Source organism: Haliotis rufescens, unplaced genomic scaffold, assembly GCF_023055435.1.
Source record: "Haliotis rufescens isolate VD_foot unplaced genomic scaffold, xgHalRufe1.0.p SCAF_3, whole genome shotgun sequence".
Taxonomy (NCBI): Eukaryota; Metazoa; Mollusca; class Gastropoda; order Lepetellida; family Haliotidae; genus Haliotis; species Haliotis rufescens.
Genome location: NW_025964001.1, coordinates 6,175,558 through 6,319,736, shown reverse-complemented (window position 1 = coordinate 6,319,736; position 144,179 = coordinate 6,175,558). Strand labels below are relative to the sequence as shown.

Genomic DNA, 144,179 nt, shown 5'->3' with positions numbered 1-144,179 from the left:
ATCTGTTATGGTGCTGACAAGGATCGCAGATGGAGCGATTCTGAGAATCACGAACAGCAGATCCTGACAGGTAAGTGACACGACTAAGGACATGAGAGACATAATACAAAATATTTTACGGGTGTAGCAACTTCGAATTCAAGGCTATATTACATACACTTTGTCCAAATCCGCTTTAAGCGTTGATCCTTTAAGTATTCCAAAGGAAATACGTTCTTCGGCCCATGTTATAGGATCCCCTATAAGGGCCAGGCGACAGTCTTCAGCCATGTATTTTGCAGCTATTGCTCTGTAGGTTATATGAGCATGTGTACCTTCTTTTACTCGGATCATATGGGACGTCCTGTTATTCAGGAATATCCCAGAGTTATGTTCACTCAGTTTTCGCATCTTGTCACGGAGACGACGAATTTTAGGCCGTTCGGAATTCTGGAGAGAAACACCATACAGATGTACATGCATCAGCGATAGCCTGGTTCATTAAAATACGAAACGACTGCTTTCCGAACTAATAACTATTATCAATGTAACAATACTTCATTATTGCGGACGAGTTCCTGGGAACAGTCTGTATCAGCATGGCTTAACTGAACAATCTTTTCCAACGTTTGTTATTTTGTTGTCTACCTATTAAACTTACTTATGTTTCTACTGACTAGAACCGTGCCCTTCCCTTGTTAATCATAATTTCAATCACTAGCGTTCAGACTCGAGTACGTTAATCATCATCTCAATCACTAGCGTCCAGACAGATATAGCTGGACTACCTCTGACTGCTGTGTAAAACAGCAAACAAACTTGAAAACAACTCAGATCTAAGTTTACATAAAAACGCAATTATTTCCAAAGTGAGGAGGTACGAATTAGTACATTCTATCACCGATGTCGTACATGTAACAGTCATGATGGGTTAATTGTTTAAGGAGCACTACGCATACCGACAGATGATGCGTTCTGAATTTATTTTTTTGTCCTTTTTGTGTAGAAACGATAATGAATGAGTGGTTATTGCTGAACGCCGCATCAGCAATCTTGCTTCAATGCTTGGTAAGAAAGGTCTATTATCTCACCATATGGTAACAAACACAATAAAAATGACGTTGAAAATCACTAAACTCACAGTCAAATATCACATTAAGGGTAAAAAACTGACTGTTCAAATTAAGATTTATATTTTAACATATATATTGAATTCGTACAATAGATAAAACAGATGCCAACTCGTATTGAACTCATGCATACTTTTTAATGACTGTAAAATCGTGTGTGGACTCTTACCTGAAGCTCAGAGTAATCAATACCCGCAGTATAAATGCCAACAGTGTAGTCACTGTCGACGAGGTCATCGATACTCGAAAGGGTAGTGGCGACTGATTGTGCAGTCAGAGAAGCAATGAGGTTGGCACTATACACTGATGAGATCAGCACAATCAGTATCGAGAATGAGGCCAAAAGAACACTCCCGGATTTACTCTTTGCGTGCATCTGGAAGCCTTAAAACGATTGTTATATGAATAAATGTAATGAAAGTCCCAGAATATCTTTTAGAAGCTGCAATCGGCAATATCCATCAGTGGTGTATATCCACCTAATACCAATCTTATGACATGCATGAAGCACTGGGAACTTATTCAAACCCGGAATTGCAACACATGTTGGTTTAACATATGTATTGATTATCAGTACACTGCTCCTGTCAAACCGTGTCATAATATTAACCAAATGACGCAATGGCAGGTCAAACATATAATTCTCTGCGATAATAACGATAGCTGAAGAAAACACCACATACAGTATACACCAAAACTATCAGTCGATATTCTTCAACAAAAGATTATGCTATCCAATTTTAACGAAACTGAAGGGCAGTAAACATGCCAACTGAATAGGTAATCAATACATATGATTATAAAGAAACATATTCATGAAAGAATACAAACCTTGTTTCAATAGTGACCCAATGAACTCCAAACCCATCGATGAAAGCTGCCTTGAGAATATAGTTGACATACCCTTACATATTGGCACTTCACACAGATACTGATGATTATCTATGATAATGAATATCAGAAGAAGACCTGCAGTTAAAGCAATGAATGTCAGATAGACGTCAACTTGTAGCGGTCTGGCAATCAGAAAGAATGACCTTGTAGAATCTGTCTTGATTCTGTACACTATGTCCCCTCCGTCGACAAGAAACGCAGGGTTGATGTAATCGATCACCTGTGATCGCCCGTAGTGAACTGACAAATCAGTTACGGCAATATCTATCTCCTGAAAAATGATTAATGAAAATAAATGCTGATGTATTACCCCCATACACATTCCAAAGCAAACTTAACTACGCTTTTAAGTTTCTTAAAACAAATATGAATTTAATGCCATGATCTTACCCTTTTCATCAGTTGACCGACCACACCAGTCCATTGGCCATTTATGAAAGAACCCCATTCACCATCCTCTGGTTCACCGAGGTCGTAGCTGTGTTATTAAGGTAAATAAGCGTTAGACATCTAAAAGACACACGCATTTCAGTGAGCGTCGTGTGTATACATGTACGAGCATGCATTAAAACATGTGTTATTCAGGAAATTTATATCAGGTACGTCTGGTGGCATGCAGTTGCTTGTGAATATCACGATGGATGGAGTCATATGTGAACAGCCAACGATAATTAAAATCCAGAACATCAGTAGTTCTCTTACATAGTTTCTTGTTTACAACTTTTCAAAATATGTGAATTCATTCAGCTGAAAAAGCAGTTGTTCGCATAATGATTATCAAACCTGAAGGTGATACATATGTTCATTACCTTAGATTTAAGGCCGTTGCTATTTCGTGCCATATTCGAATGCAAAATCCACTGAAAACGATTTTTCCATTTATCACCTCCTTTACAACTCCCATGGGCGTCTAAAAAGGAGAATGAAAGCACATAGCACTGTAGCGGCTACTGTGAAAAAAGCATTTGGATCAAATGACATGTTTTTAACTTCAGTGGGAAGGTAAATGAAGGGATGAAACAATTTTTCACGCTCGATGCCTCGATGAAAATAAATACACGTCTTTGAAACTCCAATGAAAATAACAGCTAGTGTAAAATAGTTTCGTTCGTGCAGCATACCTCCACTGTTGATGCCTGCACCCGTCTCCTGTTATAACCATACTGTGTGTTTGGAAACAGCCTGGTCAATAGCGACGCATTGCATTTGTCAGGCAGGTCGACTGTGGTGAAGACTCTGCTTGTAGGAACAAAGTGAAGTGTGTATATTTGTTCGACAGTTGATTCAGTCTGAAAGATAAGTTGTTGTGTTGAGTACAGTGTCAGCAATGCATATGAAGAATGAAATTCTGAACGAATCATACTATAATATGAGACTTGCTATTTGAAAAAAGGATTACTGTCAAAATCTCTTAAACCGAGCATCATTACATCTGTTCGCACCAGATGTCATTGGTATGCAACAACTATTGAGGGAGAAACCATTCGAGGTCGGGGAGTGGGGTGAGATTTGGGTTAGAGATAAGTTTTTTTGTATTTATTTGGGAACTCACTTTTCTTTTCCAACATCAACAGTTGGTCATAAATAAACGGAAATTTTGAATTGTATTCTTTGGCCTCCGACAGAAAAGATCACTTTATTAGTTTACCTACATTGGCGGGCATTTGAGCGAATTTGCATTTTTAGCCCCACCCCTCCCTTCTCTAAAATGATTTGTTGAGTTTCAGTATGTGTTTTACCAATACCAAGACACCGTACAAAAATATTAACACTCACCCATGGAGTGTCTTTGACAATAATTGCTGCAACGTTTTCAAGATGTTGTACAGCAAGAGCCACATTTTCTAGATTACTGTCATTCTTCATGATCAGGACAATCTTCGAATGATGCCGGAAATCAGTGGTGCGATGCGACTCGAAATCAAATTTGTCTAACTGAAAATAGAGTATGTTATTATCATTCTAGAACGCATGTGCTTGTTAGTACATCAATATATTACAAAGGTCCTGGCAATATGATATAAGATGCTAAATTTATAATCTGTTCCTTCTTTTTCACTTAAATTCCTATATAGTGGATGGATGTCTACGGTCACTTGTATGGTAAATATGTGTAGACATTTGTGCAATACAGAGAAGTAATAAACAAGTAATTAATGTGATACTTTCTCTATCGTATTGTTTGTTGTTGTTTTTTTGTTGTTGTTTAACGCCGCTCTCAGCAATATTCCAGCTATATGACCGCGGTCTGCAAATAATCGAGTCTGGACCAGACAATCCAGTGATTAACATCTATCCACGAAATTGGGATACGATGACATGCATCAACCATGTCAGCGAGCCTGACTACCCGATCCCGTTAGTCGCCTCTTACGACAAGCATAATCGCCTTTAACGGCAAGCATGGGTTGCTGAAGACCTATGCTACCCCGCATCTTCACTGGTCCGATCGTGTTGTGTTTTTTTCTGACTCAACAGCCATTTTCATACATGTCTGTGATCTACTCTTTTTGATTAGATGCCATGGATTCCAGACTAATCAGAAAGTATAACAAGTCACACATGTATACATAATAATCACCTCGGCCACCACTTCCAATGTTGAGCTGTCGTTGACTGCCATAATGATGTTTACTTCCGGAAACATTAAACTGTGAATGCTCTCCATCACACGGCTACTGTTTATCCTATTTACGTTATATACTTGTTGCTTTACAGGGTGAGGGAATACTGCCTCTGAAACATCCAAATAATGTTAACAACAACAACAACAACAATAATAATAATGGACAACAACAACAACAATAATAATAATGGAGGGTGTCATGGAAAATAATAAATACAAAATCCTTTGGCATAGGTCCGTATGCAGCCTCAGACAGATCCAGGCCAACAAACCTTGAAAATCATTTATACCATTGAATTTTTTGTCCCCTTTCACGCTAATTTCATTCAGGATTCAGGCAAAAACATGGCAAATATCAGATCTCGCTTTCGAAATGTCACGCTTGCATCTCAAGTACCAAGTTATCCGACTCTCCAAGATTATCGGTGCCTTAGGTTTGGTTCTTCCCAATCTGCCGACAGACATTGGGAGAGTACCCAAGTTTGCTACAGGAATACAGCCCTTCTGACAATCTGGGTAATGCAGAAGGCTGCAGTGTTGGGGAGTCACATTCTCCGAAAAGTTCTGGGTTGGTACGACTAGGCAGCGCTTCCTGGGAGAAGACCCATTCGCTGTCGTCTGGGCTGTGTGTAGTGGGGGCAAGACACCTGAGCTGATGATGAGCCAAGATTCCACGAAGATTTCGAAGTTCCAAGATTAGGGTGGCCTTAAAATGCCACCCAGAAGGAAAATGTGGATACAATACATGATATGATAATGAATATTCGACGCCTCACCACCGTATGTCACATGGTCAATAAAGACGACATCTGTCATAAGAGAGTTGAGAACATTCTGGGGGTGTTCGGGTAGCCTAGTGGTGAAAGCGTTCGCTCGAAAAGCCGGTTTTGATTCCCGACATGGGTACAATGTGTGAAGCCCATTTCTGGTGTCACCAGCCGTGATATCACTGGAATATTGCTAAAGGCGGCGTTAAACCATACTCACTCACTCACTCACTCACTCACTGAACTGGAATGGACATGACATAGGTTTCAGCATGCTGGATTCCAACAAGCAGGTTAAGACACCTGATCAGAAACGTCCATCATCTCTCGTGCGAATATACGTCGTTTTGAAGCAGAATCAGCTGCTTTTGTTGAGCGATGTGTAACCATGGATGCGTTTTGGGTTCATCACTATCAGCAAAAGACTAAACAACAGTCAAAGCAGTAGAATCATCAACCGTTTCCTTCGAAGAAGGTAAATCTGGTAAGGTTTTCGATTTTCTTGGATTCCAAAGGAATTCTGATGATGGGCTACCTCCCGAGAGGACAGATCATTAACGGCGAATATTGTGCTTTGGTAACTGCTTGAGAATATCAAGATCAAACATCGCAGAAAACTCGCTAAAGGTGACTTTGAAGTCATTGAACATCCTCCGTATTCACCAGATTTGGCACCCTCATAAATTATACCTGTCACAGACCTTGAAGACTGTCTGAACTGCCTGGCAAGCATTATTCACGAGAGGAAACCTTCTACACCGGTGGGATCCAGGAACGCTAGCGTCGTTGGCAGAAGCATGTGGACCATGGAGGGGAGTGTGTTGAAACATTATTAGCCAGCAAGTTCTCAACGCAATCTATCATAGTTATGCTTAGAACTGTTCTGCCTCCCCTCGTGATCCATTGACGACAGAGTTGACTTTCAGCTTCATCTTGCAAAGCGGTTCTAAACAAGTGTCGTCTTTGATAGTACAGCTTCTAAAGATGCCACTTTGTCTTAACAACGTTAATGTACAACTGAAACAGTGGCCATAGTGATCATACCAAAGAACAAACATGTACACATATTATCCAAGTTATAATAAATTTATTTTTTCCTATATCTCTGTCGTTTCGACCAATCACTTTTTCTTACCCTCGTCTTTGTCTTGAATAGTTGCAAAAGACTTCCATTGGAGCCGATCAATCAGTCTATATATATTCCATGTGGATGATGTACTGTTATTACAATTCTCTGAAACAAATTTTGGCATAATTTTTCATGCAGGTACCTGTACATTCTTCCACTTACATTCAATATCATTATGTATGTGCTTAGATTTGTCTTACTAAAATGTAATTGTGTTAAATAGTTCTTTGTATTGATGCCACCTCTTATAATTCATGGTGCTGCTTGAAAATCGTCCCGAAAGAGAAATTTGATACAAGATCTTGCCTTTGCATACTAACAGATAATACGTTCTTGTTTTCTGCAAAATGTAAATACATCCTCCTCGTGGCTGCAGTACGAATCGATGCGAGTAACAATAACAAAAAAATGGATAGATTCACCTAACAATTTAAATAAGGATGTGTTCATTTTATTGGTTATAACTTGGAATATGTATTATACTAACAGAAAAAAAGTAACTGCTTCACATGAAGTTCAATAAAAATTAAAATCAAACCAGCAGTTAAATAATGCATGTTCATTAAGAGCTCTTCTCGAGGTCATAATGCACGATTTGCACGTGCATGTTAATGGGTGTTTGTTGGGAGAATGATACTCAAGTGTGTTTGTAATGTGAACAGCGCACAGTGATTTCTTTGCTATCAGGTGCTCATAAAACAACTTGAACCACCTTAAACAGCAGTTACGAAATGCCACATCTGAAATTCAACGTCATCGCGCCCTGGATATTTTGCAAACAGGAACGTTGAAAGTTGAAAGACAGAAACACCTATATTGCGAGGTCATGCACGACAATCACATTCGGTTGGTGCATCTCGGACAGTTCCTACGTTGAGCCTAATTAGTGGCAGAACCTACCACAACCGAGGGAGTACAACATCCTAAACTAACTTTAAGCGATACGTCCAATTGTGCTTCCTCGTCACCGTCAGGCACGCTAACCTTGGCGTTGACAGCATCTGGGTTTCAGAAGACAAAACTATGACAGTATCCATTTTAAGATGAGTCCAAGTTTCATCTGGACAGCGCTGGCGGCCTACAGGTATCCATGAGATATGTTTAACGACACTTGTATAACACAACGTTGCCAGTTTCGGGGTAGAAGTGTAATGGTATAGGGTGGCATCTCAACTCATGGAAAATCAAAACTCATCATTGTTAATGGTAACTTGAATGGCATACGCTACCGGAACGACATCGTTCGAGATCATGTTCTACAAAGGTGCAGATACAGGAACGTGACGTCGCGACAAATTGCACGTGTTGTAACAGACCTATGATGCAACATGACATTTCTGCACTGCCATGTCCGCCTGATTCTCAAAACCTCTCCCCACCAGAGCATGTTTTGGAGGACCCCAACGACAGGACTAGAACCAGCCAGTAACGCTAGCTCAGTTGGGCCAGTCTTTGGAAAACATTTGGAACAACATCCCCCTGGCTGGCCATCAATCATCTGGTGTTGTCAATATGGCGCCGCTGTATCAACGCAAGTGGTGGTCACACCCGCTATTGACATTTTTATTTGGGTTATTACACCACCCCTCTTTTAGGGCGTGTCCCGCTGTCTCCTGTTTTCAGATGGGTTTTGTCAAGAATTAGTTGTGATATAACATTTATGAAACGTTATTGTTAATATCATTTACATTAATTCATATGACGCACAATTACCTTTTTTCCGTTAGTATATAATGTACAGCAAATTTGGTTCAATAAAGTGTTACACGGACCATACAAAATATTGTGAATCAAAATGTTTATCTCTGACATCCATAAAATATATTTATTTCTCACCATGTAAAGAATATTATGGGGAGTCGAAAGTGGTCTGGATATGTTTTTGATATACTGTCATGCAGAAAATAAGAAAAACCGGGTGATAAAAAGAAATAGGAGAAACACAAATTAGTAAAGCTATTAATAAGACAGCTCCATCAAGCAAGTTAAGATGATTTCCATATTGTATTGTGCATATATCTACCAAACATCTGTTTTATAAAACTGGATATGTTGAAAACAACATGTTCACATTACAAACTTGGAGTGAGGAAGTGACACATTCTGTGAAATGATATACATTTGGAATAAGTCGGATAGAATATTGATTGAAGGATCAACAGAAACTAAAACAAATATAACAAACAAGTAGATGAACGTATATCCAGTAAGAAGGAAGAACTACAAACATTTATTACAACTGATATATATATATATATAATTTTTAGTAAATATAAATGGCCAATACAAGAGAATAACCAGTCCATTAAAAAAATGTTTCAATAATCAAGTACCCTTTTAAATGCGTTCATGGATTGTATTTTGAACAATGTATATAATGTAGATGTTGTAAGACGGCAAAGAAACACGAAACGTTCCGATTTGTACAGGTCTACATAATGTAACCCTGTATGTGGATGTGTACATTAAACACCGTTTTTTACCGACTAGATCATTGATGCCGGATATGATAGGCATACATCTGACTGTGCTGCAGTCAGAGCTTCGAGAAGCCAGTAAGGTGGCACTTTACACTGGCACCATAACCATTGTCCAGAATGAGGACATTGAAACCTCGACACACGTGTCTCGTCGCAAGAAGGCTCTATCGTTATTCATAATGCCATATAAAGATGCATTAAAACGATCTACATGTTACGTTGGGCTTACCTTTTGCAAAGATACCCTGGTGCTGCACACAATAGATGTGAACCAAGGCAATGGCGGTGGCATATATGCACGTCTTGGAAATACGATGTCCGAACATGTTGCACATTGAAGCCACACTGATATGGACAGACTAACAATGTCGTATTTATGCGAAGTCTTTGGCCTAACCTATTAATGTTTTCAAATTGTTTGTTTGCTTACGACAAATTTGTTTGCAATGATCTTGTGGAAGTAATGACAAAATCAATGCAATTGCCTGTGGTTGATATATAATGATATACATGACCACTTTGAACATAATCATCTAAGCTATTTTATACGAGTCATGCTGCCATTTATAAAATTATAAGATATATTATATGATGCATGTTTTATTACAATTATCTCATGTTTGATGTCACTGGGAAGTGTGTGTGTGTGTGTGTGTGTGTGTGTGTGTGTGTGTGTGTGTGTGCTAGCCCACTAAGATACCATACCGCAGGTTAACAGGAATACCCCACTCAGACACAGTATACTGACTCCGAACCGACAAGTCTCTTTAGTGCCGAGCGCCAGGCAGGGTACAAATAAGTACCATATTTTAACGTCCTTTCGTATGACGCTGTCGGGGATCGAATCCCAGACCTTCCTGTCTTCGATCCGGGCGGACGCTCTACCACTAGACAAGGGAGGCGGGCTATGAATACATACAAGTATCCTGATCTTGCAGTTACGTTTACCTAAAATCAGAGTTTAATGTATCAGAATCTGATGAAACATACAACAATGTTATGTTAGCGGCAAAAAGAGAGTGTGCCACTGTCGCCGCTGGGTGAATATATCTTATTATCACTGACACTTGCTATCATGACTGTATTTTAGTATTTGATACTGACCACTGTCATCATATTATTATACTATCATTAAACATTGTACTGCCAGTCTATTGTGTACTGTCATTGTAATTGCTGTGCAGTAATTTGTGTTGATTTGTGAACCTAGTTAATTTTGTAATACAATCGATAATTGTATACCATTTGTTGTTTGTTTGTTGGTTTCACACTAGGTTCTTTATACGTATAGATTTTGGGTTAACGTATTGTTTCAATTTGGGAATTGACACGTGACAATACGTACTCATTCGTCTGATGAATATTTTAGTATAACAAATGCATTGATAAAGACAAGACATGTTCTATGTGGGAGAGGTCTGGAGAAACAGTCGGCCATGGCAGTACACCAACACTATACATGAACATATATATACTGAACAACAAAAGTTCCTGTCATTGATTTAATGGAAAGTTATGTTTTTTACCAAATCTGAAACAATTTCGGTTTGCAAATAAAAGACCCCTGTGAGTGTTCAAATGGTTTAATTTGCCATACTGACTTCAGGAAATGCGTGATTTCATAAAAAAAACCCGAACATGCCAAAATGTCAATTAACAAATCGAAAGCGTGTGTGTCCACCTCCGGTTGCGATGCAAGCAACACATATTTGTCTCATGGAAAGGACCAGGCGTCGTACAAAGTCCCGTGGGATATCTGTCCATATCTGCTTGAGCATGTTTCGAAGTTCCTGAATGTTTATACAGTAGAGTAGATATTGTTATGCTGGAGTAGAGAAGCCTGTTATATACACACAAGGGTAGTGATGACAATCATCGGTGAAGTCAGTCACATAAACAAAAGATGAAGCCAGTAATATAAACAACGGGATTATGGCTGATCGGGGTCTTTGATGAGTTGATGGTACGCCGGAGGTATGTAACAGCTTTGGTCACGGTTGATTGACGGCTGGAGTCTTTTTGATGTTAACGTTTTTGATGTTCAAGGTAGTCGAGAATGAATCTGGATCAGTCAAGGAACACATACGTGACGGTTGTTTATTCCACTAGTACTTAATGTTTCTGCTCCATTGATATCGGTCTGCATGTTGTTGATCAGGCAAACGTTGGAATAAAAGTAGTGGCCGTCGAACACACAACAGCATGAAATGTATTTATAATGATTTTCCTGTCTGGAAATCTAAATCCAATTGCCCTGTCTAAGTGGTTGTCGATCTGTTTGGTTTGGTTTCGATTCCATAAAACCTTGGTCCTGATGAGACGATCCTGGACGGGTGTTGATTGCTTTAGCTCTTCCCGATGGGTTTCGATCGTCAACGTTTCCTCTTTAGCATAATCTGTTCCTCTAATCATTGACTCATTAAGTTTCATTATGTCTCATTAAGTCTATGATACACAGACTTGTACCAGTTCGATGTAACAGTTGTTTGAGTTGACTGCACTCTCGACAACAAGGATCGTGAAGTAGAGGCTGTATGTTGACGTTCAGTTACACACATTTAATGGTATCATTTCCAGATTGAAGCATCTGGCTTTCCCAAAGAAATGGTTTTCGACATTGCCAACCGTTTTATAGGGTGAGGTGAAATGAGGTTTAATGCCGAGCGCCAGCAAGGGTAACAGCAAGTACAATCTTTTACCGTATTTTGGGTATGACGCTGGCGGGGATAGTACCTTTGAAAAAAGTATCTGCGTCGTTAATATTACATAAATAGTCAAGGTTCGATTTTCATCGCCTTTGTAACCGGTGTCTACATATCTCTACTATCAACACAAGACTTGAAAAGCCTAGTCCTCCACACGCAACAAGAAAGCTTCCTCCAATGTCTCTCAGTGTGATGGTCCTGACACCGCGACCGGCAACTCCACATGAAGTGGTGGTCTTGTCCCAGGAAGTCCACTTCTTCCACCATATATCCAGCAACCCACTCTCCTTCAGCTTGTACATACTGAAGAAAGCCAATAAACATGTTGTCCTTCAGCTTGTACAGACTGAAGAAAGCCAATATACATGATGTCCTTCAGCTTGTACATACTAAAATAAGCCAATATACATGTTTTCCGTCAGCTTGTATATACTGAAGTAAGCCAATGTACATGTTTTCCGTCAGCTTGTATATACTGAAGTAAGCCAATATACATGATGTCCTTCAGCTTGTACATACTAAAATAAGCCAATAAACATGTTGTTCTTCAGCTTGTACATACTGAAGTAAGCCAATATACATGTTTTCCGTCAGCTTGTATATACTGAAATAAGCCAATATACATGTTTTCCGTCAGCTTGTATATACTGAAGTAAGCCAATATACATGATGTCCTTCAGCTTGTACATACTAAAATAAGCCAATATACATGTTTTCCGTCAGCTTGTACATACTAAAATATGCCAATATACATGACGTCCTTCAGTTTGTACATACTGTAGAAAGTCAATATACATGACGTCCTTCAGTTTGTACATACTAAAATAAACCAATATACATGATGTCCTTCAGCTTGTACATACTGAAATAAGCCAATATACATGTTGTCACAAACTCAAAGTTGTGACGTGGGTTGTTTTCACTGACTAACCTTACATTATTTGTTCAGATGTTAACCACGGATATGTTTATGAAATAGGTTGAAGAAACATAACCAACCAAATGCCGTTGGTATTGCAATATTTGTGCTAGGAAAAGCGAATATGTGGGACCAAATGATTCGAATATCATTGCCACCCTAACCAATCTTCGTAAGTGCACTTTCATTTTTTATTAGCTTCCACCATGTTACGCGCAGGCGAAACTGACACATTGGTACCTCGCAACATGACGTACGTTAGCTGAACGTTCCGGGAACACCTACTTATTTAGGAAAAAGAGTTAAGCAGGAGGTTACGACGCGTTAGGAGTATTCCATTCTTTTCACGACATGCCAGCTCAACAAGCTTGAAATAAACACAAGGTATTGTCCAAATGAGGATAAGAACCCAGAGCTACTTCCGCAGTCATTACCATCGGATCCCGAGAGTTAAAGGACCCAACTCTCGACAGTTCTTACAATCTGATGTGTTCTTATATTGATTTGATCTGTACGTTGTGTTAATCAAATATCCAACAAGTGACAATCGTTTGTATATACGTATATTTAAAAAGGTGAATTGATGATAAATGGTACTTAATTGTGTTACAACAACGAGAGAAGTATATTCTTCCATGTTAAGCATACTACAAAATATGCAAATATGATTGGAAAGTTCTTGTACATACACTTTGTCAATATCATGTTTAAGTGGTGATCCTTTAAGTATTCCAAAGGAAATATGTTCTTGAGCCATAGACGGAGATTCTCCTATCAGGGCGAGGTAACAGTCTTCAGACAGGAACTTTGCTGCCGCGGATTTGTAAAGTATATGGGCGTATCCTCCTTGTTTAACCCTGATCATGTGGGCTGTCCGGTTGTTCATAAATATCTCGGAGTCGTGTTCACTAAGTTGTCGCATCTTGTCATGGAGACGTTGAATTTCAGGTCGTTTGGACGTCTGGATGGAAATACAAAACATGTATCTAACGTGAAGCACTCTTAGTACCGACAACACTGCTTGTAAACTTTCTGTTATCAATGAACATAAAATAATGATATTAACAATTTGTAAGAAAGCAATCAGGAAATGTATTATTATGGACGATTTCACTGGTCTGTATTAGCTTTCACTGTACGTCATTTCCACTTTTATTCCGACAAATAAAAGTAATTAATATTCCTGACTTAAACCAAAATCCTTTAGTGCTTACAAAATAAATGCAGATACTTTCCAAAATAATCTAAATAAAAGCATGAGCCAAACGAAATCCCTACGTGGTAATAGTATTCACGTCATTCAACATAAGAGTTTGCTTTCATTTCGACAATGGAAACTTGACCACGAAAGCTATTTACAGCAGTCTGGTTGTAATAGAGATGTAAGCATAATCAATGGTCACCATCTATAGTGACAACGGAGACATTGGGCAGATACATTGACAAATAAAATACAATCTGATTTGGATGCATTCTGTCGCATGCTGTCGCATGTTGATGCATACCGTTCCCTAACTGGAGCATACGATTTCACTACTGGTAAATCCACATGTGGAAACATACTTGGAGCATGACATATGCGATACCAGCATCAAACATGCCAACAGTGTAGTCACTGTCGACGAGGTCATCGATGCTGGATAGGGTAGACACGCCTGATTGTACTGTCAGGGAAGCACTGAAGTTGGCACAATACAATGACGTGATCAGCACAACCAGTATCCAGAATGAGGACAATAGTACCTTCCCCGTGTTTGTCTTTATTTGTGCCCGGAAACCTAAAAAAAATAATTATACGTGTACAAGGGATTGTTTGTCTTGTTTGTTGGTTCGTTAATGCCGCACTCAGCAATATTCCAGCTATATGACGGCGATCAGTAAATAATCAAGTCTGGATAAGACAATCTAGTGATTGATATCGTGAGCATCGATCTACGCAATTGGGATACGATCAACCAAGTCAGCGAACCTGACAACCCGATCCCGTTAGTCGCCTCTTACGACAAGCATGTTCGCGTTCCACGACCAGCATGAGTCGCTGAATGCCTATTCTTCCCCGGATCAAGTAATGAAAAACGCCAAGTGAGTGAATGTTGTTTACCATTGCAGTCAACTGTATTCCAGCTATGTCATGTCGGGCTGTAAACAATCGAATAAGCATTGGCAAGTCAATCACAAAAAATAGACAAGTCCCAGTGCGTGACAATCCGTCTCCAATGGCAATAATCACTTACGACAAGTGGGTACTTGGGATCTACTCAGAGCTTTTTTTCATATTGTAAAGCACCTGAAGTGCTTGTCGACCGAACATTTTCAGGTAACCTTACAAATGAGATAAAAACAGATACACCGTTAAATACAAACCTTGTTTCAACAGTGACCCAACGACTTCAAAACCAATTGTTGAAAGATGCCTTGAGAAAATAGTTGACACACCTTTGAATATTGGCACGTGAAGTAGATACTGGTGATTATCTATGATAATAAATATCAGAAGAAGACTTGCAGTTATGGAAATGAATATGACATAGACGTCAAGTTGCAGTGGTCTGGCAATCAGAAAGAATGACGATGTCGAATCGGTCTTGATTCTGTATATAAAGTCCATTCCATCAACTAGAAACGACGGTTCTATGTAGTCGATCATCTGCGATCGCCCGTAGTGAACTGTCAAATCAGCTACAGCAATATCTATGTTCTGAAACATGAATAGGTAAATGAAATGACAACGCGTATTCTCCTTAATAGTAAAACATAAAATATTATTATGTTGTAATTTATCAATGTATATAAAATGTCAAGATTTCATTACCCTTTTGATGAGCTGACCGACAAAACCAGTCCATTCGCCCTTTTTAGAAGCACCCCATTCACCATCTTCTGGTTCAGTGAAGACGTAGCTACAACATTGAGATAAAATTACTTTAGGCATCAAATAATCACAAAGACAAATGAGTGTTCGTATGCATGTGAGTGTAGATCTATGGGCACAGTTCTTCTCACATATTTTCGTGCACGTAACGTTTTCACGATATGTAAGATTGAAGTAGCTTGTTTGTTCAAAGAGATTAAGAAGCGAGTGCCGTAAGAAGAACATCTTCTCCGTGTGTATGTATGGAACACTGAAGTTGATTTCCATTACCTTAGATTCAAGGCTCTTGCTACTGCGTGCCATATATCAATAATAAACCCACTGTATATAGTTTCTCCATTTACCATCTTCTTTCGAACTCCCATTTCCGTCTGAAATGAAATTGAAAACCGATACTATGAGAACTGAAGACACGCAGTCAAGTGTAGCATTGTCCGTGACAAAAATGGGTATAACCTGCTATTTTTATGAATTCAACCTTTTCAATGTTTTGTATCGGAAAGGTTAAGTAGAGAATCGTAACAGTATTGACACTCAATGTACTTGAAATCTTGAAATCATTGAAATATAAAATATTACCTTGTAAAATGAGCATGTAAAATAGAGTTTTGTTTGTTATCCTACCGGCAATGTTGACACCAGCAACTGTCGATTATTATAACCATACTGTGTGTTTGGAAACACCCAGGTCAATAACGATGCACTACATTTATCAGGCAGCCTGACTGGAATGAAAACCCTACTTGCAGCAATCCCTTGAAGAGTGTATATTTGTTCGATGTTTGCGGATTCTGTCTGAAAAGAAATGTCAGTATTCCAAATGAAAAAATGAAGCTTTGAACAACCATACCCTAATATGTGTCTAGATATTTGTCACAAGGCTTATTGCCAAAATTACAAGAAGATTGCTGTCTCTAATCTTGTTCCATGAGAGTGAGTAAGCAATATTTCATCCATTTCGTGACGAGAAGCTATACATTTATAATAAACACATTTAGCCTGAATAAAAAACTTGTCGTCGATGGACAGTACTAGATTTTTACACATTGTATTTAAACCTAGTATCAGAGCATTGAAATGTCATAACTATTATTAGACAGTTCAATAAGAAACCTAGCTACAGAGCGCCAGCAACCAAAGTTTGGTCACCATACCAGCGACCATGGGGACACGGTATCCCAGCAGGATTCATTCCTTCCCTCTGGCTACTGGCGATTATTGGAAAGTTATGCCGAAAATTAAAATCAACAAGTATGGTACGATTTAAACAGTGGTATGACACGGACTTACGATACCCTCTCAAGGGGAGAATTGTTTGACCCTACTTTACTACCTACTTGTTACAAACATCCATGTACATCAAAATTAATCAATCAATACATTTTGTTTTGAAAAAGCTAATAATTAAATGAGAGTTTTTGTCAATAAAAAGATCCTTTGTGGACGAGACTTTGAAATATTCATCTCTTGTGATGGAAACACCAGTACGCTTGACCGTGATTCTCACATCATTAGGAATACAGAACGGATGATCTTCACCTTTAAAAAATTACCCATTTGTATAACGTGAATGGCGAATACGACATCGTCGCATAATGACCTCTTCAAACCTGAACTGACAACACAAGTGGGTGTAACCAATATTTGTTTTCATTTCATGTAATGTATTTATACCTACTTGGGTGTCCCACTTCCTTTGCTTTAGATTAGATATTATATATATATACATCTAATTACAGTTGAATTATCACTGTATGGGATTAGAAGTGGTGTCAGATTTGTTGTGTGGTGCTTGTTGCAAAAGAACTTGACTACCAATAACAGTGTGTTAAAGTTAATGATAATGTGACCCTGCGTCCATACAACATGGTGCTGTGCAATAATATCAACACTCACCCATGACAAGCCTTTGACAACTATTGCTGCCAAGTTTTCAAGATGTTGTACAGCACGCAACACATTTTGTAGATTGTTTTCGTTCTTCACCGTGACAAAAAGCTTCGAATGATGACGGAAATCTGTAGTACGATTCGACTTGAAATCAAAGTTGTCTATCTGAAAAAATAACATCATTAACACGTTAGAACCGTTAAGTATGTTCTTTTTAGTATGAAATAATAATCAATAAGATCCGCATTTGTTTATTATGCTATCATTTCAATAACCTATTCACTCTAGATATTGCATGCGTTTGTCTCCCGTCTGTGTATGCCTTGTCAGTAAATGTTGGCATCAACAAAAATAGAATAAAGGAGAATAAAAATATCAATAACATAAGTTTTGCATTCTTTTTCTCAATCTTGATCGCATTGTGACTTTATTGATATAAATATCCACAAGAATTGCAAGAAGTTTAAAAACATATTGGTACCTGTATTCTATTTCAAGTTTCCAATCTCGAAACTTGAATAAATCTCTCGACTGGGCAAGAAAAACCATTGACACGAATTGGATGTGACATTTCCTCATTAGTACACCAGCGATACATGAACGTCGCGAGCAGCAATTACACACTTGTATATAATTAAAAAAAGTCACCTCGTTCACCATTTGCAGCGTTGAGCTGTCGTTGACTGCCAGAATAATGTTTATATCCGGAAACAGTAAACTGTGAATGTTCCCCATCACAAAACTGGTATTCATCCTATTAATGTTATATACTTGTTGCTTTATTGGGTATGGAAATACTGCCTCTGGAAATAAAATATTTAATCCAAATTGGAGAAATTCATCTCAAAACTGAATACGAATACTCGCATTTTCAAATCCGTAGTTTTATCAATGCACATTGATTTATTATTAATACTTGCGAAATGTAGAATTATTAATTATTTTACATATTTAAAAGAGGATCAGTGTGTGGATAATGTTTCGTATAATTTTGTGAACTAATAATATTTATGGAGTAAGTACTTGCCGGGTTTCAGATCCTTGTTGTAACTGAGCATATTTTGCAAAAGTGTTGGTATCTTACCCTCGTCCTTGTCTTGAATAGTAGCAAAGGATTTCCATTGCAGTTGACCTAACAGCCAATGTAAATTCCATGTGGCGGGTGTAGGGCATTTCTCTGCAACACATCGAGGTATAATTGTTTAGCTGCCTATTTCTCGTATAACTCAATATAACAACATGCATATCACCACTGTTAAACAGCCGTAACACACTCCCATTGTTATATAAGATCTAGATATTAAGTTTGCTTACCTTTTGCCCAGACATATTTCACACATAAGATGTGAACTATGGTAATAACTGTTACGTGAATCCACCATTGCGAAATTGGATGCCCGAACATGTCCAAAAACACACGAAAGAAAGAACAAATGGAGAAAAGACATAAACGAATTCACAGTTAACGATATACTTGTTATGGCTGTACTAGGAACGAGTATTGATTTCTTTGGACACGTGTTTCCTCTCAACCATTGTGTGCTCATTACGAATTCTATCTGTAATGAGTGTTTAGTGTGGCTCGTTTGTAAATGTGGAAGAATACTGTTTAAATATTTGCTTATTCTTCAGTTTGTAGCGTGTGTAAAGAAGGAAGAATACTGTTTAAATAATTGCTTTTTCTTCAGTTATAGTCTGTGGTTGACCATTAAATGACCTATCTTATCACTTGGCTAACAAACACATATCTACCAAAACTAATTTATGCAAACATTCGGTCCACTATTGTTGATATTTTCAATTACATTGTCTCATTAGGACCGTCAGTGTTAAGATACGAAAGCTCATTATTCCGAATCCATCTCAAAAAACGTCAGAGGGGTAGTGTAAATCCTGTTGAGGTACCATGCAGGTAGAATCCTGTTGAGGTACCATGCAAGTTGCAGAGGTCCGTACGTTCCCATAGTCCCTAGTATGGTTTCGTAACTTTAATAAATTATTGTATTTGATGGCAATCTGTAGCCTGCTTTCTTTTTTATATCGTCGTCAATTAAATAATCTGTTTTAATGTTATCAACCTTCTATTAAGTACATCTATGACATATTACTTGTGATTATATTGTATTTTGACAATAATAATAATAAAATATAATAATAAACTCGTTCAAGTGGCAGCATGGCTAATATATTGCCGACATGACTGTACATTTTAAATGAAAATCGTTTGTCTGTTATCGTTTTCCACCTAAGTAGTAAATGTCTGCACCCCTTTGTCTTATTCGCACATCAATCTGACATAATAAAATATTGTTCAAATGAGTATAAAAGCGAATCTCTGCAGTGAGGAAATGATAATTATACTAGATGGGGGCAATAACAGATTCCCTGCCTAGATTTGACATAATCAAACTGTCCTACTGTGTCGTCCATTCAGAAATCATTTATGAACTTATATGTAACAACACGGTTCTGATAAGTTGCGATTACAGCTTATTGATACATTAGGTTAGGTTAGATTGGAAGCCTAGATCGTGGGGCTGTTCCACTTGATCTGGTGGTTAGGTCCTTGCTGTATGTGTGATCCTAAATGAATTTGGAGTTTCCTCTGTCGGTCGATCTGTGATGTTTTCCCTGAGAATATTTCTTCACATTTGCATTGGACTGCTTCGTGGTTCGGCTTTGGTGGTTGGTGTTGGTTTCCTGTGGCATGTTTGATGTTGGCTTGATGTTTGTTTCCTTTGGTTTCCTGTGGCCTGGTTGACTGTTGGTTGACTGTTCGTCCCAATATTGGATTGTTTGATGAGCCTTCTAGTTTTCTGACATTATGCGCTATGTGATCCCAAAGGGTATCCTGGGTAGTCGTTTTGTTGTAATGATTCTGCGGTTGAGCGATGGGCTCTGCAGGATTGCTTTTTCGTTCTGTGGCGGATGGTCGATGTATTAATCTGTGTGCGTAGACTTCCTGCTTGTTGCAGATGGTTGGAAACTGTTAACGATGTTATTTTTCCATAGCCACATGTGTTCATGTGTGTTCTAATGACAAATATAATTTGCAATGAGTGCTCAGTTTGTGTCCTTTGCAAATAATAAAGACATAGTTTACATATTTTCCTATTCTTCGTCAGTAGCCTACGATTGATTATGTAATTATATATAGTACACTTGGATACATAAGTATATTAATCTAGTCCACTGTGTGCGAAGACTCTGGTTAGTATTGACACAACTAGAGATATGATAGTATAACAAGTACTTATATAACCCAGTTAGTTACCAATCAATACCGTTCAAATTAAGCTGAATATAATGTTTAAAGCCTAATATCTCGTGTTTGAAGATCGTCAGTAGAAACCTCAATATTCTGATAGTTCTTACAAATCATTTCACCGAATGTTGTGTGTACAGTAATAGCATATGGAAACACAACACAATTTAATATACTGAACAACAAAAGTTCCTGTGATATTGAATAAGATTTAATGCAAAGTTATGTTTTTTAACCAATCTGAAACAATTTCGGTTTGCAACAGATAAAAGACTCCTGTAAGTGTTCAAATGGTTTAATTTGCCATACTGACTTCAGAAAATGCGTGATTTCACGAACATGCCGAAATGTAAGTTTACAAAGCAATAGCGTGTGTATCCACCTCTTGTTGCGATGCAAGCAATACACCTTCGTCTCAAGGAATGGACCAGGCATCGAACCAAGTCCTGTGGGATATCTGTCAATATCTGCTGGAGCATGTTTCGAAGTTCCTGGAGTGTCTGTGAAACACGTCGATGACGTCGATCCATCTCATCCCACATGTGCTCGATTGGTGAGAGATCAGGGGAGCCAGCCGGCCAGGGGATGACATTCACGTTGTACAACTGATGCATCAAACTACAACAGGATACATTTTACGCCAACTTGATTCTCATGGCATATCCTGTAATGATGTTGTAAATGCTTGTCGTTTGACAATACAAGTATACTTTCCTTGACATTGGACCTGTTTTGAGGAACAAACAATGTTGGTTGGTAACGTTTCTTTTGCTCGCCAGTTTAAGTTAAAGCAATAAACTATTTTTATTTGTATATGTGTTTATATTGTCATTTTTGTTCAAATTAGGTTTAATGATGATTAATGTCATTTGTTTTTTCCCGTGCCCCCCCCAATATTATTATGAAATAAATGTTACTTTCCATAGATTCAATGCTGTTATTATTACGTACCATATATTAATGTTTAACCTACAGTACACATTCTCTCCATACGTCACCTTTTTTGTGAATTCCCATAGCGGTTTTAAAAAGGAATGATGATACCTACTAGGTATAGACGAAGAAAATGTAGGATACTCTTGACTGATGCCACGGCAATAAATAAATTTAGCGGTTTCATTTTCAGTATCATGTATTGATTTAAACCATCGTTTGTGTAGCATACCAGCAATGTTGACACCAGCAGGCGACGGTTTTTATAACCATACTGTGTGAAACAACAAGGTCAATAACGATGCACTAAATGCCACGATCAGGCAGGCGGACTGAGTGAAAACTAGATTTCTAGCAGCCCATTGAAGCGTGTATATTTGTCCGACATTTGCTGATTCAATCTGAAAGAAAAGACTCTTGTGTTGTTCTGAAACGTGTCATTATTGAATATCAGACATGTAAGTTTGAACACCTGACATTTGGCCATGGTCGGCCTGGTTAAGTTTTTCAAGAATTGTTTGGTAGAGTTTTCACACAGATTTCACTGATACTCTCCTAAGGCGTCTCAATTCGATGGCAGAGTGGCGTCCCTCGGGCTGGCCAGAAATCTATGATTGTACGTTCGAATCCCTGTTTTCCCTGATTATGCTTCTAGGTTTGCCAGCACCATACTCGTTCTCGCGGTGAACGTCTGAGACCTGCATCACTCCGGGCTTTCCTCCCTCATCAAGCTGACACGCCGTGATATAACTGAGTTAGTGGCTATAGACGCCAGAGGTCCATGAAGTTAGGACGAAGCAATTACACACATTTATTACGGTGAACGTAATAACCTCGGCCACCGCTTGAAGCGTTGAGCTGTATGTTTGCGTATGGAACAGTAATCTCTGAATGTTCTGTGTGGGGCAACTATTCATGCCATTAATGCTATATACTTGTTGCTTTATATAGGGTAAGATAATGCTGCCTCTCAGAGTTAAACATTTGATCTTTGTCTTGTACTGTCGCGAACGATCACCATTTGAGTTGATCAATAATCTATAAATATTCCACGTTGTGGGTAAACTGTTATCAGATTTCTCTGTAACAAAGTACCACATCATTCTACAAAGCTATTCATATAATGTCTGTTTATAATGCGCCAAGTCCACATCCTATAGCATGCTCAAACCGTTACAGTACCACTCTGTCAATGGATAAGTATGCACTCGATGTTAGTATACAAACCAAGCTGCATGTCGTCGCTAGTAGGTTAACAGTCAGTTACCATCTCAACCTACCGGGTACCCATTCACTGCTGGATGAACAGAGGCATATTTCGAACAAAGTCACTTGCCTAAGGAGATACCACATGTGCTACATGTGCTTTAGTATTGGCCATGTCGGGCCCTAGACCTTCTCAGGAGTCAAATGCCGTTATTGAGTAATATCTACTTTAGGTAAACAGAAATTTGATAATATGTTTATTGATTATACGTTCTTAATTCATGTGGTTCTTCAACTTTTTCTGGTCGCCATAGAGTCATAGAACATGGACAATACATTACAGTTTAACTCACTCACACACATTGAAAACATGTCTACCCTTCTCTTTCACAATGTCACATACACACAAAGTAATAACATGTGAATGTTAAGTTGGCCTCCCTTTTGCAAAGACACCTGTGAACAGATGTGAACGAAGACAATGGCGGTAACTTGTAGGCACGTGTAGGAACATATGGTATATGACAAACTAGGGAATTTCATCGGACATCATTTTTGTCACTGATGCGTCATATGTGGAAATGTTCTCTTCCGACAATGCTTTGTGTCCTTATTACGATGTTTTCTGCAATTCTTGAGTATTTATTTTGATTTACCCACATCACTTTTAGCAAGGTCCCTACTGTGGATAACGAAGCAATTAGAGTAGTAATAGACTAGTGTGTCAATAACAATGGACATCTGTGTATGATGATCGTCATTAGTATTAGTGAGTTTGGTTTAACGCCGCTTTGAACAGTATTTCAGTTTAATCACTGCATTTGAAACAAAGCCTTCATTCGAACTAGTAAGATGATATAATTTGACGTTTCTGTATCTGCATGGCAAAGCTGACGGTCGCCAAAATATTGCACGAAAAAAATGACACAAGTCTATATTATCAAATATATATTTTTTAATTTGAACATATTATCCAGGGACTGCTCATCTGTTACAGGGAACGGCGATGGGTCATGACAAAACGTAACATACAATTCGGGTGCGTTGGCAAATTTTGATACAGTCCAAGGCCAATCTCACCAGTGTGTTTGAGCACATGACAATGTTCAGGTGTTTGCAAGAGTTGCCTACCTTTAACTGAATACAACACATCACATTACCTGCCATGTGCCACACGAACGGATATTGATCGCGCAACGTTATCGTCAAGCAAAAAACATCAATATCGTATTTTGCCCGACGCCATACAGCGAAATCAGCTGTCATGTGAAGGGATCGCCGTTCTGATATTAGCCATCGCATTTACTCATGAACATATAAATCACTGTTCTCTAAACCTTTCCAATCAAACAAAACGATTTGCAAGTATCTAGAGTATCCACAGGCCATTATATAATGAAAAGGTTTCATATAGTTTATGTGTTAACTCTATCATACTTGACAGGCTGTTGTCACGTATGATGCCGGCCCAATTGTCCTACTTCAGAAGTCTTAATGAGATGGCCATGCAGAGTAGGAGGCAACTCGTTCAATTTTCAAATGATCAAATATGGGAATTATTGCCAAATTTTCATTTCATACCTTTCGGTTTTAGAAAATCCTACCTACTCATCTTGGACATGTAACATGTTGTTACATATTGTTGATTGAAAGGGATTCATTTCATGGAATCAGATGCTCGCATAATGTTTATAGCGTCAGAGGGGAAGTACACTTGATCATCATGCATGAAAGTTGCTACCAGTAGGACAGGACAGTCATGCTCTCCCGTTTCCAGTAAGTATACCGATGAGTGTTACTGTAGGCCTTTATTTAGGAATTCGCCACTTGTTTAGAGTATGGGTCAGTGATATAACTGGAGTACTGTTAAAATCGGCGTTAAACCAGCTCACTCACACGAGTATGTGTCAACGATGGGAGTATGACACCCTATTGATATGGCCTATGAAGTGGTTTCGTTTGCATCGATTTTTGAATCTATTGATACATAGTTAAGTAAGTGCTCATTATATTCTGTGTCTGAGTGAAACATGTACCACAGCGGTTAAAGCTTGCAAAGTATGCCTTGATATTTTGGTCGAAATCTTTATGTCAAAATGTGTCCATTTAGAATATAGATGTGTCCAGTAGTCACTGGATATCCAAGAGTCTCCCTTTAGGTCGCCGTTGACAAGGTTTCACCCATAAGACCATCATGATGTATGAAATATTAAGGAGAGTTATGACGTCCCAAACACGTACTGATCTGCTATGACAGTAATGTTTATACATTGTATTCTATCAATATTCAGAGGTCTTAAACGCTTATTTAATCTTCGTTAAGTCACGTTCTCAGTGCTGCATATATGTCCTATTACGCAACCCTGTTCATGGAAGATCTAAGTAGGAATCTTACATATGGATCAGAGACAGCACTGTCAACATCCTCAGATTCATAATTGCCCCTAATATTTGTTGTGTCAACTTCGACATGTGTTGCCAATATATCACTTCTCACGAAATATTTGAGGTCGACATGACTAAACATTCAATTAGTTTTCTGTTTTCAGATCTGATAGGAAACCAAACATAGGAAGTTAATGGTTTGCAATCTATATATTGATTGTTAGCATCCGGAACTTCCAGGACAACATTGGAGTCTTAAGCAATAGAGAAGAAACCTGACAGGGTTAAATTTGATCAAGATGGTTGTAATGCTGTATTCTATCATGTTCACAACGCTCAACTCGTTTTTTGGAGACGCGCTACCTTCAGAAAACTACACATTGAAGATTGGTGAGTTCAAATTGCTATACTTCCTTATACACAAGTATTTATTATGAGAGGCACGTTCATTACTTAAAGAACGGATGATAGAAAAAAATCCATGTATAACTTTGCCATGGTTCGTGCCGAGTTTTGTTACTGGCACGTAGAACTTTCGATCATGAATATGAATAAAAATGAAAAAAAAGAATAAGTATTGAAACTTGTCAAACACTAATTTGGTTAATTGCATTTGTAAAACCCAGGCTGTATTGATTGATATAGAGTCGTAGAGTTCAATGTTTTTGTTTGTAATTGAATTTTTAAAAATAGAGACCATATTGATGAATATAGAGACGTAGAGTGCAGATGTAAGTAGTCTTATCCACGCATTTGATGCTCAATTAGTGGACACACTTTTACCCCCGTAAAATGCGTATGAAATATGTATATTTGTGTCACTTGCATTGAATGTTGAAATCTTGACCACTGTCGCTTTGACTTTAGCCTGATCACTGTACAGCAACATGAGCTTTTAACCGTTGGAATTCTCGATTAGGCTAGGTCCCTTGTCAGACATACAGAATAGTTTATTTGCTTCATACTCTCAAATGATATAACATACAAAACAGGATAAAACAGGTTCCGCTTCAGACTAGCCACCAAGCGGCGTAAGACAGACGATATAATAAGTTCAAATATACATGTGTATGTGCACGTTGAATATATAATCAACATATTAACATGTATATACATGTAGAAGGCTGGGCCTGTATTCTAAAATATTAAGGCGGGTCCTGGCAACATAATGGGGGAAATCAGTCGATGTAGATATGAAATACCATTGTTCAACTTCAGATTTGCTGTTAAACACATTTATACAACCCCCCCCTGATAGAGTTATACAAAGGACATGAGATTAATTTTCAACAATACTTGTACAATTAAAGCAAAATCGTAGATGCGCTGCAAATCTACCTGTTTCAATACGAAGATCGTCGCGAACAGCTGTAAAATTGCTGATGCGGCGTAAAGTAATATTCATTAAATTCATTCAATTCAAAAAGGAGTCTCACCTCATCCAAAATTTGATAATGCGCTTCTGTTAAGTTTACAATTCACATATAAGTCAGTACATTAAATTGTTTGGCGTTAGATGTTTAAGTAAATGTAAGTCTACGTGTAATCGTACCGATGCGGTGTTGGACGTTGCTTTATAACACCATTGGTCACTAATTTGTCTGGTTCAGAATGACTTAATTATTTACATACCGCCGTTAAAGAACTCAACTATTGCGGCGTAATCACAAAAACAAAGATATCTTAATTTAACGTAACTCACTGGCTGCCCAGTTATTTTTCTGGCGCACGGGTTTGTAATTATAAGTTCTCACAAGTGAAAATTGTGAGAGAATTGCGTTTAAGGGAGGCCTTGGGCCTATTTACCTCTGACTATAAAATTACACTGGGATGTAAAATATTACACTTCCTTTGTTCGGGTAGAACATTACTTGCAAATGTCCTTAGAATTTGTTATGCTTAAACACTCTGCAAATGTCGACACGTTCAGTCGTACTCCGATCAAAGTACGATCCACGAACATTGTAGTTTGACAGCTGTCGTAAACTATGGGTGAACAAAATACTGCCCATTATGTGGGCGACAGAATGATATGTATTGATGCAATGGATGTGTATGCTCATGTACAACGTAACACATTCAATACGAAAACTAACTTGTTGTACATGGCAAAAATCGTTTTACTTCTTTAACGTCAAAAGACGACAGCTGTCTTGGTGAGAAAGTGATGTGGATGACGACAATATATTTTCGTTTTGTTTTGTTCACTAAGAAGCAATACTTTTCGATACGTACATCGATATTGCAACCATGTGTTTTGAGTCAACACAAAGTGATAAGACATTGTGATACCGTAACATATAGCAAATGAAATAATAGCGAAAATGTATCAAACATCCTTTTTGACGATGTAAGTAACGGTTTGAATAGATACAAACATGAGATCTGTTACTTTATTTGGACATGATGCGTACCTGTATCAATTTCATATGCATTATCTCTTGTATGGTGATTACCCTTTGGTTGCTGAAGATCTACAGCCCGTTTCTATGGTGTAATGTCCAATAATTCTTTTGAAATTACAATGCTCTGATACTAGTTATAAATAAACTGTGATAATCTAGCTATTGTACTGTCCATCATCGACAGTTTTTTTTATATGTTACTATTTTATAAGTGTTCTTGTAATGATATGGTTGACATACTACAGATGTGACTTTAAATTTTAACTCATTCATATGCATGAGATGCAAAAAAACATATTTCTTAAAAAATGAAACAAATATATATTATAACATATAATATATATTTGTCTTACAATTATTATTACAGAAACGTAAACCGCTTAATAACACCTGAATTTAAAATTAAACAAAATTGACAAACAAATGACTTGATCATGCAAAAAGTAGAGCAATTTATAATTTAATAATATGTGTTTTAACGCACATCGGTGCATGGTTAGGTATCAGTGATCTGTCAATCAAATGAACAAAAACAATTTTAAAATAAGCAATTATTATTTTCTGAAATTATGTTCATATATTTAATAAAACTAATCATATATTCAGTTTGAGTGCAAAGATAAAACAACATAAAATATTGACCTTTATTAACCTATTGATATGAAATTATCACAATGAATAAAACCTCACACTCCAAAGACAATACGTAAACATCGATATTTCAAGCATTGATGTTGCATTCACGTTAATGTAAGAAAACAGTACACTACACCTTATTTGTCAATTTCGAATATACACAATGTTCAAACAAAGTTAATAAACGGTAGATTATCGAACATGTATGTATTTTGCGGCCTATGACAAGATATAATTAATATATACTGATTGAAACGAATAAGGAAACAGTGAAACAAATGGTGAAATGAGCTTTACTGTGAGTACATTTGAAACAGCGCGCATACAAATTCAGCACATGTCAGAATCAAATGTTGAGATGTGTTTGAGTGCCTTGTTTCCAACGCGTATTTGGTAGACAAGTCGGGGAATCCATGACAGCATATACTTTTACTGTGTCTGAAACTGCATATATATTCATATTCATATGTTGCGTATACAAAATATTGAACGATAAATCTACATTATGATTGAACACGTAAAAAATACGATAGACAAATTGTGTGTGTACACGACCTTCACCTAACTGAAAATACGAAATGTTTCGAAAATGGTGACCTTTTGTCACAAATTGTTGTGTTCACCGACAGTAGGAGGATTTCAGGGGAGGATTTTAATTTATTCAGGGATTGTAGGTATAAAATGAGTCAACTTGGTAATCAGAATCTATCTAACAATCAACGTATGGTTATGTAGTTTTGTGTATTTCATTCTAACCCAGAGAATATGACGGAATGTCAGATAAATGCTGTTTTGCGTCATGATGTCTTGCGGAACAAAAACCTGTTGAATTTACCAAATCATTGTAAAGTATCTATTTTGAATTCCTCATTCTTGCTACAAATGTCGTACATGCACATTCTAAATATATTACGCGAATACATCCAGCTGATGCAATGGATTTCTCAGTATAGAAGAAAATCTGAATTTTGATTTCTTTACGAGTACGTTCCTTAGGACACAGCTATCGTTTTCACACTTGATGACAAAGAAATGATAAAAATATATATCCGTAACTGAATTAATCATATATTTTAATGGCAAATCTTATCATTTCTTTGTCATCAATACAAATGGTCCAGACGAAATCAAGCAAATTCAAAATTACGTTTCGCGCACGCCGGTGTTTAGACGCCTATTGCACAACATATATTTCGCACTAAGAGATATACATATATATATATATATATATATATATATATATATATATATATATATATAGCTATCGTTTTCACACTTGATTGAATTCGCTTGATTTCGTCTGGACCATTTGTATTGATGACAAAGAAATGATAACATTTGCCATTAAAATATATGATTAATTCAGTTACGGATATATATATATATATATATATATATATAAATCTTATCATTTCTTTGTCATCAATACAAATGGTCCAGACGAAATCAAGCGAATTCAATCAAGTGTGAAAACGATAGCTATATATATATATATATATATATATATATACATATATCTTAGTGCGAAATATATGTTGTGCAATAGGCGTCTGAACACCGGCGTGCGCGAAACGTAATTTTGAATTCGCTTGATTTCGTCTGGACCATTTGTATTGATGACAAAGAAATGATAAGATTTGCCATTAAAATATATGATTAATTCAGTTACGGATATATATATATATATATATATATATATATATATATATATATATATATAAATCTTATCATTTCTTTGTCATCAAGTGTGAAAACGATAGCTGTGTCCTAAGGAACGTACTCGTAAAGATAAGATTTGCCATTAAAATATATGATTAATTCAGTTACGGATATATATATATATATATATATATATATATATCTTAGTGCGAAATATATGTTGTGCAATAGGCGTCTGAACACCGGCGTGCGCGAAACGTAATTTTGCAACACTTTCAAATGTAAATTGGCGTGGTAAAAATGTGTGACCAGGCCGATAGTGACATTGCAGATTAATGATCACGATATATAGGGGATCTTATATGAGTTTTCATGTCATACTTTGTTACGCCACGAGTGTCGTCACTTTTAGTGATCTGTCGTGCAGTAGTGTATGTTCATTCATGAACAAACACCTTCGGTAGCAATGTCACAAAACACGCTTCGAATGGCGACACTGATGGCACAACCGGAGTATCAAACGTAAGTCTATATATCCAGATAGTTTAAAGTGACTTCATTTCACCACGCTTAACCTTTTATGTTTAATCAAATTGAAAGTTGCGAAAGTGACGCTCATTGGGACCCTCGATCCATCGGTAGACATTGCATATGGATATGGCTCGATTATATAATGCCTGCAGCAGCTCTAAGTATATCTAATATAGAATCCAAAGCGAATTTAAGGCATGTGACTTTTGTTTGGTTTTGTGGTAACGTCTCTCGCTTTCGTGAGATGCCTTCAGTCCTGCCTTGTAGTTGTAACAGTGAAAGACGTCTCACAATTTTTCATGAATGTAAAAGTAGTCCCGGTGTGACAGAGGTCACGGTTATCCAATCAAAACGAAAAGAACGAGGTCAACCTTGTACGGCTCACGTATGACGTACGGATTTAGTATCTTACCACCTGTATCTTCCCCACGTGGGTAATAAATGATTTTTATGAACCCCGATACGTCTACACTCGTAGGTAATAAATGAACGTATAGTGCGGTTTGCCTGCAGACTCAAGTATTGACTAACCGTTGTCAAAAGGGGGAATATTAATGACTGTGGAGTAAAATAACGTTCACTAAATCATAAACTTTGTTCTTTCAGTGTTTTTAAGTCACTATGTCAGCGATGTGGATATGGTCACTATTAATTCTACAAACACCAGCTTGGAGATCACAGAGAAGGCGGTTTCATATGAAACCCCTTTCATGTTCGCCCGTTCTTGTAAGTATAACTGATGTGTTTGATGGTTGAATGGGTCATTGTTTATTCTGGTTCCGTATTACATGAATGTTTTATTTGATAATGTGTTTCACAACAAACAAACTTGACATCCATTGCACCAATGACAACCTGTATAATTATACAGACGCAACGTTTCAGGGATACTTCTTGCATTTTATCAGACGACTTCTAAATACCTTTGAAGACTCATCCTTGGTGTTCTGTTTATAGTTCGACTATCACAACGTCATTGATACGATTTCTATTTTTTATGCAGCACTTTCACGAATTTCCGTTAAATAATACGTTTCTGTATTTTAGGCCATTATTTACTTTTTCCAAGCTTTATTTTTTGTACACATCCATCATTTAGTACAATCACCATAGCAACTTCATTGGTAACATCACAGTAATCAACACCAACACCTTGTTTCAATACAGTATAAAGCATGAGCTTAAGCATACTATTTTCCATTAAGGCGTGTTGTATTCTGCAGTTATATTTCTGGCACTTATTTAGATGTAATTAGTAAAACGTAAACATTTCATCCAGGGCCGTTTATAAATGACACTAGTAAAGCCAGATGTGGTGGTATGTGCATAGAAAGTTATTCAAAGCTGGCGGCGGCGAGTAGCCGGATAGATGACATTTGACCGTTTTTGACCTCTCTAGTAACCATCCTCTTCCACAAAACAGACTATAAGCATCCTGAGGGGTCTCCTTAGAATTTGCCTCTGTTCAACCAGCTGCAGCAAATGGGTTCCTGACAGGTTGAGATGGCAATTACCAGAGACTGTACCTCCCAGGTAGCTGAGAATGCAATTTGAATGCACAATGATGCGTTGGTGGAATACATTATGTGGTTTGTCCACACGCTGTACAGATTATCATTTCAAGGACAGTTTGGCATTATCCACGAGCAGCTGTTAACAGGCCGTCGTTATGGCGCTGGAATATTGCTAACTGCGGCATTAAAAATATTCACTTTTAAACAGACAATATATGAAATCGTTGAACGGAATAATACAGAAGATCCATAAAGAATGTTTTAGAGAAATGAATATAAGTGTATAAGTGTACATTTGTGCAACGAATTACACAATTTGTTGTCTCAAGTGTTGTTAGTCTGACGACCGCCTTCGTGGTCTAGTAGTAGTGGAGGTGGAGCGTACGCCCGGAGAGCGGAAGGTCCGGAGTTCGACCCCCGGCCGCGTCATATATACCAAAAGACGTTTAAAGATGGTACTTGTTGTTACCCTGTATGACGCTCGGCATTAAGGGGCTAAAACAAGAACTGTTCGGAGTCAGTATACTGTGTGTGAGTGGGGTATTCATGTTAAACTGCGGCATGTTATCTCAATGGGCTAGGACTATAAATCAGCATCGGTCCGGACTAGTACAAGCAGCCACAAACATACGTGCATGCACGTCGCTATATAAACCCCATTTCACCTCACCTGTTACTTGTCACAAATTCTTGCTGATGAAGCAGTTATTAACCTAAGATTTTGTGTAAAGCTTCGTAACCTTGACGAATAGAATTGACGATGACGAATTCGTAACTGAACGCGCAACAGAGGACTGCCACCGAATTTTAAGCCATCACCACTCCAACGCGCTCTGCATATCGTTTTTAAAAAAGTTTTTTTTCTTGGCCCAAATAAACTGACGGCCAAAAGAAACGTTACCAACGATATTTCTAGGATAAAATATGACCAACACAATTTGAAGCAGCAATAACAATTGTATTGTTGAAATTCATCATTCAGAACAGTAAAATGCGAATTTACAAAGTCCTTGACCTCCAACAGGGACATTTCTTGACAAAGGGTCATTCGTCCAGTATTCGATCAACAACATTGGTTACAACTTTAAGGTGACGACGGCCCAGACCGTTCAATACGGGATATGACCTCCATGAACGGCAATGCATCTTCGAATGCGGCGTCGAACTGAATAGACAAGCGTCCTCACATAGACTGCAGGTATCCGATTCCATTCCCAACGGAGGGCAAAGATCAACGCTTGTCTCGTGAAGGGTGGATGTTGACGTTTCCGAAGACGACGCCCCAGCTGGTCCCAGAGATGTTCTATGGGTGACAGATCTGGTGATCGAGCTGGCCACGGCAGGACAGTCACGTTGTTGGCTTTTGAGGAAGTCTTTAGTAATACGGGCTTTATGGGGTGTGGCGTTATCTTGTTGGAACACCGTCCGTTGTTGACGCTGGATGAAAGGAAGAACCTCTTGCCGTAAGATATTGTCAATGTAGCGTTGTGCTGTCAGATTGCCTTCGATGCTGACAAGTTCCGTCTTCTCGTCCCCGCAAAGGCCGCCCAAGACCATCACACTTCCGCCCCTGTAAGGTTCCACCTTCTGGACACAACAAGGAGCCGTACGTTCAACACGTCGTCGATAAACTCGCGTCCGCCCATCAGGTTTGAAGAGTTGGAACCTACTCTTGTCACTAAACAGCACTCGCCGCAATTCCCTTTGTTGCCATCGCTGAATTTGCCTGCACCACGTCAATCTGGCACGTCGATGTTGACTGGTAAAGGTCATGCCCTTGAAAGGGCGATAAGCCCGGAGACCATAATGTCGTAGTCGTCTGGTCACTGTTTGTCTTGTGACCGGATGTCCTAAGCTGTTGGCAGCTGATGACGTCACAGTAAGAAATCTGTTACTCAGATGAAGTCTGTCGGAGACGTGCGACCAGTCTGGTAATGGTCATCTTGGAGCAGTTCATGTTAATGGCAACCTCTCTCTGTGTCGCTCCCATCTGCAGCATACCTATGTCTCTCTCCCTCTGGACATCAGTCAGTCTTGGCATGTTCGTTGGTTTTAATCATCGCAACCATTGATAGGGAAAAGATCCGTGCGTAATTTATACCCGGAAATTGCACGATAATTTGGGAAAGAATGTTTAAAAAAATTGCTGACAAACACCAATATCTCCCAAAATCCGCAAAGCACGTGCAAAGAACGACAGAGAACATGCAGGCTGTATTCGTGAGATGAGTTCGTTACTGTTTTTGAACAGGTTGGCATCTTTGTTTCAAAGTGGCAAATCAGTTAATGTTGGTAACGATACTTTTGGCCCTCAGTTTATATTGTCATCCGCATGATAGGAACCAAAACCCTTCATTTTGTTACCAATAATTGTTAATATCACTTTATGAACTGTATATCAACCATTATTGAAAAAAAGGTCCGTTCCTGAGAATAATACCTTCTGTGGAGATTCGGTCGTCAAATCAACTGATTCATTCCGAGCTCGTTATAGCGATTTGAAACCTCTAATTGACTAATCGGAATCGATCATTTTACCATAACCATGTCACATGAGAACATATTCTCTGTATTTTAAGAAGTTTTAAACTTGATTCAGTGCGAACACTGCTTCTACCCGCCGCCGACGAAGTCATCATAATGAACAGAGAGTTGTGTAACAGTAGAATCACTGACATGATACCGGAATTGGTTGACGTGGCCTTAACCTGCCATGGTGCCTACACTCCAGCACTTCCAATGTCGGCGTGTAATGATAATACGGACTTGGGGCAAGAACCTGATGGCGCAATGGATATATTTGGACACAACAATGTCAACCCAGTCATTAAGATGTTTCCCAAACTGATCAGCATGCTGGAATGGAACATAGTGTCCATATTTCACGACTATGGAATGGGTGAGTACAAGAAAGGTATTCCGTTGCTCTGAGGAGACTAAAAGACGGCACCTTCTGGAAACAAAAGTATATAACTGACATGAACACTGAATGGATAAATAAAGGCAAACTCGGTTAGAAACCCGGCTTTCTGGATGATTATAACTGTGAACGTCCAAATATATTCCTTTGTAAAATATATGATTCGATAATATAGAAATTTGCTAATAGGTACAATTACAATGTTTCATAGATTGATGTGAATAATTACAAAATTTACATGGCGTCTATCAATTAAAACGTGTCAATTAGAGAATCGTCTCGAATATCTGCTGAAACATTAAATCAAAATACTGATGAAAGTTATGTAACTGGATCACTGAAAATTGGTGATGACAACAGGTGTTCGCGAAAAGAGTAAACATTCAAAAGTAAGCTCCAGTGAGTTGTGAAAACTCCATGTGAAGGATATGACATTGGATGGCATTGCGTATATCAAGTTGACAGGCAACGTTTCGTATTTCGTAAATTGCTCTGAATGTGTAACGGTACACCCAACATTTCTGCAATGACTACACCAAGCCTTTCGTGGTGAAACCTTCATTGAATATTGATTATTTGCAAGAAAAGTGTCTTAAATGTGAATACAGTGTACATGAGCTAGTGTTCCTAAGGTCATAAGCTGAAGCTGGTGGTTTATTGTTCGACATGGGGGAAAATTCACGATGGGAAAGTCGAAATAATTACTCTTGTCGTACAGATTGGTAAGAAAGGCTGCTATCACAATGAGGAGCAGATGTAGAGAAGACACTGAATAAGATTTCTAAGTTGTTTCTTTGATTTCAAACCCTGTTGGACAGATGAGGTGTTGAAGGAAATGAGGCCATCTAAGTATGATAACGATGATCAATACTAAACAAAGCTTGATGTACATTATTTAATTATTCTGCTCAGAACTACAAAATATAAACAATGTTCGCAGCACAGGCAGTTACAACTCTCTCTGACACGCTGTCTTCGAAAGGGATAAAGGCTGTCACGTACATTATCGATGGTGACGTGACATCGGATGCCTCATACAGACAGCTGTTGTCACTCTATAACAACACCACGGCTAAGAACAGGAACCTCCTCATTATGTGCCAAGTGGACTGTTTCAACAAACTGCTCAAACAGGTATCCGAAACTAAACTATTTACAATGCGCTTTTTGTGTGGATTCCGTGTTAAGAGGTCCCATGATGTTCGTGGACCACCCGATCCCGTTAGTCGCCTCTTACGACAAACATAGTCGCCTCTTACGGCAAGCATGGATTGCTAAAGATCTAGAGCTATTCTTTCCCGGCTCTTCACGGGCGGGTCAGGCTAGGTGACTTGGTTGATTGGGCGTCATCGTACCTCAACAGCGTGGATCGTTCTTCTCAATATCTATCACTGTATTGGCTGGTCCTAGCTTATTTACAGACCGTGAAACAGACAAACCTTAACTCGACATCGACTGGCTCTATTTAAAATCTATTTATCGTGAAGGGCCGACCATTTGATATTCTGGGGTTGGGTGGGGGTGAAGAGGCTGGGAATTTTAATTGAGACAATATATTTTTTTTAGCCACAGCTTCAAAACCAGGTATTTGTAATTAACTGGTAATTTGAAAAAAAACAACATTCTTCTTGAAACAATGTTGTTGTTTTTTGTGGCAGACATTTTCTTTTTTTTCAACACTCTGAAGCATAATCATTTTTTAAAGATTTTTCTGATTTTTTTTTTTTAAATTGATCTGCGGATAACTGGATAAACATGTTTGAGATTTGATGACTTCGCGTTAACGAACTTTCACTATATCCTGTACAAGATAATAAGACAATACGAAAACTATTATAAGCTTTGTTGAGTGTATTAAATTAACAAAACAAGATGCATAGCTTTATGCATACGATTTCCTTTATCGATGGGTGAAATAATAGCGTAATTGTTTTCAGGCGAACGTGTTTGACAAAAGGAATCAGAACAGGACAGCGATCTGGAAGTTTTCAAAATGGCTCATCTATCAAGAAAATGTCTCAGAAGTGTGTCTTACCCATGACCTTGGAATAGACAATCTTGCTTTGGTCACGGTGCCGCTGCCGAAATCAAGTGGATCCTTTAGTGTAATATGCATGTACTCTCTCGACACATATATGACAAAAGTGTGCACAATTAACCCGGCCTATATTACAGAAATAAGAAAATACAAAGTATACTACTCAAAAGAAGTAAGGGATCACCTGATTCTTTCATATGACAATAGTTAATCTCGCATGCCATGACAGATTAACATTACCAATAGGAAAGAATCGGGTGATCCTTAACTTCTTTTGAGTAGTATATTAAATAGCAAGTTTCCCACAAATACATTTATTTATGAAATGACTTCATTGCACATTTAAACCGACTACATGTAATCATGACGCAAATATCACATACCCCAACTAATTGCTTTAATGCACTTTACTGACGTGTCGTGCTGAATATAATAAACTGTATAACGTGTCTCCAATTAAGCATGCAACATTTTGTAAACTGATGGAAATGGAAAAATGTATTGTCAATTACGAACGTGGCGAGTTCATGTTTGTTTTGGGGGCACGGATGGCCCAGTCGTCTAAGGAGCTGCTATCTCGTTGTGCATACTTGCGTTCCTTGAGAACCCCACACATCTCACGATTGTGGGTTCGAATCCCGGTTCGAATCCATTTCCAGGTCTGTCAGCACCATTACCCGTGCTCGTTGATTACACTAAAGTTGTAAAGATGTAGCTCTGAGACCTGCATCACATAAAACATTAAACTGATTCGCCCTAAAATAATTGGAATACTGTACAAAACGGCTTTAAACCCAACACAATCACTCACGGTTATTTTGATATGTAGATATCACTTATGCTTCGACTACTTTCAGCTTGATCTCCATCAACATTTACACAATGTCTACAGCCAATGTGTCGATAATGCCACGAGTCGAGGCTATGTCACAACCAGACACGACATGGTCCAGGTAATGTCAGTAACAGGTGGAATTTTGTGGATGCAGACATACAAAAGTATGCCGCTTAACGTCATACATATCTAAAATAGTTTGTAATGATTATTTTATTAAGATGTTTTATTGCACTAATTACAAACATTGCGATAATTGCGACATTAGCCTTAAGGAGATAAAACAAATACTGGTCGGCTCTGTATACAACAACGTTATTTCGCTCGTCCACAATATTTATTCAAGCTATGTACTACACATTCAGATGCTGGAGAAAGACACGGAGAGTTGGCAGGGACGGATAGATACCTTGTTATACAGACAGGAAGGTCGAGAGTTTAGCCCGGTTGGATTCTTTGATCTGGAAGGACATCTAACTCTGAACGTAGAGGTCTTTCCCAACACCGACTTTGGGTTTAATAGGCGCACACTACATGTTGGAACCAATATAGTTAGTTGCTTTGTTACATGAATAGCTAATGCGATGTTAAATTATTACATAAGCTTAAAATGTGAGAGTCGCGTGATTATCTTATGCTCACTTCACTATACTATCATATCGAGTGCTTGCATTTCATAATTAACAGTGCGCGAATTGCAATACGGTAGCAGATAGCTTATTTTGACAGTGATTTGAATGTGCGTTGAACAGGCATTTATTGGCTGACACATTTTGTTACCTATGTCAAAGGTTCTTGAAATTTATGTTCCCTTGAAACAAAAGAAAAAATCTTTTATACTTAACACAATCCATGAGTAAGATTAAACTGTTGTAATGTTGTAATGAATAGTTCATTCTTTATAGTGGGATCCATTTGTGAAACTATCGGACACAACGAGTTCTGGCTTTGATGGGCTATGCTTCGACCTTCTTGAAGAAATCTCAGCGTTGCTTAACTTCACGTACGTATAACAATCGAAACTGATAAGTCTATGACTCTATACAAACACTGACACGGCTGTATCCATAATTACGACTACAGACTACAACACTGACGGGATGGTCGGGTAGCCTAGTGGTTAAAGCGTTCGCTCGTCTCACCGAAGACCCGGGTTCGATTCCCGACATGGGTACAATGTGTGAAGCCTATTTCTGGTGTCCCCCGCCGTGATATTGCTGGAATATTGCTAAAAGCGGCGTAACATCACACACACTCACAACAACACTGACAATAGACTCAAATATGACTTTCTATACAATGTATTGAAACTTTCTGTAAAAGTTTGTTTGAATGTGAATGTTGTTTTATGTCGCACAGGACGAAGACATATAATAATCGCATCCGTCCCAGACAAACATACGGAATACGGTGTCAGCATCACAAATACCTACTCCTCCTTTTATGGTTCTTTTATTACTTGATGTAAACTTTCAAAAGTGGCATTTCTTGGGAGGTGTCTTGTGACCAACTAAATTTCAAACATATTTGTCCATGTGATTAAATTCATACAGAGACCGTATGCCAAACGTATAGTTGACTGACTATAGTGGGGAAGCATGGAACACTCTCGATCAAGTTTATTAGGAAATGCAATCTATGGTAGTACATTACGCTTGTTAGGGTGTATGTTGTCCTTATTTTTTTTATCCTCTCGTGATCGAACAGTTGCACGATTGTAACAAATATGATTCGTTATTATCCTATATAATTGCAGTTACACTGCCACTATTCCGGCGGACAAAGAATTCGGACGGGTTCTAAATGGATCATGGACAGGGCTCATTCTCGGACTTGAGAAGAGAGTAATTCTATATCATATCATATAGATGTGTGATCATTTCATATAATTATTTCGAGAGGAATGAGTGCCCAATGGATAAATCTCACACCATTGAGATCTCTCATTTTCATAATCTGTAACATACATCTCAATATACACTTTGCTTGTAATTTCACAAACATGTCATAGATAGTGTCACACACATGAAATGAATAAACCGAATCCGAACAATTTTAAAAATTAACGCGATTCTTGTCAACGCAATGCTGACACCTACCTTTATCTTTCAGGAACTTGATCTGGCGGTAGGACCATTGACCGTTACAGTGGAACGAGAAACAGTGATGGACTTCACATTCCCTTTTTACTATGACCATGCTGTGGGCATCTACAAACTTCCAGACCCGAATGGAACAAAGTGGTTGAAGTTGATAAGACCGTTTAAAGGCACGGTTCTCGTGTGCTTAGCAATTTCCTTGGTTGCTGTTGCAGCCTTGTTGTGTGTTATGGAAATGGTTGGGTCTTCCTTGAAAAGTAATAGCACCACATCAACAGGAAACAAATACTTCCAGGAGAGCCTCTGGTACCTGTATGGCGCTATGTTATCACATGGTAAGGCCATACATATCGCCTGGGATAACAATTTCCATGTAATGGGTAATCATGTTCGTACACAGCATGTACGACTCCTACTTCCACAAATGAGGAAAACGTGTTCATATTCCAGGCTTTTTTACAATGTTTACTTTTTCACATTCAACTTTCAAATCACGTTTCATGAATACTAAAAGAAATTACTCTTTCAAGGGTTTACGCAACATAACATCATTCCCATTGACGTTCTAAATTTACATATCATGATTATTACTATTGTATCGCCAATGCGATGTGAAACATTAACTCACTCACTCACACAACCAGTGCATACATCATTGGGTTCCATCTCTGTTAATGCGTACAAATGTTTCAGGTGGCAGCGAGCAACCCAAATCTGAGTCCGGGCGTATTCTGGTTGGGTTTTGGTGGTTGTTCTGCATTGTAATCGCTGCTTCTTACAGTGGGACTCTCATTGCCTCCCTCACTGTGAACAAAGAGATACTGCCATTCGACAACATAGCAGATATAGCATCGCAGACTGATTACAGCTGGGGCACCGTGGGAGGCAGTTCCTATGTTACATACTTTGAAGTAAGTGTTTAAACACTTGGCCGCATTATGCATAAGTTTGTCTATTTCTGAAAAATTAGTTTCTTTTAAGTAAAAACTGTAGGAACTAGATTTAGGTTTGTAAAGTTAATGTTTTGTGTAAATAAGACCCAACATACTTGGCACGTTCTCTGTCATATATTAGTTATTAGTTTATATATATATAAAGTGTATTCTGTTTGACCATGTATGTATGTATGTGTGTGTGTGTGTGTGTGTGTGTGTGTGTGTGTGTGTGTGTGTGTGTGTGTGTGTGATTTGTTTGACCATGTGTTATATTAACTTAGAATGACCCGAGTGAATCGAACAGAAAGATCTGGCAAGGGATACAAGGATTCCAGGGTTATGATAATGATGTTCTGTCTCAATCTGCGGATGTCCACATGAAGAAGGTACTGGAAGGATCCTATGTTTTCTTCAACGACAATGAAGCTTTGACTCCATGGAAGTCACAGCATTGCGACTTGGCATTCACCAAGGAAACATTTCTTCCCTTCACGTATGCTCTTGGACTTCCCAAAGAATCACCTTATGCGGATATTTTTTCTAACGTGTATGTTGCTATCTGTAGTTATAACTTTTATGAATTTGTGAGTGAGATTGGTTTAAAGCTGCTCTGAACAGTATTTCGGTTATATCAAGAGTGAAAGATGTTCGACTTGAGATCGATGACGTTTACTGTTTGCTGAAACCAATGAGAACGGCTATGTGACTGACAAACGAACAATTATTATAAGGAAAAATCTTCGATTCCAGCATATCTAAGGGGCGCAACATTGTACAGCGATACCACTAGGCCATAAATGCCCCCTTTCCCACATATATGTAAATATATCAGTAACTTTTATGTATCATAACAGATGGTTTCGTGAATATGAAAATATGAAATTTCCATAAAAGGACCAAAACAATTTATATAGAAAATAGATAAAGATCGAACGGTCTTCAAAATTAACTCCTGCTCAATTGACCCTCGGCTAGAGGGATAAAATAATTTTCGCAGACATCACATGGTTGTGTGGGGAGATATTTTGTGAAGCTCACAAGGAAGGATAACATTGTTTAACATCTTCATTCCAAGAAGGGGTTCATCAAATGCATAAAGAATGATCGACAGAATGTCATCTCTCAAAAATAATGTGAACATTTCGATTCCCGTTCCACAAAGCGATCTCATCGGTGCGATTGTATATGTTCGTATTTTGTTAAACGGCGAGCTGTTGTATCAATTCTGGAACACTGCACATACACGTGCGGGCTAGGGTATTTTTTTATAATCTTGTTATCACTCTTGTTTGTGTTTACATTTATATATGAATATGGACATAACAACGATAAAACCATTTGCAGAGTAATAAAAAAAATCAAAGAGGCCACTGCAATAACCCGACTATGTAATACTCATGTGCTGCTACCATTTGTTCGTAACGGTGTTCTGCCCCAGCGATGACACACGTCATAAACACATGCCAAGTCAAGTCAAGTATTCACCTGAACAAGATCCGGAATATGTTATAATATACAAATTCAAGAACACCTATTTCTTGGCACAATGAACCCGAAATGTGATGACGTTCGAGATTCGAAAAAGTACTGACGCCATCTCATTTAAACTTTGCTTGTTTTATTCAGGATGTTGAAAATTGACCAGAGCGGACTGTTCATTAACTGGAGAAGAAAATGGTGGCCACAAGAGAATTTATGTCTTGAAGAGGGCAAAGCCAGTGCTCGAGCTATAGCACTTATGGACATACAGAGTGCATTTTATCTGATTGCAATCGGTATTTTCCTGGCTGTCTTAGCCTTAGGAATCGAGAAACTCGCAACATATTATGTCCCCAAAAACGCCAAGTTAAATGTGTAGCTGGAAATGCTGGAAATGTATTTTCTGGGGCTCCAGATGGCATCCGGCTATAAAATATTTCAATCCTTACACTCTATTTTAACGTTTGTTTAGATTGTTCATGTTTGGAACGCCGGCATGCAATTAAAGGGAAGTTAATGCTTACGAATGATTTGGAAAGTTGTTAATCCGGGCTTTTTCACTGTTTACGGAACCGTGCAGATAAACCGGAGTTAACTGAATATACTTTCTCTTATAAATGAATAGACTGTCATCGTTAGGCCCACAATAACTTATTTGCTTTCACTGAATGGCCATGGGCAAAACATTTCAATGGAGGTAGTTAAAATACATGATTTACATACTTTATGAGTGATCTGTTCTGTCTAACATTGCATGATTGACACACATACATGTAGATCACTTGCGTAGAAAAAGAATTTGTCTGAAGACGTTAATGTAATGTATTTGCATATTTGGTCATGAAGTATAGCTTGATACATTTACGACGGGTAGTATCGTATTTGAAGCAAATGAGAAGGGAACTATATTCGTCTTCTATTATTTGAACTTTCATCACATATACCATAACGCTTGCAGCATTTGGTCTTACCCCAAGAAATCATTGACATGCTTATAAATGAACCAATTCCACAGCGCTATTCCGAAAAATGTTCCATGGAATATATCCTTGATAGGAGTCAGGTTCTCCATCCTACCAAAAGGAACTAAGCAGATGACGACGCTTTGGTTACATGTGCAGCGCAATTTAAACGATTTTTGAAATACCTCCTTCAGGTATATATCAGTATGTGACCACCTCTATTTGGTATCCTTGGTACATCCATTTCTCCTTCCCTGATAGTTTGTTTACATACTGAATAAGATTTAATGCAGAGTTATGTTTCTTTACCAAATCGGAAACTATTTCGGTTTGCAACAGATTAAAGACTCCTGTAAGTGTTCAAATGGTTTAATTTGACATACTGACTTCAGAAAATGCGTGATTTCATAAACAAAACCCATGAATATGCCAAACAGGAACAACAGGGCTGATGATCTCGTCGCGTGAGCGCTGTCCATTGCGATTTCCCTCTACCACTATCAAACGGGTCCTCTGTCTTGCTGTAATCCGACCCCATACCATAACGCTGCCACTGTAGACGTGCCTGACGGTGGTTTCCTGTCAAAATGGGACGTCTGGTGGGTCTTCTGGCGACAATCCCTGCACATCTGAGGCGACGACGTACGGTTTGTGAAGATATTCGTCGAAGGCCAGGGATACTTCTTGCAGTCACTGTTGCTGGCTGGAATCGATTTTGTAGTTGTGTTGTTCGAATTCAGTTGTCTTGTCGATTATTGGTTACGCGAGGCCTGCCACTCCGAGGATGGTCTCTGACCGCATTCGTATGTTGCCAACGTTGCCATAAACACCAAATGTTGTTTCTGTGGACGTTAAATTGTCTTGCAACATCACGTTGACTCGATCCTGCTTCAAGCATACCAATGACTCGCAGACGCTCATTTTCGGACAGGCGTGGCATTTCGTAGTGTTGAATAATTGCGTAATTTTGTTGTTTTTCTGAGTGGTTGTTGTCAGCACGATGCTGAACAATGCATATGGAATCCCGTTGACGCACATGTTTTTATGCCCATTACTGGGTAGTGAAATGCATGGGGCTTGCATAAAAGTAAACTTTTGTATGGAATGCATGCTTTTCTGTAGCAGTTGCGTTTTTGTGAGTTGATTCCATACATGTACTACAATATTGAAACCGAACTTTACTTGTTTGAAAAATACACTAAAATATTGGTGTCACAGGAACTTTTGTTGTTGAGTATATTTTATTTAAAAATCTTTCGAATGAGTAGTGTTCACAGTATATTATCTGGTTCGTCAAGTTATTGTACTTGACACCATAAAGACATCCTCACAAAAACCAGGATTAAATAACTGGATGCTGTTTACACAATTCTGTATCTGCATAGCTAATCCATTAATGAAGCAATGTAGTAACCTAAAATAAATCCTTGTACACCAGATTTACAGGAAAACGTGTCGGACATAATGTCATAGTTTCGAATGCATGTTTTTACAAAGTAACAATGTCACTTGACATTTCACCCAGTTACAACTCGAATCATTTGATATTAATAATGACAATATTGTGTTCCTATCAACAGCTTTAGAAAAGTTGCATGGAATTTATCCCCCTTTGTTTCCTATAAACTTATGACTATATGATAAAACATGTTCCATACTGTAGACAGATCCTATTGAGACTCCAAAATATTTTCGAAATACCGACCTTTGTTGGTAATAGAAATGTATATTTTACTAAATATACGCAAGAGAAAGATGTTCTGATGTTGTTTGTTGCACCTTGTTTGTGTAGTGGAATAATAATCCACAATGATCTGTCTTCGTGCAGATATATAGTTCTTCATGTGTACCTTTGAAGAATTCTGATATTACACAATCCAAACCTGGGGATTTTTTGCGATTTAGCACTTGTATACCATCAATATTGCACTGCCATGTTATTGGGGAATCCAGGATATAATCGTGTCCTCTCCATCTTCTGTGTCTACCACAAAGTGTTCTTCTACTTCATGCATATTGTTAGCTGGAAACGATTACGCTGAGATAGTTGAACCACGCCTGTATTTAGTAATGTGGTAGCAAGACAACAAACATTTTATTGGAATGTGTATTGTGAAATAGTTGCAATTGAATGAGTACCGCTTTCATGAATAAACAGTTGTATACGTTCACTGTAAACTTATTTATTTACTTATATACACAACTTATTAATCATTTTGGACAAAAAACAGCGACACAACCCTTTCCTTATCCAATAGAAATCTCTGCATAAAGCAGAGTCGATTGTACGATTCCGACTATATCATGAGCATGTGCTTATGAATCACTATCAAATATCAACGCTACCAGGTGTTCGCGAAAGGTGAGCGTATCGTGCCCCACCATTGACACCCGTCGCAAACACATACGAAGACAAGTCAAAATGAAGGGAAGGGAAAGTTGACTATTGAAAAGTAGAAGTCATCCCTATTATCATACTGTCTTGAGGAGAGTGTTGTGTCACTCTGAATCTTTAGAATCTAAGAAAGCATGCGTGTATAAATCACTATGTTGATACTAGGTGTTCGCGAAATGGTGAATGCGCCTTGTCCCACCGGTTGCACCCGTTTCAAGCACATGCACACAAAGGAACATATAATTAAAAAAGGGAAATGCATCAGACATTAGGTTGGTCACTGATACCCCACATGTATAAAACTTCTCCACATGTCTACAATGAGATTAGTTCATTAGCTCTTAAAGTAAAGTATGATTATTGTTCTTAATAAAGTACGATATACATGGCGGTAACTGCTGACGGAAAGGACGTCGATTGTAAATGAGTAGCCTTGTTCAAGCTCACACATAAATGTCTGTATAAATAATGTCCACTGTCAAGTGTTGGTTTTACCCTCTGTGCGGTTATAAGGAGAACAATCTCAAAGTGTCAGCCACAAAGGATCTTTTTAATTACTGTTGTTTTGAAGGAAATTGAATTTTTGATGCAGTTTGTTTGATATGTTTTGTAAACATATTAATAAATAACGTTTTACAATTGGTAGAACAAATTAGTAACTGAGATTGTTAGTGGGTGTAAATGTGTTAAAAACATTGTTCCCCTGAGAGGGTATTGTAAGTATTTAAATGCATGTCGTCGTATATATTTGTCATTTTGATTTTGTAGCTAAAACTATCGCCAGCGACTGAAGGGAAGATGTAAGTCCTGCTTGGGGATCATGTAGGTAGCAGAGTTACCGTAAGTCTCTTTGCTCCCTAGTATGGTGATCTTCCTTTGGTCCCCGGCCGCGTCATGCCAAAATACGTTAAAATATGGTAGTTATTGTTACCCTGTCTGGCGCTCGGCATTAAGGTGCTAAAACATGGACTGGTCGGCTCGAAGTCAGTATACGGTCTCTGAGTGGGGTATTCATCTTAAACTGCGGCATGGTATCTCAGCGGGCAAGGACTATAAATAGGCATCAGTCCGGACTAGCACACACACACACACACACACACACACACACACACACACACACACACATCGCTATTTTAGTGCAATAATCTTGGACGCGACATTAAGCCCCATTTCACCACACCTCACCACTTTCTTTGGTTGAACAAGGGATGTAGTTCTATTGAAATGCAACTTCTTTATTACAATGACTGCGACATTTCGGAAAAGATACAGCGTTATCTGACAAGAATTGAACATAAATGTGAAATAGGGAGGTTATATACATATGGATAATTGATGTTTATACAAGATAATATTTACATAACAGAAAAGGTTAAAGTAAAAAGCCAGAATGATGTACATAAATAGGATGAGTAAAACAATACCGTGACTGATATGGACAAGTTGATTGGAAGCCAGTATAAGAGAGGGATATATATAGGCATAATGAAAACGGAAATGAGATTAAGATTGTTTAGTGATGAGCTCATTGTAGGTCTTTGGAAGTAATAACCCTGATCTTTATTGATGGCTGATTGGAGTCTTTTGATGTGGAAGGATTCTATGTTTCCTCATCTTAGTAGTTTGCATCATTTCTGGTGAGTACGTTGATATTGTTCCAATGGATGCTGGGGTCTTGATGGGCTTGGATATGGTCAGAGATGCCGGATTTCATTTAAACAAGAACCAAATAGACTTACAAACAATCAACATGACGGTCGAGAAAAAACATATATGGTTAATAGATATCAGTAGCACAATTATATTATATTAATTATATACCAAGGACCATTTATATGCGTTCCCGACTGCCGCCAGAGTGTTGTGTGTAATGCGATAGTCAGGTGAACTGGTGATAATAGTGAGTCCAGTGCTATGATGGATTCCTCCTGATGCTGGCAGAAATTACATTGAGGGATTTAGATGAGGCGAAAGTTTTACAGCCAGTAATCCCGAGACATTAGCATCTTAAATGGTAAATAAGGGATCGCTCTTAATTGAGTTGGGTTCAACACAGCTTCAACACAGCTTTGAACAATTTTCCAGTTATATCACGGCGTGTCAGCTTTAAGTGGGAGAAAAGCTCGAAGTGAATGAATTCTTAGACGTTTACGGGGCGGTCGAGTAGCCTAGTGGTTAAAGCGTTCGCTCGTCACACCGAAGACCTGGGTTCCATTCCTGACATGGGTACAATGTGTTAAGCCCATTTCTGGTGATATTGCTTGAATATTGCTCAAAGCGGCATAAAGCTATACTCACTAACTCAATTAGACGTTTACCACTTTGTTGAAACCCACGAAAACGGGTATGACGCAGACAAATCTCGAAATATTATCGGGGTTACCTCGGATTTGAACCCACAATTATAGATTTTAGAATTTGCAAAGAAGTCTGATATTATATGGACGTTTCCTACAGACGCTTTTGTTGAATCTTATACCATATTCACAGATTCACAGTTCTAACACAAGACAGGCGTGAGTGAATGTTTGAGTTTCAAAGACTGCCTATTATAAATCAACCCTGTTCCCGGTACTCAAACAATACTGAAACATATTGGACGAGCGATCAGGTATCAACAACGTTGCCCGTGTTCCAAATTACATAAATAATTCACACATTGACTACTGACCCCCACACAGACTCGGTTATTGACAATCGAATCTGAATCAAAGGAAGACATTTTCCTCGGCAATAGCGGCATATATTGTTCAATTGATTATATGAATATGTACATACTGTGTTCTCCCTTCTAAGGCTATGGGTTATTAATATCCATGAATGTCATTAGTGGTTATCCGATACACACATCTGGCAATGTTCCAATCTGTCAAGCAGTTAGCAAACAATTTAGACTGATATGATATCAGTTGGTCTTGTAGATGTCAGTAATATGTTGGTAGGTAAAAAGAGTCATTGTTGACAATATTATTATAATGTTGAATAGATCCGTTAAAGACATATGATTAAATATAGGTCGTAATTTGATCATTCAGTTTTTTTACCTTTTAAATGTGATACCAGTAGTTGACTGAGATATTCGTGATGTTCAACATCACTTTGATAGTGTTTGTTAATATACAGTATAACTAAAGACATTTCTCGCCGCGAATAGGTGCAAAATTGCTGATGCGGCATTTTTCTCATACATATGTGGGGACATGGGTGGTCCAGTCGTCTAAGGCGCCGCAACTCAACGTTCAGAGTTGTGTCTCTTTTGGGCATGCCAGAAACTTTGATCGAGGGTTCGAATTCCGGCTCGCGCCCATTATGGTTCTAGGTCTGTCAACAAGATACCCGTGCTGGTGGGATTCACCAAAGTTGTAGGCGTCTGAGCACTGCATCACTTCGGGCTTTCCTCCCACATTAATTAACTGGATATAACAGGAATACTGATCAAAAGCGGCGTTGAGCCCAACTCATTCACTCACATATATAAGGAGTGACTGATATATTCTATGCCCAAGATAGTTGGTTGGTTGGTTTGTTGTTTTACGCCGCACTCAGCAATATTCCAGCAATATGACGGCGGTCTGTAAATAATCGAGTCTGGACCAGACAATCCAGTGATTAATACCATGAGCATCGATCCGCGCATTTGGGATCGATGACATGCATCAACCAAGTCAGCGAGCCTGACCACCCGATCCCGTTAGTCGCCTTTTACGACAAGCATAGTCGCCTTTTACGGCAAGCATGGGTTGCTGAACACCTATTCTACCCCGGATCTTCACGGGTCCTATGCCCAAGATAGAAAGACATGACCTAAAGACATTAAAATGATTAATACTTTCAGCATTCAACTAATTATGTACGGTTAAACAAAAGTGTTGTCATGAGCACCTGATTACTTAACAATTATTATGGTGCTGTTCACATTCAAAAACTCGCTAACATCCAAATTGTGTGCTGTGCATTAACATCCACGTGCAAATTGTGTATCATGACCTTAAAGATGAGGAGGTGTCTTCATGAATATGTTTTATGAAAGGTGCTTATTTAATTTCAGAATACATCTATATTTGTGACCAACCGTGAGACGAGGCACCTTATGGGTGATAAAATCACATTTTGGCTTTTCTTTATAACTACAGCATCTTCCTAACACAAAAATACAATTCACAAGCTTCAATCTATATATTGGTTGTAGTAAGTTGACGTCAAACATCTTCACGACGTCATAGCACAATTTTTGTGTCCTTGCACCCAAATTGTCCAATTTCTCCTGGTGGGTCACAAGTATTAAATTTTATAGGATGCGCATATTCAATTAGCATAACGTACAGTGAAACCTATTTAACTCGAACACTTGACACTTAAACTTGACATATCGTAAAAGACGAGGTTTTAAGCTTATGATCTCGAATAGGCACTTTGGGTGTTCCGAACTTAGGATAACTCGACATGCTTCTGAGCTGAGGAGATTTCATGTTATACTAATGATGTCCAAACAATACTATGACTAATCAATGTTACATAGGTATGTCACACCGTTTTTCAGGAGAATAATTGTATGAAAGGATTTGATTAGAAACTGTAGGACTTCCATTCACACATCTCTTACATTACCGTTTGCTATGCCATCTTCTATATTGTCTTGCAAACGTTACAGAAATTACAATATACTTTCCGTCATATCTTTCTATTATCACAAAAACTCACAGCCCAGCCGAGGTAAAGTTATTCTCTATTATGATTTATTTTATTAGGAAATCAGTTTTGTCTTCTTATTGACCAATATGTGTGCTGGGAATATGGGGATTATTGATCAGACAGGTGGGCAAATCTCATGAAGGTCACCTGGTTGGTTTTCAAGCACAGGTAAATATATGATTTCTCCGAATTGTTTATACAACAGAAGGTGCAGTCTGGGATCCTCATTACCGCCAATCTGATCAATGGTGAAATCATTTTTAGTAAATAGTTTAATAGTTCGTTAACAATCACCAATTCATTGATCGTATGTCAACTGTCGAACGTATCTAAGAAAATTGAATAAAAAAGAATGAAGTATTTTGCCTCCAATTTGTCTTATGTATGGTAAAAGCAGCTTTACACATGATGGTCATTGACTTACGTTTCCTAGTGTGTATGTATATTCTTCATTGGATTGTCATTGCCACGTTCAACCCTGGATTAGCCATATACCAGTACACGAATCAACCTTACACGTGCAATATACACTTTCAGCTTGTTGTTTGTAAAGTGAAGTGTGTATTCATTTATCAACTATTTCAGTAGTGACGGGTGATCCAGTGGTTTAACCAATGTGCCTCGCATGTTCCATGTTCATCCAAGGGTCCGATGATCGTTGGTTCCACAATACTCACTGATAATGATCCACACATTGTTCGTAGACATTTACAACATTCGTTACTTTCATGCAAGCTGACCCTGATATAATGTTCAGCTGGCATCAAACCAGTCAGTCACTCACTCACTCATATACTCCATTTCAACGGGGAGAGTAACTAATGACTTAGGCAAGACATAAAAGCATATATAACAAAACATGGAACAGAACACATGGAAATCCAGTAGATCAGGACCCGATTCATTAATCCTGTTATTTGTTACTAGATCATGATTGAGCACACATAGCACAATAAAACATAGCAACCTGTACAACATGTCGTTGTCGTCACATAAGATAAAAATGTGACACAGTATATCAGTTCTTATCCAATATTTTATCTTTCACAAACGCCATTATGTGTAGCAGAAGCTCAAATAACACCAGGCAAACGATTTTAACAATCTCACAAATTGACCATTGGTGTCTCAATCATGGAACACCAGTATTCACCAACACTAAGTACCAAGATGATATACCCCCATATACAAGTAAACACAACATTAATTGTTAACAAGCAATCATTAATAAGTATTCCAGCCCTAATTACTGGATTTCGCACCAAAATCACGAAGGCACTAGTTACATACTTCGCTTTTTGCAGCAATGTCGTAAACGCTCTCCCATCAACACTAGAAGAGCTGTACTAAGGCCAACTCCCAAAAAGTAGAATGCGCTCTGTAAGTCAATAAGTGCTATTACTTTGGCCTGTACTTGCGTCTGGCCAGCACATCCGCTCCCCTTCGGCCACCACCTACTTCTCCATATCTGGAGTAACCCGCTTTGTTCAATTTTCAACATCCTGAAAGATGAAATATTTTTATGTCATTTTTGTTGTCAATGGCATTTTACTTCCAATATGTCAGAAGTGAATGTTAAGTGTAATGTTTGTATTGACAAAAACTTTAATACAAATTTGGACTGTCTGGTCATATTAATGTTCAAACTGCATAACGGAACAGAACCTCACTTAGCTGATTTTTCTATATAGAATTCTAATGTAAATGGTAGAATGTTACTACAATGAGCATAAGTAAGGATAAGATTTATGAATTAAAAACTTCTTTATTACAATGATAAGGGACGTATCGTTGTAGGTTCTAACACCGTTATCAAGCCTGATGTACAGAGTATGGTTGAAAAGTATATATGCAGCTAGGAGTCAGTGTTAATACAGTAGAGTAGATATCAGATGTAGTTACACTGGAGTGGAGAAGCCTGTTATGTACACAAAAATGGTTTTTCAACATATTGACCGGCGAAGTCAGTAATATAAAAAAGGGTGAAGCCAGTAATATAAACAAAAGGATTATGACTGATTGGGGTCTTTGATGAGTTGAATCAACCATCCTCTGTACATCACTTGCTTGATAACGGTGTTAGAACCTACACCGAAACGTCGCTCCTAATTGTAATAAAGAAGTTGTTTATCCATAAATCATATCCTTACTAAGTACTCCAACTTCTAAATGCCTCTCAAAGAAGTTACAATGGGCATGTTGATTTTTTGAACGGAGTGACGGAACTGAAACTCACTTTTCCGATACCATTCTTCCATAGGGAGAATTCTGAGGCAGCCCTACGGCATACGTTATCTGGTAGAATGTTTCTTCAAGTAATATCAAGTCACAGTTGTCAAGGGACCATATGTCTATCACGTCCCGGTCGAACATGAAGATATAGGATCCAGCCTCAACGTGGCTCCTATGAAGACCTTGATTCAGACTGAGAACGTCAGAATTACTTCTGTTTTGGTTCACTATTCCTTTCCATATTTTCTTGTAATCACTTCTGTTGGATGTCTGAAAAAAATGAATGTCATTTCAACCCATTTTGCGTTTGCGCTGTATGGTGGATTTGTCATTGGCACTGCCGATTTGAAATAGAGGCGGTTTTCAGGACAGCCTTCAATTTGTGTTGACGATTACCGCGTAAACAACTGATGGAAGATAAGACCATTGCCTTTAACCGTATAATGATCGGTACACCAATGAAACAAACATATATTTCGACGGTATTGTCCTGACAGTGGCACCTAGGTCCATTCTTGATCAACGTACATAATGATGACAAGCGTTTTAGAATGTTGGGTGTCTTGTGTCTTTGTTTAATATAGGCTAGAATAATTTACAGCCACCGGTGACCAAAGTGATGGCATAAATCCTCCTGGGCAATGATACAGGTACTGCAAGTCCCGAGTAAGGTGGTCTAACTTTGGTTATTGGTAGTCTATAGCCTGGTATTCATGATAAGACTTAATCGGACTGTTTTACTGTCTTTTGTTGACACAAATGTTTAAATGAATGCCTTGTATTCATCGCTATATTGCTGAATATTGCAGAAGCGATGTAAAATGATGACTCACGCACTATATATATATATATATATATATATATATATATATATATATATATATACACACATACATACATACATATATATATATACCAATAATAATCCGGTTATTCAAATAATAGTGTGTAGATGACTGATATTTCGTATACCTGAAAGAGAGTAGTCCACATGCTCCCGCCATCAGTTCCCCAGGTGTAGTCAGTCTGTTCAGTAACTTCCGCCAGTGTTTTAAAGGGAGGGTAGTTTTTGGACACGGTAAGGAAAGCGATGAGGTTCCCACTGTACGCAGCCACCACGATGATGCAGAATAACCATACAAAACTGATGAGGATGCGCCCTGGTTGGGATTTAGGAAGGCTATGGCTACCTAAACAGTAAATGCCACATGCTGTTTGAAACAATCATTAGATGTGTTTAGTATTAAATAAGTCTTACATGTAATGGTTTGGCGATTTGTTTTTACCTCTCATTCTTCAGTTACTTTGAAATCAACAAAACGTTCCAAAACCACATAAGCCTCTTTATTCCCGACTATGCTGTTACGATTACATAATATGCAAGACAATGTTCGGGGAAGGAAGGTCCACATTACCTAATGCCTGTTTTATGGCATGGGTGGCCAAACTAACATTAGCATTACCTTCGGGTCAGCGTGCCGAAATAACGAAATGTCACTGTATTTTATATACATTCACCTCTATATTCATATATGATGTCATGTGTATCCTAAAAGAGATAAATACGTACCGTGTTTGAAAAAGGTGCCGGATATATGCCACATACTACTGCTCAAAACTTCCGCCATGCTGATAGACAGTTTCTTTTTACGAATGTTTAAGAATTCCATTCCACAAAGAAAGAAAGTCATACTGACGAAGACAATTCCTAAACACAGAAACACTTCCCACTTAAATGGTTTGATCAGCGTTAGCCATTTCGTGGACATTTCATCAGGTAGTTTATAGAGAGCGCCCCCAGCGTCATAGTAGTAGGGGTAGACGAAGTCCATGACCTTCTCACGTTCTTGCGTCACTGTTAGTGCGGCCACAGCCATGTCGACCTCCTGATCATGATAAATATATATCAAAATGTATATCTTCAAATGTATATCTTAGGAATGAAATAAATATATAATTAGGGCAATATTAATTAACTAAGATTTAAAAACTGAAGGCGTTAGGAAATGAAGGAAAATGGATATATATTATGGGTGATTTTGGTTAAGTGCCGTTTTCAACGTCAGTTTAATTGATTGTGAAGCGACAAATGAATGAATACCTATACCCCAGAGCACAGGGTGGTGCTAAACGACACATCAGGGATTGTAAAATGGGCCAAATAGTATTAGTGAAAGAACAAGCTACCAAATACGTTCCTGTATAGATAGTGTATTGTAGTAGATATGTTCCTATAGCACACTTACATCTTATTCTTTAAATGACGTTGACAAGAAATTATTTGAATTGTTTTTTATCTCACCCGTCTTTCCAACATTCCGACTACACCCGTCCAGGAACCATTAAGTATTCTTCCATACTCGCCGTCGGGTGGTTCTAGTACTTCATATCTGTGTAATAGAAAACTAACATAATTGTTGCTTCCACACTCGCTTTCAACAATATAAGTTAATGTTCTATCATGTGATTGTCTGGTTTGTTGATGTGTCGCCGTCGCATGGCAGGAGTACTGCTGTGCGGTGTCAGGCAACAAACACATAAGTTTTCACGAAATTGCATTACCGGTAGGGCAGGACATACTTTCCCTTTTCCCGAACCCTTGGTGTCATGAGTCATTTTCAGTAATCCACCGATATACTTTTCACCGCTATTTTGCTGGAATCTGTTTCTTTGTATAATCGAGCGGGTCATTCCCTGACGTTGACGTTTTACATTTAATGGTTTGATTGCTTTGTAGTTACCTATTACCCTTGCATATATATGTATTGTATTACTGGACCCGTGAAGACAGAAGATAGAGATAGAATAGGTCTTCAGCAAACCATGCTTGACTCAAAAGGCGACTATGCTTATCGAAAGAGGCGACTAACGGGATCGGGTGGTCAGTTTCGCAGACTTGGTTGATACATGTCATCGTATCCCACTTGCGTGGATCGATGCTCATGATGTCAATCACTGGATTGTCTGATCCAGACTCGTTTATTTACTGACCGCCGCTATATAGCTGGAATATTGCTGAATGTGGCGTGAAACAAGAATTAAATTAAATTAAATTTTTGGATTACTGAATATGAACTATACATAAGATAGTAAGTTAAGTATGACGATATATAAAAGTGAAGTTCATCATCGGCTGTGAAAAAGCATGTTCAGCATCCAATATTTAAACTTGTTCATGTACTCAAAAAGTGAATAAGGGATACATTATCGCTGCAATGACCAATCTAGCAATCCCACAGTGGCCTGTAAATTAACGAAAAAGGTCTTCATAAACTAGTGGTTAAGAACGATCCATGGCGTCGGGTCACGATGATACACAATCACCACATCGTTGTGGCGACTATGCTTGTCGTAAGAGGTGACTAACGGGATCGGGTGGTCAGGCTCGCTGACTTGGTTGATGCATGTCATCGATCCCAACTGAATGGATCGATGCTCATGATGTCAATCACTGGATTGTCCAGTCCAGATTCGATTATTTACTGACCGCCGTCATATAGCTGGAATATTGCTGAGAGCGGGGCTAAAAGCAACAAACAAGCAAAACAAACATCATTGTGGCATATGGTAACTACGGAATCCTCAACGGTCGGCTTTCAAGAGGTACTTTGGACCTGTTCTACATATGTGTGGTGACAACCTATGATCAGTTATCCTACTTACGTGAAATTAAATGTTGACGCCAACTCCTGAAGAAGATCCAGACAAATTCCTGTGTAAATGTCCTTCCCAAGTGTGCTGTTCTTCATAGCAAACGGATACAGCTGAAACCATACACTGACATGTACATTCCAAACCCAACTATGAACACTCTAAAGGCGTTACTCGTTGCAAGTATTGCGGCAAAGCTACAAACATTTAACATAAAATGAATCGTAGGTTTGTGCTTTATACGGCTAACATATTGACTTGATGTGTGTGAAGTTTACATGCGCGGATATTAAATGATATGTTTGCATTCAATGAAGTTATTTTGAAGCTGCGTTTTGGAAGCTGAAGTATTATTGAACACATAGTGACCTTTTGGTTTCCATGTCGTTTTTTCAATGCAACGTTTTCGTACATGTGTGATTACATTTTCAAACAAGTTGGATAGCACACTTTCTAATTCAACTTTGTCTTTACTAATAAATTTGTTATCCTATGATTGTTGCGCTACCTACAAGAATAGTTACTACTTGAAGTTTCCTCTTGTTGAAACCAAACTGCTTGTTCGGAAATATGACATCAGGCACTGTCATTTGTCCTGATTTGCTCACATAACCTACAGGGCTCCACTGCCGAAATGTTGGTTTATGCAGCAAGGTTATCAGGTGACCGTCAGAACAGCTATTTGTTGCTTGCTGGAACAAATGTATACATTAATAACGTCACGCTGTTTAAGTGCCTCAATCAATAAATTAATATACATGCCCTTTTGTCATTCTGAATATGACCGTGTATAGTCGAAAAAACTGTATTGATAAATATTACATTGTTATTCAAAAAACATGATCCACTTTTAGATCGATGGTATTCCAACACAGAGTGGTACGCGATTATTTACGTAGATATAACTTTATGTTTTGAAAAACAGAAATACATATCTAATTCGTTGTTTTTTAAATACGTACTTCTGAAGTACATTACACAATATGTTGTTAAATTGTATAATAATACAGGCATCATTAAACTAAACTTCATCCACCACCGCTTACTTTCCGTGACAATCCAAACCGCTATACTGTAGCTTCAGTACTATTAATTTTATTTTCATCGTTTAGTTTTCATATACATTGCGAAATGTTTGTGACATATATAGGTTCAATCCGCGTGACGATCCGGGGTAGAATTGGTCTTCAGCAGCCCATGTTGTACGAGGCGACCAATCAGATCGGGTGGTCAGACTCCCTGACTTGGTTGTTACATGTCATTGTATCCCAATTGCGTAGATCTATCATCTTGATGTCAATCGCTGGGTTGTCTGGTCCAGACTCGATTATTTACAGACTGCCGTCATATAGCTGTGCTATTACTGCATGCTGTGTTAAGCTACTGCATGCTGTGTTAAGCAACGACAACAACAACAACCACAACAACAACAACAACAAACGAGGCCCGTGAAGATCCGGGGTAGAATAGGTCTTCAGCAACCCATGCTTGCCGTAACAGGCGACTATGCTTGTCGTATGAGGCGTCTAACGGGATCGGGTGGTCAGACTCGCTGACTTGGTTGTTGCATGCCATCGTATTCCAGTTGCTGCTCATGATGTCAATCACTGGATTGTCTGGTCCAGACTCGATTATTTACAGAGCGCCGTCATATAGCTGTTATATTGCTGACTGCGACTATAAACAATAACATAAACACTCATGATCACTCACTTACTAACTGATACAATGACTTGTGCAACAGCAAGAACTAACACACGCATGCAGTAGGTTACCCTCCAATCTGCTGCAAGTTCAATACATGTCCGGTTGACACTCGGCTGGTGAAATAAAAATTCAGTAGAGCATGGATATAACGAACTTCAAGGGGTCGAAGAATCAGTTTGTTATATACGTTGTATGTTATTTAAGTCAAACTGTATGTTAAGCGAATTCTTTGATGGAGTTTGCAAAAGGACCTGGAATGTGATAAACATATACTGAACAACAAAAGTTCCTGTGACATTGAATAAGATTTCATGAAAAGTTATGTTTTTTACCAAATCTGAAACAATTTCGGTTTGCAACAGATGAAAGACTCCTGTAAGTGTTCAAATGGTTTAATTTGCCATACTGACTTGTTGCGTGTTTTCATAAAAAACACATGACAATGCCAAAATGTCAATTTACAAATCAATAGCGTGTGTGTCCACCTCTGGTTGCGATGCAGGCAACACATCTTCGTCTCATGGAATGGACCAGGCGTCGCACAAAGTCCTGAGGGATATCTGTCCATATCCGCTGGAGCATATTTCGAAGTTTCCTGGAGTGTCTGTGGAACACGTGGTTGACGTCGAAGGCGTCGATCAATCTCATCCCACATGTGCTCGATTGGTGAGAGATCAGGGGAGCGAGCCGACCAGGGGATGACATTCGCGTTGTTTTGTTGAAGAACGAGGCCGGGCGTTGTCATTGTTAAACGGTAATACCTGGGCCATGACGACGCAAAAACGGTAGAACAACAGGGCTGATGATCTCGTCGCGGTAGCGGTGTCCATTGAGATTTCCCTCTACCACTATCAAACGGGTCCTCTGTCTTGCTGTAATCCCGGCCCATACCATAACACTGCCGCCCACGTACCGATCTTCTTCCATGACACAATGATTGACGTAACGTTCACCTCGACGTCGGTACACTCGAATCCGTCAATCGCTGTGGCTGAGGTGAAAACGAGACTCGTCAGTGAATAGAACTTGTCCCCACTGCATGGCCGTCTGCACCACTGTAGACGTGCTTGACGGTGGTTTCCTGCAAAATGGGACGTCTGGCGGGTCTTCTGGCGACAATCCTTGCACATCTGAGGTGGCGACGTACGGTTTGTGAAGATATTCGTCGAAGGCCAGGGATGCTTCTTGCAGTCACTGTTGCTGGCTGGAATGAATTAGGTGTGTTGTTCGAATCCAGTTGTCTTGCCGATTATTGGTTACGCGTGGCCTGCCACTCCGAGGATGGTCTCGGACTGCATTCGTTTGTTGCCAACGTTGCCATAAACACCAAATGTTGTTTCTGTGGACGTTAAATTGTCTTGCAACATCACGTTGACTCGATCCTGCTTCAAGCATACCAATGGCTCGCAGACGCTCATTTTCGGACAGGCGTGGCATTTCGTAATGTTGAATAATTGCGTAATTTTGTTGTTTTTCTGATTGGTTGTTGTCAGCACGAAGCTAAACAATTCATATGGGATCCCGTTAACGCACATGTTTTTATACCCGTTCTTGGGTAGTGAAATGCATGGGGCTTGCACAAAAATCAACTTTTGCATGGAATGCATGCTTTTCTGTAGCAGTTGCGTTTTTGTGACTTGATTCCATACATGTACTACAATAAAGAAAACCAAACTCTACTTGTTTGAAAAATACACTAAAATATTGGTGTCACAGGATCTTATGTTGTTGAGTATATAATTTTATTTCTTTTTGTGTATCAGCACATAGGGGTGTTAATTGGACAATAATGATTCCTATTGTATGTAATTTTCTAGTATATTGATTTGAGGGATCTCGAACTATCCAAAATTATAAAATTATATTATAAGGAAATATGACAAAAATACTCAAATATGCGCTGGAATATCTCGTTTAAAAAGAAGACGAAATAGTGTGGATAAAACCAGCATTCATAAACACCTGTTTCACTGTATCGATTTAAACTGATAACCCAGGTAGAAATATTTACGTTTTCTCTTTTGCACGTCAGTAGAAGTAGTAGTAGTAGTAGTAGTAGTAGTAGTAGTAGTAGTAGTGTAGTTGTAGTAGTGGTAGTAGTAGTAGTAGATGATGCTGATGCTGATGCAGATGTGTTACTTGCCATTAATACTTGTTAATACGAAATTTGTAATGTTCGGTCGAGGAACGACACAGAGAAACATGAATGGTGATGCCACAGATCTGACACCGGTTCGGAAACGCCTTGTATATTAAAGATGCACATCGTTCATTATGTATCGTAATACACGAGGCTGTTTTTGAGACTGGACACTCGATATTTGATTGGAAACTTGAGCAGAATGAGCCAGAAAACCCTAATGAAGAAAGCTTTGTACACCATCCACGGACTGTTTCAACAAAGCAGAGCCCAGTGAGCAAACAATTGTCTACGTTTGCATTAGCAGAGGAATGGAGATCTTGTAATAGATTCAGATGTTCAGAATAGGATCGACTGCTTCCGGGGTCTAGCGGACAGCGTATCATACCAAAAGACGTTAAAAGATAGTACTTGTTGTTACCCTGCCTAGCTCTCGGCATTGGGGTGATAACACAAGGACTCGTCGACAGTGTAGTGTGTCTGAGTGGGGTATTCACGTGAAACTGCTTCATGGTATCTCAGTGGGCTGGCACTAAAAACCGGCAGTAGTCCGGACTTCTACAAGCAGACACAGAGGACACATCTCATAATAGGATCACATTATCATACATGCAAATACTTACCTTTACCGTCCCGTATGGAAGAATGAGCGATGGTAGCAGAAGTGCAGCTACGTTGTCTAGTTCATAGTGAACATCCTCTATGACATCGTAATCCTCCATTGACACCAACAACAACCACGCTGACATCATTTTTATTGCTGTCTCGCGGTCGTCCATTTTGTCAGCCTGCCAAGCACATATTTGCGGAATTTTACACATATGCTTGCTAAGATTGATTGCTGATGAACGCTTAGTAAAAGGGCATTTGAACTCCAGTAAATGTGTTACTTGTTAGACTATGGTGCATATTTCTATATACTTTCAGTAAGATATAAACTGCCGAGCAAAAGAAAATACCTGCTTCACTCTGTTGTTCCTCATGTTCCTTGAGACGTCATGTGCACGTCATTGATATGATGCATTAAACATCGCCTATGATACATTACTATCAAATACATCACCATCGAATAACCATTTCTTGTCTGTTTCATGTTTAGCCACCATCAAACATGTGTACATATACTTTCTTTTGCCCGACAGTTTACGTTTTGTACAATAAGCATAGTTAAAGACAACTTAAATATACCTTATCGAATATATATTCAGTTCCATTAAAACTGGATGGACAATCGTCCTCTGGTTGACCCCCGTGTCGTTTCCAGAATAGGATTAGCGTTCCCAAGCAACTTATGCTTGTTGCAAGACGCTGGATCGATCAGGCTCCTATGGGGATACGTTGTAACAAATGTGATGCTACAAAATTACTCCGTGGATTACAAAATGCATCCCACCCAAAAGCTGTACCCGAACTTGATCATTATTTCTATCACCACGCTACGTTAATATGGAATACAGGCAGCAAACCGAATACCTGATCTAAAACTCTCCTTCCGCAGGTGCCATCACACAAAATAAAAAAGTTCCTCTCAGATACCGGGAGAAGTGAAATTGCTCGCTTGATAAGATCATTAATCTCTTCATCTGTGTAATTGCCATTCACCTTGTACATCAAGCACTGAACGTTGAGTTGCGACAGTTGTGCCGAAACTGATTTGACGATTGCATCTGAAGGAAAACAGTGTGATAAATCGTACATTAAACATTGTGTCAGTGAAATATTTAAAGGAACAAAAACGAAAATTTTGCCATTTGCAGCGTTTAAAACTAGTTAAAGGTGATATACCACAGGTTAAGCTATCTTTAACAAGTGAGTAGAATGGGATCTATGAAATTGTTCTGTCTGAAATAGAATTGACTGTTGTCTTGGTATAGATCGTCACTTGAATATGTCAAATATTGTTGTTCAAACAGGGCCCTCAAGAATCTTTAGGAATTCGATAATGCATTCAGCAGACAACTAACCTAAGACAGTGGTGGTTTCACATCTCCAATGGTGTCCCATAAACGACACAGAAGGTAATATTTACGCTCACACCGCCGGAAATAACGGACATTGATTTCCTATTACAAAATTACAATCTGATGATAAAATGAACGTTTAACCTTTCCTTCCTTAAAATGCTGGGTATTGAGTATCCAGTATTGTTTTTTCATTCAGTCTAATAACTTATAAATATATCAAATCACACAGATTAACTCAAGCAAACCATCCACTAAATATAAATGTTGTCGACGTTTCAGACATTTTGGAAGCAATATGGGTCTCTGGTGAATATACATGTATCAGGTATGTGAATGTTGTCGGCCCTTATGTTTGTTTCATGTCCAGAATTTACGGTTTGGTGTTAGGTTTATTATTTTTCATTCACGTAAAAAACCATTAGGATGTGTGTTTAGATGATTAATGTGACGGATCGATATAGGTGAAACATCACACTCAATGTTGTATCCGTTTAGAAAGATAGAATTTTGTATAATTTTATGCATAAACAGGTAGATACCCGTATGTACGTTAGTGTAATTATCTTCAGGGATATGGAACCAGAAGCAATAAAGTGTCATACAGAAGTAGTTTAAATCTAACCTAGATTTATCTCATTGAGTGTGATTGGAAAATTGTGTTTCAATTAACTTAACAAACAAATCTACATGAATGAGTCATGGCCCTCGTTGTATTCAGATCTTGAAATGGAATAGTGCACTCTTGGTTAATTCATATCTATTTACACAAATCATTTTATTCCATGAAATAATCAACAGTTAATATCTAATAAAAAGTAGTACCCATTCTGTCCTCAAAGAATATGGTAATGAAGGACCACTTAAGGCTTGACACCAGAGAGCCTAGAAGCATGTCTGTCTCAGGCTGCAATTTCAAAGACTCAAGACATTGTGTCGTTGATGAGGTGTCAGGTCCAGAGTTTTGAAGGCATTTCTTTGTAAACATGTCGATAAGAAAGCTCGTCTTGTCCACAGAGCCATCGTGATAACATATGTGAGGAAGATTGAGACCATCCAGCCAGGACGCCGCTGCTAGGGAACCACATGCCTGGGATGACATTAATAATAGGTCCGGGCTGACCAATTGCGTGGTAACTGCAATAACAATACATTTATATCTAATTTCAAGCTGTTCAGCATTTTTCATTTTCCGAAGATCGACCCTGTATTAACATCAACGCCGTGGAAACACTATTGATTTAACTCGGTCTTGCTAGGTGTATTGTTATAGAAATGAGAAAATGACGTGCAGCACAGACATAATTATATATTTGAATAAACGTGCGTGGAATAATTTTCCACTTTACATCATTTCTAATGATATAACATGTGAGTAATGAATGCAAATATTATAATTACATTCACTGTCGGAGTTGAAACATGTTGAAACGATTAATATTTTATGTTCTAATTTATAGCAGTTCTGAAGAAATGTTCCCCATTTCGCTTTGGAATAAGAAAGATCAATGCAATGGTTTCAAAATCGATTTCTTATATTTCTAAAATATATACGACGAACATAAACATTCATCCTTGACAGTCTACCATCACATTTTGCACCGTTGCAGTAGTTTCAAAGCTACGGTATACATTTTGTCATAATTACAATCAGTCTGCATTCAGTTGTCATACTTTTCTCGTGACGATAAGGTCATTTGTATAAGTATAAGTATATGCCCTCTACTTAGACATCACAATTAACAACATGCTGCTAATAAAATAATGACGTTTTGAACTTGAAAGAGTTAGGGATTATATACAGTTGACCTCGACATGCGGAAGTACCAATATGATTTTGTCCGATTATGGCATTGTATTTCCAAATAATATCGGCCAAGAGTTACCGAAGATAAATGACATAACGCGAGGGAGCGTATTACCTTCTGTACAGCCCCAAGCGTATTTGAACAATTAATATAAGTTATTACCTGGGCATTAGTGAGAACGGGCGTTTGAGATGTTAGAATTAAGTATCGATTTTGAGACATCTTTTTGACTGAACACTTTATAAGTAGACATAGAGCAGTTTCGATCAACTACTTGGAAGCGCATAATGTGCTATCGACTTGATGAAGTTTTTGGAAATGGCAATGTCCACACTTTTAGTACCATTAAATGGTATATATCGATAGAAGTCTTAATTACACGTCCCACTGTGACAGAAAACATCTCAAAAACGTTATTCAAAATTGAAAATACTTTTACGGCAATGGTTTTCTATCCAAAGCAAACCAATATACTAACTACTGATTTAAATGCAAATGTACATATACAAACAAATAATGTTTAAGGGCAGTACGTACGGTTACACAATCTTCCCAAAAGGTTATTGATTGTTAGTAACTTGTGTTAACACAGTTCCTGAAAATATTGCACTCATTTACATAAGTAAAAGAATTGCTTTTGCTAGCTTTTACGATGTGAATTGTATTACGTAGTATTTTTAGATTTGTTTAGGACAACCTTGATAAGGTGTCAATACACCAGCTAATTTCGATCCTATTGATTTATAAAAATGACTTACGTTTAGATACCGATGCAAACGGTTTGGATAAGTCCAACAACATGGGGGAAGTAGTGAGGAAGATTCCACGAAGCAGCAACGTCTCACGCAACGAATGAAACGCTGAGAATTCTGTGTTATTCTTCACTAAATATACTGAAATGAAATAAGTGTGTGTTTCTTCACTTAATATACTGAAATGAAGTAATAATGTGTTTTTCTTCACTAAATATACAGAAATGAAATAATAGTTTGTTTTTCTTCACTAAATATACTGAAATGCAATAATAGTGTGTTTTTCTTCACTAAATATACTGAAATGAAATAATAGTGTGTTTTTCTTCACTAAATATACTGAAATGAAGTAATAGTGTGTTTTTCTTCACTAAATATACTGAAATGAAATAATAGTGTGTTATTCTTCACTAAATATACAAAAAAGAAATAATAGTGTGTTTTTCTTCACTAAATATACTGAAATGAAGTAATAGTGTGTTTTTCTTCACTAAATATACTGAAATGAAATAATAGTGTGTTATTCTTCACTAAATATACAAAAAAGAAATAATAGTGTGTTTTTCTTCACTAAATATACTGAAATGAAATAATAGTGTGTTTTTCTTCACTAAATATACTGAAATGAAATAATAGTGTGTTTTTCTTCACTAAATATACTGAAATGAAATAATAGTGTGTTATTCTTCACTAAATATACAAAAAAGAAATAATAGTGTGTTTTTCTTCACTAAATATACTGAAATGAAATAATAGTGTGTTTTTCTTCACTAAATATACTGAAATGAAATAATAGTGTGTTTTTCTTCACTAAATATACTGAAATGAAATAATAGTGTGTTTTATTCACTAAAAATACTGACATGAATTGATAGTGGTACGTCCAAAACAGTTATTTCAAAGGTACAGTTTATGTGGTCACTTCACATAATGTGATAACATACTTCGAGTGCTATCTGTTTATGAGCAAACCAAAGGAATTCGAATTTCTCTTCAGTGTATTGCAAGTTTGCAGCCAAACTAAAGGGCAAAAAAACCACATACGATGTCACATGAAAACAAATAATATATTCGACTTTTTAAAGCTGCCTTAAAGGTCAGTTGTATTGTTAAACGAATGACACTAATTCGACCTTTCATTATAAAGCTTGACGAAAACAATAATCAGATAAATAAGCCTTCAGCATCTTACATGAATTAAAGCGACTCGATTGACAACAGTAAGTCATGATGGAAGCAAATACATTGGTGTCCGTCAGTGATGAATTTGGATTCTCTATGTGAATAGTTTCATATTGATCTTCACTACTAAAAGAATATATATCCAAAACATATGCAGTACTTACATATATCCAAAGGAATATTTTGAGCACATCCAGTTTCAAGGATCAGTAGAAAAAAGCAATATCTGAAGAGTTCCGTCATCTTGAGCGAGGTTCCAGCACGTGAATACATTCAGCTCAGCCGCCAATCCCGACACGTTAGCTGAATATAGGAACTGAGAGAGAACGAATAATCCTATTATGGATCAAAATCAACACTAAAGATGAGCATAATGCATTGCCCTGGAACAAATGTTACGCTCGTAACCGTGTTCAGATAAAATGTATACTTCAAAATTGCACTTTGTGACTACGACAAGAAATAGCTGTCGATGGGAATAGCCAAGTCGTTCTGGTAATCAATAATGAGACAGCCAAGTATAGTGGCAGTTATATACTATATATTCCCCAATTAGGGCAACATATAGGATATGAAACAATGGACACAATGGTCTCAGAATGTTGAACCATGGTGATTATGGGTACGTGACTCGTACTGACCTGTAACTACCTAATGGTAGAATGGTCCACGTCCCATATGCCATATAAACATCAGGGGTGATTACCACTAATGAGATGATTTCTAAAGAGTAGGTTCTGGACACTTAGGAATCGACCAATTTATCAGTCAGTCCCTCAGTCCAGGTGTCCAAAAAGTTAATTTCTTTCCCATTCGATCGTATTTGATAAACATCTTTCATTCTTTAATCCCAAAAATTCGCCCATGTGAATACGATGCCTGCGTCAACATTGATGTCTGTAGCATTTGAAAACGGCAGGAAGCATACTGAATGAATGGCACCTTTGGCAAGATTTTTTTTTAAAAATTTGCATCTGTTTACTTAGCAGTGCGGTAGTCCCCGGTAGGATATAATGGCAACGAGCGCCTCACGAGCAGTTTGGGTTGTGTACTACCCAGGGAGCTGAGAATGAAAACCAAATGCATTCTGTTCCACTGACCGGGATAATACATGTAACGCTTTGAGCATGCCTTTGGGGGTGGATTTGGCGCATTATTATTATTATACAGATTGAATACAAAATGCAGCAAAGAGAGTTTGGGTGATCCTGCCACAGTCAGGCTTGTTAGGCTCATCATCAGCTCAGGGCTCTTGCCCACTATACACGCAGCCCAGACAGCGAATCGGAGACTTCTCCCAGGACGCGCTGCCTAGTCAAACCCACCCAGAACTTTTCGGAGAATGTGAAGACTCCCCAACACTGCAGACTTCTGCATTACCCAGATTGTCAGAAGGACTGTATTCATGGTAGCAAACCCGGGTACTCTCCCAATGTCTGTCAACAGATTGGGAGGTACCAAACCTAAGGCACCGAGAACAATGGGGAGTCGGACAACTTGGCACATAGGATGCAAGCGTGACATTTCGAAAGCGAGGTCCGCATATTTGCCATGATTTTCCTCAATCTTGTCAATCACATTAGTGTCAAAAGGGACAGAAAATTCAATGTTTTTATTGGATTTATCAAAAAGGACAAGATCAGGTTTGTTGGCCTGGATACGTCTGAGGCTGTTAACGGGCCTATTCCAAAGAATTTTGTATTTATCATTTTCCATGACGCTCTCTACATATTCCGGATCGTACCATGGGTGGATATTATTATTATTATTATTAAACACAAAGACATGTTCTTTGAAATTATCTTAAATATTGATGTATTGCGGACTACTGCATTTTGTTACGTGGGTGTTTGATAACAGAAAGCAATGAGGGGGCTTGTGAAAACACGGACGTTGTATGCTTATCAAATATGAGACTCAATGTTCCTTTTACTAAAAGTCACGTGTTCATGATCAAGTGCTATTGCACTATATTTGTGTCTCCCTGTAAATGTTGCCAAACTAGAGTACGTCTTCGCCAATATGAGAAGTGGTATTTCAAGGGCGAAATAATTGATGTAGTCTATGTCTATAGATATTTTGGTGTTTTGTTTACTCCTACACTTTCTTGGACTAAGGAGTGAGTGAGTGAGTTGGGTTTAACGCCGCTTTTAACAGTATTCCAGTTATATCACGGCGTGTCAGCTTAATGTGGGAGGAAAGCCCGAAGTGATGCATATCTTAGACGTTTACCACTTCGGTGAAACACACGAGCACGAGATGGTGCTGACAAACCTAGAAACAAAATCGGGGCGAGCTGGGATTCGAACCCACAATCATAGGTTTCTGGCGTGCCCAAGGGACGCAACTCTGCACAGAGAATCGCGGGGCCTTAGACGACTGGGCCACCCGTGCCCCCTCCTGGACTAAAGTTCAATGTTGTTTTACTGCTCAAGTTACTGTATTGAGGTGAGAACACCAACAAAGTTATAGGATTTCACGAATGTATTGGAGAGTCATTGCATTACTTGTAGATTACCCTCACCACATGATCGAATCTCAGGATGATTTCTTTCAGTATATATTCGGCGTGGTATGATAGGAGTTTTTAGGATGCAAAAGTCTTTTAAACAAAGTTATATAATTGTCTTTGTTTAGACTGGCATCATGCTGTGAACTTTTCTTACAAATCAAAATTATATGGGCAATTTAAATCAGTAATGAATATTGAGAGACATTTCGTCAGTCCTCTCGTTATATGATATACATGTATTGTCTCGGTTTAAATGTAATATTTGTAGATTGGCTGTGGAAATAGGAAGGCAGGCCATGCCACCAATCCTGTTAGGAATTGTATCTTTCATGATCTTGTCAACATGTCCCATGTTCAGAATGAAGTCACTAAATTATAATGGTATGAAGCTGTACAGCAAGGATGTATCTGTCTTATATAACAAAAGGTTTTACATTAGAAACGTTCTTTTATCTCATGTCCTCGGCCCACTTGCACAAAGCGATCTTAGTGCCAAGATGATCGTAACTCCCATACTTTAACATAGGCTTACAATAGTTGTAGCACTTGGATCGCTTTGTGCAAGTGGGCCCTGTATTTATATTGATAATGTGCTGCGTTTTGGACGTTTCCTTTGTTAGGCACAAACGATGAGAAATTTCACATTATCTCTTTAAATGAGGACAGCTTGTAATTAATCGAGACTGGGCCAGATAATCCAGTGGTTGATACTATGAGCAACGATCTAAGTCACCCAAGGCCTCGGTCCGTTTAGTCGGCTCTCACGACCAACAAAGGTTGCTGGGGATCTATTCTATCAGTACTAGCCAACCGGACAGCTGGATACGTTTTAACTAGCCCATAGATTTGAGTAGAAAAATCTGGTAACAGAGAGAAAACAAATGTTACAGTGATTCATGAAATCAGAAATCAGACATTTATAATCTACTGACACTTTTAGCAGGAAATCCAGTTTCGAAATATCATATTTGAGAGCTTAATAACAATTTTACGCATCATGAGATGGCCAATTAAGCTCGCCATTTGGGGTTCCTAGGTTTTATTTTCAGTAGCTTGCAAGAAAAGACAGGTACCTTTTATGGACACTGATGTTAATTCATGATTAAATTCTTTCTGGGACAATAAACAAACGATTAATAGCAATAGAGGGATAGCACAGATGATAACAAACCTAGGAAATGAAATTTAAAAAAAAGGTGTGTTTTAAATTACATTCAAGGGAAAGAATCAGAATCTCAGTGAGTAAGTATGGTTTTACGCCGCTTTTAACAATATTCCAACAATACCAGGGCTTTAACCATTAGGCTAGGCCACCGCTCCAATCAGAATGAAACCAAATATCCAATTCAATATCCACGTAAGATACATGGCACTATAGTCCGTCTCCGAGACGGTAATTAGTCCTGGAGAGCGTGTGCTAGCTTAGATATAGTGACAATCTATGCTTAAGAAACATTAATGTCGGTTCATCATACGCCTGAACAAAGATAGCACTTGAGTTTGCTTCTGTACTACAGGCAGTTAATCTAACTAAGGTGTATTAATTGCCTCTTTCAACAATACCAGGGCTTTAACCATTAGGCTAGGCCACCGCTCCAATCAGAATTAAACCAAATATCTAATTCCATATCCACGTAAGATACATGGCACTATAGTCCGTCTCCGAGACGGTAATTAGTACTGGAGAGCGTAAGCTAGCTTATATATAGTGACAATCTATGCTATGGAAACATTAATGTCGGTTCATCATACGCCTGAACAAAGATAGCAATTGAATTTTCTTCTGTACTACAGGCAGTTAATCTAACTAAGGTGTATTAATTGCCTCTTTCAGAAATGAATAGGGCTGTCAATGCACGGGAAATTAGTGTTTCTATATCATGGCGAATATGGGTTTCATCAATTCATTATTTTGACGTTAGGGGATTTAACCCTCTCGATGCCGAGATAATTTTTCAATGCACATTTTCATAAGATCTAAGATAAGATAAGAAAAAACATCACAAATATACGGACCTCGCTTTCGAAATGTCACCTTTGGATCCCAAGTACCAAGTTGTCCGACTCCCCATTGTTCACGATGCCTTAGGTTTCGTACCTCCCAATCTGCTTACTGACATTGGGAAAGTACCCGGGTTTGCTACCAGATATACATCCCTTCTGACAATCTAGGTAATGAAGGAGGCTGCAGTGTTGGGGAGTCTTCACATTCTCCGAAAAGTTCTGGGTGGGTTTGACTAGGCAGCGCGTCCTGGGAGAAGTCTCCCATTCGCTGTCTGGGCTCCGTGTATAGGTAAGCGCTCTGAGCTGATGATGAGCCTAACCAGCCTTGACTGCTATTTTGCCTCTCACGCCCAATGGAATCTGCCGTCGGATAATCGGGCCTTATTATTCTCTGGCGTTTAAGTCTTATATTTTGTAACAGCCTCACGGAAACTGTGAAGCTCACACAATATTGCCCAAGATATGAGCAACAAAAATATATTTCAAATTGATTTGTAAGCTTATCATATAAAATACGGCTTACCATAAATGACGACCATCGACTTCCTCTATGACGTCTAAAGAAGCCAGAGGTGTGTACACTCGCACACGCGCTTGTCCATTCTAACTCGGCTCATTTGGTGACAATTTGCTGTGGAGTACGACAATACATTTCCGTATTATTATCACGATTTACCAATCTATTGAAACACAAATATCGATACTAAATTTCATACGTTTGGGTACGTCATTCTAAATCATAACCAATGGTGATATTGCACTACATAATAAGGAAGTAATTATCACGAAATGGATGGCGCTGTCTAACTTTGACGTTACTTCCCAGATCACGCATTCACCAGAAAGTGCAATTTGGCTCGTATTGCACCATAATAAATGGAGTGGTAGCCTTATCATCAATAATTACTGCTTTAACCATGTAAATAATGTCTTTGTATGATAGAAAATGACACACACCTCTTAGACATCAATATTACATAAATCAAATACTCAAAACGAAAAAAATATATTTTAAATATCGGACGTGTACATGTATGTGTTTCATTAGAATGGGATTATTCTGTTAAATTTGTCTCAGTATTATACTTCTATTTTCAGGATAAAATCGAATAAGATGCGGGAAACAGATTGGGTATATGTCACGTTTGGTTTATGTTACGTTTTTATGAACATAAAGTAAACATAAATATCCGTTGAATTTAATATTTAAGAAATTGCGGAACGTGATCAAATTATAAAACACACGGAGTAACTCCTTCGTTTTTAAACAAACACCTGTCATCAATGTTTTGTCAATCGAACGACCAAGAACATTTTTAAAATATGTGTTCCTTCTGATGATGTATGCATATAATTAATGAGAATATAACATTCTTTTGGTTAAAATAATAAACTGAGGGGCAAAAGAAACTATACCTCTCATTTGATTTTATCATATGTTTGAGTTTCAATTGAGAATATCTTAAGGTAGCGAAATTATAACCAAACATTAATTTTACTGGCGCTTAATCAGCACTTCAGCAAACCATGTCTTTGTCGGTGTGGTCTAGGAAATGACGAGAGCGCCGGTACTCCGAGGTTTACCTGACGACTCCTTTAGTCTGTCACACGATGATAGTGGAGCCGAGTACTTCCGTATGTCTTACGATGAGTCTGATAAAACCCATCCTTGCGTTGACAGGCGTGACAAGGAAACACAGCCACGGATGTAACAGATACATTGTGACAATTGTCACTGAATTGAATTTAGACGAATCGCCATTTAGCACAAGGTTAGTTTCTAATTTGGCGTATTTGGCATATGTAGTGTATTAGAGTATGTTTTACCCTTAAAATATAAACGCCAAAGCAGTTCAGGGCAAAACTATAATTTATTACACATGGGGGTTGAGCATATTTTATTTCATAAATACTGAAGTAAGGGCAGCCTTGCTAAGAAGTGAATTTTAGCAGTTAAGCATTATCCTAAATTGTCTCTGTTTCACATTCGTCATTGCATATCAAGACGTGGATTGGTTGTAGTGGGCAAAATATTATGGAGTCCGCTTTAATGTTCCATTGAATAGTGGTAATGTATCATGGATGAGACATTTAGTTTCCATAGATTCTGTAAAATATGTTCCATTGAAACATCAACGGTCTTGACATAATTGAATTGGATCTTCTTAGAGATAGTAAAACATCAAGAAAATCTTTATTTAAAGAATCCGCATGGCATTAATTCCACTTCCAAAAAAGTAATGGACATGTCTTCAATTTTTAAGTCAAATGTTGATGATACTGAAGCGTGCAACTTATTTGAGCAGATTTCGGGCTCATATCGTACTGGCCCTATGAATGGCATTACTTGATATGTAAATTATACCATGTCCATTGATCAAACAAGTAATGTAGTGATGCTTACATATACTGTCATTTGAGTCTTTGTCAAATGTTTCATGTAGGGTAGCCAGATTTTGGATGACATTTTGACCGGGACAGAATGGGCTTATTCCATAAAGTTTACTTCTTTTTCAGTTTGTGCATTCTACCACTGACCCACGCTGAAAACTGTTATTTGGATCTGGATGTAATATACTATCCACACTTCGTCACAAATTCCTCATCCGGTATGAATAAAATGTGTGTATAATCCGTATAAAATGAAACTTGATTTGCATGATCGTGAGGATTGCAATGATATGATTTACACACCGGTGTCTACAGATGAGTGCATTCTGTAGCCGGAAAAAGCAGCTCAACTGTCACTCTATCCAAAGGGTTAGGTTTAGGATTAGGGTTACGTCTTTCCTAACAAAGAATTGAAGACGTGTTGTATTTAGCCTTTGAGCTCTCTCTCCCTCACTCTCTGTGTGTAGGGGGCACGGGTGGCCCAGTCGTCTAAGGCGCCACGATTCGCTGTGCAGAGTTGCGTCCCTTGGGCACGCTAGAAACCTATGATTGTGGGTTCGAATCCCGGTTCGCCCCGATTATGTTTCTAGGTTTGTCAGCACCATACCCGTGCTCGTGGGTTTCACCGAAGTGGTAAACGTCTGCGACCTGCATCACTTCGGGCTTTCCTCCCACATTAAGCTGACACGCCGCGATATAACTGGAATACTGTTAAAAGCGGCGTTAAACCAAACTCACTCACTCTCTGTGTGTAATATTTCGACTATATCATTATCATGTGTTTATGATTCATTCGCATGTCAAGCCCATATTCCGGATTCGATTTTTTAAGCCCTCTCCAGGTGTCCCGAGTGTGATGTTATAACAAAAGCGGAGTAAAACTATATTCACTCACAAATCATGGCCGCTATGCTATGATAGTGTATGATCAACGAATTCTCTAATGAACGTCAAGTATGTTTTCTGGCCTATATTATTAGAGAGTGGAGAGAGACTGTAACAATATATCATTGTTTGTGTTGCTAAAAGAGCAATGCCAGACAACAGTCAGCCGTTCTAAGCCATGGTAACACATCCTTCTATCACACATCATCCACAATAATCATGAGAAAATCAATTGTGCTCCTAGCGTGAATGCTATGAGCAAACAATGCTGTTCACATGGCGCCTGCAAATACCTCAAACCGCTGTAATGTTTAGTTTACGATAAAGCGTCTCTACAGTGGTGATATTACATCGATTCTTGGAATCAACTCATCACCTGCTGGGCTATAGTTAGTACATGTAATTCAAGATTTCAAAACATAGTGTTTTTATAACCGTTAAGCACCAGTCATTTAGTAAAATACATTTACGTTCTTGTTGGCCATGGGATGAGAAGGGACCGATGAGAACAACGTCACACGTATTTGCCATGTCGATAATCGATTCAGACACCGATGTCCGGGCAAACCTTTAAGAAATCCAATGTGGTCTACGTTTTGCGGCTTGTATCATCACACGAGGGAGGACACCTCCAATGATTACACAGGGTGGTTTTGAAATACATGATAATGATGGTGAGCCTGGTGCTACTAGCGCTAGTGGCAAGTATACAAGCCTTTCCTCCAACACTGGGTGAGTTGCTACTTACACTTCGTTCAACACCTTACATGATATTGTAGGCGTACGATATTAACATTTACTTACGATATCGTAGGCGTACGATACTTACTTATGATTTCGTAGAAGTACTATTGTTTACATAAGATATTGTAGGCGTACGATACATACGACATTGTTGGAGTACGATGCTAACTTTCAGATATTGTAAAAGTACGATGCTAACTTTCAGATATTGTAAAAGTACGATGCTCACTTAAGATATTGTAGAAGTACGCTGCTTACGATATTGTAGGCGTAAGATAATACGATGTTACCGACACTTACTTATCAAATTGTTGGCTTAGGCTACTTACGATATCGTAGACGTGCGATACTTTCTTACGACTTTATTGGCATACAACGTGGCGTTATTCGATACAGCAAATCTAGATGATAAATGCTTATGAATTATGTTTCTACTTTCTTGCCATTGTGGATTAATTAATAGTACTGTGATTCTTTTTAAAAATGAGGTAGGTTTTGGAACGATGTATGTGTTGGTCCTATCAAACCAGAAATTAAAGAAATCATTTATATTATTGGTTCTGATTACAATCAACAAATAGTACAGGTGCAAGTTACCTGTATTCGAAAAAATAGAATGAAAACAACATATTCGACAGGACACATCCTGGTATACATGTCAACCGAATGTCGTATCAGCCCGGAAGACAATTTAAATTGACTATAAGCTACAATTTACACTGTCAGTTAAACCGGATTTATGACAACCAAAACCGTTTGCGTTATATTCATCCAATTCATACGACGAAGAGGAAAACGTGTCACCTTATTACAATGGCTACGATATCTCTAGAATTAGGAAACCAGTTTAACGTTACCTGACCGAGATGGTCATTGTTGATCCAGGTCATTAACTGTAATCTGATCATTAAGAGAATGTGTTTACACATATGAATCAGTCTAAGATATTGAAGTACTCCTTTGTGTGTTGGAGTGTTAGGGAATTGTCGTGTCATGATCATGTTGGAATCAATTTTCAGTGACGTCAGTGACGATGAGGGAGGTCATAGTGGAGATACAAATAAATATTAGACTGTACATATTAGGCATGTGGTAACGTAAATATTGGAAATATGTGCAAAATATACACGAATACCTGCAGTCGCACACCGTTGCGTGAAAGGAAAGATGCCTATGTCTATGTGTATCAACGTTTGTTGACATTCCATTGGAAGGTGACATGTTATTGACCTAGGAATGCCCCTTCTAGGAGCCCCGTAATAGGAAATGTCCCACCATAGAATAATCCCTAATAACCTGATTACAATCAACAAATAGTACAGGTGCAAGTTACCTGTATTCGAAAAAATAGAATGAAAACAACATATTCGACAGGACACATCCTGGTATACATGTCAACCGAACGTCGTATCAGCCCGGAAGACAATTTAAATTGACTATAAGCTACAATTTACACTGTCAGTTAAACCGGATTTATGACAACCAAAACCGTTTGCGTTATATTCATCCAATTCATACGACGAAGAGGAAAACGTGTCACCTTATTACAATGGCTACGATATCTCTAGAATTAGGAAACCAGTTTAACGTTACCTGACCGAGATGGTCATTGTTGATCCAGGTCATTAACTGTAATCGGATCATTAAGAGAATGTGTTTACACATATGAATCAGTCTAAGATATTGAAGTACTCCTTTGTGTGTTGGAGTGGTAGGGAATTGTCGTGTCATGATCATGTTGGAATCAATTTTCAGTGACGTCAGTGACGATGAGGGAGGTCATAGTGGAGATACAAATAAATATTAGACTGTACATATTAGGCATGTGGTAACGTAAATATTGGAAATATGTGCAAAATATACACGAATACCTGCAGTCGCACACCGTTGCGTGAAAGGAAAGATGCCTATGTCTATGTGTATCAACGTTTGTTGACATTCCATTGGAAGGTGACATGTTATTGACCTAGGAATGCCCTTTCTTGGAGCCCCGTAATAGGAAATGTCCCACCATAGAATAATCCCTAATAACCTTTTATTCACTGAAGTGAGTGAGTGAATATGGTTTTACGCCGCTTTTAGCAATTTTGCAGCAATATCACGGCGGGGGACACCAGAAATGGGCTTCACACATTGTACCCATGTCGGGAATCGAACCCGGGTCTTCGGCGTGACGAGCGAACGCTTTAACCACTAGGCTACCCGACCGCCCCTTATTCACTGAATAAATAGTGTGATAGGTACCATCTTATCACGCTCGAATATTAAACAAATTGTCATTGTTTTCTTTTTCGGGGCGCTGGGGCAGCCTGGTAGTTAAAGATCAATGGGTACATTGTGTGAAGCCCATTTCTTTAGTTCCCCGCCGTGATATTGCTGGAGTTTTGCTAAAAGCGGCGTAAAACAATACTCACTTACGCTGTTGTTTTTCTATATTCAGTTATTATGGACAAACAGAATCAAAGCATCGTGTCCAGAACCCCAGCAAGACAGTTTTATATGTTGGCAGATAGCAGCAATTCATTTAAATCGATCACAGGTTGGTTGGCATTTAGCCTTTGATAATATGATAATTTGATAATAACTCCATGTGTAGCCTTATGAGGGAATACGTCTTAATATTACCATTTGTTGTACACACTTAATTGCATTACCTGCATGTAAGCACATTTCAAAGGGCATTTCATTAAACCATCAAGGGGCATATATACAAAATTCAATCTTTAATATTTTGATTATAATTCAGAAAAATCGGTAAAAAGGTTATATAACAGTTACAATTTGTGACACAATTCTGACTTATTTACAATGTTCACAGCCATCCGCAACATAACAGACGTTAAAAGCGTTGTGTTAATTTCCTCGTCTCTGTGCGGTAGTTTCTTGCACAGCATCCTGTCATCTATATGGAAAAATAGGACGGTTTTATGCGTCGGGAAATTCTATTACCAGCCTAAAGAGCACGGGTTGCTGAATAAAACTAAGTGTTGTGCTAAACCAAAACAACAGCCACAAGGAAGAGTCTCCGAAATAATTAGTTCATCGACCAGGATACCAATAGGAAGTGTATTGAACGACATTCTACACAGAAGCAAGTGGAAATCAGCCATCGTTTTTCACGACAGTCTGAAAGGTAAATTATAGCACCAACACATTTCCTACCAAAGTATTATCTATTATTATTACACGTTTGATGGTTGATTACATATAATTCCATCTCGTGAGGTTTATCATCCGTGCACATTCATAGCTTGATTTGACATTAAAACTTCTACTTGAAGTAATTTCCTGTTTCAAATATTCATATACCTACACGTGTCCTTATTCTAAGATGTACGTCCTATGATAATATGTGTAGAGAAGACAATATGGACAAATGTGAAACGTTTCGGGTTAACTATGTCCATATGGAAACGAGTTCAACATTCTGGAAACAGATGCTGCGCGACGCAGCAGTGCCCTTAAAAGCTTTTTGTTTGTGACCTGACAAAGGTTTATCAGTATGACACATATGTTCTCAAAGTAGACCGTATGCTACCATGTGTAGCTAGCGTCATATTACGGCCTGATATACTACTGACTATGAACAAAAGAACAAGCAATCTGGGCTGCGATGAATAGGCCGAATATGACAGATACAGTGCAATTTTGGAGGTTCATTGATAGACATTTTAGAAGATGGTTCGTTAACGGTCATCTAGAAGTAGGCTCGTGGAAAGGCGTTTGAGAAGTAGGTTCATTGATAGGTGAGGTGTTTAGGGGCTTAACGTCGCGTTCACGACTATTGCACTTATATAGCGACGTGCATGCATGTGTGTGTGTGTGTGTGTGTGTGTGTGTGTGTGTGTGTCTGTGTCTGCTATTACTAGTCCGGACCAATGCCGATTTTATAGTGCTAGCCATACCATGCCGCAGTTTTAATATGAATGCCCCACTCAGACACAGTATACTGACTCCGAGCCGATCAGTCCTTGTTTTAGCCCCTTAATGCCGAGCGCCAGGCAGGGTAACAACAAGTACCATCTTTTGACGACTTTTGGTATGACGCGGCCGGAGATTGAACCCCGGACCTTCCGCTCTCCGGGTGGAAGCTCTACCACTAGACTACGGAGGCGCTCGTTTATTGATAGGCATTGAAGTAGGTTCATTGAAGGGCGTCGAGAAGTAGGTGCAAATGCAATGCAACTTGATATTTACCAGCAAGTTCGGTGATAAGTATTTAGAAGTAGGTTCGCGGATGGCTATTTACAACCAGGTGCGGTGATGAGTATTTTGAAGTAGGTTTGTCGATCAGTATTTAGAAGTTCATTAATTGACCATTACATGTAGGACGTTTATACGTATTGTAGAATTAGGTTCAATGATGGGCAATGAGAAGAAAGTTGATCGACAGTTAGATTTTTTAAATAAAATTCGAAGATTTAAGAATAGTGTGATTGATTGACAATCTTAACAAGAATGTAGGAATGATATAGATAGGCATGGTAGAAGTGGCTCATTCATGGGTATATACTAGGTTGGATTTAGATTCGTTAATTGAGACATTAGAATTACACGTGCGAATGATGACAATCTGATATTTGAATAGTTATGGACATTGTAGGAGTGTGTTCATTGAAGGACATTAAAATTTTACTCACTGTCAGGTAGTTCCCTATTTAGCACTAGGCTCGTTGATTATTAAGTTATTTTGAATGACTGAGTGGGAACCTTGTTCGATATTCTAGCTGACCTGGGTTTATTGCTGAATATTTTGAAACGGTACATGGTAACGATAATATTTTATTGAAATACCACTTTACCACATTATTGGATTTCCGGGGATAGAATAGATCCGCTAATACAATAACTGGAGCCTTGGATTCACTTGCAACTCGTGCTTATTAATTAAAACTTTCGGATATATATTTTCAAACCTAATTTGTTGAGGCAATTGTGATTATATGTCATCTAATAATAATGAGATATGTAAATTAAAGTAGTATAGTGTAATGTATGAAGGTATAGTATAGTAGAATAGTATGCTGTTTCCAAGTCCTTCGCGACCGGTTCAGTGATATTTGCTTATGTGACTTTCATACATCTATTACAGTACCGTACCTGTCATATATTAGTATTAACAATGACAGTGTGTATTTGAAGATCGAATGTGTGGTACATAACACATTCAAGTTTCCCTGTATGTCGAGCAATATTCCAGCTCCAGCTTCAGCTTGTACAATCGACCGTTTCCAAGAGTTAGTGAGTGAGAGAGGTGGGTTTAACACAGGTTTGAACAGTATTCCAGTTATATCACGGCGTGTCAGCTTAATATGGAAGGAAATCACCGTTACCACAGCACAGGCACGGTGCTGACAAACTTAGAAACCTAATCGGGGCGAACCCGCAGCCATAGGTTTACGGCGTGCTCCCGAGACGACTGGGTCAACGTACCCCCGCTCTTTCTACTAAGATTTAAAAGGCCACCATTACATCCTTGCTCAAAAGTTGTTTGATCAGGGCCACAGCATTCAAAACCTTAGCGAAGCGTACATATAACGGTAGCCATTAACACGTGGAGGACTTTTCCAAACTGACGCAATTTCTTACCTTGACTTGTACCATTTTGTTTCCGTGTTTGTTCGTGATCAGGTGAAAACCTGACATGCCATTCCATGCTACCGATGGGATACGAGCACAATTCCCCCATCAGAATCATACTGAATACATTCGACGCACACTGCTATTGTTTCCTCTGCGATCAATGGAGCGGAGTGAACAGAATTCAGGGTAGAGAGACGCGGAATGGTTTTAACAAAATCCTAACAATGGCTATAATGTCATGTGTGCCTTAACGAAAGTCTGGGTATGAAAACAATTAAAAACTGAGGGACGTTGGTCTCGTCCACAAACCACGTGTACAAACGTCAACACCAATATCATTGTTTAATGTCAACACTCACACATTTGTTCGAGCACCAACAAGAACCTGCGGTAAAATGTGAATTGAAATAAGGCATTTCGACATATGTATTAAATGTATGGGTACCATTTTTAGCTTTCGCCATCAGTGATGTTTTGGCTTCTATGAATATACTCAAATAATTAATATAATAATGGTAATTAATACCATTACTTATACTAAATCAGTAGTTCATTTTATCTCGATCTGAGGGTACCCAGACGTATATAAGATGAAGAGTCGCGTCCCCTTGTCGTTTCAGGATTCGTGAGCAATAGCTTCGAATCACAGATAGGCCCTGATTGTGATAATCCCATTTTAACACCATGTTACATGTATTACTCACTCACTCACTCACTCACAAATTACTATCTTCATAAACACGGATCGGGTGATGAAGGTTAACATATGTAATCGGACACGAATCTGTCGAAAACAGTCCATGTGGCATTTAACATATGACTGATGTACAGGACATAGTTTGTGGATATCAAGAATATAATCCTTTATTCTTTTATCCTTATGAACAAGGTAATCAAATATTAATTTACATGTAATTTACAATGAATGCGTGATTACAATTTGGAACGGATGTTTCCCATTCTCAGACTGATTATAGCAATCAATAGGACACACATTTGTCATGACAATCCTTCATGCGTGGTGCTAAGACACACGGGCACAATAATAATAGAGTGAGTGAGTGAGTATGGTTTTACGCCGCTTTTAGCAATATTCCAGCAATATCACGGCGGGGGACACCAGGAATGGGCTTCACACATTGTACCCATGTCGGGAATCGAACCCGGGCACAATAATAAGGACATACACGTTATACCTATATGTGTATCCATTGAGTGTGTCACTTAACACTATATCCACTCTAAACGTTAGTGAATGTTAGTTACTTGTCATGATTCTCCGGATAGTGGACCCGTGAAGATTTCGGGGTAGAATAGGTCTTCAGCAATCCATGCTTGCCGTAAAAGGTGACTATGCTTGTCCAGACTCGATTATTTACAGACCGCCGTCATATAGCTGGAATATTGCTGAGTGCGGCGTTACACAACAAACCAGCCAACCAACCGGATAATGAGTGAGTGAAACAATCAGGGCCAAACCGGTGTACTTCAAAGTACGTACACTTGAGAAACGGCGTACTTCAAAGGACGTACACTTGGGAAACGAACTGCGGCACCTCAGACGAGTGGGCATACCGAGTACCATCCGGATAGCTGTTAATAATTGATTCGTTGTTTCAGATTTCAGACGACTAGGCTACCTTGATTATAGTGATTATCACTTGGCATTGCTAATTGTTTTTCAGATGATGTTGTAACTGAACTTACCTCTGGACCACTTCAGACCAAACTTGCGATGTACCTGGTTGGAAGCAGGGACAACATCAACGACATATTGGCGGAGGCATACACCACTGAGAAAGAAGACAAGAAGAACTTCCTTATAATAGGCAGCATCCGCATCATAAGGCGCGTTCTCACAAGTGTAAGGAATGTACTTAATTAGTGTCAGAATCAAAGATAGATAAGCAAATGATTTCCCTTGGAATATTGTTGTATCAAATATATTATTAATGATCCCGTGACTTGGTCCCCAAACATCTGCAACAAGCAGGTAGGAGATGAATTGTAAGTGGTACATATGGTTGTCAAGTGTAGAAATGGGACATTTGGGATGCTAAATGTCTCTAATTGGACAAAGTTTGATGCTTCATCATCGGAAGTACCTGTTCCCATGGTGTGGACGTTTATAAAATACGATTTTTTGTCAGCGGTGGGAAATACATTGGACAAAGTGTGTGGTTCGCTTACTGATTAATGTAAAAGTCAATTCAGCCTGGTGGGCAGATTGCAAAAAACACAGATGAGCCATGATATTAATCAGCGCAATTTGTCAAAGACAGTTGGACAGAGCTTTTTATTAGTCGATAAAGATATGACTTCAAGAATATTTTTAGTGGCTCCAGCGTAGGTATACTGACATAAATGTAGATATATTGTGTTCAATGACAATAACTGCACAACTAATGGTCTTGTGATGATATGAGATGATTAATCTAGCGATAGCATATTGCAGTTCCTTAAGCATAATGAGGGAAACTGAGGGATATTTTGAAAACTTCCCTTATAGTATAACCTAAAGCTCCATGTGGATTCCGGGTTAGAACTGGTTCCCAACCTATGCTGGTCGTGAGAGTTGACTTCATGTATCATAGTTGATTTATGTCATCGTTACCGTGGCTCATTGCCCACAATATTGATTGCTGGACTGTCTTGTCTAGACTATTTGCAGGCTGCTGCATATACCTCGGGGCTGAGTGCAGCTTTGAACAACAAACAAACACAAACGTATAGCGGAACAAGCCTAGGAGTATCATATTAAGCGTTGGCGAGACATTACAAACGCGTTATTGAATTGGACACGGTAATGTTAAGCCTTGTTTCTGTGTATTTTGCATCAGAACTTAACTTTTCAGGCTTTACTCGGATAAGATCCGAATAAAAATCGGTATCGGGTGTTTGTTGTGATCAGTTTGTAACCGGACAAGGTACTGATCATTGCTGACTTACGCCATTAGACAGAAATTTTTTTGTGATATAAGATATGAAGCTTAATGATGTAGTTAGATATTGTCACAGTACATTTTGCTTGTTGTACTAGCCGACTAAAATGAAATAAGTCTAGTTTGGCGATTGCGTGTTATTGTATGTAGGCGTGGAGCGATGATTTGTCACGGGATTGTCGCAACTATTTACAGGGCGTCGTGGTAAAGATTCTTTAAAACCATCACTTCTCTAAGTCAGAACGAGGCTGGTTGTCAGCATAGAGATAAATCTTTTGATGACTTCTCCCTGGAAAGACATTTAACTAAAGTATCTTTTGTTCAAGTTGCATTACCCATGTTCAAGCAGTGAGAAGGATAATTACTCAAGCAAGTCGAAAATACCAGAAGAAAAATCACAGAAATAAAGCAAATAAGAAAACCTAAGCATATATAATTTTAAATTTTTGGACAAAAAGTAGATTTATCAACTGTGTGACAGAAGCACGTGAACATCACTGGACTGTAACCAGTTGAACAGACATCAAATAAAGAAAATTGAAAAATACCTTGGAGTCATCTATTGTGTACACATATATGTATAACCACATGAAGATAATAGAGAGCATATCCAGAGAATATTAATTAACCATGCATGTACCTGATAATGTTAAGTATCCATTCATGTAGATAGTAGTATCCAGTAGATGTTTAGCCCAACTGATGGGATTATATATACCCCGAGCCCTATAAAACTACAAATACAGCCAACCGCTAGAACGGCTCATCGTGCTGTTTGTCTGACTTGTATATGTAATATAAATTGGAGCGTGGCGGGTGACAGCCGGCTGATGGTTTAAGTGTGATCGGGGGCCAATCAATGCCTTGTGTTTGTTAGCACGATGCAAACTGAGTGTTGGGTTATTGTGGTAGGAACGTATCAAATACATTTTTCATAAATATACTAAGTGGTAGACTTATGAATATACCATTAAAAAGGGAATTTCAAAACAGTCGCAAAGTTGAGTTCTTGAGTGCATGTGGTAGCAACTAAGAAGGTTAATCCGATTATCCTTTATTGCAAGACAGTAACATTGGACCTGTGTTGAGGCGAGAAGTCAGTAGTACTTCAACGTGTACTGCGGCGCGCAGTAACCCATAAATCTAATATGGAACAGACAAAAGACCAGCGGTGTACGATGGCCTCCATGTACATTGAGCTACGTCATATTTACATACCCAAATTCCATTAAAGTTTTTTAATTAGGTATTGGTGATTTCACAGCTCCCAAATTCCAATACGGGGCATTTATAAAATAATGGAATATAATGATATAGTCGGAATCGTACACGATCCACTTTTACCAGATATTCTTTGTAATTATGGAAATAGTTTTGTCTCTTTTGTCTTGTAAAGGTTCCACTGTCACTATGAGTTATGTATTAGGATCGGATCATGTAGCCACGGGGGACTGTGGTAATTTACATGTAGGTCATAGGGAATAATGAATTTGGAATGACGTTTTGTATGTACCCCAACCATTGTGGACAATGTAGTGATCACACCTGATACCAACAAAACATTCAGTGACTTATTGTGTGTTTAACGCCTCTTTGAACATTATTTCAGATATATTAGAGTGTGTCGATGTAGGAGGATATGTTTTAGATGTCTACTACAGTGGCCCATAAGGGACATGGACATGTCTGTTTTTCAATATCTTGATATTTCACTTACTTTTATCGTAATCTTTTGCAAATAAACACATTTTGTCATACAACTATGTGATAAATCACATATAAAAACAACCAAAAACATGGAAAATGTACTTTCAAGTAGCTATTGAATCGCTGAGATGTTAAGCGAAAATGTCAAAAACTAAGACGGGAATGTCAAAAACAAAAACGAAAATGTCAAAAACAAAAGCGAAAATGTCAAAAACTAAAATAAAATACAGAAAAGTATTTCCACCGAGCTGATAATATTTTCACCGCGGTGGAAATACTTTTTAATGGGCCACCGTAGTCTACCACCTTTGTAAACGTTGTATTTTGATGCAATTAAGCAGTTTTACTTAAACATTCATAACCATTAATCTTCAATATATCTATGTGTTTCCCATTTTCAAACAGTAAATATGATATGTTCAGTTAACTATATACGCCATGCAGAGGCCGAAGACCATGACCATGTGTCTATCCCTATTCGTGGTCAGATAGTGAAATATATTTCCCAATTAGCTCAGGCTATTTTTCAGGCTTCAACAATGGACGACAGATCGACAGGGATCATATCTCTGACATCGTGGATTGTGGTGTTACCAGCTGCACATCGTCATGTCGTGCAAGACATATCTCCACTCCTCGATAACGTAGTCGTTGTCAGCTATCCAGAAATATTGGACACGTCATCGTGGAAGGTAGCTATAGTATAACGTTTTATGATATCCTTGTGATTCAGCATTAAGCATCTTGTCAAAAATATATCGTCGGCTGAAAATATTTGAGTCAGGACATCACCACAAATGTTCGCCCGGAAGGAAACGGGAATAACGAGGTTTCACTACAGTTGAAACATGTGTTGAAAATGGCTCAAGGGACAACAATTTCCTCTGCCTTATGCTTTTATGTGAAGATGACCGATGGGATCAGGATAAGAATGAGGCTAATGGTTTTCTGGTCAGGTTATGCTTCGTGGTTGATGTGACTCATTGATCATGCTTTTCTTTACTTGTATGCCTCTCCAGATTCAATTATGTACATGCATCCTTGGTACGGAAAGCATATTTCAGACGCTCACTCGCTCACTGATATGTAGATCTAATATTGAACGAAGATGTAACTTTCATATTCAGTATTTTTATGTGTCCCTCTCTTTGGCTCTATCAGTATATAAATCTGAATAAGTATGAAATGATGCAAGTAGCACTGCGGTGACAGTTGATGAATAATTATTAAATAACGGGGAATCGGGGGAGTCAGTGGTCGAAGCCTAACAATTTGCAATGCAGTGTTGTATCCATTGGTCGAACCAGAATCGTTGGTTGTGATTTGCCCTTTATTATAATATTTGGTTTAAAAAAACAATGCCAGGAAGTGGATCAAAATCGTAAATACTCTACGACTTGTGTCAATTCTAGTGTTCTTCTCTTTGTAAGCTGTTTCTACGTGACACACTAAAATTCCGTTCAAAGTGTCGCCAAACCTATCTCACTGACTATTATCCGACTACATCGACTGAAAATACAAACGTTTTTTGCAGGTCGTGTCATCCCTCCTCTGTGACACATTAGAACCAGCGAGACAGAACGACACAGCACTGATATCACACCAGGTAGAAAGGACTGTAATGGGTTTTCAAATGATTATACACATGAAATTGGAATCTAGAAATGTAAAACCGGTAATGTACTATTGATTTACACGCATAGTTAATTTATATTGGGAGAGTTATATGCATGTGGAGAATAAATACAAACAATATATATGTTTGTAAGCGATGCATATTAGATTGTCTTGAAATGAGCTTCTGACATATACTGTAGGGTTATAGCGGCTCGGCATAAAAACGAGGTGAATCAGTAATTATGGACAGAAAAAAGGAAGTAAAACAATTATCTGCGTAGCGACAACAAAACAACAGTACAGATTCCCAGTACCCAATGATAGTTTTTGGGATAATAGAACATCAGATCTACCTTACCCAATAAAAGCTGTAGAGCCAACAGGTCAACAGATCCCAAGTGTCAAATGATAGTTGTAGAGTCATTGTCACAAAAAATCCCCGGTTCCCAATGATAGTTGTAGGGTCATTGTCACAACAGGTCCCCGGTTCCCAATGATAGTTGTAGGGTCATTGTCACAACAGGTCCCCGGTTCCCAATGATAGTTGTAGGGTCATTGTCACAACAGGTCCCCGGTTCCCAATGATAGTTGAAGGGTCATTGTCACAACAAATCCCCGGTTCCCAATGATAGTTGTAGGGTCATTGTCCTAATAGGTCCCCGGTTCCCAATGATAGTTGTAGGGTCATTGTCACAACAGGTCCCCGGTTCCCAATGATAGTTGTAGGGTCATTGTCACAACAGGTCCCCGGTTCCCAATGATAGTTGTAGGGTCATTGTCACAACAGGTCCCCGGTTCCCAATGATAGTTGAAGGGTCATTGTCACAACAAATCCCCGGTTCCCAATGATAGTTGTAGGGTCATTGTCCTAATAGGTCCCCGGTTCCCAATGATAGTTGTAGGGTCATTGTCACAACAGGTCCCCGGTTCCCAATGATAGTTGTAGGGTCATTGTCACAACAGGTCCCCGGTTCCCAATGTTAGTTGTAGGATCATTGTCACAACAGGTCCCCGGTTCCCAATGATAGTTGTAGGATCATTGTCACAACAGGTCCCCGGTTCCCAATGATAGTTGTAGGGACATAAGGACCACAGGTCTCCATTGCCCAATGGTAGTTATATTAATATTAGGACACCAATTACCCAGTGCCTAATCATATCTGTAAGGACGATGGAACAACAGATCCACAGTGCCCAATGATAGTTGTAAGGACAATAGGAAAAAAGATACCGAGTACCCAATGATAGTTTTAGGTACAAAGGGACGTCAAATACCCGGTGCAAAGTGATAGTTGAAGGAAAATAAGACAACAGATACACAATAACCAATGACAGTTGTAGCTGCAATTGGACAACAAATGATACTTGTATGAACAATATAAATAACCAGGACCCGAACATATCCCAGTACCCGATGACAGTTGTTTGGACAATAGGACAACAGATCTCCAGTGCCCAGTTATGTATGACAACTTGGACTGCCAGTCCAGTTCCACATGCCTTTTACCAAAATGATGCCCGATGCAATGCCTTCTTTTCACTCTATGTTCTAGTGTTTGAGTATTTGACAACCTTTGCATCTGTTTTTTAAGACGAGTTCTACCGGTGGGATAGGATACGCTCACTTTTTAGCGAACATCTTGGGTCATCACTGTTTGATAGTGGTTCATAAATACATGCTCGGGGTGTTGTCGGAACCTTTTGATTGACTCTGCTTTAGTAGACATGTGTTATGATTATGGAAAAAGTATTGTTGCTGTATAGTTACATGTCGCCGTTCTTTATTCCAGAACACAACATCAAGTCCCTGGAATGGGACGATACACACATTGCTTTACAAGGACGAGGGTCGGATGTTGAGCCTGGTTGGTCAGTTCGATCTAACGGGGGACACCCATTTAAATAGGGAGTTGTTTCCTAACCTAAACACGGGATTTAATGGACGTCTACTCACAGTCTCAACTAAGGAGGTGGGTAGTGTTTAATTAACGTTAGTTCACTTAGTCCATCTTGATAAATGGAAATAATCAAACATTGGACAGCGTAACATAATTTGACAGCCATGCATGACATCAGTAATGAATACAAACATGCTTGATAACAATACGTCACCCACAAGTTGATTACTTGTACAACTATCATGTCTGGTAGATGGACATGGTTAAATTAAGCACAAGTTTGTCCCGATTATGGTTCCACATTTAGGTTTGTCAGCACCATAACCGTGCTCGTTGATTTCAAGTGATAAACATCTTATATCAAAATCACTTCGACCTTTCCGCCCATATTCAGCTGACACTCCGTGATATAACAGGGATTCTGTAAAAGACGGCCATAAACCCAACACACTCACTCACACACATTTGTTCTATAATATATTATTAAAAGCATAAATGTTAAACTGTTTTAGTACCACCAATCGAGCAGGACATTTTTGTGTATTTTGAAAATATCTCTCACAACCACAGTGATTTATTCATTACTCTTGTGAAAATGGTACAGATACTATTTGTGTTTCAGTACGCCCCCTTTGTGCGAAAACTACGAAATGGTTCCAATGTCGATTTGGTCGGACTGTGCGTAGATCTCCTTTCGAATGTTGCTGAAGCACTAAATTTCACGTGAGTTATAAAAATAAGTCACAAGAATATAATGATAATGCTTTATTTTCACAAGATCATATATTTCTAAAACGTGAGCGTCACTTTCCGCGAAGCTATTTTGATGCCATTGTTACCTCTCCTCGTTCGTGTAATCGTGAAGGGACGATGTTGTTGTTAAAGTGGTTGTCGCTATGTTAGCACTCCTGGGTCCGTTTTCTCACATGGTTACCGAAGGACATTTGTGGCGTCACCCGCCGTGGTATTGCTGGAATATTGCTTCAGCGGTATCAAACAATACGCACAAATTCACACCTAATTATTGAACTAATCAACTGCAACATGGGGGATGTTACATGAAGTCGATAACGTTCCAACAAAGGAAAGACTTCAAGTACACGGATTATACAATGCATTCTTGACGTGGGTATTATTGTTGCAATACAATTTCCCATTGCAACGATAGTGATATCCATCCAAGGTATTAATTATATATTGTTGTTGCGATACAATTTCCCATCTCAATAAGAGTTATATCCATCCAAGGTATTAATTACTTAACCTCTACAGCAGTTGATGTCAATGATTATGAATAACATGTTTATCGTTTTGTTTTGCCATCTCTCCTGAAATTGGATTGGTATCATTGACTCCAAAACCGGAAACGAGACACAAAATTTTATTCAGAATAAGTGACTACGATGAGGAGCGGATAGGATCAACCGCATATAATATTTATAAGAAATGTATGAAATATATTTTCCTTAACATTCAAACATTAGATAATCACATCCTCTGAAACTTGTTGATGCATGATGGCATAGAGTCGACATATGCCTTTAGCAAATTAAAATATTATCCATACAGTTCATGATACTGTTTGAAAGGGTTGGATTTGTGCAAAAAAAGATGACAGCTCATTTCAGTAAGTGCAAAGTGAAGCATGATCGCACCTCTTTATCGCGTTCTTGTTTGATCAGTTGTAATCAATAATCCAGTCCGGTCAAATGAAGAGATGATGTTATGCCTTCCTACTGAGTCATCGTTGGGTCACCCTGGTTCAAACACAATACCCATTAACATATGTCTCTGATATTGTGTCCTACATTCGCTCACAAGTGGAGCCAGTTCGGAAACAAAGGAAATCGCTGAAATCGAGAGAGATCGCCATATTTAACTTTCACTCGCGTATTTGTCGTGCTAAGAGCATAATTTCGTGCGTGTAAAGGATAAAAGAGATTTTACAAGCACGAATATCTATATTCTTTTACACCTGATGAAATCACTTGTTTATATTATATATTACACGCACGGGCAAATTTTTAGTATTTTTATTGTACCTAATAAAGTCGATATATTTAATTCAATATCATTGATACAGATATGAACTTTTGGAGGTCGATAGTCACATGTTGTCGTTGTACAAAGGCATTGAAAACCGTTCGTTGTCATGTCACTTAAGGCCACAAGGCTGCGCTGAACTGTGTGTATCGGTCCCAAAGGCGGCAAGTGGTGTTGAGGTGGACGTTGAAGTGACGTGCAACAGGCAACGGCGATTCCCCTCTTTGGATACGTCCTTTGGCGATGTTCCGATCTTCAGCGCTGAGTCTAGGCATTATCGAACTTGAAAAATGTTGACAATTGAATGACAAATTATTGGCTTATGTTTGCCTTTTTAAAGCCACTACTACGAGTTACGAATGACAGAACTTGCACGTACATTTTGCTTTACTGTTTTCCTCCATGACATTTTTTAACAAGTTGTAAATCAATGCCGTTTAAGACGTTGCAAAGCGACAATAGCTGCGTTTTGACGCACCCTTTGTCGAATATTAGGCCACGAACATTTTCGAATAACATATATCCAATTTAAATACCGGATTTTATATAATAAATTATATATTATTGTTATCAGACGGCCTCCGTGGTCTAGTGGTAGAGCTTCTACCCGAAGAGATGAAGGTCTGCCCGGCCGCGTCATACCATAAGACATTAAAAGATAGTACAGTAACTTGTTTTTACCCTGTCTGGCGCTCGGCATTACTGGGCTAAAAATGGACTGGTCGGCTCGGAGTCAGTATACTGTGTCTGAGTGGGGTATTCATGTTAAACTGCGGCATGGTATCTCAGTGGACTAGCCCTATAAATCGGCATCAGTCCGGTCTAGTACAAACAGCCACACACACACACACGTGCATGCACGTCGCTTTATTAGTGCAATGATCTTGGACGCGACCTTAAATCCCATTTCACCTCATCTGTTGTTATTGGTGATGGTATTATTATTATTATTATTATTGTTAGTAGTAGTAGTAGTAGTAGTAGTAGTAGTAGTTCAACGCTACATAAACATAATTATGTCAAATTGAGTGTATGAAAGCCAAATCTCTCTCAGAAACAAAACACACACCACAACATCACCAGTGCACTCACTTATAAATCTGAATCTTTCCTTTAACCAGTTAACTCATGTAAAGGTTTGAGGGGTTTGGTAAGCAGAGCTAATGGTACCTGACTGATGGTTTTATAGGTACAGACTCACAGAGCCCCCGGACGGTGAGTGGGGGACCTTTCAGAACGATTCCTGGAATGGGCTGATCAGACAAGTACAATTCAAGGTAACACAGCCAAGGAGCTGGTAGTGATCTGATATTAAAGATACCATTATCTTTAATTGTTGTTACTGCCGTTATTCATTGTGCTGCAATTAGATTGAGTGCTTGGTGGATAACATGATACATGTATGAGGCCCTAAACCATCGTTCAAAATGTTACACATCACCTAGGAAACAACACCAACAATGCAAGGATTTCCCCAGAGATATATTAATTGTCTGTCAACATTAAGCATGCACAACGGTGCAGTGGTATTGTTTTTAAATGAAACAAAATGAATGCATATGCACTGTGCTTTACAAGGAATCAAAATAACGAGTTGTGTTAGAATTTGCCTTAACAACCACGCGACTATTGATTAAATCAGGCACTGGATGCTTTCATTAGTTCGAGACATGACGCTGTCATTAACAACTCGTATACGGGAAGTGATACATAGGTTAGCGAGTGGATGTTGGTTTAAAAACCTTTGTGGTGCGTGCTCGGTGTTTCGGGGTAACTATAGATAAACGGAATAGAAGATCATCAAATTATACCCAGTGTTTAGTTCAAACCAGAGTGATTTTAACACTCCTCTTAATATTATGATTTCATTTACACCACTTCGAGTCATCACATTTATTAGTGAAGCCGACTGGAAAGTACATGCAAATGTTGTTTAAAAGCCCTGATCATAATCAAGGATAAATGGATGTACAAAGCTCAGACCAGCGGCTCCTATCACAACGAAGGGGTGCAAGCCGCTGAGCCAATGATCCTAAACATGCTTGAAAGCTAAGAAACACAGCAAAAAACTATCTTAATTGTTTGAGAAAAATAATAAGGGGTTGGTTTGTTTGTTCACAGTTTTACCCATCTATATTTATCACCCGCTTCCAAATTTGACATATGCAATACAATATCAGACAACCTCACGAATGTGTATTTTATACAAATTGTAGAACTGATCGCGACGAATGCATGAATACATCATGGTCAATGTCCACAGGAGGTGGACATGGTTTTGGCCCCACTGACCGTTCGAGAAGATCGAGAAGCTGTGATGGATTTCACGTACCCATACTTCCACGATGCTGCAGGCGCCATCTTTAAAAGACCCGGATTGAGACGCTGGGCGACGCTACTGAAACCCCTCAAGTGGGAAGTTTTGGTGTGTCTCGGGACAGTTGTTGCTGGTTTGACACTGCTGTTATATGTAATGGAGAACGAAAGAAGGAAACACATAGCTAAACGTCAACAGAGAAAAGAAGACGATCGGGTTGCAGAAGACTCATTTTGGTATATATGGGGAATATTTCTGAAGAACGGTATGTATGCAGGGCCAAACACATCTGTTGGTAGCGTAAGTTTGTCCGTTCATTATGCCAATTCAATCATTTACGCGATAATTCAACCAAACTTACAAGGAAGTGTTTTCACTATTCGTTTGTTCATGCAATACGCAGAGAAGACCTTCAGAGCCCCATGCATGTTGTCAAATCCAACTAAAATGGTGTTCGAGTGGTCAGACTCTTTGACCAGGCTGGTTGTATGTTATCGTACCTGGATGACGTGGGTCGTACTCATGTTTCAACAAGCTTCTTCCCAGTCTTCGTTACCCCCGTCATGCCAGACGAATGCAACAGTATATTTACCTGTTCAGTGAAGGTGTTTCATCTCGTCCCAGTCAATAACCAACACCGCCTCCTTGGCATATAATGTCTGCTAATGGATATATGGACATTATTAATTAACAGGGAGCCGCGATGTTGCTGACTGCTTTGTCCACCAACTCAATCGCTTATGTAACATTTTGGTGTATTGTCTGATAATTCAACACAGTGTAACGTGCAAGTACGAAAAAGTGTACGTTAATTTGATCTTCAACATATAACCTTTACCGGGTGCAGTAAAACGTTTTCAAAACTGAACATTTAACGCTCTCGTACCTCTGGACATATGTCCATGAATACATACATTATTCATGCTAATTTAAATACTCCAACTTACATTCAGCGCACATCATGCTGAAGGCCCGGTTCAATTCCAGACATGGGTACAATGCGTGAAGCCCATTTCTGGTGTCCCCCGACGTAATATTGCTGGAGTATTGCTTTTTGTTTGTTTATATGTTTTTTAATGCCGCACTCAGCAATATCCCAGCTATATGACGGCGGTCTGTAAATAATCGAGTCTGGATCAGGCAATCCAGTAATTGATATCATGAGCATCGATCCGCGCAATTAGGAAACGATGGCATGCATCAACCAAGTCAGCGAGCCTGACCACCCGATCCCGTTATTCGCCTCTTCAAGCGTAGTCGCCTTTTATGGCAAGCATGGGTTGCTGAAGACCTCTTCTACCCCGGATCATCACGCGAAAAACCATACTCACTCCCTGTTATACTTTGTCCATAATGTATGGCGAAATGTCTACTTTCATTCCCCATTAGAGATATACCTTTCCAAACGGTGATAAACTTGTGTTTAAACCGGCATCACGCTTTCCAAGCGTCCGATTAAGTGGTCTGTTGTGTACTATCAACGTGATCATCCATATAGCCCATCGTAACCGTTATTCATATCATACAGTTATCAATAAAATATGTGATCACGGTTACTTTGAGCACATATGTAGCAATGTACTTCTCAACACTGGATAGGGATACTGATATGTTTCTACGGATACTTCTATGTATTATCATTTGTAAGTAGAAATATCCCCATCAAAGGCATGCTCATCGTTACATATTTAATGCTTTCAGGAAGCCACGACCAGCCGATGACAATCAGTGGCAGAGTCCTGGTGTCATTTCTCTCTTTGTTCTGCATCGTGGTGTCAGCTGCCTACAGCGGGAACCTCATAGCGTTCCTGACCATATCTCGGGAGACCGTGCCTTTCAGGACTTCCCGGGAGATGGCTGAACAGAGCCAGTATAGATGGGGGACAATTAACGGTAGTTTATGGCAGCTGCAGATAGCGGTAATTACTCATAATATTCTCCTTACAGCTGAATAAAGGCGATAAAACCCTTTCGTTAGCCACAAGATATATCTGGTAAATTCAGAGTCGATTTACGATTCTTACTGTATTGTTGGTTGTATGCTATGAGTGTGTGCCTATATTTCAGGAAATAATATTACTTTAGAATTGGTGTTTAGATTAGTTTATTGTTATGTTTTGGCTTTGTGCATTATCGATAATGTTAAAATGACATGAAATCCGTCAACATTTTCTCTTATCTTATAGATCCCCACAATGTCAGTGTCTAACGTGTCTAAATAGTTATTTTCGTTGTCAAAGAGAATATGTAGAGCGAAACAATACAGTAGAGGAAAGTAATGTTGTCGGTGTTCGTGGCGTGTGCCATCTGCGGGGCAGAATACGCACTACATTTACGCGACCTCCTGTTATCATCATATTTCTCAGGAATATGGAAAGGTTCCGTCGCTTATATTTGAAAAAGTTTATTCAAATTACTCAGACAAAAATACTTTTAGGGATAGTGAGAAATTATTTGACTCAATTTGCAGAGAAATAAAATAAATAAGCCTGTAAAGCATGGTTTTAGGTATGAAGGCTTTTAACGACATAAACCAGGTACAACACTTCACGGAGTAAGGGTTGTAACTACCTCCATGCACAATATTGTTCACAATATATCTACCAGAGGCGTTCAAGTATGAGCCTCATTCTATCATTATGACTTCGCCCAAGTTGACAGCGTTCATGAATGTTAGATGATAGATGACTTCTTGGTAACCGCGTATTATTGTTACACCATTGTCATCAATTTGAAACCGCAGAGCAGATTTCATGTGAGTGATCATCTCTGACAAACAGAAAAATCGACGTGGGCTACGGTTTCAGTAATACGATAGTGTGTCGTAATTTAAGGATATAAACAAGCTATCGATTAATACGTGAGATATAGTCGATATCCAAGTTCTGTGAATCATGAATACTCGTATAATTGTAAAACGATACTACAAAAATTGCTTAAACAAGAACTACTACATCGCTTAGTACAATCTACAACACCTCAACTGCTACTACTACTACTACCACTACTACTACTACTACTACTACTACTACTACTACTACTACTACTACTACTACTGATGTAATTCCCCGCTCTAGTTTAATTTTAATGTTTTGCAATTGTCAGCACGCTTTATTATTATTATACATATGCCTTTAAAAGGGTTTGGCTTGGCTGGTGACTGTACAACAACCATAAAATATTTGGTTTCAGAATTCGAACCAGAGCGACTTTCAGAAGCTGTGGCAGGGTATCAGAACATTCAGCGAGTCTGACCCGGAAGTTCTCGCACCATCCTCCAAGATCCACAAGAAGAAGGTGGAAGGTGGCAACTATGTGTTCTTCTCTGATAGGTGAGATTATCATGGCTGTTTGCGACCAGCTTTGTACCCGCGTAGAAACAGTGTTTCATTGCAGCCGCTTTGTAGCTGTCTTCGGCAGATGTATTTAAATTGTGTTGATATGTAGGTAACTTATAATAACTTAACTTATGCCTCTTTGAAGGTCTTTCCGGTGTAACACAACATGTCAGCTTGGTGTTGACGATAAGCCCGATATTTGCTTGAAATGTTATGATGAATATCGATCAAGCGGTTTATTTACCTGAGGTTCTGTTCAGGGTCGGCGGGGGAACCCTCGTGAGTGAAGCGTTCGTTCGCCACACCAAATCTCCGGTGCCACCCCTACAAAGCTAGAATATGTGTGAAAGACATTATGAACGCAGGTACATTATTATGTAAACATTTGGTGTATATATTTATGTAAACGTCATGGATATTGGCCAGTGGCCCTCATACGAAAGAAAGACTTGACTTGGCTCCAATATGTGTGAAGCCCATTTCTGGTGTCCCCCATCGTGATTTGGCCCTCGTACGAAATACAGGCTTGACTTGGCTATAATAATTGTGGAGCCCATTTGTGGTGTCCCCCGCCGAAATCTGATAGAAGCAGCATAGAGCCCAACTCACTCAATACTTCCCAATCCGGCAGGTCTGTGATGGAAATATGGGCTCAGGAGAACTGTCAACTTACACTACTGGAGGAGACATTCAGACAGATTACCTACGGCATGGGTCTCCCCAACCACTCCCCCTACCGCGACGTGTTTTCCAATGTGTGAGTATCCATTTATCAAAAAGAATAATGAAGAATAATGTTGGATGATAAATAAAAGTTCATCCTTGTGTCTTTGATATGAAATATATCAACACTCGTCGATAAAAGTTGAAAACTTCTCATCAAGCCTCGGAGTTTTACACTTGTATCGACGCGTGTAGAAATATTTGATATCAAAAGACAATCGAGTGAGATTCACTACTTCTGAAAAGGTCATGGAGACTCTTTGTGCACCAATGCAGCGGACATAACATGTTTGAGGCCTGTGATTGAATTCGAACGAAGGACCTGATCCAAGGTGGGAGGTCTTGTCCATCGGAGCAAAGACATTAACCTCACTAGCACAAGTGACGTGGTGATGATGTTATCAGTCGGATGACTCCACGCCAGCTGCACAAATCATATTCACTATAACAATAATGAACCTGTCCAGGCTGTGGGCGTATCTTTCCGCGTGCATATCTTCTCACGTGTCCTCATTACATTTGTCAAATAGCATGGTTGAAATTGTTGTTTTAAGTCCAATTCACATCCTATGTGTAATATGTTACATGAAGTGATTGTGAAAATCTGCGCTTTCGCACTTAGATACCTTGCATGTGTTTGTGACGGGTGCCACCGGTGGGGCAGGATAAACTTGGAATTTTTACTATTTGATAGTGATTCATAAACACATGCTCATGATGTAGTCGGAGTCGTACAATCGACTATGCTTTATGCAGAGATGTATATTGGATATGGAAAGGGTTTTGTCGCTTTATTTACACATATCGCTTTTTCTTTTTTCTGCAAAGTCTGATGAAGTTCGAAAAGGCGGGACTCCTTAGTTTGTTGAGAAGAAAGTGGTGGCCAGGTGATGAGCACTGTGAAGACAACGTGAAAGTGAACACCCGTGTTGTCGAGTTAGAAGACTTACAGAGTGCATTTTATGTGCTCCTCATTGGACTCTTCCTGGCATTTCTTATTTTGGTTCTGGAAAATTTTCGGGTCATTATTGTGGAAATGAATAAAAGGTTATCGTTGAAAATGAACATCAAACAGAAGACCCGTTTTAAATCATGAAAACGACAATGTGGATGTATTAGTGTACTCAGCATTGTTAAATAGGCCCAATGAACCAACCAACAATAGGCGTGTGGCCTGAAATGAACCTAATCAGCTGTGTTTATGACCTGTGCCCGACAAAGAACCTATTCAACAGTGCTGAAGACAACGAGAAGAAGAAATGTAGTTATTTAAGCAGCTCTAAAACTGTGTTCTCTGTGAACACTACTTCTGAATGATTTCTTAAACAGAATATTACTCGTAATCATAACGCAAAGAGGCGCTACTTCGTGAAGTAACTGTTGCGGCCTGTGTGTGTTCCTCGTGTTTCGCTATGATGCAATGTGTATATATACTTAGGGACTAATATCTGACGAATATTCAAACATATGTCAACGTACTTTTTCACTCGAAACATCCAGGATGATGGTACAACACATTTTGATATACATGTAATTGACCTTTTTTATCAATCGTGTCCGTTTTGTAATGGTAATTTCCTCTGGTATACGGTAATACTGCAAATGGATTAGTAATAGTGGTGATGTAATTTTAGAGAGTGTTTACTTTCATGTAACAAATGTTATATTTGGGATAACACTTTCTGAGTAAAGTACAGATTCTCGTACTTTAGTCAGCGATATAACCCACTCAACCAACTCTTTCATGCTTCACATGTATGCTGCTTTGAAGCATCATAAAATATCACATACATGCATATATGAATGAGTGACTTTGGTCAGAATGTTTTTATTATATATGTCAGCTCGGGATGGGAAGGAGGCCCACAGTGTCAAAGATAATAGACATTAGATCTTCGGATAACATTACTTTTCAAAACATTTGAACATGTATGTATATGAAATATAAGAGGTGTACAAAATAAGATGACACGACTCTATATTGAAATCATTGTACATGTGTGTAACTCCAAAATATAATTCGAATGTATTAATACCTTTATTTTGAGTCAATTTGCTGTGTATAATTAAGATATCTACTTAATCGACAACTGGATTTATCGATCATCTCTCCTGATAATTTGGACGATCCGAACATATGCCATTCAATAACTTTTTTAGCAACTATACCAGCTGTATCACACATTGTGCAACACGTTGTGTAAAAACATCTCTTTCTGTCAGAGCTACTTGTGGTCGCAGGAACGCAGTACTTTCTGATGGGTCTGTTCGCAGTTGTAGGACAAAATCACTCTCTTACAGAATTGTTTGAAGTTGAAGGAATTTGGTACTTTCTTAAATGACTGTGGTTGAAGGAAAGTAGCACTGTCTAAAAGGACTTTGTGGTTGAAAGAAGGTATTACTTTCTTACAGTATTCTTTGTGATTTAAAGAACTTCAGGTATTACTTTCTTACAGTATTCTTTGTGATTTAAGGAAGGTAGTACTTTCTTACAGGACTATTTGTGGATAACGGAACGTGGCACTTTCTAAAAGGGCTAATTCTTCAAAGACGATTTGTTTGTGGTTGAAGGAAGGTAGTACTTACTTACTCGACTTGTTGTGGTTCACGGTTCTTTCTTAGTAGGCTTTTTGTAGTTGAAGGAAGGTAGCACTTTCTTACAGGAATATTTGTAGTTGAAAGAATATAGTACTTTCTAAAAGGACTAATGGTGGCTCAATGGAGGTAGTACGTTCTCACAGGACTATTTGTGGTTGAAGGAAGGTAGTACTCTCTTGCTGTACTATTTGTAGCTGACGAAAGAGGGCACTTTCTTACAGGATTATTTGTGATCGACGGGAAGGTTGTATCTTCTTAAAGGACACTGTTTAGTCAAAGAATGTTAACACCTAAGGCTTCCTTCTGGACTTTAATTGGTTGGTTGGTTAATAGGTGACCGTGTTCGGCAAGCTCGACTTCTGAGAGTTTCTAGGACTTCTGCCTTGCTGCAGACAGAAACACACGAAGCACATGTGGTGTCCCCTTTGTTCGGAATATGCCTCCTGGCACATCATAAGGCAGCTTGGGTTGCATACTCCCTAGAATAAGCTGAGAATGGAATTTGAGTGTTCGATAAAGTCAGGACCTAAAAGACCCGTGGGGACAACGGGGTAGAACCACAATGTGTTTGTCGTGAATGGCGACTTAATTAAGGTAAGGATGGTGTCTTAGCTGCTGCGCGTCATCGTGATCCGTTGCTCATCTATCAGTCACTGGTTTACCTGGTCCAGACTTGATTAGACTTTGTACAGGTCACCGTGAAATGGCAGAAATTCTGCTGACTACAACGTTAGAAAACATTCCTCCATTCCCCAAGAATATCAATAGAAAACGACAGAGCTGTTCCAGCAACACCATTCGTCTCCTTGCCATTCACGACTTGAAATGAATTTTATAAAGCTTTGAAAAATATTTCAGTAACTGTAATATCACGGCGTGATGTGCAGACCAACGTGAACCGTTACGAACCTAAGATAAAGGGTTCTTGGACGCCCTAGGAACGCAACTGTTAACTCGCCCTAGACGACTTTTTCCCCGTGCATAAGTTGCTTTTAAAGCTTGATGCTTAAGATATGGACGGAACAAACTACAAACGATGGTAATTGGCACCTCGCCATTTTAATAGACAAGACATGTTCAAATACAATAATCAATCTATACAAATATAAGTCAATATGTAACTATAGCAATTCGATAACGAGGAAGGCATTACTTTGAGTCTTCTCTTTGCAGTCGGATAATGCGGACCATGCATTCAAGGCACATTGTAGTAAAGGCAAGTGATATCCCAACTAACAACACATAGAAGGCACTCTGCAGTTGAGATATTTCTATTGGCTTGTGGACGACTTGAGTGAAAGAGCAGTTACTGCCCTTAGGCCACCATTTTTGCTTCCATGCACCCATCAAGCCGCTTTCATGGAACTTGAGAACTCTAGAAATAGACATACATTTACAACATATTTCGGGGAAAATTCTGGAACACGACAGATGATACACTATTCATTAACGGTTAATACTTTATCATACATGGATTCTTTAATAGGTTCAGACACGACATATGAATGAAATTAACTGTATTTATCACCGAGACGATTCAGTTTGCAATTGGTCAACAATCAAAATGACGTCGCTGTTATATACATTGTATACAATTGGTACCCTTCTTTGAGAAATCGACAAGATAAATAAATTACCGGATAAAAGAATAAATGGTTCAGGGTGATTTGTATTTAAGTAGAGCATCTTCTACTCTAACTTACAGTAATGGTCGGTAAGGCAAGGTGCCCTTGATTGTGGTCCGAAATCTCGATAAACAGGGCCCATTATTCAGTGTGAAAATATAAAACATGCATGCAGACGCCGTGTCTTGTGTGACAGTTTAGGGTATAATAACCACTACATATGTGGAAATTTCATCCGTTAAGCCGAGTTAAACTTACATATCAGACACCAATTCTCCATAAGGCGAATTCTGGGGTAGTCCAATAGCGTATTGGATCCTGTAGAAATAGTCTTTGAGCAACCTGACGTCGCAGTTTTGTGTGGCCCATATACTTCCAATGTCCGACTCTGTGAAGAAGACGTAGCCGCCTGCTTCCATCCGCGCCTTGTGGTAGTCCGCTGAGATATGCAGAACACCGGGATCTGATAGGTTGGATTTCAGAATACTATCCCAGATTTTCATAAATGAGGGATTCGTTGAGCTCTGTAAATATAGGGCTTTGGTACAACAGTTTTGTTCATTATATCAGAAAATGTTCTATTTATGCAAACCAATTAAATAATTTCATAATCCTTTCAAACTTCCTTCTCAAAGAAACTTTTATAATAAGATGCATATCCCTATGCATTCATAAACAAATTTGAAATTAAAATATGTTATTATGTTTACACTTATTAAATATTCATTTTATCATATTCATGGGGTGGGGGTGGCTTGGCACGGTCGGCCCAGTCGTCTAAGGCGCCGCCATTCGCTGTGCAGAATTGCGTCCCTTGGGCACACCAGAAACCTATGATTGTGGGTTCGAATCCCGGTTCGCCCCGATTATTTTTCTACCATACCCGTGCTCGTGGGTTTCACCGAAGCGGTAAACGTCCGAGACCTGCATTACTTCGGGCTTTCCTCCCACATTAAGCTGACACGTCGCGATATAACTGTAATGCCGTAAAAGTGGCGTTAAACCAACCTCACTCACTCACCCATATAAATGTTCCTAATGTTGCGTGACCTCAAACCTTTATGTACGGGTATTGTAATGATGATAATAAATTTCAAACGTTTCCTGGAGGAGATCTTATCTACATAAAACAGAGGTAATCATTCAGACCCTATGACATATTTGAACCTCTGATTGGACAGCTAGTGATCACACAGAACAATGTTTTGTACTATATGTCAACTTTTACGAGATAATGGCATGCGTTATCCACAGTTTGTTCTTTTTCCGATGTGCATAGGTCTCCAAGCCCTAATTGTTTGGGAATATTGCCTGAACGGTCTAATGACACCCCAAGGGCTTCTCCCAGTGATGAACGTGTCTGTGATCGCGCACCTGGAACACGTTCACCCACAGAGTCCCTCCGTGTATTCCCCACGTGTAATCCGTCTGGTCGGCTACTTCCGGGATGGTGTTGAACGGCTTTGTCTCCTTAGCGACTGTGAGGAAGGCGATGAGATTACCAGAGTAGACAGCGGAGATGATGGTCGCGAACAGACAAAGTAAGCCCACAAATATGGCAGTCGAAGAGGATCGCAGTTTGATATTGAAACCTGCAAATGAAAATACATGTACATAATATTTGATATCTGTAATGTTTCTTTGATACCATTTTTCTGACAGATTGTAATCAAATAAGACGAGAACTCTTTACCGTTAGCGAAGATAATATGTGAACAGCTCCTCCATAAGACATTAACGGGACATTCCCTTTTCATTTTCGTTTATACGAAATTGGACGATAGGGCGATTTTGACTATATCATGGGCATGTGTTTATGAACCACTATCAAAATTAATAGTGATGACACCAGGTGTTCGCGAAAAGATGAACCTATCCTGCCCCGCCGGTGGCACTCGTCACAAACATAAGCAAAGGCTAGTCAATTGTTCACCTGAAAATGAAGCGAGTCTTGCAAGGTTTAGTTCTACACCGCACGTCACTGTTATGAAGTAACAAATGATATGACGTCACAGTCATACATAGCAAGGTGATAAATTTCATGCTCACACAAGTGTATCTTTTTCCTGCGTAACTCTATTATTACACTTACTTTGAATATTGTAGTAACCGCAACGCTGCAGTTTTAGCCTATAATTGTAATTATTTCAAAATGCCTATCATCATTGATTGAGACAGAAGGACGTATTCTTTAACAAAAATATTAGCTTCCACGATAATACCAAATCATCTGTTTCAATCAGAGGTGCATATTGGGATTTGACCCATCAGAATAAAGTAGTTTGTAAAGGTGAGGTAGACTTATCGAAAATAGCCTTTAAAAAACGTATATCACTGCATGTGTCGACACGCATTGCGTTTTTATCTCGCATATATGACCAATCAGAATAAGGTAGTTTTAAAGGTGAAGTAGACGTACCGGAAATAGCCTTTAAAACGTATATCACTGTATGTGTAGACAAGCATTGCGTTTTTAACTCTCATATATGACCGATACTTCGCAGGCAAACGTTATGTGGACAGCTCTCAAGAAAGTGAAACTACACACTGATGAACCACCATGACGTCGCGTACATGACGTCGAAGTGGGTGATTTCACTTGTTCCTAAAAATTGCAATTCAATGTCAGTTTTGCCCAAGTGAATTGCAACACATTCTTAGAATATTGTTGAAACCCCAGGAATTCAGTTTTATGACATACATTTGTTTTTATTATTATAAATTTTGGACGTTCCCACCACCTATGACTTTACTACTAGGAATGTATCCCTCGCGAATATGCGACCATTAAATCATTAGTTTCGATCAGAGGTTGTTAATATGATTTAAAACTCAACAAGACTCGATGAGTTGTCAATTCCATGTAAGTACATTGTAGGTTATTATGATTGGTTAACATTATAACGCCATGGCAATATCAAGCAATCTTTGGACATTTTTTTTTTTTTATATTAGGTTTAGTTCATGTTTTTGGCGTTGTGGCTCATGACAAATCTGACTGAATCTTTGTTTTTGATCAGAAATTTCGAATAAAGCTTTCTTCTTTTGAGACTTATTTGATCCAATTTCAAATACAAATCTCGACTGAAAAGCAACTCTTTTTTTCAAATAAATGCATTGTCACTCTTTAATTTATTTAAGTTTCGGTTTACGGTGACTTGCCTTTGCATGTGTTCATGCAAGTGGGGTAGGACACAATCACCTGTTCGCGAACACTTATTGCATAGCGATTCATAAATGCACATTCATGATACAGTCGGAATCGTGCACTCGACTCTGTTTTAGCAGAGATTTCTTATGACCATGGGAAGGAAATACTGCATATTGCATCTGAGTGTCGTGACGTAGAAAAATAGAACACAGATGTTTAGACTACATTTTCCGGTAGATGTCAAGCTTTTTCCTACACGACTCTGGGCTCAGGGTACATTGGAGCTAAATATGCTGTCCTACCATGGAATGGGTATAGCCGAAGCAATATTCGATCTATATAACGACGGCCTTTAAATAATCAAGTCTTGATCAGGAATACTTGTGGGTGTCTTTTCGGTTTGACTATTTCTCATTGTGAGTTTCTGCTTAAATAAATATATACTTCATGGTTCAGTGACCGCTGATACTACCAATCACCCCTATACTTCTCCACGTACATCTGACCTGTGAAGGCTACGGGGTAGAATAGGTCTTCAGCAACCCATACTTGCCGTAAAAGGCGACTATGCTTGTCGTAAAAGGCGACTAACGGGATTGGTTGATACATGTCATCGATCCCAATTGCGTTGATCGATGCTCATGATATTAATCACTGGATTGTCTGGTCCAGACTATTTATTTACATACCGCCGTCATATAGCTGAGTGCGGCGTTAAACAACAAACCAACCAACTATGTACATCTGAAGAAGTCTCACACTGTATAGATTTTCGGTGTCTGAGTAGTCAAAATGGGAAATGGCAAAACAGTAATATGTAGGCATTTATTCATTTCATTAGCTCTTCTTACGGTCAGTTATCTTGTATGCAAACATACATTTCACATGTTCATCTTATGGTGGCATTAAATTGCATCCTTTCACGTGTATGGTATATATCCATAATCATTTCATTCACTTTTCATCCAATCTTACACATATATACATATATATTTCAGATACATACATTTTTTATTCACAAAGCAGGCACAGTCATATGTGTTAAGCAGTATTTCATTTAGCTCTGCGATTTAATATGAAAACATTATACTGCATATGAATTTAAAATATAATAAATATACACGGTGGTCAGTTTTCAGGATTTCTGTTTTTACGTAAACTGATTCAGTTCGTAGGAGAGTTTAAGAAGGAGGTGTGCCCTACTCAGGAACTGAATGGTCGTCCTACGACCAATGTCATGATGATGTTTGTTTCTTTGTTGTTTAACGCTGCACTCGGCCATATTCTGTAAATAATCGAGTCCGGACCAGACAATCCAGTGATTTACATTCATGAGATTTTATCCATGCAATTGGGATACGAAGACATGCATCAACCAAATAAGTGAGCCTTGCCACCGTATCCCGTTCGTCGCCTCTTACGTCATGCATGGGCTGCTGAAGACCTATTCTACCCCGGATCATCACGGGTCTGATGAACGTGTATCAGTTTCGTGGTTCGAAGCAGACTTCAAGGGTAATCTATGCATGCTTCCTCTTGTATGTTGCTTATATAAAAACCTATCTAACTTTTGAACTAACTAAAAACTCATTAATAGAACATATGACTTTATTAGTGAATGAAGCTGTGTGGCCTGGGTCATTACCAAAGGGCTGAACAATTTTTTGCGTATTTTTGAGTAGTCAAAACGGGATAAGTCAAAATGGGACATAGTCGCTAGCTGGGCGGGGCGGTGGAGAGCCTGGTGTAACTATTTACGCAGTCGGAAAGGATGACACGCAATCAGTGTACTCAAATATTGTGAGAACCTAGTCATCCTTTAAGTAGTTAACCATTTTGACTTAACATCTGCCCAGACTGCATCACAGATTATTTCCAAAGTATCTAAACAATCGGTGTCATAAAATAATAAAACTTACCTTGTCGAAGAAATATACCGAAAACACGAAGAGCATCTGCTGAAAAATCTATTGATCCTTCTACTTCATCCTTCTGGCACCTGTGTAAGAAATGCACCAGCCCCACGGAGAATACGAAAGCACATGCTATAAATACATGGACCACCCAACTGAAGGGAAGCGACAGAATCAACCATTCTTTAACGCTTGAGTCAGGAATGCGATAGACGCCAGTGCCAACGTCGTTATAGAAAGGGTATGTGGAATCCATGACCTTCTCCCTGTCGTGTGACATTGAAATGGGGGCTACCACCATGTCGACATCCTGCAGCGAAACAACAAACGTTTATTGCTATTGTAAGAAAACTGATCATTCATTGTTTGCTTGTTGTTAACGCCGCAGTCAGCATTATTTATTTCCAACTATATCACGTTGGCGTGTACATAATGGAACCTGCCCCAGGCAAACCAGTAGTTGATACTACGAGCAACCTCCTACAGTTGGTTGGTTGGTTGTTTTTTTGTTTTACGCCGCACCCAGCATTATTCCAGCTATATGAAACGGTCTGTAAATAATCGAGTCTGGACCAGACAATCCAGTGATTAATATCATGAGCATCGATCCACGCAATTGGGATAGATGACATGCATCAACCAAGTCAGCGAGCATGACCACCCGATCCCGTTAGTTGCCTTTTACGACAAGCATAGTCACCTTTTACGGCAAGCATGGGTTGCTGAAGACTTATTCTATCCCTGAATCGCAACCTCCTGCAGTGAGACGCAAGTTTAATCTTTTATTATATCTATAAAAGTACGGGCAATACCAATAGAGAGAAATCGCGTCTAGGGAAACAATCCCTCTCAATCCACCGGCCTTGCATGGATATTGCCACGTGTCTTGCTGGACGAATGTGTGAGTGAGGAGATGTTGTTTTAAATGTTCTTTTACGCTTCAGGCAGCAATATTCAAGTTTCAAGACAGACTGTTAATAATCGCTTCAGACACAGCAGTAAGTAAACATATGAATAATGACCAGTATTGAGACCGGGTATTTTTTTCTGCTTGAAAACACGCATTTATTTTCTGTGAGAAGATGAACCAAACCAATTAATTTCACAAAACAGTATTTTCAGGACATCCATTTAGTTCCCCCGCTTCCAACTCCCTCCACAATATCAAATGGTCGTTACTCACAGCTATCGCGATGCAAACCCTTTTAGTTGAAGTGATCTGCATGTTCTATCAAAGGTTCTGATCAGGCCTTGAGGATACAAACCAGTAAAAGTGACAGGATCGGTCAAAACGTCTGCGGTAGTGTATGGCATCATCACTCAACGAGGCCACAGAAGCCATGAAGAAAAGCTTTTCCTCTATTACTATCCAGCATATTCCTATAACTATTCATACCCAAATGTCATTTGATCATTCCTTTTCCAGTGTAATATTTATGATTGCAACAAATCAGACTAGTGCCCCGGAACCCTTAAAGGGCATACAGGAAAACTATCCTTGAGCCTAAGCTTAAAGTACAAACATAATATTCACCTTTCTCTGCAGCTGACCAATTAATCCACTGTATTGGCCATTGGTATTGGTGCCCCATTCTCCATCAGGTGGTTCTATCAGTTTATACCTGAAGTTAATTGGACCATATATCGTCACATTTATTAGCATGTATTACAACAAGCCTGAATTTGGTAATATGCGTTTCAAAATATCGGGAATGTTTGTATAGTTTCCATTACTGTGGGTGTTGTATGGTGTCTGTGGGTAAATCTTGTCCAGCGTGGCATCAGCAAGTTTACAGCTATTTACCCTAGGAAATGTGTCAATTATATATAATACCAATACATATTACCATCGAGAACATCACATGAAAACATTACTGAAAACTACACTAACATATCACAGGACGATTTGCAAACTAAAATTAGTTTCCAATTTAATCAAAAGTACCAAGTAAAGATACACTCTTCAAAAATGGAAACCTTTCAATTGCTGACTAAGACTCAAGGGACTTCCTTGCAATGGGGTGCTTTCCACTTGGGAAGAGTGATATTTTAGTGTAGTTTTGTGTTATGTTCTTATGTGATATTCTCGATGGTAATATGTGCTAGTATTATAGTTCAAGACAGTTAGGAACAATGCTCTTGGAGATATACCATTTACCGTTACACAAGTCAGAGGAGACATAATGGTTCGTGTGTTTGTTTGTTGTTTAACGCCGCACTCAGCAATATTCCAGCTATATGACGGCAGTTTGTATGTAAATAATCGAGTCTGGACCAGACAATCCAGTGATTGATATCCTGAGCATCGATCCATGCTTAGTTGGTTTGTTTGTTTGTTTGTTATGTAACGCCGCACTCAGCAATATTCCAGCTATATGAAGGCGGTCCGTAAATAATCGAGTCTGGACCAGACAATACAGTGATGAATAGCATGAGCATCGATCCACGCAATTGGGATTGATGACATGCATCAACAAAGTCAGCGAGCCTGACCACCCGATCCCGTTAGTCGCCTTTTACGACAAGCATAGTCACCTTTTACGGCAAGCATGGGTTGCTGAAGACCTATTCTACCCCGGATCTTCACGGGTCCACCATCCGGAGAATCATGACAAGTCACTAACATTCACAAACGTTTATAGTGGATGTAGTGTTAAGTGACACACTCAATGGATACACATAAAGGTATAACGTGTATGCCCTTATTATTGTGCCCGTGTGTCTTAGCACCACGCATGAAGGATTGTCATGATAAATGTGTGTCAAATTGATTGCTGTAATCAGTCTGAGAATGAGTAACATCAGTTCCAAATTGTAATCACGCATTCGTTGTAAATTACATGTAAATTAATTATGTGATTAACATCATGAGCATCGATCAACGCAATTGGGATTGAAGACATGCATCTTCACTGGCCTCGATCCATGCAATTGGGATCGGGTGGTCGGGCTCACTGACTTGGTTGATACATGTCATCGATCCATGCAATTGGGATACGATGACATGCATCAACCAAGTCAGTGAGCCCGACCACCCGATCCCGTTAGTCGCCTGTCACAGACATTATGGAAACTGTGACCTATGTTTATGTTAAGAGTAACCCGAAGTATGGTTGTCTCAAGATCCATGTACAAGTATACTCTTTAAAAAAAGTAGGAGATATTCAGAAATAACTTAAACTTTCCCAAATTGTAAGAGATATTAGTTTCTAGTAATAATTGTAATATTAATTAAGAATATGTTGCAACCGGTAATGAAGTATGACAGTAGATCTTATGACCGCCAGCGATCTTGAGTGAGTGAGTGGGTTGGGTTTAACGCTGCTTTTAACAATATTCCAGTTACATTGTGGCGTGTCAGCTTAATGTGGAGGAAAGCCCGAAGTGATGCAGGCCTCACTTCGGTGAAACCCACGAGCACGGGCATGGTGCTGACAAACCTAGAAACATAATCGGGGTAAACCGGGATTTGAACCCACAATCATAGGTTTCTGGCGTGCCCAAGGGACGCAACTCTGCACAGCGAATCGCGGCGCCTTAGACGACTGGGCCACCCGTGCCCCCTAGCGATCTTGAAGGGAGATAGGATTGGCTGGAAGGTGATTTCGACGCCGCCCGACATGACCACCCCTACCAAGGAAGTACAAAGTGAAACGCTTTACATCTGAGAACATGTCAAGCATGGAGATGAGCTGCATGTAGGCGATTACTAATCGTCTGACAAGTAACTCGTATTCCAGTAGCCTGATGAAAGTTTGCAGCAGTTCGATTCGCCTTTTGAGCTCGATTTCTTTGACCCTGCTTTCGGATCAATCGATTCTGTACTCTTATTGTTTACCATGGACGGCCTCAACAGGGTCAATCGTCAAAACTTTTGGGTTTGTTTTTACCTGTTCAGAAGTCTGCTAATCACAGTCTGTGACACTTTGAACGTATTGGCTATAGGATGTGTTTTGGTTTTTTGGTTTGACAGACATAAACGTTTTTGCATATGACGTTTGTCGTCAACACTTTCCTTTGTTTTAATACCTACTTTTTTTAAAGAGTATATTTACGACTGCCCTCTTTTGCAGCGAAATCCGGAAAGTCCGGACACCGAAACCAGTTTAAAAAACTGTATACATATACAATGTATTCTGACACCGACAATACGTTCCTTTCATGTCACTATCGAATTCCATATTTAAGACATCAGACTTTACCTGTACAAAAATTGAATAGTATAATAATATACCATTGTGAGATCTGCTTACGTGAAATTGAGTGCTCCAGCCATTTCGAAAAGAAGATCGATGCAAAAGCCCTCATATGTAGATGTCTGATTATTCCCTTGCTTCATCACGAACGGATACCACTAGTTGTTAAATAAGAACATTGATTTATAGCTGCAGGTTACCATTTGAATGAAAATCTATTGAGAAAATAAACCACCAAAAATAATTGGTTCCAATTAAAATCGCCATTGCCTAAAGGATATTCTTATTCTCTGACAAGAAAAATACCTTGAGTTTGTTTGCACATTGAATGAAATAAATTTTTGCTTTGAAATTTTGATGGGCTACTATTTTAACAAACGAATGCATCTATGTCAAATAATAAACGCAAATATGTATACGTTAGACCACAAATAAATTACCGAATGTGAAACGGTTGGGGACCAATTATTCCGAATCGTCCACATGATATTATTTTGAAAACATACATATATAAAATAGATACTTCAATCAATAGATATTTACAATTCTAAGATATCAGTCCATCATAGATATGTCTTGTCCGTAAGTGCGACCCAGAGTTTTTTGGAGTTTAGTAACTTAAAGTGTTTGCCCTCATCTCATTATTTGTACAAATACTTGAGGTTTTTTGTTGCCTTATTAAATGTTTTTTTTACACCCATTGCCTTCTTTTCAACAGACATTATATTTTTAAATTATTATTACTCCATCTTTCTTAAAAAAAATTCTCGTTTTTGAAAGCTTTTTCGGCGAAGGAAGAACTCCTTTGTGAAATGTTATTGATATATAACAATAATTCCACTTTAATATTAATTAAAATATACAGCCTGTAACAAAATCAAAACCGAAAACAAAACTGAGCAGAAAGTAGAAGAACAACGATCTCTACAATTCCAGCAAAAACATTATTAATATAATCATTTGCTTTGGTTTTCATAAATTTCTTTGATGCTTGAAAAATACAGTGACATGTGTGACGGCTCGTTGCAATTCATTTACGAGTAACTTTCTTCAGTTGTTAAAATGAAGTAAACACGTAACATTTACCATATTTGTAGCCACAATGAATGGCCTCCCGTTAAATCCTTGATTGTAATTAGGAAATATCTGTGATTTCGAGGAGCATAGTTTGATGTCACCTCTGTTGTACTGACAGACAACGTCTAGGTTCCTCACTGATCCCCGGTACATCAACGAGTGGATTTCCCCAGACCAACACTCAGACGAGCCTTTATATGCCTAAACGAACATGCAAGCAAGGTTATGATGGCATTCTTCACATAACTCAACCATTTCTGTATTGCCTGAATCACCCTTTTCAGCAATAAACATGTATACACAGGGGGTTATGTTTTCAAAACATAAAGAAAACGTCTCAATTGTGAAATCATTGAAGGTGCAAGATCAGATCTGCATTTCTTTCTTTTTTCTTTTAGAGGGGGGGGGGGGGGGGGGGGGGTTTGATCAAGGCTACCTACCCCATCCAATACCTGCGTCTGATGTTGGCTCTATTGCTTTGTGTATTATCCTTCATTCTGCGAACACAGACTTCTCTTTACATGGTAAGTGTGTGCCATACCGCAACAACGGAGACCTTCTGCCATACTGGTTCATGTAAGTTTGTGCACTGTGTCGCGTTAATGACGTGTTCAGAAACACATCCTTCTATTTTCTATTTTGATACATTTGAATTTTTCAAGCTGACAGCCATGTTTGCTATTGGTCCTTGTTCAACGCTAGGTATCTTCGCTAATATAAGCCTTATTTAGGGATTGTAAAACGGGACGAGGTTAAAGAAAATAAATGCAATTATGAAATCTCATCTTGCACCGATAATGTCAAAACACGCTGTTGATTGACAATTAGATACAAATAAACTTTGCTAAAAGGGTAACGCTATTTTTCGGGGCATTATCATTTGAAGAAGCCTATTGAACGTGACGTCATCTTTCCCTATCCTATGACGTCACCTAACAACGGGCGTAATAATGGCCCGTCGTCAAGCAATATGAGGGCATTATCAAGTTACAGTGGCCCGCTCATTGATAACATGCGGGCGGTTTCATGATCCATTTTAGCTATAATGAGTAATAAAACATTCAATGTGTCGATATGAAGTATTTATATAAGATGATAAGATTATATGAATTACAACCTGCAAAGTCTTATGGGTATCAAATTTGTATCTCAGTTACGATATCTTAGAAATAAAAAAAGATAACAATATCAAGACAAATTCAAAATCAATTTCATCATGTTTTAACATGTCATAATTATAATACACCCTCTAAACCCACACCTCTCTCATAATATAGCTCACAAGGTCACTATCACAAAAGCAGATGATTGGCAATCATATCGATTCATTCCTCCAGATGGTACCTCAAACAGGCAGCCTGCGATGGGAGTTGGCGCGGATATTACGGCAATGTTGTCAACCCAGCCTCCCACTGCTTCAACCATGAACATATCTTCCTTCGGCAGCAACATGAGCCAGTATGATGATGACCGGAAATCAGTTGTCTTCTGCATCCAGTTGTCAAATCTATTGACCTGTAAAAAATAAGGTTAATAACGCTGCATTTACAACCGCATTCCCCGTATCACTACGTAAGTTGAGCGACATGTTTCATAGGTATTATTGTTTAATGGATATCTGCGCATAATAACTCATAATGACAGCTAGTGATCTAGATTTTCGGAATTTCAATTTTAGTAATTCATCTTTCATGCATTTAACGTTTTAATCATTGATTTATTAAATTCTTAACAATGAACAAATCCTGCATAAGCGTTGCCACCAACATGTTACAGGCCCACTGCAAACACGAAAACGTCGTTTTTTTCCGTATATGGTCATTGGACGGAAAAACGACGTTATTTGGACGTTTTCAAACCATCGTTTTTCCGTCCAAATAACGTCGTTATTTGACATCGGAATTTACTGGGAGAGAACGATAGCGTTAAGCTCCTCCCTTTCTTGATTGACATTGTCAATCAAGCAACAGCGTCTGCCGGTATTTCTACTTCTCAGATTCCATTGGTCAGTCCCCGCGTGTTAGATTACAGGCCCGCGTTTGACGCTGCACTCGAAGCGCTTGGCGGAAGTACTGAAATCAATCGTTCTGCGCATGCGGATTACTTAATGCCTTGACCAAATTTTCCGTTCTGTGCATGCGCGATTTCGCGTATTGTTTCCTAGATTTAATGTCACCACTATTTGACAATGGTTCATAAACACAGTCACGTGAAGGTTCGGAATCGTAACGAGTAACTCCATTTAAATTGAAGAGGATCCCCGGTGATATGGGAGATTCCAAGATGAAACTATCTAGCCTGCCACCCAAACCGATCTAAACGGGACCCGATAGCTTATTGTATGCTATATAGTCATATGGAAGTGGACAAGAACTATACATTGTATTCCGGCCGATTGTTCTTGCATTTACTTATAAGTCAGGAAAATGGACTTAAAAGGGGAATTGTTGAATGTAATTATTTTAATTATTAAATGTTGCCTATACACTAATCTGGACGAACTTCTCATTGTTCTGTTTATGTCATCCTATATACTATTAGTATGTTACCGTTCTAAAGTCAACCTCTCACATAACATTATATTGTTCATAGTATCAAAGTTAAATCAACAAAATCAAGAGCAGCGATTTAAACCACTGAAACACCCAAACACTAGGCTGTTATCAAGCGCTAGTGCAGACGTGATGCATCGTAAAAACTGTATCGTGATGTCTTCAGAAATACAATTATACTACGAGATAGTAGGGCTAACGCTGACTCACCGGTGGAACAAAGACAATATCGCTAATACAGATATAACGTATTTGAATGTTAATACTAAAGACAAACAATCATTATTTTTGCAGTGACGATATAACGCGTATACACGTTTATGGTTAACTTTCATCAGTTTTGCTCTTCATTTTAATAACCTTGTTTTCACATATATATGTAGCAATACCCGACAAGCATGTCATACATACCTATGGGGCAGTTTTCAATCTTGTACTGACTTACTCTGGTGTTAATGAGCGAAGTTTATTGGCTTGTGTGTAAAACCCCGTTTTTCTGGTAATCCTATTATTACTTAGTTTATTTCTATCTAATGACACCCTGCTCTCTGGATCATGGCTCCGTGACTATCCATAACAATTAAGATAAACATTCAGTTCAAGTAAATGACGCTACAGTCAGTCAAAAAAACAATGCTGTGAGGTTTGATAACACACTTCTACCAAGTCGAACATCGTGGATCCTCATTTTCTGCCTAAAGAGAATCATAGTTCATATGCTAATCCATCTGCGAATACCCTCCCACTCAAGATGACCTTACTTGTTGCTAAATCTATCATCTGTCCCCCCAATCTCACCTCCCACGCCCTACCCCCGCCCCCACCCCCCACACGCACGCACGCAAACACGCTCACACGCGCACGCACACACACACACACACACACACACACACACACACACACACAAACAACTGACCTAAATAACCTGGACAGGAAATACTGCTGATAGCCTCTGGTCAACTCAGCCGCGCCACCGCAGAATGTTCGTCCAACTCTGCAGGGGGCATTCTCAGTGGCTTCAAACGCGCTGAAATGTTTTCGCCTTGCATCCAAGATGGTGGACAAGTGAAATCGTATGAAATTTGGCGATTTTAGGTCCTATCTCTTTTTTGATTACCCAATAAAGTCAATTCATAGTTACACGGTTGTGAAGTAGCTTACAACTTTATAAGACTTATTCATCTCATTCCAAAAAAGCTACTCGCGCTCACATAAAGTTGTAGTTATTATGTCACTGTTTTATTTCTTTAAAAATATATTACATGTTCAACAATAACAATTAAGATGAACATTCAATTTCCTATATAAGTAAATGAATAAGTGTGTTTTACGCCACAATCAGTCAAAGACCAACGTTGTCCGGTCTGATGACACACAATCTACCAGGTAGCACATTGTGTACACCCTATCCCCATTGAAGTCTCCACTGTGGGTATTCCTGGGGACGAAAAGGCCCCATGTACCTAGGAATTTCATCAATACATTCATGCGCGGCATTCTATGCCTAAAGAAGATCATATAGTTAACATGCTAATCCAACTCGAACTACCACAAGATGAATGTTTTATGTAACATCCAACAGGCCCACATTTACGCACGCACGCACGCACGCACGCACGCGCACACTCATATTTGGATTTACCAATCCCTGAATTGAGAAGACGTGCGTTACGAAGCTCCTCCAAGTCATCATCAATATCCGTATATGTCTGTGATATCATTATCCATCCAAAGCCGAATATACATTTATTGTGTTTTCTTGACAACAAATGTTATAATTGGGATAACACTTTCTGAGTAAAGTACAGATGCTCGTACTTTCTTGGGTTGAGTCCCGTCCGGGATTTGAACTCACACTGTGAGTGAGGCACCCAATCGCCAGAACACAAAGTTGGCGATCTAACCCAGCCACCGAACCAAAAATGTTAGTCCAGATGACGTATACTTTGTGTACTCCTCTGACAAGAGAAAAATGGCACGGCTTCTATGACCGAAAGCTTTGAACCAACAATGCCTTTAAGAAAGTGGATAACAGTAACACACATTATATATTGGATACCACTTTATCAGTAAACTTCATATTTTTAGGGTGGAGATAATAGACGTTGATGGTTGATTATCAATGGACAAATTAAAGCCAAAACTTAACTTAGGAATGATTGGTAATGGGAAATGGACAATGGGCAAACGGGAGGCGGGGTAATCAGCGCCATGCCAGTTATCTGTTGGCTTCCCTTGTTGCGTTCCCTTCTTTGCTATCTTTTTACTTTTGTTGTTCTTACAGGTACAAATATATGTTCTCTACCTCATATCATTTAATAATATGCACCTGATGAAGGAGAAAGTATATATTCCGAAACGCAGTGTTCCTCCGTTGACATACATAAATATTTTTCCTGGTGTGTATCAGTTCTTAATGCCCTTCAAAGACTCAATCTAGCTTTGTTTTTAAATGTGGTGATATTTGCGTAGAATATAATATGGTCATGCCAAAGACGTATATACGTCCGTGGTCATGCCTATACACATTTGGGTCTTTGTCTACATAAGCGTTTAGACATACAATTTAGAGCTAAGGACATTGCTAATTCTGCAGGCAGGAAGTACACGTCATAGCAAGCTGTGATCTTTATTCATACTTTAGATATTCGTAATGGAGATCTGTAACTGAAGTTTACCGTAATCTTCCGCAACTCTCACCTCCTGACCAGTTGAACGTCTTAGTGCATTCAGATGCCATTGTAAAATTCCAGGCTGCCCCTCTTTCTGTGATGTTTTGACGGATGAAATATATTGCGTTATAATAATCTCTGTTTGCTGATATATAATATGTACATGTTGTAAAATATTTACGATATTTTAAACGTGTAATTCGATGCATATGCAATGCAAAGTGCGGATGCACGAAGGCGGTTATAGTCATAGCTATACTGCGATGGATGTAGGGGAATGGTAGGGGGGTGTATGTATGTATGAAAGCACGAATACCGATACATGAGGGCGGATATAGTTATAGTTCGATGGATGTTGGGGAATGGTGGGAGGATGGATTATGTATGAAAGCATACGTATGGATCCATGATGGCTGACGTAGACATTATGGTGGGGAAAGAAGAATGTGATGTGTGTGTGTGTGTGTGTGTGTGTGTGTGTGTGTGTGTGTGTGTGTGTGTGTGTGTGTGTGTGTGTGTGCGTGCGTGCATGCGTTGTGATACGAGGGTTGGCGAACATGTTGTCAGATGATTGTGTGAGTAAGTTAAGTGGTTGAGGATGTGGCAGGTATGAGTATTGATACATGCAGACTTGGGGTTGGGGGACTGGGTGTGCCTGTACTGAGGTCTTTTGTTTCACTCACTTATAGTGTTTTCTTTCACTCAAATACTGTTTTACGCATTTTAATGACTGAAACTGTAGTGACTCAAAGGTCATACTGGCCGGGCATTCAACATATCTACCCCAACTACATACGTAGCCATTTTTATGGTGTACAATTCTTCTTCTACCTCGCACACACACACACACACACACACACACACACACACACACACACACACACACACACACACACACACACACGCGCGCATTAATTGTTTTATTAAATGTATCTTCGAGAGTCAGTAAGAAACTAGAAATAACTGCCTTTGTTTTGTAAACCTCACGAAGTTTCAGCTTTCGCCTCTTTCTTTGTGGACTGAGGTTTCACATTTGTAAAATGATCTCTCTTATCTGTCTGTACCATCAACTTTACTGCCCTCACCCCCTGCAGTTTTCCCGTCCCATATTGCCAAGCAGGTGACCTACAAGGAGGAATACCGCCCTCCCTCAGTCCAGTGATACTGTGCCTAGCACAATATGTTGGGGATACGTAGCCTTGCTGTGGGCAAACATTTTGAAACAATTTGGCAAACTTTGATATGTAAACAGCAAATATTATTCAGTTTTATTTCACCAAAACGGAAAAAATCGGATCCTACTTATTTTGTGGATACCATAACAATAAATCAAGCCAATAGATCGTTTGAGCTGGCATGAATATAAAAAATAATTAGCAAGTCGATAGTCATAATTCCCTCTGTTGGTCCCACGTGAAATGTTCTTCATGAATAGAATAGATGGCTGATAGACGTTCGACCGAATAATATCATTTGCTAACTTCAACTGTTCATCTAATTTCCATGAATGTATGTTACATAGTTCATATGTTCATGGGCTTCTTCACTGAATGTATAGTGTGGAGGACTACTTCACTTGAGGATAAGTTACATAAATAATGATGATAATTATGACAATATTGCCATTATTATTCCTGCAGATTATTAAAAAAAAGTTATTATGTTTTCATAGAGAGAAAGAGGTATGGAGATTGTGAGATTATTTTTATCATCGGAATTGTTAACATAATTCTTAAAGATATTATGTTTTGTTTGTTTGTTGTTAAATGCTGCACTCAGCAACGTAAGGATATTAAAACATTACATTTAGGTTCAGTTGTATTTTTATATTTGTATCATTTTGCAAATGTTACAGAGACCTGATAAGGGATATATAATAATGTATAGTCGCTATTCTTAAAGTAAGAACATGTTAGATTTATCAACTAGAAATATTGCACACAAGAGGATAATCATATTGCATGACACTATTCAACGTCGAAGTCAACGAAATTTGTGTATGTTATTGCTACATGACACGGATACGTCATGATAAAGCAATTAGAAATTGGCATTTGATGATATAAGATAGCTACGCGATAGATCACAAAGAACAAAGAAGGAAGCGATATTTATTTCACGATAAAACATTGTTCTATCATGACGTCATTTATTGAGATTCGAACATTCACTCGCAACTTGAAAAGTAAAATTTGTAAATTTGACCTTATTTTTGAGAGGTATGTGTCTAGTGAGTTGTTCCCAATAAATGTTGCTGGAGAAAGTAGATAAACGCAGTGCCCGAACAATCGAATCCAAAAGTGAGGGTGATATGACAATCGGTTTTGGGAGAAAAGGTACAGATGATTGACGAGAAAATTGTGAGAATATGCGGGACCAAACTCAAATCCTAAAATGGATTTATCTAGCATGGCCGCTGTCGGATTCTATTCAAGGAATCATCATTATTTAAGTACGGGTAAATATTGTAAAGCGTGTATTTTTTCCTAATTTAACACCCTAACAGAGGCTGTACGTAATGTTGATATCTCATATAGAAATAAACGAGTCTCGGTCGTTGTTTATCGTACAATAAACAACTCCCACTCGTCGTTTGTTTCTTAATTACATGACCATATACAATAACATTAAATCTTTTCATGTGTATCGGTCAACAAAAGCGACATAAGCATTTCCATTATCATGAGAAACCCTTGCCAAAAGTAGCGCCAACTGCACCATTGCGACAACATCAGGAGCATGTTTCATGATTCATCATAATAAATGATGACATTTGATGCTCGCAAAAACGCGAGCTCATTCCGATCCACAAGTGGCACCCGCCACAAACACATCCAAAGGCAAGCCAATTGTTCACCCGAAAAGGCAGAGAATTGCATCTGACATCATTTTTGTCATTGATACGTCAAACCTGGAAATGCCGTCTACACGTCCAACACAAAGCCCAAGCCAGGACCCAAATCCTTCAAACCCGGCCAAAGTTCTGTTAATTACATACATTTCCCCCTAACCTTAAATAATCTATACTAGTTCTGAAGTAAATCGTATTTACCCGTATGAATCGTCTTATGTTATTTATTGCCGATAAACAGAATATGCACACTTTCTGAAAGTACTGTGTGATAAGTCACGCACCAAACCTATACTCTCGATATACATGCTGCTCTTACTTAAAAAAGAATATTGGGTTAACAAGATACGTATATTAAAGTACCATGCTTTCCTGATGTGCTCTCATTCTAATTTGAAATAATGGCATAAATACTTACCACTCATCTTTCAATATTTTTCAAGGTTGGGTTTATCACGAACATATTTGAATATGTACAACATCTATACTTACTTATCTTTATACTTAAAGGCATCAGGTTTGTCTGTCATAAGACCCCGAAACAAATATGTCCAACACAGCCCAATATTTGGCTCTTGGCTCCTTGTTTAAACAACTTTTTTTTCTGTAAAATATGTTCATTTCAGAAATTAGATGTTATTCTAGCATTAGGTCTGTGGTACGTTTACTGCATCAGCATTACATTAAAACGATATTACATTATATAAATACATACAGAGGAAATGCTTAACATTTATCTTTTAAGGAAGAGCGCAGGACGACTTGCTTTATACATATAAATGTGGACATATATGTATGGACATTTGGATGATACAGATATACCTCCTTAAAGATAGTGTTCGTAGATGACTGTAGAAAATGGAATAATTATGTGAGTAATCGGGTTAATACCACGTTCAGCAATATTTAGCCATATTGCGATATTGGTTTCCAACATACAAGACGGACCATGAAATTATGATTTGAATTTGGACCTGGTTTTCTGGTGTGATGTAACACCCCAGAATCTCCGGTAGAAAAAAGGACTCAAATCACGAATTAAGATCACGAGATGATACTGATGTATGCATCTGGACATATATTTGCGTAGTATTACTACCTTAATTCATCAGTATATATGTATTTTGCATAAAAGGATATTATAGGATCGACGCTGACATGCGCATATAACCTATTCACCAGTGCTGTAATATTTCATTTCTTCTGACACATATGGACACGAGAAATTATATTTAAATTTAAAAGGAGCCCAAGTGGGATAGAAATTTGAGTCTGAACCTGTTGAACAAGGCTTGTTTCATTTTGGGCTATAGCATTGCCGCAAGGCCTGGGCGGAAGGGAACACCTGTTTGCACCCATCAGATACCAATCACAACTTCTCTCTCCAAACGAAAACAAAATACGAAAAATGTCGGAAGTGTATCCTTCTAATTTTCTATTTAGATACATGTTTTAACTTTAAAGTAATTATATGTATCTCATGTATTATTGGTATCTGTGATGCTGGTACCGCTTTGTTGCCATTGTGTAGCTTTTGTGGAGTTATTATGAATATCAAATACATGCCTTGAAATATGGACTTGTGAAAGAACTTATCATTGAATCATTTGCATTTAAATTAATGCATATACCATTTACTTGGCGTGTATGGACATATTATCCATCTACTTATACACACTTATTATGGACATATACAGAATTTCATTGTACCTTATTATTTAAAAAAATACCCGTGAGGATCCGGGTTAGAATAGGCATTCAACAACCCATGCTTGTACGAAGGCGACTTGGCTCGCTGACTTGGTTGATGCATGTCATCGTATCCCAAATGCGTAGATCGGTGCTCTTGATGATAATGACTAAATTGTTTGGTCCAGACTGGATTATTTACGAACCACCGTCATATAGCTGGTATATTGCTGAGTGCGGCGTTAAACAACAAACAATCAAACACAATCTATATAATTATTAAACACCTTCCAACAATGAGAAATTAAACTTATATTTTCTAAATATTCTGTTATATTTATAAGATAATTTGATTCATAATTTAATTATTGCGTTGCTTTCTTCCCTGTCATTCAATGTGCATGTTTAAACCCCTAAACTTTTAATATTTCATTTTTCATAAATGGCTACGTTAGTGCGTTACCTAGATCTCTCGTTACCTACTCACAAGAATAGATTAAAATAATTTGTTTTACTATCATATTTCTGTTTATCTCATTCATAATACGAAATTGATAATTCATTTATAATAGTATAGATCATATTCGTGTATATCACTATCTGATGCTAAGGTTTTATTTCAGAATATATAATTAATTCAAAATGTAGAAAGATACACAATTTGCCATTATTTGACTTTTAAACTGTACAAAGTATGATATAATGATCAGAATGCCTGTAACGGGTAGTATTTAAGAAAGAAATATTTGTCGAGAAGTCCCATTTTTCAGTTATGCCCTTCAGTAGTATTAGTGCATATCTCCAGAGAGAGGTTTACATTGTAGTTCTCATTATTTGTGTATAATTCAAAAAGCGACATAGAAAATATATATGCTACCATGACGAAAGAATACAGAGTATACATAACTCGCAATTCTATATATTCAGCAAACAGCCCAAAACCGAAACTCCACAACATATCCGATTACACTGATTAAGGCTGTCCCAGTTCTCCATGCGATACTGACGCCCGTTCGTCTCCCAGACCATACAGAATAAATTTAAAAGGAATCCAGCTCAAGTCTAGAACGATTTGGCAAGCCTAGATTGCCTTAATTCTATCCATGAAAGTAAGCATTAATAAAAAAAAATATTGTTCTTGTCTACTTCAGATTATATTTTGTAGATACTTATTTTAACTAGGAAAATTGTACTGACACCGGCGCTGTCCCTATTGAAGCTATCCATAAGAATTTCGAATTGCCGTCCATTGTTCGATGTCAAGACATCGATGACAAGTGACGATATCATAAAGTAATCGTTGATGCCGCGCTACACTTTGAAAAAAAATTATAATCAAGTTGACTGGTGTGTACATTACTACAGTGAACATGTACATGATCATGCCCTAATAATCAAATGCCGTAATGTCAAATCCATGTCTACAAAATGAAAATAATACAATTAAAATGGAGCATAGAACAATTCTTAATTTCAGGCTAGAGCTGTGGAAATCTAGACTTTCCCAATCATTATAGACTTGAGTTGGTCTCATGTTTTACATTATCAACGTCACAGCTCATACAATACACTAACAAGACCAGCTTGCCCCCCGCCGGAGCTCCCGGATTTTGGTTATATCATCTAACATGGCCAACTCTGCTCTTAAGTAAACAAGAACCTAATCAGCGAGGGGTCCTTTATCATCCCTATGTGGCTGCTTATACAAATCTGATATCTTTTCCCAAAGACCTGGTTAATAATATATTTTCTGCTGAATATTCGAAACAAATAGAGTGAGTTGGTACTACATGTACATATGTATACGGTTCTATTTTAAATGACTGCAGCGCTCCATTATGAAAACAATTTGTTTTAACGCCGCTCTCAGCAGTATTCCAGTGATATATGACGGCGGTTTGTTGTATATGAAATATATGCAAATTGAATCTTGAATCTTGAAAGTTGTAATATTTCCGCAAATAAGTATCACATGCAGTATACAGTATATCAACTGCAATATACTGTATACATCAGTATACAGTGTGTCGTGAGCTCTGCGCTGGGCTGGAGCACACATTTCCTACACCTCTCCCTTCGGCAAACACATCACGAGGGTTGCAACGAGGTCACAGGTCAGGCGTGCACTCGTCAGTTGTCTAATACGGTCAAGAGTAAGATCTTCCGGAAGACCACTGCACTGGAGGTATGTGGATTATTGAGGAGGTACTACGTGTTTGGAACTGGGAGTTGAACACTAAGCACTTTTAGAGAAGAGCTCACAATAAAACGTTATGGACTCGCGGACGGACTTGTGTTTTCATTTCAAGACGTACATTTATCAGGTTGAACTTCCTAACTGTAACAATAACTGAACTTTACGCCTTTTATACACATTTGTGATGGGGCGACAATGCGACAATGCGACAACGAGACATATTTTGACCTTGAAAATGTCGCGTTACGGCATCGTCGCCCTTTTGTAAAATAAAGAAAAGGATTATCAAAGAGCGACAATGCGAACACGCGACAATGCGACAAATTTTGACGCGTGTTGCTTGTTTTTGTAAAGGCGTCAATGCGACAATGCGACAACGAGACAATGTCCCTTCCATAGTAATCCGTGCAAATAAAACTCAGTAATGAAATAGAAGTCTGACATGCCAGTTAAAAGATAGATTGTTGCAGCTTCTGATTTCATAGATCTTCAAGAAGGGTTATCAATAATGGAATGGGTGATGAGTTCAACTGCATACGCTGTGATTAACAATAATGCTCCGAGTCAATACATTTTGTCAAATGTATGACATGTATTACGTGAATGAACATATTGTTTATACTCGTCCATGTTTTTGACGGACAAAATAATTTACATGCTCGGTAAAACTGAGGACGGGCATCATTGTGTGTTTCCGTGCTTTGTTCAGGTGAACAATTGACTTGTCCTTGCATGTGTTTGTGACGGGTGCAGGATACGCTCACCTTTTCCCGAACACCCATTGGATGACCTGAACCACTTCGGATTTTTATCCCACATCAGTCTGATACACCATGATATAACTGAAATACTGAAATACTGTACAGTTGAAAATGATGTTTAATGCGATTACCGTAGTGTGTTACTGCAACTGTTCATATTTTGTGCAGTGATGTTATGTAATATGTAAAAGAAAGCATATTCAATTATCAAATTGATTTGAATAGAATATACTTGCGTCAGTGTATTTTATTAACGCCCCAAATCGTAATTTAAACACATAAAATAACAGATCACGCATGGTGCCTTGACTTACTACCAGATTTAATGGGCCACCCCGGAATAAAATAGTTCCCCCCAAAGCGAGTAACATATGTCTTAGTATGTTTACAAGAAATATATTCCAAACAATATCCTCATTAGATGAGAAGATCTTTTACAGAATTACCTCAGTAAGTCAATTACAATGACAGAGCGCCGTAATACATTTACATCAAGTACAATACGTCAAAATGGCCGACACGATAAACGTGACGGGAGATATTTTCGAAGTTGTTAATTAACCTGTGGCTATTTCAAGCCTTTGGCATCACTGATCAATTGGCCGATCATTGAAAGGTGATTGTGAAGATGTGTCAAAAAGATACTAAGGTAAATTCATAGATTTCTGTAAATTGTCATTGCGACAGTTTGGATTTGTTTTCGTGTTTTTTCTCTCTGGGATGGGTTGTGGCGAGGGTATCCTTAAATGGGCTTGCAACCACGCTTCTGTATGAATTCGTACCAGGGAATTCCAAGGGTTTTCCCCAGGAATGTGGAAGTAGTCAGTGTTTACGCCTTTTCAAGAATACAGTCACGTGAAGAACGTCATGTGACCGACCTCGCGTCCAAGTCGTATATCTTGTAAACTTCACATTAAAAAATTAGTTATTGTTATAACCAAATGAAACACAACCCATTATCCGATAGGGGTAACTGTACATAGCCGTTTGACTTCTTGGCGCGTGTCTGAATTCCATTAACATGTAACATATCCTAAAACTAGCTTATCAGCAAATCTCGCTGCACTGCGCGCGACAGATACTAGAGCAAGGCATGCCAGAAATACGAAACCTAAAGCTTCCGAAAGGAAGCCTTGGACATCACGTGCGTCGGGGGACCAGCGCCATCTGATTGGCCGTTAACAGTTGTACAAGGCGGAGCAAAAAGCATCGTTTTTCCGTCCATTTTACGCTTGAAAAACTCGACCCTTTTCTGGACACTTTCTAGACGCTGACCAATTAATCAATTTTAATGAATTTTTAGTCGTTTTTCCGTCCAATGACCATATACGGAAAAAAACGACGTTTTCGTGTTTGCAGTGAGGGTGTTTACAGAGACAGGCTGAGAGGACATTTTGTGAGAAAAAGATAGTTAGTAATAACATAACATCACCAGCGAAATGAAACGTGCTAAATATCAACGAACCTGTCGACAATCGGATGTATAAACGATATAAAATTTGAGCTATATGGAAATAGTATAGAACCAGAAATTAACCTGCTTTAGAATTCGTTGAAGACATAACGTATTACACAAGATAAGAAAGTTCCAGGCAGCGGTGGGATCAATGCTTGTTGATTTTAACAGCAGGTGCAGAATCTCTTCGTCAGTGGCGTTGCTTGGGATGATGAACACCAATGTCTTCACACCCACGGCCCATGACTCATCCAATATTATTTTCGATGCCATCTCTGCAGTGAAACATGATGTTTGTCCATTGACATTAGTAAACAACTGCGTGATCAAATATTCAAAAAGAGGAGGTGTTATTAATAGTGTCTAGTTCAATTAAATTAGAGGTAACGCACTCGTGATATATATAATTTCAAATTAAATACATATAGTCTAAATAGAAAACGGGGGAAATGAGAAGAATTCACAATAGTTTCCTAAGCTGCAGTTTTAATCAAACTTTATATTCGGCAGTTAATATTAAGTATTGGCAGTGGGTTAGCATAATAGTGAACGCGGTGGCTCGTCACATCGATAACCTACATGGGTACATTCTGTGAAGTCTATACATTGTGTCTCCGCCTTCATTTGGCCATCTTCCAGGAGCAATGAGGTTAATTAACTGACTATACAAGTCAAGTTTCCACCCTTCCCGAACTCGACTGGAATTTCGAAGTCGACACACGTATCTTTGCATAGTGAAACGAAATCGACACCCGGTTCGTAAACAACACGACGAATGTCGTGCAGATTTCGGGCGATTGCAGGATTTGCAAAACTGGGCGTCAACTGATATTTTCCAATTTTGATCGTGTTCTTAACCAAGGTGATTTGGGTGCATTTTGCGAGGTAAGACCCTTTTTATTACAATACAGAACTTGATTATCGCTCGGATCGTCTTTTCTGGGCGCCGCCATTTTATTTGAAGCAAATGAAATTGATATGAGAGATGGAATCTGATAGATATGTAGGAGGGGAATAGAAAGGACGTAACTCGTTATACCCACTGATGGTGCTACGATCGAGCCACGAAATTCCAGCTGATTTGGCAGAGCGGCGTGTATACTCACTCACTTACTATAATTCAGTAGTAACATACGAGGGGTAGCTGAAATGTTCTGAGCCTAACTATGATGGATCCCTTTGATGGATTGAGTTTCTTGTTGTTTATAATCCTCTCCGAGGTATGCACACTTCTTCTTACGAAACTTGAGCGCCTGGGAAGGTTATACTCATGGTGGAGTAAAACGTTCCCCACAACTGAAAGGACGTTAAATTTGCATATTGCTTGCCAGACACTAGTCTTCTTTGGAAAGAAGTGACGGTGCCAAATCTGATGAATAAAGAGGATGTTCAATGAGGTCAAAGCCACAGTCTTGCATTGCAGCCACAGCGACAACGGGCAAACGGGCATACGGGCAAATGCATTGGCCTGCTTGAACGCCCGTTCAGTGAGTTTTTCACGACTTTCAGTTTTCATTGTCTATGATATCGCGAGGTAGTCTACTAAAAGGATTCGTTTGTAATCCCAGAAAGGTGAAGCCATCACCTTGTCAGCTGAACAGACTTTGCCTTCCTCGGAAGACGAGGCGTAATATGTTTCCACTGCTTGGACAGATGTTTAGTCTCTGGCTCATAGTGATATTGTCAATGGTCAACAAAATCATTTGGGCCTGCTTCAAAACGACGAAAGAGAGGCCTACTGTATTGGCTCTGTGACGTGTGGTGAGTCGTCCACCATCCATAATCATATCATGTATTTTATCAACATTTCCATCATGGTGACAGTTGGAGTGTTTCTGATCTTGGATCATCTTCGAGTCTCTCACTTTAACTCTCGAATTCTGCTTCCCACTTCTCAACAATGGCAAAGAAAAGAGTACCATTCCTTATATACTAAGTCAAATTAATAACTTCACATTTGTAAAAGTAATCATATATATGATATACAACCGACACATGTATCAGAGAAGGTAATTTTTAATCATTAATGTCCAAAGAAGGATTTTAAAAAACGGTGGTTACCATAATTTTCTCAAAGCACCTACGGTATTCGGTAATAACATCAACGGTTTAAACCATAAGTCCCAAGCACGAGAATCTGATGGCACACAAGTTCAGTAGCGTGTATGCGATCAAACCGGGTCCATGTGCTGCCATAAAAGGCAGAAGTTCTGGTGCCAGTACCTGGTCGCGGTAGGCAGCAGCGTTGAGGTTGCCAGGGATGACAAGAAGCCTGGAACGTGCATTGCCACAGAAAGCACCCCACACCATGACACTTCCGCCTCGAAATCTGTCAACTTTCTGTACACAACACTGGGCGTAACGTTCATGACGGCGCCTCCACACCCTCGCCCTACCATCAGCAAATCGAAGATTAAATCGGGATTCATCACTGAAGACGACGTGATTCCAATTCCTCTGAGTCCATCGTAAGTTTCGCTGTGCCCACAATTGACGTTGACATCTGTGTAATTGAGTCAGAATCGGCCCGCAGTATGGCCGTCGTGCTTGAAGGTGAGCAGTTCTCAGACGGTTTTGAACAGTTTGCCGACTCAGTCTACCCCTAAACAGTTCATTTCTAGTTGATCAAAAATCGGTTACGGAGCTGACGTCACACATGGTCGACCTGGCCGTGGGCGATCAGCGGTTGTACCCGTTTGCTGTAGACGCGTCTGTAAATCATAAACAGTCCGTCGACTACAACCCATCGTCCTTGCGACTTCAGCTACGGACGTTCCCGTCTGCAACATGCCGATGGCACGTTCACATGGCACATTTGAAAGGCGTGGCATGACAAATGGCTGTAAAGACTTTTGTTTTCTTGTGTTTTTCTTATTTTGTTAATGACTGCTAACACGTATGGCTGAAAACACGTGCGGTATTATGGCCACGTGATCAGTTGCACGTGAAAAAACACTTTTGCCACTATAGTGCTGTGCACATGATTTTGATCGATTCACCTGCACAAAAAACGGGTGTTATCTGAAGACAATACGTGGCCATTACTGTTTAAATACACAATAAGGGCCTACAATGATAACTGGTCAAAATGTAAAAAAAATAGGATTGTGAAGTTTTTAATTTGGTTCAGTATAGTTAACACACTGTCGGCAGTGGAGCACTTTGAGAGACTTGATGATAGCACGGTTGTGATGTCCATTTTCATCAACAGAGAATACCAAGTCACTTTGATATCTGCAGAAATATACTGCCTGGTTATGTACATTACATTTGTTTCAAATAATGTAATCATTGAACGTATTGTACTAAATATATGCACATGCAACATGTTAAGGGCGTAATTTAAATCCTTCGTAGTTAAGCTCAGAACTGCATGGTTAAGGTAAGCAACGTCTGGTGTATTGCAACATTTATTAAGTATGATTTAACGTAACTTTAGCTAAATCACGACGGGATAGGTTTCACACACTGTACCATGTTAAGAATCGATTCCGGATCTTCGGCGTGGCGATCCAACGCTTTGTCACCTGGGCTACACGCCATTTAATATAAATAATGTTTGTTTATTTAATGCCGAATTCAGAAATATTACAGCAGTTTGATGGCGGCCTGTAATTGATGTTATGACGAATGATCGATACCTTATGGATGCGACGACATCTATCAACCAAGTCATCGAATATGACAATCCGAGCAATTAAGTCGCCTCTTAGAATCGGCATAATGGTACCAAGGATATTGCGGGTAAGAACAGGACCCACTTGCACAAAGTGATCTTAGCGCAAAGACTAGTGTAAGCCTATGTTAAAGTATGGGAGCTACGATCATGTTAGAGATAAGATTGCTTTGTGCAAGTGGGTCCTGTTCTTACCTGCAAGATCCACGGCAGTATGTAGCCTTCCAATATGTAATGAAATTCCGCACACTAGAAACTGAGTATAATATGGAGCTATGGTGAGGTGTCCTTACCGTGTTCTTCATCACTGAGGATGATAAGCGAATCCCAGTTGAGCTTGATGAGAAGTGGCTTCAGGACGGTGTAGATGTATGTTTCGGGAAGATGGAAAGTAATATCACAAGCTTCTCCTGTTGTCCTATTAGTGTCTACGTCAAAGCATACAACGTCTGTGGTTAGTGAGAAATGCCGCATCTGATAATGCAGGAAGCTGCACATGAATGATGGCGTGAGGATGGCATAGGCCCTCTCCATCATTGATGACACCTCTGAAAGTAGTTGTGATCAAATAATTGATGTAGCCCACCTTTATACCATATTACACAATTTCCCCCAAAATATATTTCATGCTTATATTCCATATTATATTAAGTAATATTAAAATGAATAGCATGTGGTTGCACTAAAATTGCATACGAATTCATCTCAAATGTACTTTGACATATCAAAGGAAACATACTGGTTCGATTCGACGACATATGAGACACTAACAACCCACATCTGCACACGTTATGTATTTGCTTTCAGCGTTGACGTGTATATGTATATGGCGGTATATAAGATAGTACATGCCCTAAGCATTGCGTTAATCTAACATTCTCTTTTTATGTATGAACTTGAAAACATACGCGTGGAAACCAACGAAAACGGATGTCTGACGTCGATTTCGGTAGATACAATCTTCCATGCCTGGCAAGTCCATGTGAAAAGTGCGGATTCCAGGCATTGGACATTGGTGCCAGGCTCGTTCTGACCCTCAAGTAGAACTGAAACAGGACACAGGTTGTACATTATCTGATTCCTCTGCTGAAATTTAAGAATTGACTATAAATACACGCACTGTTATTAACGTATAAAAGGAAACCAACAATAAGTTCACAGACTGCAGTTGGTTTCATTAACACAAAGAATAGTAGACACCAATAAAAAGATCTTCGGCGCAATAATGCAAAACCAGCCCCGCCGACTTTATTGTCAGCCATCCACGAAAGTAGTCAGTTGGTAGGCGTGACTTACAAAATCGCTTTATTGAAACATAAGCGGATAGTAAATTGCTTGGTTAGCCAATACAATGCCACGGGATACGTATGTACGTATGACTGCAATAAAAACTGCTAAATATGTCCCAGTGTAAGACGTAAGTGGCAGGATTTATAGGACGTACTGGGCTAACCTTTAGCATTACCTGTCTGGAAATAACAGTCCAGGACAAGAAAGACATGTGCATATCGTCGAGACACGATGAAAGACAGTGTCTGTTGAATGAGTCAGGAAAAACATTGTAACAAAGTAATCTAGTCGAATACAAATGTACAAATAACACTTTTCAAGATTTGTAAGGTGCTACGTCCCAACTTTATTTAACTTTATGGCTGAGATGTGAACGTTGAAATGGTATTTCACTCGAAACATTCAAAAACCAAATACAAATTATCCAATAGGTTCTCTCACAATATGAAAGCACTTGTTCAACCTCGGTTAGAAATGCACACTTCGCAAAGGTCTTTATTGAAATCCGCAGAACTCCCGCAGGGCTACTCAATGAGTTAAGGTGACATGTGTAAGCAATTTTCTCTCGAAGGACACTTATCATTAAAAGAAAAACTATTGCATTTAAACCTTTAATATTTCTTTTGACCTTTCTGAGTCGCCGCGACCGATTGTAGCTGATGACCTGGCTGCCACATGAGTATTTGATACTTGATACTTGCGAAGATACGTGTTAACATTTGTTTGAACGTGTACAATAATCAATTCAAACAATTCAATGGCTCTTATACCCCTAGTTTATTGCAGAAGTGTTTTAAACTTAAACGATGTTTACCTGATAATGTTATAACAATGTCAACATTACTCGATGCTTGTCACAAACCAAGCTTGCAAGGTGACACGCTTCTCACTCATACAATGAAACGCAGGTTGACTTGTTTCTGTACAGTATAAGTGCTTGTACAGTGTGCAGTAAACTCCGATTAACAACCGTTGAGAGCTCCTCAGTGAACGTTTTGAAAAGGGTTACATGCCCTGTTCAGGAAGGAAACTGAAAACAGGTAACATGGCATTAAACGATCATTTGTTTATAATATCGATCCTACTTATGTGCATGTCAGTTTGGTCACGTGATACTGCGTTGGCATGGAGTTGATAATGCATGTTCTTATGGTCTGAAGTTGCATAACTCAGTCACGACAAAGACATAAACCTGTTTTGTATTTCAACAAGAAATATATGTCTATATTCGTAAAAAAAATAATTAAATGAACAATACTCATTATGAGCATACACTATTTTAAAAGTCAACATAAAATAAATAGGTAGCTAAGAATATAACCAAGACTGTTTTCAGGAAACACATAAATAGATAAGAATATAACCAAGACTATTCAGGAAACTCATAAGTATATGAGAATTTAACCAAAACTGTATTCAGGAAACACATAACTAGATGAGAATATAGCAAAAACTGTATTCAGGAAACACATAACTAGATGAGAATATGGCAAAAACTGTATTCAGGAAACACATAACTAGATGGGAATATAACCAAGACGATTCAGGAAACACATAACTAAATGAGAATATAGCAAAAACTGTATTCAGGAAACACATAAGCAGATGAGAATATAACCAAGACTGTATTCAGGAAACACATAACTAGATGGGAATATAACCAAGACGATTCAGGAAACACATAACTAGATGAGAATATAGCAAAAACTGTATTCAGGAAACACATAACTAGATGAGAATATGGCAAAAACTGTATTCAGGAAACACATAACTAGATGGGAATATAACCAAGACGATTCAGGAAACACATAACTAAATGAGAATATAGCAAAAACTGTATTCAGGAAACACATAAGCAGATGAGAATATAACCAAGACTGTATTCAGGAAACACATAACTAGATGGGAATATAACCAAGACGATTCAGGAAACACATAACTAGATGAGAATATAGCAAAAACTGTATTCAGAAAACACATAAGCAGATGCGAATATAACCAATACTGTATTCAGGAAACACATAATTAGATGGGAATATAACCAAGACTATATTCAGGAAACACATAAAAAGATGAGAATATAACCAAGACTATTGTCAGGAAACACATAACTAGATGAGAATATAACCAAGACTATTGTCAGGAAACACATAAATAGATGAGAATATAACCAAGACTATGTTTAGGAAACACATAAATAGATGAGAATATAACCAAGACTGTATTCAGGAAACACATACGTTGATGAGAATATAACCAGGACTGTATTCAGGAAACACATAACGAGATGAGAATATAACCAAGACTGTATGCAGGAAACACATAAATAGATAAAAATATAACAAGACTCTATTCAGGAAACACATAAATAGATGAGAATATAACCAAAACTATATTCAGGAAACACATACGTTGATGAGAATATAACCAAAACTATATTCAGGAAACACATAACTAGATGAGAACATAGCCATGACGATATTCATGTTTACTATTTAATATTATCACTTTGGTGAAATCCACGATCTCGGGGATAGTTGTGAGAATCCACAAAATCAGGGCGAATCCTCCTGGACGCAAGTCTGTCCGGCTTATTGCAACGCCTCAAACGACTGTGACACCATTGGTCCCGGGTCGTGAATAGGTTGCATTCGTTGGAGAAATATAAGTGTCGTACTTTCATGGATGAAAGGATGAAATCTCCTACCCCTAGCATTAATATAAAATACCTCCATAACACAAACGCATCATGTCGTGACGTCTTCGTTTTACAAATCTAAAGTCCGAGTAAAATGGACACATCATCCATCTTCCATGTTAGTAATTACATTTTCCAGTATCATCATTACACAAATAATACCTTTTAAAATGAAAAGCGCAATCGTTTAAAATGAGTGACTTTTTGTGCAAAGTATGGTATTATTAAACAGTGATAGGCGTGTGTGTGTTCGTGTATTACAAGTGACTTTGTTATGTAATGCTTCTCATGCCAGTGCGACATCGAATATGCGTTTCCCATGAAACATATTTACTTTAAACACAAGAATAATATACCCTTAGTGCACGGCAGGTGGTGAAGTGCATGTTTAAGGCAGAGAGAGTGCGAGTGGATCCGTACAATCGGGGTCGATTTAGATTTAGACAATTTAACGTTGTGTGTTCAGTAAACTAGCACTGTTGCTATAGTGGGACTCTTTTCAGTACACACGTACCTCTATGGTTACACGGAATGGTTACGCAGAAAGGATTTCCAGCATTCATTCTAAAATTAAGTGTAACTGAGTAATTAACGTGAACAAACAAGTAACAGGAAGTGCTTATAACAATATTAAGAAAACAATACGCAACGATCTGTTTAGTTCTAATTTTGATGGTTTCGTAGGTTCCCCATTGTCATTCCACATGTCTTTGTACATGATGGTGAGTGAGTGTAATACCAGAGACATAATGTGAAAATACCCGTAGTGTTGACATTGAGTAGCTAGTTTGGTGACATGAGGGCATGTCAGCTGTGTGTGGGTGGATCGTCCAAAATAATTCGCGTTGAAGACTATCCACTTGGTAAAACCAATCATCAGGGGTGTGCCGCTGACAAATTATTTATAAGGAGCATGATCAGTTTGAACCCGGATTCCAGCCAACAATCATCAGATAAGAGACGCGATACAGACACATGCGCATGTGTCGGTTAGCAAGATAAACACACTATGGTAGTTAAAATAGACATGAATAAATTCTACTTTTATGGGATTGTTTTATTCCGTGTAATAAAAGTTACATTGTAGTTCAACGTCTGTTCTTGTAGTGTCAGCTCTTTAGGCCTTTTAGTTTCTGATAAGAACATTTCTAAAGCTATCATTTGTTTATTTTGTTCTAATTCTAAAACAAATCTCACTGGATATATATTTTAACGCCAATAACAGATCTTGAAATGGTTAGAATCCAAGGCACGAACGTTTTTTTGCATCACTTAAAAGATTTGATTAGCCCGGAGAGCGCGATGAGTCGCTCAAACGTGACGCGCGTGAAACAAATTCAGCTTGCTTTTTGACGACTAATATAGTAAAATGCATGCCCTGGGGCAAGTGTGATATCCACATTTGACTTACTTGCTCTCATTTATCAATCACGTTGATAAAACTTGCCCATGCTGATGGGCCCTGATCAAGAGATAAATAGTGTTTGTCCATCTATTCGTTCTTTTACCGAAAACCGAACAAATTAAACAACGTTCAATGTATAGAGTACCACACTGATAACATATGCAAGTACCTCCCTTTATAATCGGATTTACTATTAGTCTTGACGATAATAGATATTAAACGGTTAATTCCATGTCGCCGTGGTAAAAGACTACATTCGTTAGTTTTGACTGTGCGGATTCTAATCCCGCTGACAAGAGACGTTTTTCGCATAACAAAAATACCCCCGTGAAGACCCGGGTTAGAATAAGTCTTCAGCAAACCTATGCTTGTCGTAAGAGGCAACTAACGGGAAGTGCGGTCAGGCTCGCTGACTTGGATGATGCATGTCATCAATCCCAATTGCGTAGATCGATGCTTATGAACGTCTGGTCCTAACTCGATTATTTACAGACCGCTGTCATATAGCTGGAATATTGCTGAGTGCAGCGTTAAACAACAAACAAACAACAACAAAAATGAATAAGTTTCGACATTGTGAAGAGGTGTTTAACTTGCAGTTCAGATAGTAAGTGCCTGGTAAAAGCAGATAGAAAATATTTAAATGACTTTTCCTAAGCGTTGGAAATGCTCTCAGAGGCTATATCATAGTCACGAAAAATGAACGTATTTGCTCTTACTAGAAGTTTTAACAGTTTAACAGAAATATACCGTGTTACGTTTATAACCTGTTTTCGATCACATCAGGATATGTACCTTGCAGTATAAAATACTTTCACGAGTACTGTCAACTCACTCGTATAACGAGTTAAATAATCTGATGCCATTCTTTTCTAATGCATGAGAAAGCAGAACACATAACCAAAATTAAATATGAATTTATAGTTACCATTTCATTGTTTTGTTATTGTCTTAATAGAAATTGAAATTATTGTATACAACATGTAACCCTGTATCAGGGTATATGGGCGCAGCAATCGGCGAAGCTCGCCCCTTTCCTAATACAGACAGACAGACAATAGTTTATTAATGTCACACTTCTGTGCAACAAATAAACATTCATAGAATGTACGGAAATATTCAATAGAATTATGAGAGAAACATTATTATAAAATGCGTACAGATATGCTGTAAGGATCATATAGTAAACGTGATCCATATAAAAGATTAAATAAAGTAAGTAATAAAGTTTGGTAAGTATAAAACACACACTGGCATCACTGAATATAAAACAACGTTTATCGATATCAGGTTTATCTTAACAATTCTGAGACTTATACTTATACTGAGAACTATACATTCATCAAAAAGAGTTGCCCTGATATCATCATATAATACGCAGTGAAACAAAACATGAACCTCGTCTTCTACGCTGTAATTATAACTGAAGTGAAAACACTTTCTATTTTGGACAGGCTAGGTATACCTTCATACCGACCAGTTTCTACTGGAACGAGAGCCACATCACACTTAAACTTGGCTTGTGCCGATCTAAAGTTTCTGGGAATCTTTTTTTAAGCATAGTCTTCTGTCCCATATACTTGCTTGTAACATCGGTACACTCTCAGTTTATTAAGCCCATTTCGCCCCTCTGCCTTTCTTAACATTACACTCCAACGGGTAACATACCCATTCATACACCACTGTTCTACCTGTGTACACAAAAAGATTTATCTATAATCTATAGTTGTCCTAAATCCATATGACTAAACTTCTAATTAAACTACTGTTCATTTTTTTACAACCATTTACACCGTACCTATCAGCCCAGTTAAGCACATGTTTGTTTAACCTCGGCATATTCTTAAGGCGACACCATTGTCTAGCTACACTTTTCCATTTTCTAACAATAAGCGGTATTATCCCCATTTATTGGACATTAGTGGCATATTTACCGAGTCCCAAATAAAATCTAACAGCTTTGCGATGTACAGTAATTATTGCTGATACATCATAATTACCCACCCCGTGGTCAAGAACTGTCCACACCATACTATCGTCCAATTTGGAATTGGTTTGGAAAAGTATACCTGGAAATGTATATATGGTCTTAACATTGGAAATTAGCAAGCCCAAAGCCCCATTAGCAGACTTCGCTACAACACGTACAATTGCAGTAAAATCTAAGTGGTCTGTAAACAGTAGATCAAGATAATAATACTTACTAACAATGTCCAAAACCATATTTCTAACATTAAAAACATGCTTCGTCTGTATGACAGACATGTTTCCAAAATGGACAATTTTACACTTTTCCTTATTGATCTCTGTCTTCTTTGAGCAACACCATGTATGTAGAACATCTAACAGTGAACTAAGCTTAAGACCAGCTTCATTCTCAGCTAGTAACGCTAAATCATCCGCATATGCTAATGCTGCAATATTAAAGTTGTCTCAAGTTACACCAATATTAAGACTGCTGAGAGCATGTAACAATTTTTCTGTGAAAAAAATAAAAAGCAATGGAGATAACAACCACCCTTGTTTTAAACCACGATTTACCGTGAACCAGGGAGCAAAGAAACCATTTGTTCGAACACTGCATTTAACGTACTCGTATAATCATTGCAAGGCAGTTGACATGGTGCCTTCAATACCGCTATTAAATATGCCTATTTACATAGTCGTTAGCTTTTTCTTTTTTCTTTTTCTATTTTCTATAAATGATGTTAGCGTCTGGACGCGGTCGATAGTAGATATCGTTTGTAGGAATCCGTATGTGCATCATGGAGTACGTAGTTAAGTTCTGTCCACATTTGTAGTTTTCTGTTTAGGACACTACAATACAGTTAATAAATGTACAGTAAGCAGGGCTCCGCCTTCACACGCTCACGGATGCACATTTCCCCGAACATATATTAACATAGAGGGTATGCCAACCCATATCACCCGAGGGACAACGAATCGATCTTACCGCACAACTTATTATATTGCAGGTTGTCTTATGCATGCATGTTTGGTCCGAATCAGAAACTGTATCACAGTAAGGCATATTTCCACCTGGTTCATTCTTCACGTTTATCGAAAAAAAGCAGACAGCAGAAAATAAACTTAGAGGTAGTCCCCCGAGATCTTTTTCATTCTGAACATATGGTAAATATCCGGAGAAGGGCGTCTTACATGATTAATTCAATATACAAAATTGCGGTAGGTAATGCCAACAGTTCGACAATTCGAACGGGTAACGTAAGAAATGCACCTTACATGCAAGCGGGGGCTGCCCATCGCAGCAATGGGGTAGTATAGTGGTTAAAGCTTTTGCGAATGTGTAATAGAGTGGGTCTCAGCCAATCCAAAGCCTATATTCGTGTGTAAAGGATAGAACCCGTCTTAGGGAGATCAACAAAATCTTTTGTCTTTGTCTTGGAACCTTGAACGATAGAATAATACATGCATTCCGTGTGTGTGATTTGTGGAAAGTGCACAAAGCCAACAACACTCATCTTTTTTCGCATCATTAGGACTTTGTACACAAGCACTTATCTATTTACCCGCCAAGTTGCATTGATCAGTCTTTTGCTTTCATACATTGCCTAGTGATATGGAATATATCAATCAAGGACGCACCATCAGCAAGGAAGGACACTTGCTAGAAGAACATATGTATAGTTTCTATGCGAACTGGAACCTCTTCAATCATGGTGGGGAATAATCATTATTTCCATATTCCCATTTTGTAATAATAAATACATGATGAACATTAATTGGTAGCACTATTTATTGAACTGTTGTTCTTGGGCGGCATACGGACTACGTGATATTGGCGTGTGTTGAGTGTTGGGTGAGGCCTGGGTAAAAAAGGCTGGGGTGGTATTCTTTTCCGTGAATGGCGCAGCCGTACAATTTCATTTTTAAAGTTACCTATACGTGGCATAACCTTAAGACCATTTACTTTTGCCATTTATTTCTGGGTCACATAATGTTTTGTTTTTTTGAAAACCTGTGGTCTCTCTCCCTCGGTGCCTTATACACTCCTGGATTATTTAGAAGATAAACATACTTTGTTTGCAATGAAGAGCTAGGTTACCTGTAGATTTAACCCCGCTTAATTGAATTTGGAACCGAATGCGCAGCGTGAGGTATCAACTGTTAAATTTAGCGCGGTTAAATCTACAGGTAACCTAGCTCTTCATTGAAAACACAGTATGGTTATCCACATTCTACCATGACTAAATAAAACGCAATCTCTTCGGTGTTAGCAAATATACTGAGTGTGGCGGCATGGATTGAGTCCAGTGTTTTGAGTGGGTTGTCGATCTGAATTACGGAATCACCGACAACAGCCTGTAAACAAAATATCGCGCTGAATATACTCAAGCAGTTTGTTAACACCGTAATACTTCACTCGAACACATGAAAAGCAATGAAAGCATATAAGCACGGCAACTTGGTAAGCTAACGTGAGGTAGGCAACCCTAAAGAAAACTAAGCAAGCTTTGCAAGGCTTTCGTTCTTCACCGCACGTCAACATTATAACGTCATATCACTCGTTGTGACGCAAAAGATATGACGTCACAGTCGTATATAGAAAAGCGCCAAATTCCAAGGTCTCTGTTCTCTCCGAAACGTAAATACATTCTCTTTTGAGATTGTCGTGTTTTCTGCACGAAAGGAATTGCCACACATCCTTTGAATATTGTAGTAACCACATCTGTGCATTTTGTAACCTGTAATTGTAGATATAATTATTTAAATATGCCTACCGACAATGAATGAAAAAAAGTACTATTCTATGAATATTAGCTTCCGCGGTGATGCGACCGTCAAACCAGCTGTTTCAATATGAGGGGGTTTATTGTGATTTAGTAGATTCTGATTGACCAATCAGAATCGTGTAAATATCCAATTCATGGTTGAATCAAAGTTAAAATTATATTTTTTTCCTGTCACATCCTGAAAACCATTATATTGTGTAATTTTATGTTGCAATGCAAGTATAATTAATTACACGTTAATGTTGTTGTGCAGCCTTGGAATCTCATAGAATACCAAACAACATTTCGCCTACATTAGCTGTATTAAAGTACAGAAGGCAAATTCTGTAATTCACGTACAAAATTGCAATGATGCGTGCGATTGTGTACTTGTTTCTGAAATACTGAGTTTGTAAAGTATTTTGATCATTTCATTTGAAAATAATAACCATTAAATCACGTCTTTTACAGTCGACCTTTTAATAACTGTAAAACAGATGGCACATTGACTTAAATCAGCATTAATCTTTGAGCTATCTATTGTTCAGTTCCTGTAATACATGTTGTTTATCTCCCAAGATAAAAAAAGTACTTACCTACATTAAGCAACTCGGTTGTTTCCGATCTGTTTCCTTGCAGTATGATGGTTAGTGCAAGGTACACCAGACACTTGGCCGACATCACACACATGTCCTGCTATCAATTTGCATCATCCTGGACAAACAGCTTGATCTTTCTCACGCTCTACGGGACGTCTAATTATTTGAGTAGAATAAAATTGATCTTGTTTTTTTCTTGACTGTTGATTGTCACGTTATAACATACACTGTAGCCTTAATCGATTTGTCGTTGTCGGACTTACATGGGTTCAGCGTATGATGAAAACGGCTCTCGGGACATACTCAGTGTCCAATTGTTGGACTATATTCTGGACCTTCACGCCTTGCTTCTGTATAAGCCGTAGCGAGACAAACAGACGCATTCACCACCGTCGGTTTACCAGGGAAATGAGAAGACAGACCTAATGAAAATGAGGTTCTTATGACAAAATAATGATGTTCCTATTGGTGTTGAGCTGATCAATGACAGGTATCAGTCCTCAAGCAGGTACTTAATTATACCTTGTTAATGTCAATAGCAAATGCGCAGCAGGTACATGTGGATTATGCAAGTACCTTGAAATGATCCAACTGGAATACGTCAATCCTGTCTTGTATTAGACTTTGTTGCTAGGATCCATTCACACATATTATGCAAACTACACTGTAGAATGCAGTCACTGTAGGAACTGTTTGTTTTCCCGTGTAGCTGAAACAGTCAGAAGATTACATTGTCAGTCAGTATTGATGCACCTATCTATCGTGCGTCAGGGCTTGTGTCAGAGTTAATGCTATTAATTCAGCATGAACGTGTTAGGCAAAATATAGCGATGACGAAGACTGAATGAGGCCTTTTGGCCTATGAATAAAATACAGGTTTAGCTACAAAACCCAATAAAATTACAGACCTGAAAGTATGCACTTGACAAAAGTGAAGCATCACCCTTTCTAATGTTTATCTCTATATATATATATATATATATATATATATATATATATATATATATATATATATAATGTCTATGTATCTTTTGGAAATTTCCTTATACAATAATAAAGTGTATATTTATCATGCGCCAAATCCACACACTAAAACTAGCTCAAAGCGCTGAGTTATTACCCGGATGAATGCATCAGTGTCCTCTTGACCGTGATTCTCAGCTCCCTTGGGAGTACATGACATTGGTCTCGTTTTGATAAATGTCACAGCTACGTGGGCAGTTGGTACAGGAATACTGTTCAGGATCTCCATATGGTTGCCAGTCAAAGGACGTATGATATCGATGGATTAATTCCCAATTTGTAATTCGTTAATGCCATATATGTAAACGGTTATTTGATTATCTCGTTAAAGGGCAAGTTCACATGGAAATGAACCTATTTTACTTGTACTTTTTCCACATCAAAAGTGTTAACCTAGTAGTGTCATAGACAAAAATATAAAAATTTAACACAATTAATTAACATATTTTTTGCATTAAAACGATTTATATTTTTCACATTTACCAAGTATTCTATTTCCATAACAAAAACTCCATGGCTTATGCCCCTTGCAATATGACGTCATTGGTGCCAATTGATAAACATTATGACGTCATCATGCTTTGTTAGAGCCGCTTCACGTGGTGTAGGTACAGGTGTTGATTCTAGCGTCTCAGATGCCAGCCAGAATAGTGTTATGCTGAGTCACCACTGCGCCGGAGTGTGTCGTAGGCCATGTTGTTTTACCGCAAACTGGTACTTGATATCTTTTGCGTTGAGAATAGACAGGGACCCAGTTGAATTGGCACCAATTACGTCATAATCTAAGGGGGATAACTCAGGCCTGTTTAGCTCGAAAAACGAAGGCCTCATAACAGCATATCATTTTCACTCTACTTCCTACTTTCACTGTGAAAAAAATGAGTTTATATTTTCAAACACAGATACTAACTAATTCTAAAATTGCGTTTTGTTTAGAAAAAGAAAGAAAGTGATTTTTGCGTGTACACTTCCCCTTTAATAAGGAGGTGGGGTGAAATGTTGTTTATGTCGCGTACAGTATTATTGCACTTACATAGCGACGTGTATGCACGTGTGTGTGGCTGCTTGTAATCGTCCGGACTAATGCCGATTTATAGTGCTAGCCCACTGAGATTCCATGCCGCAGTTGAACATGAATACCTCCCTCAGACACAGTATATTGACCAGTCCTGGTTTAAGCTGCTTTATGCCGAGCGCCAGACTGGGTAACAACAAGTACCATCGTTTAACGTCTTTTGGTATGACGCGGTCGAGATCGAACCCCGGATCTTCCACTCTCCGGGCGGACGCTCAACCACGAGGCCACGGAGGCGGTCCCGACATGATGTGTACACGATGGGCTCCAAATGAGAACGATGAATTGCAGAATAACTCAAAATCGGGAATAGTAATCAAATGTCAATAGGGTACATGGCAATGAGTACCCTGTACCCAACAATATCTGATGTTTGTTATTTTTATTCCCATCATTGGAAAATGTTGTTATATGCACAAGTTGACGGAGGGAGGACAACGTTAGGAGGAACAGCGCAAACACGTATTGCACGTGCTGCATAGTATGCGTCGTTGTGGTTGACAAGATGCGCTGATGTGAAACAGATGATTTTTTTTTAATGTATGATTTACCTCAATGTGAAGCAGAAAGAGGAAAACCATTTCATGCCATTAATAAATACTTGAAACGTGTTTCAAAAGCTCTTATTAGTATATCTCCTAACAAGTTGAAGATGTTGTGCGTCCACGAGAGGTGACGTTGGACGATTGAACACAACGTTTAGATGGCGTGATGTTGAAAGGCGGATAACAGTGGAGACATGGCAGCGTTGCGTTACTAAAGTCGTCAACGAGATAGAGTCAAGATACTGGTCACGTGATGGACTTCAGCAAGCATCAGCCCCACCTATAGTTGTGACATTCAGTGACACAATCAATTCCGATTTTGAGTTATTTTGCAACTCATCGTTCTCATTTGGCTTCAAACGGACTGTAGTAAACAGATAGGCAGCGATTCGTGTCCGATTACACATGTTAACTGTTATCACTTGTCACAACACCCGTTCCGATTTTAATTAAGATAATTATATTCGGTGTGGAGTGAGTGAGTGAGTGGTGCGTCAGCGAGTCAGGAAAAAAGGACCAAAAAGGATCTTCCTTCGAGTCATAGAGGAACAGCGTCAACCAAATCAGTGGCAAAACTGACTGTGGCGATTTGGCGACTGCGGGTAGTTGAACGTTATTTCTTAACTGTTAGAGTATTCAGGGCACTTTTAGGCTGATTTTGGAAACAATGGACTCCCAACTCATTTCGAAACAACCGTGAATTCGAAATCTGATCATAAATTATGGTAAATAAAAATGAATTTGCTAGGGACCGGAAGGTGAATTAGAGACATACAAGTTTGACACAATGAGGTTCAACTACATTGCAGTGCTCAAGTACATATAAAATAGAAGTGCATTTCTGATGTAACACACACGCAGACACACATACACACACAATACGCACGCACGCACGCACGCACACACTCTTGAACGCAACGTTAAACCCCATTTCACCTCACCTGACAAAATGGGCAACGTTGGTTGAACGCGCCCGCGCAGTAATCAAACGCCTCACCTTTCGTCAGCTTTCGACTAATTGACAACACACGCCAGACAGTCCGTGTATTAATTAGGCACCAGGCACCACAAAACCGGGTCACATTCCCAGTCTGATTAACATGAACATGTGGTTAATGACATACGCCGACTAATTGTACAAACGAGCTGCATGATGAAGGCACTAGCTTTGCTCATCTCGTAATTAAAGCCCCATACACGACACCGAATATCCGAGTAACTACTCACTGTTACAATAAAGGTCAAATCACATGTCTCATTTTCGGATTCATTTTACATGAATTATCAAACACTGTACCAATAACAACCTTCCCTACCACCACCTGCCCTATCCCCCCAACAATAAAAAGAAATTTCAGAGCCATGATTTCACTGTGAAAAGCTATTAAATATTGACTGGTACTAACAAATCTGAGACTAGGAAACGTTGATGTCAAATTGATTAATTGTGATCACAACCATCAGTTAACTGCAAAACTTTATAGGGAAGATGCTTTTAAACAATTAATGATGAGTGACCTTGGGAGCTGGGATTCTTTGTGGCCCTGAGGCTATAGCTACTGACATTAAAATATAGGATAGATTACCACTTGGGAACTCGGTAATATTGATATTTACAAAAAAGCTGTTTTGGCGGTTGGTGTTCCCAGAGATGTAGAATGTTGGAAAGTTTACGCTGACATAAGGTCATCTCGTACGCTGACAATGAACCATTGTGCCATAATAGCTTAAAATTATAGGAAGCGCTGGCACTGCATTCTTGAAAGGTACATGTAGTGAAACTGAGATTTATATTGATTTTTCACGGTTTTACTACATGCTAATGTTTAATATAATCTTCGAAATCCATGTCTTCATGTACTTGCTCAACACACTTCTCTTGGGAAGCACCACGTAAAACTCGCGATAACAAACCTAAGTATTGGATAAAACACGCCTCTGGGGTTTTGGTTGAAAATGTAAACACTAGAGCGAGGAATT

The 144,179-nt window shown here is 38.6% G+C and overlaps 7 protein-coding genes across 10 annotated transcripts in view; 3 read left to right on the top strand and 4 right to left on the bottom strand.

Annotated features, from left to right (window-relative positions):
- The window catches only part of LOC124131911, a 908-nt gene extending 499 nt beyond the window's left edge, over window positions 1-409 (bottom strand). The window contains exon 1 of the mRNA XM_046495442.2: window positions 158-409. Within this exon, the coding sequence (XP_046351398.2) occupies window positions 158-390 (233 nt within the window). The 5' untranslated portion in view covers window positions 391-409. The remainder of the gene's footprint in view (window positions 1-157) is intronic.
- Window positions 410-3,934: 3,525 nt separating this feature from the next.
- On the bottom strand, window positions 3,935-9,331 carry LOC125384325. The gene is made up of 4 exons (XM_048403303.1): window positions 9,235-9,331; window positions 6,532-6,630; window positions 4,574-4,739; window positions 3,935-3,938 (listed from the first exon to the last, which is right to left on the bottom strand). Exons 1-4 carry the CDS (start codon window positions 9,329-9,331, stop codon window positions 3,935-3,937), a joined length of 366 nt encoding a protein of 121 aa, XP_048259260.1.
- Window positions 9,332-34,547: 25,216 nt separating this feature from the next.
- LOC125384324 lies at window positions 34,548-37,177 on the top strand. Its single transcript, XM_048403302.1, has 4 exons — window positions 34,548-34,824; window positions 35,786-35,979; window positions 36,783-36,950; window positions 37,166-37,177. The coding sequence occupies exons 1-4, from the start codon at window positions 34,566-34,568 to the stop codon at window positions 37,175-37,177; spliced, it is 633 nt and encodes a 210-aa protein (XP_048259259.1). The 5' UTR covers window positions 34,548-34,565.
- Window positions 37,178-39,836: 2,659 nt separating this feature from the next.
- LOC125384435 (glutamate receptor ionotropic, delta-1-like) lies at window positions 39,837-43,754 on the top strand. The gene is made up of 4 exons (XM_048403612.1): window positions 39,837-40,152; window positions 40,511-40,728; window positions 41,034-41,299; window positions 42,379-43,754. Exons 1-4 carry the CDS (start codon window positions 39,885-39,887, stop codon window positions 42,608-42,610), a joined length of 984 nt encoding a protein of 327 aa, XP_048259569.1. The 5' UTR covers window positions 39,837-39,884; the 3' UTR covers window positions 42,611-43,754.
- Window positions 43,755-51,165: 7,411 nt separating this feature from the next.
- Window positions 51,166-81,624, bottom strand: LOC124131794 (glutamate receptor ionotropic, delta-1-like). 4 transcript variants are annotated; one of them, XM_046495261.2, is made up of 15 exons: window positions 81,540-81,624; window positions 70,753-70,860; window positions 65,878-66,029; window positions 64,538-64,672; window positions 62,797-63,108; window positions 61,484-61,677; window positions 60,634-60,798; window positions 57,939-57,983; window positions 56,676-56,855; window positions 56,176-56,276; window positions 54,815-54,902; window positions 54,083-54,398; window positions 53,485-53,702; window positions 52,517-52,782; window positions 51,166-51,782 (listed from the first exon to the last, which is right to left on the bottom strand). In XM_046495261.2, the coding sequence occupies exons 3-15, from the start codon at window positions 65,984-65,986 to the stop codon at window positions 51,563-51,565; spliced, it is 2,349 nt and encodes a 782-aa protein (XP_046351217.1). In that variant the 5' UTR covers window positions 65,987-66,029; window positions 70,753-70,860; window positions 81,540-81,624; the 3' UTR covers window positions 51,166-51,562. The 4 variants fall into 4 exon arrangements, with proteins under 4 accessions (XP_046351217.1, XP_046351220.1, XP_046351218.1 ...); XM_046495264.2 differs by having other exon boundaries at window positions 61,613-61,677; XM_046495262.2 differs by lacking the exon at window positions 81,540-81,624 and adding an exon at window positions 79,839-79,991.
- LOC124131797 (glutamate receptor ionotropic, delta-1-like) lies at window positions 77,084-98,670 on the top strand. Its single transcript, XM_046495267.2, has 12 exons — window positions 77,084-77,382; window positions 81,518-81,696; window positions 85,012-85,173; window positions 86,016-86,087; window positions 87,889-88,068; window positions 88,619-88,719; window positions 91,229-91,316; window positions 92,303-92,621; window positions 94,058-94,275; window positions 95,549-95,688; window positions 96,326-96,451; window positions 97,246-98,670. The coding sequence occupies exons 2-12, from the start codon at window positions 81,568-81,570 to the stop codon at window positions 97,511-97,513; spliced, it is 1,803 nt and encodes a 600-aa protein (XP_046351223.2). The 5' UTR covers window positions 77,084-77,382; window positions 81,518-81,567; the 3' UTR covers window positions 97,514-98,670.
- Window positions 98,671-100,121: 1,451 nt separating this feature from the next.
- Window positions 100,122-139,952, bottom strand: LOC124131796 (glutamate receptor ionotropic, kainate glr-3-like). Its single transcript, XM_046495265.2, has 12 exons — window positions 139,554-139,952; window positions 129,740-129,877; window positions 129,125-129,379; window positions 125,237-125,430; window positions 112,322-112,492; window positions 110,987-111,178; window positions 109,958-110,058; window positions 107,239-107,326; window positions 105,711-106,014; window positions 102,015-102,232; window positions 100,899-101,164; window positions 100,122-100,390 (listed from the first exon to the last, which is right to left on the bottom strand). The coding sequence occupies exons 1-12, from the start codon at window positions 139,645-139,647 to the stop codon at window positions 100,165-100,167; spliced, it is 2,247 nt and encodes a 748-aa protein (XP_046351221.1). The 5' UTR covers window positions 139,648-139,952; the 3' UTR covers window positions 100,122-100,164.
- Between the last annotated feature and the right edge of the window lie 4,227 nt (window positions 139,953-144,179).

Bases quoted from the DNA above. Each gene is read 5' to 3' on its own strand.
- LOC124131797 (XM_046495267.2), top strand. From the start codon at position 81,568: ATGTACCTGGTTGGAAGCAGGGACAACATCAACGACATATTGGCGGAG. The intron at 91,317-92,302 runs GTAACACAGCCA...CAATGTCCACAG, and splicing joins TCAGACAAGTACAATTCAAG to GAGGTGGACATGGTTTTGGC. The intron at 94,276-95,548 runs GTAATTACTCAT...ATTTGGTTTCAG, and splicing joins TATGGCAGCTGCAGATAGCG to AATTCGAACCAGAGCGACTT.
- LOC124131794 (XM_046495261.2), bottom strand. From the start codon at position 65,986: ATGTATTCACGTGCTGGAACCTCGCTCAAGATGACGGAACTCTTCAGA. The intron at 56,856-57,938 runs GTAACCTACTGC...CATTTGTTCCAG, and splicing joins AACTTGCAGCAGATTGGAGG to CAAGCAACAAATAGCTGTTC. The intron at 52,783-53,484 runs GTATACGAAATA...CATTTTTTTCAG, and splicing joins TGTGGACTACTCTCTTTCAG to ACATCCAACAGAAGTGATTA.
- LOC124131796 (XM_046495265.2), bottom strand. From the start codon at position 139,647: ATGTGTGTGATGTCGGCCAAGTGTCTGGTGTACCTTGCACTAACCATC. The intron at 112,493-125,236 runs GTTAATTTCTGG...TATTTTTTACAG, and splicing joins TTCAACGAATTCTAAAGCAG to GTCAATAGATTTGACAACTG. The intron at 107,327-109,957 runs GTAAGCAGATCT...AATTAACTTCAG, and splicing joins GCTGGAGCACTCAATTTCAC to GTATAAACTGATAGAACCAC.
- LOC125384324 (XM_048403302.1), top strand. From the start codon at position 34,566: ATGAACAGAGAGTTGTGTAACAGTAGAATCACTGACATGATACCGGAA. The intron at 34,825-35,785 runs GTGAGTACAAGA...CAATGTTCGCAG, and splicing joins ATTTCACGACTATGGAATGG to CACAGGCAGTTACAACTCTC. The intron at 35,980-36,782 runs GTATCCGAAACT...AATTGTTTTCAG, and splicing joins TCAACAAACTGCTCAAACAG to GCGAACGTGTTTGACAAAAG.
- LOC125384435 (XM_048403612.1), top strand. From the start codon at position 39,885: ATGGACTTCACATTCCCTTTTTACTATGACCATGCTGTGGGCATCTAC. The intron at 40,153-40,510 runs GTAAGGCCATAC...CAAATGTTTCAG, and splicing joins TGGCGCTATGTTATCACATG to GTGGCAGCGAGCAACCCAAA. The intron at 41,300-42,378 runs GTATGTTGCTAT...TGTTTTATTCAG, and splicing joins GCGGATATTTTTTCTAACGT to GATGTTGAAAATTGACCAGA.
- LOC125384325 (XM_048403303.1), bottom strand. From the start codon at position 9,331: ATGTTCGGACATCGTATTTCCAAGACGTGCATATATGCCACCGCCATT. The intron at 6,631-9,234 runs GTAAGCCCAACG...AATTTGTTTCAG, and splicing joins CCAGGGTATCTTTGCAAAAG to AGAATTGTAATAACAGTACA. The intron at 4,740-6,531 runs GTAAGAAAAAGT...TGGATGTTTCAG, and splicing joins TATTCAAGACAAAGACGAGG to AGGCAGTATTCCCTCACCCT.